Source organism: Gopherus evgoodei, chromosome 3 (genome assembly GCF_007399415.2).
Source record: "Gopherus evgoodei ecotype Sinaloan lineage chromosome 3, rGopEvg1_v1.p, whole genome shotgun sequence".
Taxonomy (NCBI): Eukaryota; Metazoa; Chordata; order Testudines; family Testudinidae; genus Gopherus; species Gopherus evgoodei.
In genome coordinates, this window is record NC_044324.1 from 223,035,767 (window position 1) to 223,179,404 (window position 143,638).

At 50.7% G+C, this 143,638-nt stretch overlaps 1 protein-coding gene across 2 annotated transcripts; it reads left to right on the plus strand.

Moving 5' to 3' along the window:
• The first annotated feature begins 5,980 nt into the window (after positions 1-5,980).
• On the plus strand, positions 5,981-80,128 carry BUB1 (BUB1 mitotic checkpoint serine/threonine kinase). Of its 2 annotated transcripts, XM_030558221.1 has the most exons (25): positions 5,981-6,177; positions 6,364-6,423; positions 6,509-6,653; positions 8,656-8,852; positions 10,063-10,106; positions 13,215-13,318; positions 25,740-25,789; positions 25,901-26,091; positions 27,153-27,313; positions 27,946-28,277; positions 32,341-32,399; positions 32,780-32,917; positions 34,382-34,477; positions 35,665-35,755; positions 36,170-36,251; positions 37,125-37,305; positions 45,111-45,198; positions 47,278-47,516; positions 66,403-66,543; positions 67,614-67,729; positions 77,259-77,420; positions 77,659-77,816; positions 77,898-78,075; positions 78,796-78,902; positions 79,660-80,128. In XM_030558221.1, the coding sequence occupies exons 1-25, from the start codon at positions 6,155-6,157 to the stop codon at positions 79,853-79,855; spliced, it is 3,339 nt and encodes a 1,112-aa protein (XP_030414081.1). In that variant the 5' UTR covers positions 5,981-6,154; the 3' UTR covers positions 79,856-80,128. The 2 variants fall into 2 exon arrangements, with proteins under 2 accessions (XP_030414081.1, XP_030414082.1); XM_030558222.1 differs by lacking the exons at positions 5,981-6,177; positions 6,364-6,423; positions 6,509-6,653; positions 8,656-8,852 and adding an exon at positions 9,933-9,970.
• The last annotated feature ends 63,510 nt before the right edge of the window (positions 80,129-143,638 follow it).

Below are 143,638 nucleotides of genomic sequence, written 5' to 3' on the forward strand. Positions count from 1 at the left end.
TTAGAAGCCCAAACACACAATGCTTCTGCCCCTCAGGGGCTACTCCCCAATCCCATCCTCTGAGTTCAGTCCTGAGTCCCACTGTGGGCTCAATAGTCCATGTGTTGGGGCTTTATGCCCCTTTCTTGGGACTAGTAGGGGAACCCTGACCCACCCTCTGCTTGGGGGTCCTCTGATCCTTTAGCTGCGCCGTTGTTTCCCTGGGCCATTTCTTACCTCCAAGCCCTTTGTGCTGTTTCCCATAAGTCTGTGGTTAGCACAGCCTCTCCTCTGGATTCCAGGCCTCTCCCTGGGTCCTCCCAGATCTTTGCTCCAGCCCTGGGACACTGAGCCACAGGACTGCCTTTTCCAGTCCAAAGTGAAGTGGCCCTTGAAATATGTCAAGTATCAGAGGGGTAGCCGTGTTAGTCTGGATCTGTAAAAGCAGCAGGGAATCCTATGGCACCTTATAGACTAACAGACCTTTTGGAGCATGAGCTTTCGTGGGTGAATACCCACTTCGTCAGATGCATGTAGTGGAAATGTCCAGGGGCAGGTATAGATATGCAGGCAAGCTAGAGATAATGAGGTTAGTTCAATCAGGGAGGATGAGGCCCTGTTCTAGCAGTTGAGGTGTGAAAACCAAGGGAGGAGAAACTGGTTTTGTAGTTGGCAAGCCATTCACAGTCTTTGTTTAATCCTGAGCTGATGGTGTCAAATTTGCAGATGAACTGAAGCTCAGGTATACATATAGACTAACAGACGTATTGGAGCATGAGTTTTCGTGGGTGAATATGTGCACTGCAGATTTTGGAGGCCATATCAGTTCTTGTGGTGCCCAACTGGCAAAGAGAAATGTTATTCCAAACTGCCAATGGGAAACCAGGTACATGTGTCACCGAAGTTTCTGAATGTATGGTGACTAAACAGTACATCTTACAAGTGGAGTGGGTTGGTGAGCTAACAAGGTGGCCCTGAAATATATGCCTTTCTCTGAAATGTGACTAATAAATCTGGAGTTCCTGCTACGGAAAATGTTTGCAGCTATCGGCACCTGGGATTGGAACAGAATAAATGAGGGAATCAACAGGAGCTGTGTTAGCATCAGCATGGGTTAGTGTCTCCACATGGCTTCTGACAGAGCCTGTTACGACTGCATGCAAACATGCATAACCTCATTGTCAGCTCCCTTCTCCCTCCTGGCAGATTTCTGGGCTGAATTCAACCCCCTAGTCATATTTGTGACTGATTTTGTCACCCATGGAATGCATGGACGACATTTAACAGAAATGAACTACCTTTGAACCTCTTCCCCCTCCCCACCCCACATTGTTCAGTCTTTTCAGGAAGCTTGTTACACCGGGGATTTGTACGGCATGGCATACGTACAGGGAAGATAATATAAGGTTCTTACTTTAACAAACTGGTCTGTACTAAGAAAACTGTAAGCATTCCCAGGTTCCCAGGTTTATAGATGCCTGTTTAGCGATTGCATTTCCTGGTCTCCATTTTGAATTCCACGTTGCGGTGGGAGGTGATGCGAAGGTGCTGGGATTCACTCCATCATTACTGGACACATGCTGCTAGTCAGGGCTTGTAATAACTTTTGCATTGGTTCATAGAGCAGAAATCCCTTCCATTCTTATATGAATAAACATAAAAATTGAGCCAGAAACTTACCAGGTTCTGAGACAGCATCTCCCTCTTTTGTCTCTGTTGCCAGTTCTGTGGTGGGCTGTTCCTTGTGGGGGATGAGAGGGGCATCAAACAGCTCCTCCAAGTATGGCCCCAGGATGTGCTGCAGCTGCTCCTGTGGCAAAGCCTCCTCTAGGACCAGTTTCATCAGCAGAGTCACTTCATTTGCCTCATTTGGCACCTGCTGCTGGCTCCCATGGATTTCCATGCTGTCTTCTGGGGCCAGCAGGGCACCAGAATGGCTGACTAGGCCATCATGCACCACTGGTGGCTTCATGCTCGGTGCAGTCCCCAGCTCTTGGCCGAACTCATCATAAAATTATCATGTTGTTGGCGAGTTGCCAGAGGTGTGGTGGTGGTCACTGGTTGTCCAGTACTCGGTCTTGAGCCTCTTAATCTGTTCTCTGCACTGGTCACCGGTCTGCTACATTTCCAACACCACCAGCTTCTTCACTATTTGCTGGTATGCATGGTCATGCCTGATACTCTTACTAAAATCAATTGTTTTGCTGGCCATGCATCAGAGATTAACCAAAAGCTGGCTGTGCTCCCATGACCATGGTGCAGCGCACTTTGGAAAGGACTTCTGGTCGATATCTAGTGCAAATGCCAAACGTTCTCCTAATGTGATTTTGCAGCTCTGCAGCCAGAATAAAATGGAAGGGTTAAACACCAAGCTGATGTAGTAGAACAAGGTGAAGGGGCGTGCATCTGTTTCTTGAGAGTTGATTGGAGAGTCTTGGGAGAGAGGACAAAGGAAGTCGGCCTGTAGCATTGTGGGATACTTTTAGTGGACTCCAAGTACCCAAGTCTGGAGGCAGGGGTGAATTGCTTCTACGCTGTAAAACAATAGGGCTTGAACCCTGGTCCTGGCTTGACTCAGGCTCTGACTCTCCACCATCTGAGCCCAAGTCCAAAATATTTTTGTATAGACGAAAGCTAGGTTAGGGCTTGACCCTGACTCTCAGCTTGGGCTTCCATTGCAGTGCAGATATAACCTGAGGCTCATCTGATTGGTCCTGCACTAAATATGGCACATTTCCTTGTCATGGGTGAATGACACTGTCCATCTGGAGCAACAGAGCCAAAACTGAAAGGAAAAAAATAGATCAAGAGCAATTTTATTAGTCAACGCAATGCAAGTTGTTTGGTTGGTTTTAGGGCATTGTTTTGGTCATAGTTGCTTAGACACCAGTTCCGCTAAACTGCTAAAACTGACCCATGTGAGTAGATCCACCAAAGCATTACAGAAGACCCATTTTTAAAAATCTTGTTATTTCTTGTAGTGGGCAAAACTGAGAATTTCCGCAGATAAAAGGTCAATGAGCCTAGTCATATACCTAAAGTTAAACACGTGCATAAATCTACAGAACAAGGCCTTGATTTGGAATGTCTCCACCCAATTTCAGAGTGCATATGCCTGTAAAAACAAAATACATGGATTATTTTCATGTATGAAGAAATCCTATTTTTGCATTATGAGTAGTTTGAGTTGGCTAGATCTGACCACTCTTGTTATGTGTTGGGTTTGAGTGTTTATAACTTTACTAACTATGGTAATAAGCTATTACAGAAGGTTTTTCCTAAATGTGAGTGTTGCACCCATGCACACTGGGGTTCCCAATCACAGTAATTTTAATAATACTGGTTCTGATCTTTGGACAAGAACTTACCAAATCTCAGAGAGCTAATTGGGAACTCTTAAAAAAATTGAAATTCCGCTAAATTGTATGTATTTTTTTTAATAAAAGATGAAATGATAGTAGGAACTTTGGGGTAGGAACCAAGTATTTTGTGGGGGGGATCATTATATACTGAGCGTGATCAACAGATGTGCACGAACAACCTGATCAGCAAAAACGCACGCACAAATCATTCACGTGGCTTGCATTTGGAGCCTGGCAGGCAAGCCAGAAACACCTACCAGTACAGTACAAGCTATGTGTTATTGTTACTTAAAAAGTCTCTCATATAATTTCTTATGTTGTAATAGCAAGTTGGTAATAGCTATTACAAATTCTTTCTCTCTAAAACACTTCTCACTCTTTAATGTTTCAAGGAGTAGGGGTGCACTTTGTCCCAAGGCACTCTTAGGAAAATGGTCCCTACTATTTCTAGTGTTTGATTTGACTGGGACTAGTTGAAAACATCAAAAGCAATTGCTTAAAGTTATTGTTTGAGGCTCTCTTACATCAGTGCACCTGGGCTTACTTGGCCTTACAAAAGAGAAACGTGCTGTGATGGGTGTACCAGGCAACTTCCTGGCCTCCTCCTAAAGGCCCTGCAGTCCTACTATACCCTCCCCAGGAAAGGAAGTTGGGTCCTCCAGGACTGCCTAGAGATGCCTTGTGCAAGCAGCCAATCAGAGCCCAGCAGTCTTAGCTAAAAGGAGCTGCAGGGCCATCCCTTGGTGGGACTGAGTTCCTCCCTCCCTCCCAGGAGCTCAAGGACTAACCAGAGTTTGGCTCTGGCTGCAATTACTTAAGCTGATGGAGAGAGGATCCGAGAACTGTAACTCTGAGCTAAGGTGTGAAGATAAAGGGGCCAGGTGGGGAGAGGCCCAGGGAAGTATCAGTAATGAATTGATGTGAGCAGTAAGTGACTGCTGTTTATGGGGTCCCTGGGTTGGAACCTGGAGCAGTGGGCAGGTCCAGGTTCCTGCACCTGCAAAGTGGTGTAAACCCTGAGAAGGTGACAGGGCCCGTCTGGAAGGAACTGAATTTAAAAGACCCAGAGCTGGGGCTGTAGACTGAGGGCAGATAAACAGTTTGGTGGTATTTTTGTTACTTTTGGAAGGGGTTTGTTTTGAGTGTGTGACCTGGCTGAAGGGCCAAGCTACAGAAAACCCACCAAGTGAAGTTGACACGCTATGGGATGCCAGGAGTGGAAAAGGGCCTGCAGTACTGCAAGTAGCAGCAGGAGGTGCTCAAGAGGTGAGTTCCCCCATCACATGCTTGGTGCATTATTTAATTGAAAATATATTTCCTTGAAGTCTCACTAGGCAACTGTTAGTGATTGTCCAGAACAAAGAGAAAACCAATCCTTGAGATGAAATCTCACCACTTCTTTTCAGCCCTGATAACCTTGGAGTAAGGGCGAGTTGTCCAAGAGTCTGATGGCTCTTCTAGATTCTACAGCTTTCATCACATGCTCAGCAAACTCTGAGATCTCATGTCATGCCTTCAGGCATCAAACGCTGTTTTCAAGGATTACTGGAAGGTGACACTTAGGGCTTGTCTACACTGGCACTTTACAGCAACTTTCTCGCTCAGGGGTGTGAACACACATGCCCTTAGATGCTTGCCAAGGGGATCTCAGATTCTTTGCTACCTTTGTCAATATCCAGTAGGTGGCAGCAGTATATCGCAAATGTTGAGCCTTAGCAGCCTAAGCTTTTTGTATTTTATTAATTTATTAGTAGTTTCTTATTTATCTGGACTATTAATTGGAATTCTCCCTCTTTTAAGCATATTCTCTTAATATTTCGAAGTCATACACTGGTTAGGTGTATCTTTCACTCTTCGTTTTCCTTCCTGTGCCATACCTTAGTCTCTTCTAGAATACAGTCAGCTCTCCCAAGGAAAGCCAGCCTTGTGACAGCAGGGAAGCTATCCCCGATTTAGTGGACATGGGCCCAGATGCACACATGATTTAGGTCAGGGGAGGGCAGACCCCTTGTCCTGAGGGCGACATCAGGGTTGGGGAACGGTATGGCGGGCTGGGTAGGGACGGCTGGGTGCCTGGCCCAGGGGTGGAGGTGGCGGAGCGGGTGGGTGCCTGGCCCGGGGTGGGGTGCTGCCCTGGTGGGGGAGCGGGTGGGTGCCTGGCCCGGGGTGGAGGCGGCGGGGTGGGGGGCGGGTGGGTGCCTGGCCCGGCATGGGGCGGCGCGGGGTGGTCCCAGTGCCTGGCCCGGGGTGGGGTGGGGTGCTGCCCTGGGGGAGGGGGGCGGGTGGGTGCCTGGCCCGGGGTGGAGGCGGCGGGGTGGGCTGCTGCCCTGGTGCGGGAGCGGGTGGGTGCCTGGCCCGGGGTGGAGGTGGCGGGGTGGGGTGCTGCCCTGGGGTGGAGGCGGCGGGGGTGGTCCCGGTGCCTGGCCCGGGGTGGAGGCGGCGGGGTGGGCTGCTGCCCTGGTGGGGGAGCGGGTGGGTGCCTGGCCCGGGGTGGAGGTGGCGGGGGTGGTCCCGGTGCCTGGCCCGGGAGTGGAGACTGAAGGGAGCGGGGGGTGGGGGGGGGGTCCTGGCTGCCGAGGGGCGGGCCCCGCGCGCGCGCACTCCCGCTGTGTGCCGGCAATGAGCGCACTAACCCCGCCCTCTCTCCGCGGCCGCCCGCGAAAGCTTTCCAGGGCGGTCCCTGGGATTGGCTGCCCGGCTGCAGGTGCCCAGCCAATCCGAAGGCGGCGTGGGCCGCACTGCGCCTGCGCGGGGGATTTGAACAGTCCGGCCCGGGCCGTTGCGGCGGTTCTCGCTGACTGTCCCGTGCGGCCATGGAGCTGGCGGCTCGCGCGCGGTGAGGGGCTGGCGGGGGCGCGAGCGGAGCTGCTGCCCGCCGGGCTCGGCCCCACCGATGGGAGGGAGGGAGCGGGCGGGGGAGGAGTGTGGGGCGGGCGCTCGGCTGCCGGGAGGGGGATGTCCCGTCCCCTTGTGCCCGACCGACCCCGGGGCTGCTCTGTGCCCAACGCTGTGTGTCTTGCAGGGAGTTGGAGGCCCAGATACGGAGCTATCGAGGAGACGACCCCCTCGGTCCCTGGGACAGGTTGGCATCTGCCTTTCGCTTTCCTAAGAGCAATTCCCCTAAAATACTGCGGGTGCCACCTCAGTGACGTGTCCTCTCGTTCCAGGTACCTGCGCTGGGCGGAAAGTGCCCTCCCGCTGCGGGGGGGCCGGGAGCGCTTCTCCGCCTCCTTAGAGCGGCTTGTGAAAGTGTTTATCGGCCAGGAGAGGTACCGCCAGGACCCCAGATTCGTGAAGTACTGCATTCAACTAGTAGGTACACTTGGACACGTCCTAAAAAGTGAAAATATGCGGGGAGTTCACCAGTGTCAGAAATCATTTTAATTGAGGCTGTCCATTACAGTTAACTCATGTAATAACTAACCACATTAATTCAAATTAAAAAAATCGATTAATCTCAGTTTTAATTACACTGTTAAACAATAGAATACCAATTGAAATGTATTAAATATATTGGATGGTTTTTCTTGTTTATATATGTATAGGTAGGTGTTTGTCTCTGTCATGAAAGTGCAACTTACAAATGTAGATTTTTGTTGTTACAAAGCTGCACTCAAAACCAAAACCATGTAAAACTGCAGTGCCTACAAGTCCATTCAGTCCTACTTGTTGTTCAGCCAGTTACTAAGGGTATGGCTACACTTGCAGCCATACAGCACTGCTGTGGGAGCGCTCCCGCAGCAGCGCTTTGAAGTGCTAGTGTGGTCACAGCGCCAGCGCTGGGAGAGACCTCTCCCAGTGCTGCAGGTACTCCACCTCCCCATGGGGATTAGCTTATAGCACTGGGAGCAGCGTTTACGCTGGCGCTTTACAGCGCTTTAACTTGCTGTGCTCAGGGGTGTGCTTTTTCACACCCCTGAGTGAGAAAGTTGCAGCGCTGTAAAGCGCCAGTGTAGCCAAGGCCTCAGACAAATAAGTTTGTTTACATTATATTTACAGGAGAAACTGCTGCCTGCTTCTTATTTAACAAAAAACAACATGAGTTAAGTGAGTTCAAGGAAATAAAGATAGGATAAATAAAACAAAATATGCTTTCCAATAGCTAAGACTTAACAAGCCACTATCTTGGTTCAAAGTAAAATCCTTATGTGCGTCCCACAAGATGACTCAAAATGGCTAACCGTACTTTTGGCCAGGACCTCTTCCCAGAAGAACAGAGGGTTGGCTTCCCAAGTCTTTCCAAGTGAAAGATCTTAAGTGCTCTCTTTCCCTTACTCTGTAGTCTAGTTCCCAGAGACTCCAACTGTCTCCATGGTTGGGTTCAAGGACCCATCTTTCTCAGTTTGCAAAGCACTTTCCTCCTGCATTTGTCTAGTGATGGATGCCTGAAATGGCTCTCTGTCCTTGCTTATCTCCCAAAGTTGTTTGACCTTGCTTTAGAAGGCAGGAACCCCTCCTTGGTACTCAGCTTGCTGTGTCCGTGAGGAAGCTGAACTCATGCTGTTCTTCCCTTCCTGTGGGCTTCCCTTCCCCCTGTATGTAAATGAAGCTTCCATTATTTTGATTCTACCATGCTTAATTTACATAGGAGACCAGTAAATAGGTATCCACAGTCCTGTCTGGGTGGCAATTGTTCCTTCCTGTGTTTAGCGTGCACAAATTTTAAAACAGAATATCAATGAGTATTAATATCATTGTACAAGTTATGCATTAATAACCAGTGTTACGGGCATTTGTAAAAGACCTTTCATGATGCACTAATATTGTATGCAATCTGGTTATTCAATTGCTTATTATCTGAGGGTCAGACTCCCCCCCGCCCCAACCTTTATAGCTTAGGTGAAGTTTCTCTTCCCTGCTGGAGTGTAGACACACTTTCTCTTCCTCCCACACTTGTTAGCTTTGTTTACCTGATACATAAATACATTATCATTGACTTACTTTCAAACTGCCTGGTGGATAAACCCTGATCCTTTGTTTAGGGAGGGATAACTCTTGTTTGACTGGAAAATACCCTTTCTACCCACTAAGCGCTTGAGGTGGGCTTCTTGGCAGCATGGCTTACCTCCTCCTTCCTCAGAGTCTCCCTCTCCATCAGAAAAGGAGTTCTGTTGTGCTACTAGAAAAAAGGATAGTCTTTCATGGTAATGTATGGGTTTTCTAGATATGCCATAGACATAAGAGTCAAACAGTTTTACAGTGGGGAATGTTGGACAGCCTTAAAATAAATAAATAAAGGCACAGACAGAAGTAGTGATGCTTTTGTTTTTCTTCTTTTTAATGTGCAAATGAGTATGTACATTATGTTTTGTAGGCAGAATTCATCAGTGCTCCTAGTCAATTTTTTGACTACATCTATAGCCAAGGAGTTGGTACTAAGACATCTGCTTTGTACATTGCTTGGGCTCAACAGCTTGAAACTGAAGGGAATATACAGTGTGCTGATGCTGTTCTTCAAAAGGGTATTCATAACCAGGCAGAGCCAATGGAAAATCTGCAAGAACAATACAGGTAGTTTATTTGCTCTTTCTTGGCGCGCACATCTTGCAAATAGGAAATGTTCAAAATGTGGTATTCAGTGAAGTACTGAACCTGCCTAAATATACATCTTCCAGCAAGGATAAAGACAACTGAATTTCCTGTAAAGCTAAACATCAACACTGCCTCACTGTTCAATATGTCTAGACTTGTGGGTTACCTTTTTTCTACTGACACTGAAGAGAGTTGGACTGCAGTGTCTTATTTGTGAAGATACAGTGAGTCCAGAACTTAAGAACATAAAATAGCCATACTGGGTCAGACCAAAGGTCCATTTAGCCCAGTATCCTGTCTTCCAACAGTGCCCAATGCCAGGTGCCCCAGAGGGAATGAACAGGTAATCACCAAATGATCCATTCCTTGTCGCTCATTCCCAGCTTCTGGCAAACGGAGGCTAGGAATGCCACTGACGGACCTGTCCTCCATGAATTTATCTAGTTCTTCTTTGAACCCTGTTATAGTCTTGGCCTTCACAACATCCTCTTGTAAGGAGTTCCTCAGGTTGACTGCATTGTGTGAAGAAATACTTCTGTTTTAAACCTGCTGCCTATTAATGTCATTTGGTGACCCCTAGTTCTTGTGTTATGAAAAGATGTAAATAACACTTCATTATTTACTTTTTCCACACCAGTCATGATTTTATAGACCTTAATCATCTCTTTTCCAAGCTGAGCAGTCCCAGTAGTAATCTCTCCTCAGATGGAAGCCGTTCTGTACCCCTAATTTTTGCTGCACTTTTTTGAATGTTTTCCAGTTCCAATATAACTTGTTAAGGTTTTTTTTGTTGTTGGTGTGTGGCTGATCCACTGGTCTGTCCTGTATATGTCATTTTTTTACTGCATAGATCCATTTTAAAGAACAAAATAGCCTGGTCCACTTCAATTAACATGCTCTGGAAGTACTCTGTTGGACACTTCAGTTATAATAGAAACTCAAGCAATTGGCTATCCTAGTGACACCTTGAATTATCGTGCAGTTACAGTCCAGCTTCTCCTTTACCATGATCTTGTCATGAAGGGCCTAATTCATCACTACTATAAGCAGAGACATCGCTTATGAAATCAAATGTGTGGCGTCCATGTATGCCAGTGGTGAGTTTGGCCCCTCATCTTTGATCTTTGGTCTATTGGAACCACAGTATTAAAAGTCAGCCTTAACTAACTTCCATCTCTCTTCAATCTAGACTGTTCCAGATTCGTATCCCTCGAAGTCATTCGTTGATGCAAGGTGAGGCTAATGTTGAACTATCCATGAACTACACTCACGTAAATGGAGTATCTTGCCATAGTGTGTTTAATGTCGATTTGGGTAAACCCTAAGATAGATTCAGCTTTTTGGAACTCTAAGGCTTATTTCCCTTAAGATACCTGCATAAAATGTGTTGCCATGTTTGTGGCTTCAGCTTCTTCCCCCCAAATTGTTTCATAATCTTAGGGAGTTTTGCTCCCTTCCCCCCTCCCCAAAAAAGTGTGTGGAGGGGAATTACTGCAGGCTTCCTTAGTACCAAGTCATCTGACAGCAGGGCTATACTTCAAATTTACATTGGCGCTGCTAGAGCATCTTCACCAGACATGCTAAAGCCAAAGACAGAGCTCTCCTGTTGGCTTATAATCACCTCTGCAAGAGGTGGTAGCTATGTTGGTGAGAGAAGCTCTCCCCCTGACCTAATGTTGTCTACATGGGTGGGTTATGGTTGGTATAACTATGTCATAGGGTGTAGATTTTTCACAATCCTGAGTGACTTAGTTATGCCGAAGTAAGTATGTAGTGTAAACCAAGCCTGAGGCTTTCACTGTCAGGAACTCTTCAGTTACTAATGCTTTATGTGGAATACTGATTTATATTGATTCTGTTCAAATAAAACACCACATATTACAGCTGTAATAATAACCTTACAGAAGGTCAGCCTTCAGAAGCTGCCATCATTTCCAGTGAAGGCCTATTGCAGTAGAGCAGTAACTGGCTAGAGCATCGATCCCCACCTTTTTGTCTGGCAGACGCCGGATGAAGGACCGTGGCAGCGGTCGAGCATCCACCGAAATGCCGCCGAATTTTGGCGGCGGATGCTCGACCACGGGCCAGGATGCGGGCGCATTTAGATGCCCCTGCAGGTGCCAGAGCACCCACGGGCACCGCATTGGGGACTCCTGGGCAAGAGCATAGGTGGGCACACTATAGCCTGGGGGCCGCATCCGGCCCTCCAGACATTTTAATTGGGCCCTCAAGCTCCTGCTGGGAAGCGGGGGGCGGGGAGGGGGGGAGAGAAAGGGTCTCCACATGATTCCAAGAAGCAGCAGCATGTCCCTACTCTGGTTCCTATGCGTAGGGGCAGCCAGGGGGTTCCTCACGCTGCCCCCCCCCACAGCTCCCGGGCTGTGCATCTGCATAGGAGCTTGAGAAGGGACATGCTGCTGTTTCTGGGAGCTGCTTGAAGTAAGTGCCGCCCGGAACTACCTCCTGTGTCCCTGCCCCAGCCCCGATTCCCCTCCCACCCTCGAACTCCTCAGTCCCAGCCCCGAGCACCCTCCTGCACCCCAACGCCTCAGCCCCACCCTAGAGCCTGCACCCCCAGCTGGAGCCCTCATGCCCTCCTGTTTGGCTAGAGCTCCCTGGGGCTAGAGCCATAGGCTGAGACCTTCTCTTGACTGCAGTATGGAAATATTTACATTAAACCATGGGAACACTTTCAACAGGTGGACATGTGGGTTTTGGGAGAACAAGAGAACTTCAGCATGGTCATTTAAATGTGCCTGCTTGTTCAATAGTCCTCAACATCGCTGTTACTAAAATGAGGGCACAGTAAGCTATAATTTATACTTTTGGAAGTACACCTCTACCTCAATATAATGTGACCCGATAAAACACGAATTTGGATATAACACAGTAAAGCAGTGCTCCGGGAGGGTGAGGCTGTGCACTCTGGCGCATCAAAGCAAGTTCAATATAACACAGTTTCACTTATAACATGGTAAGATTTTTTTGGTTCCCAAGGACAGCATTATATCGAGGTAGAGGTGTAGTATGGCTTCCAGTTAACACTCTTAATCAGATTCTTTTAATATTCATGTAGTCACTTGAGTATCTAAGGTTGTAGAAACTACATTGTCAATGTATTTTTCTGAGACACATCAGTCGGAAGTAACAAAGGAGGAGAAGGACCTTGGAGTATTGGTTGATCACAGGATGACTATGAGCCGCCAATGTGATATGGCTGTTAAAAAAAACCTAATGCAGTTTTAGGATGCATCAGGCAAGGTTTTTCCAGCAAAGATAAGGAGGTGTTAGTACTGTTATACAAGGCACTGGTGAGACCTCATCTGGAATACTGTGTCCAGTTCTGGTCTCCCGTGTTTAAGAAGGATGAATTCAAACTGGAACAGGTTCAGAGACGGGCTGCTAGGATGATCCGAGAAATGGAAAACCTGTCTTATGAAAGGAGACTCAAAGAGCTTGGCTTGTTTAGCCTAACCAAAAGAAGCTTGAGGAGGGATATGATTGCTCTTTATAAATATATCAGAGGGATAAATATTAGGGAGGGAGAAGAATTATTTAAGCTTAGTACCAATGTGGACACAAGAACAAATGGATATAAACTGGACACTAGGAAGTTTAGACTTGAAATTAGATGGAGGTTTCTAACCATTGGAGTGAAGTTCTGGAACAGCCTTCCAAGGGGAGTAGTGAGGGCAAAAGACATATCTGGCTTTAAAACTAAGCTTGATAAGTTTATGGAGGGGATGGTATGATGGCATAGCCTAATTTTGGCAATTAATCAAAGATCAATTGCCAAATTATCAGCAGGTAAGTATGCCCAGTGGTCTGGGATGGAATGTTAAATGGCTTGGGATCTGAGTTACTACAGAGAATTCTTTCCTGGGTGCTGGCTGGTGTGTCTTGCCCACATGCTCAGGGTTTAACAGATTGCCATATTTGGGGTCAGGAAGGAATTTTCCTCCAGGGCAGATTGGCAGAGGCCCTGGAGGTTTTTCGCCTTCCTCTGCAGCATGGGGCACGGGTCACTTGCTGGAAGATTCTCTGCAGCTTGAGGTCTTCAAACCACAATTTGAGGACTTCAATAACTCAGACATAGGGTAGGGGTTTGTTATAGAAGTGGATGGGTGAGATTGTATGGCCTGCATTGTGCAGGTCAGACTAGATGATCATAATGGTACCTTCTGACCTTAAAGTCTATGAGTCTGAGACCTCTGCAGAGATTCATAGGTTTCAGACTGGGAGTTTGGTGTGTGTGTGTGTTTTTTGTTGGGTTTTTTTTTTTTGGTAGCTTAGTAATGTCGTTAAATATAAAATACCATCTATGTTGTTTGTCTGTTCTAGTTGCTGCCTCAAAACAACTTCACAATTCCAAGACTCCAAATCAAATGGCTCCTAGAAAAGATGTCTCAGAATCTGGTGACCCAGCCTGTCGTTCCAAAAGTCAGGTATCTCTCAACTTCTAAAATCAAAGACTTGAGAAAAGTTCTTAGTGATTAACATGGTCATGCACTGGCCATGGGAATAAGAGTTGAACACCTGAAGTCTGTGGATCACAAACTATTTTAGAGGCCTACAGGATAAATTCAAGATGGTGAAATCTGAGTAAACAGACCACCCTCTGCCAACTCCAAGAAACATGGTATTTAGTATACATGGGCAGCAATCGTGCTTTAACATAAATGTATAGACAAGCTAGTATCGGGACACAATTCCTAGCCACCTTCAATCCACAAATTTCCATCTATTAGAAGCAAAGAGTGATCTAGCTAGTATACGTCAGTAGTAGGGCAGGTTATATAAATTGCAACAGCTACATAAATTTTGATTCTTGGTATAAAGATCAAATAAAAGTAATTCCATGTATTTCAAATATGAAAACTTCTGACAGGGTTAAGAAAATAGCTACAAGAGTGATTTAAGATCTCAAAAACCTACCATTCAGCGAGATTAAAGTAGTACATAAGAATGGCCATACTGGGTCAGACCAAAGGCCCATTGAGCCCAGTATCCTGTCTTCTCACAGTGGCCAATGACAGGTACCTGAGAGGGAATGAACAGAACCGGGAATATTCAAGTGATCCATTCCCTGTCGCTCATTCCCAGCTTCTGGCAAACAGGCTAGGGACACCATTCCTGTCCCTCCTGTTTAATAGCCATTGATGGACCTATCCTCCATGAATTTATCTTGTTCTTTTTTCAACCCTGTTATAGTCTTTGCTTTCACAACATCCTCTGGCAAAGAGTTCCATAGGTTGACTATGTTGTGTGAAGAAATACTTCCTTTAGTTGGTGTGTTTTTTTTTCTTTTTTTTAAAACCTGCTGCCTATTAACTTTGTTTGACCCCTAATTCTTGTAAAGTAAAGTAAAATCTAATTATCCAATAAATGGTTGAGGTGACTCAACCATGTTCTACAAGTACTTATGTGTGAAGAAGACTTCTGATAGCAGAAGACTCTTTAATCTAGCAGAGAGAAGCATAATAAGACCTGATGGCTTGAAACTGAAACTAGACACATCTTGTCTAGAAACAAGGTGTTATGAGGGCTTGTCTACACTTACTGGGGGATCAAAGCATGGTGATCAATGCTAAAATTGACCACCGATGCGGGTCTAGACCCACTAAATCGACCGCAGATCACTCCCCCATCAACTCCGTCCTCCACCATTTCGAGAAGAGTAAGGGAAGTCAATGGGAGAGCGTTTCCCGTTGACATCGTGTAGTGTGGACTCTGGTAAGTAGATCTAAGCTATGTTGATTTAAGTTATGCTAGTCATGTAACTCAAATTGCATAGCTTAGATCGACTTTCCCTTTAGTGTAGACAAGGCCTTAGAAGTGGTGGATCACCATCACCTGGAATCTTTAAATCAAGGTTGGATGTCTTTCTAAAAGATGCTGTAACTTAATCACTAGGTATGGACTTGGTGCAGGGATCACTAAATGAGATTCTATGGGCTGACTTTGAAGGTCAGACTAGAAAGATGATCATAATGCCCTTAAAATGCATGGATTTGAAAAATGCCTTGGTCTTTCCTGAGTTCTGTTTGATCTACAACCTACCTACCTACCTAACCTGATAGTCAAAAATACTGCATCAATTTATCATCTTGTATTGTCAACAGTAAATCTAACCTGCTATCGTGCTGCCCATGTTATCTAACTTGGTTAGGTTCCTTTGGTCTTGACCAACCTAATTTTGTCCTTGGCAAGCTTTGCTCCCTTAGTGGCTGCCCCTGCTTCCAGATCACTGCTGGTCCTAAAACAGAACTTTATGCACCCTGCTGTTAGTCTCTTGCATGATGGAAAATGTGACCTTTTTTCCTACTTTTGTTTGGTATTGGATTCATGACAGTACTTGACAGGTGCTGACTAGTTCTCTTCACAGCCTCTTGTGAAGGACTCCGTCAATTGGCTTTCCTAAATCCACTATTAAGTCCTTTCTGCATGCACTACAAAAGAGTTTTTTATATTTTCAGCCTTTACCTATGGTAGGTGAAGACTCTGGCAGCAGGACACTATGTGGAGTAGACTGGGGAGGCACTGCTTGGATGTGTGGGGAGCCAAGTATGGTACATCACCTCAACCCATAGAGTATCTTTACTGGCCTAAGCAGTGCCTCATTATCTGCATGGCTACTCATAATCTTGCCTGGAGGACCGTGTAGTGCATATACTCAACACCTTGCTGTAAGAAGTGTTCAATGTATACCCTTATGTTAAATCTTTATTTGCTATTACAAGCTTCTGAGAACTGTAAAATGATCATACAGTTAATTGCATGCTATTCTTGTGTCCCTGCTGGGGTCCCAAGAAGGACTGAGTATAGTAACCGTGGCCCTGGCACTAGCACCTGCTGCAACTGTGGTGCAGCAGCATAGAATGCTGTCTTGTGGGTGGAGAGCCAGTGAGAGGACAGCTTGAGCTGGGAGGTAGGGGGCAGCTTGGAATTTACCCAAAGTGGGCAGTTGGCTGGTGGTTTGAGAAGAGGGTGAAAAGAGGTTGGGCTGAGGTTAAAAGAGGATTGGCTAGAGGAAGCTGGGCCATGAAGGGCACTACAGAAGGAGCTCAGCTATGAGGGGCACAAAGCCTATGGCCAGTATACAAATCCCCCTCCTTGTGCATTGAAGCTATAAGGTTCTGGAACTGGTGCATAACCAACTATATCCAGATTTTTAGGTGTCCAGAACGCCATTGCCAATGCCCTCAGCAGGCTCTTCTCCCACAACTACAAATAAGATCTGGACACTCAGGTCCTCCAAGACATATTCTAGAGATGGGGATGGCCAGAGATCAATCTCTTCACCACCTCTGAAAACACTGTGTCCTCTTCTGTTCGGGGAAGCTGAGTCACCACTCCTTGGGGATGCCTTCCTTTTACAGTGGAAGAGGAGTATATTCTATACCTTTCCTCCAGTGCCCCTAATTCTAAGGGTGATGAACAAGATCAGGCAGGACAAAGCCAGAGTTATTCTCATAGTACCTACCTGGCCAAGCTTGGCACCGTCCGTTATGTACTTCAACTCTGTATCCAGTCATCAACCAAGCTCCTTAACATTCCTCATTTCCTGTCTCAGAGGCAGGGTGTGTTCTTCACCTCCAGCATGGTGGTTCTGTCTCTCAGAGCCTGGGTCCTGGATGGACCTCAGCTATAGAAAATCCCTGCTCTCTGGAGATGCCGCAGGTGTTCCTAAACAGTAGAAAAACATTAATCTACACTACTTAACTGCAACAATGGAAGCTATTCCCCTCTCTCATGTGGTCATTACAATTTCTGGCCTGAATTGGTTTCTCTTTCTGGATTACTTGTCAGATCTGAAGACATCCGGTTTATCCCTCAGGTTGGGCAATGTATACCTGGCTGCCATATTTGCCTTTCATCCCCCTAGTCAAGGGATTCTCTACTTTTGCTCATTTGGGGTCTTATTAAGGGTCTGAGTAATCTTTCTTCACATTCGACAGCCCACTCCATCCTGGGACTTCAAGCTGGTTCTCAGCTACCTGACAAGTTCTCTGTTTGAATCAATGGCCACTTGCTTCCTTATTTTATCTATGAAGATGGCCTTCCTAGTTGCCATCATGTCAGCCCATAGGGTTGAGATGATTGGTTAAGATGAACATCTGATGTAACCTTGGCTAGGAACCTGGGATGTGGACAGAGACTGTAAGAACAATGGGGGGGATGAGGTGGGGGAGGAGATGTCTGCCATCAAAGCTCCAATCTGTCCATCTACTGGGGGCGGGGGGGAAGTTCTCCCCAAAACCTCACTGTTCTCAGCAGGAATCCTTCTACAGCCTGGATTTTAGAATGGCCTCAGTCCTATCCAAGTAGGAGGCTAAGTGGTTTAGGAGAGTAGATAGGAGTCTCCTTAGACATAAGTCTATTTCTGCTCAGACTTTTGAAATGGGTATCTACATCTGTTATGAGTGCAGGTGCTCAGCCCCCCAGGGCAGGAATACACACAACCAGATCGCAAGTGACATCATCTGCAATTTTTGAAGAATACTCCAGTTTGAGAGATGTAGACCCCCTGTCTATTCAGTCCATACGTTTTTGGAAGCATTACACCCTGCTCCATATCCGATCTGGTGCGGCACTTGGAGCTGCAGTGCTGTCTTCAGTTTTGGATCCTGTTCTGAAGTCCCCTTGGTGATAATGCTCAGATGCCAACTGAAGTGGAACCCAGAAGGAAATGTTACTCACCCTGTGCAGTAGCTGTACTTCTTCAAGAAGTATTCCTGTGGGTGCTCCACTCCTGCCCTTCTAGTATATAGAGAAGTATAAACAAGTCAGTGTGTCTGTATGGAAATTTTAGTTTGTACTGACTTTGCTAGTGTTTTTTATGTAGCCCCTGTTGTAAAACTAGGCAAATATCTAGATGAGTTGATGTATCCTCTGGAAGAACTCTGCATACCCCCAGGGCTATAGGTACCCCTGCTTGAGAACCATTAGTTTAAAACCAACAGCCAGTTGTAGTGGTAGGTTACTCATTTGCCACACAGTTGTCCAGGAGGTGTTGAAAACCTGACTTTCACTCAGGTACATGAGGCTTTGTGAACAAATGGCAGCCTTGAGCTCCACTTGCTTACAGTCCTGCTTGCTGGTGCTGAAGTCACTGCGCACCACTTAAAGAAGTACAGGCCACATGGTTGTGTCTTTTAGGTTTGGCAGCAGCTAGGAATCCCTGAAATTCTGTAGTGCAGGACACACTGCTTGCCATTTAAAAAAAAAAAAGGGGGGGGGGGGAAAGAGGCAGCTACCACCAGTTGCTTATGATGTTGACATCCATGCTTTCTTCTGCTTTGATAGTGCTGCATCTTTTGAATTCTATTTTTTTTAAAGGATATGTGCTGTGATTCACTTCTGGGGGTAGGACTGCATAAAAACTGCCTGTATCCCACAGTTCATCTTTACCAAGTGCTTTAAGAGCCTTTCTGTTAACCATTTGTTCCTCTTCAATTCCATTCAAAACTCTGCATTAGCCATTGCCACCACTTTCTTAGAGTGAGGAGCCTCTGTGAAGTAGTTTATGAACTCCAGCTGAGTTGCATTGTTTGCAGTAATAAAATCATTTGTTTCTGTTGCTTTTACTGTTAGACACATCATTGTATGTACATATGTTCTTGGTGTAGTTCTCCCTGTGATAGTGTCATGTGCATGAGTGTCTTTTCGGCTAATGCATCTACTTTACTTTCTATGCAACATTCTCACTAAGTGACTGCTTCATACAGTTTCTTGCCAGTCTTGTATGTAAAAACTGCTTATGGGATGCCTTTGGGCTTCTGGCTTACCACAGAAGAAGCAGCTGTTCTTGAAAAACGTGCCATGGGACCTAGTATAAGGGGAGTCTCGCCCACAGCTGGCACTTGTCCCAGCATCTTCACATTTTTTTTCTTATGCTCCATGTACTTCCTCTCCAGTCTTTCCCAATTCAGTTTATGGGTGCAGTTCTTATAGCACGTAAGGCACCCCCAAGTGTTTGGTTAACCAGGCCCTCCGTGGTGGTATTTTCCAAAGATTTAACTCCTAATCAGTACTCTTTGTCTCCCCAGTTGATGCCTAAGAACAATGACCAAAGTAAATGGATTGTTATAATTACGATCCCAATATAATTGTTACGTAAGGATGTACATGGATTCCAGTAACTGCTGGTGGCATGCTGATGCCTTAACCGGTGCCTCATTACAACTTTTTGACATAATAAACAAAACTGATAATTAGGGCTGTCAAGCAATTTAAAAAAATTAATCATGCTTTTAATAATAGAATACTATTTAAATATTTTTGGGTGTTTTCCGCATTTTCAAATATTTTCATTTACAACACAGAATACAAAGTGTACAGTACTCACTTTATATTTTTGATTACAAATATTTGCACTGTAAAAAAAGAAACAAAAGAAATAATATTTCAATTCACCTAATACAAGCTCTGTAATGCAATCTCTTTATCATGAAAGTTGGACTTACAAATATAGAATTATGTACAAAAAAACCCTACACTTAAAAACAAAGCCATGTAAAACTTTAGAGCCTACAAATCCATTCAGTCCTCCTTCTTGTTCAGCCAATTGCTTCTACCACCATTCCAAAGGATGAGTGTCTATGCTGATGATGGGTTCTGCTCGACAACAGTCCAAAGCAGTGCAGACTGATGCATGTTCATTCTCATTATCTGAGTCAGATGCCACCAGCAGAAGGTTCATTTTCTATTTTAGTGGTTCGGGTTCTGTAGTTTCTGCATCCTTGTGTTGCTCTTTTCAGACTTCTGAAAGCATGCACCACACCTTATCCCTCTCAGATTTTGGAAGTCACTTTAGCTTCTTAAAGCTTGGGTTGAGTGCTGTAGCTATCTTTAGAAATCTCACTTTGGTACCTTCTTTGTGTTTTGTTAAATCTGCAGTGAAAGTGTTCTTAAAATGAACAATATGTGCTGGGTCATCATCCGAGCCTGCTATAACATTAAATATATGGCAAAATGTGAGTAAAACAGAGGAGGAGACATACAATTCTACCCAAAGGAGTTCAGTCACAAATTTAATTAATGCATTTTTTTTTAACGAGCATCATCAGCATGGAAGCATGTCCTCTGGAATGGTGGCCAAAGCATGATGAGGCATATGAATGTTTAGTGTATCTGGCATGTAAATCCACCTCTACCCTGATATAATGCTGTCCTCGGGAGCCAAAAAATCTTACTGCGTTATAGGTGAAACCGCATTATATCCAACTTGCTTTGATCTGCCGCAGTGCGCAGTCCCGCCCCCCTGGAGCGCTGCTTTACCGTGTTGTATTGGGTCACATTATATCAGGGTAGAGGTGTACCTTGAAATGCTGGCTACAAAAGTGCCATGTGAACGCCTGTTCTAAATATCAAGTGACATTGTAAATAAGCGGGTAGCAAACTTGTTTTTCTTTGCGATTGGCTGAACAAGAAGTAGGACTGAGTGGACTTGTAGGCTCTAAAGTTTTACATGGTTTTGTTTTTGAGTGCAGTTATATAATAAAAAAAACCCTTATGTTTGTACGTTGCACTTTCACGATAAAGAGATTGCACTACAATACTTGTATGAGGTGAATTGAAAAATACTATTTCTTTTGTTTATCATTTTTAGAGTGCAAATATTTGTAATCAATAATATAAAGTGAGCACTGTACACTTTGTATTCTCTGTAATTGAAATCAATATATTTGAAAACTTAGAAAAGAGCTTCCGCATGATACCCAGCTTGACCTATTTGTCACATTATATTATCAAAATTTCTACCCATTGTTGGAGGAGCTGGCAGCTGGGGCCTAGAGGCATTAAGTCCTCCCTGAGATACCCCTTCTCCCTGCGATTGCACAGAGGGGGACACCATTGATTAAAATTATGATTCTGTAGATTTTTATCAATCAAATGATACTTTCCTTACCTTTCTATCGTTAACCAACCCATGGAATTACACATATTCCCAGACTAAGAAGGTTCGTGACTGAATCTCAAGTGGAGTTAGGTACTCGGTTTTCTTTGAGAGGTGGGGCTTAGGCCACACATCTCTCCTCAGCGTTTGCTATTAACTAGCTTTAACCAGATCCCTGTCCTCAGTGTGCTGGCTTTTATGAATCCCATTCTTAGGCACCTGACTCTTCCTATGCATTGCATAGGGAGCCTGGGTGCCTAACTTGGGGGTTGTGAATTACACTAGGGTCTGGTCTGCACTTAAAATTTAGATTAACATAGCTGCAGAGCTCAGAGATGTGAAAAATCCAACCCCTCTGAGCAAGGTAGCTGTCACATCTACACAGGGAATTAGGTCACAGCTAGCTTGACAGAAGAATGCTTCCTGGTGACATGACATTGTCCTGGGAGGTGGTGTTCCTACAGTGACTGAAAAACCCCTTCTCTCTGTGTAGCATTACATCTGCATTACAGGGTTCTGCCAGTACTGATATGGCACCATCGTTATGCTGGGATGGTGTAGACGTAAGTGGTGCAGTGCCAAAGTCTCCCTTGTGAATCCCACCCTCCGTATGATAAGTAACGGTAGCTGTTCTTAACTAATGACTCGGACAGGGCAGATTCAATTCCCTGAGCTGAACTGGAATCGCAAACTTCAGCCCAACTACAAAGTATTCTTACTTTGTATAGTGTTGTAGTGGAGCACAAGCTCTGCTGTAATTAAGGTCAAGATCAGCTTTCTGTTCAATGCTCAAGTCTTCTAAGTGCTCTAAAATCCACATGGTTATACAGATTGTCATTGAGTTCAGTGTGCCTTATGGGGGTGTGGAATTAGGTCAGTGATCCAAAGTTGGGGCCATTTGACCAAGGAGTACCTGAGATACAGTTTCACCCCTCTCAACTCCCCACCCCCCGCTTTTCTAAAGGTTAACGTTTTTGCAACCTCCTTTTGCACACAGAGATCAAAACGGAGTGACCATGATCACACCTTGGTCTCAAGTGCTTGAGTTACCCCAACAGTGTAAATGCCACTTACCAATCCTATGGGGAAAATCAGATTACACCAGTAAGAGGAGGGTTAGTTTAGTTTTCCGGGTAGGTGGGGGCCAAGCAGTTATAAACCTTGTGAACCTACTGGCTTATATTGGGTGTATGTAGCGGGAGCCTAAGGAGTTTGAAAGCTAGTTACACCTCATGGGACCTGAGTGACTCAAGAGAGAACATTTCAGCAATTGGACCTGTGCACCATTTGGGCGCTGAAAGTTCAAATCCAATTGTTGGCACAAATATTAAAAAAAAAAAAAAAAAAAAAAAAAAAGAGAGAGAAGACATGTTCCTCCAATCTGCTTCTATCAAAAGGCTTTGTTTTACATGGGGAGAGGTAATCAGTATAGCAGAATATTCAGAAGGCCTTGAAATTATTTTTGAAGAGTGAATAAATTACACATATCACTGCTGGGAGGGGTGAGTGACTGGAGTGGAAGAGTAGGTGGGAATATGAGGAGAGGGTTTGGGATGCAGGGAGGAGAGTGGTTAATTGAGGATGAATGAAAAGGAGAGAGATTGTGTGTGTCTAGTGAGGAGCAGGGGGTGGGGGTAAGGTAGACTGGGAGGTGTGGGTCACTGAGAAATAGGTGAGTCCTATGGGACTGTGGGAGAACAAGGATGGGGCATTTGTTCAAGCCTACATGCCCTTCTGGTGTGCAAGAATCTGGACCCCCGCTTTTCTAGGAGGGTCTGATCCATCCTCTCCTATGAGCTGAGATCTGAGGAGATGTGTTCCTTTGGGGGTATCTGCCCCTCTTCTGCCCCTCCCCCCCAGTGTGTGTTGGAATCTGGGGGGTCAGTCCATCTCTGGAGGTCTGAGCCCTTCTCCCTGCCCCCCATGTATGCCAGGATCTGGGGAAGTCCTGCTCCTCTGGGTGAAGCTAAGTAGCATACCGTGTGGAGTTGAGGGTGGTACGTAGCACGCACATAGCAACTGTGTGGTCTAGTGGAGAGAACAGTGGACTGAGACTCAGCAAACCTGGACTCTGTTTCTGGCTCAGCCACTGACCTGTGGGATGACTGGCCCAGTCATTTTAATCCCTGTGTGCCTCAGTTTTCCCCATTGGTATGTTGCAGATAATGTTTCTCTCCTTGAGATCTACTGATGCAAAGTGCTAGGGAAGAGTTAGGTAGTATCATGTGCACGCCTACATGATGATTACACCTGCCTAATGACCACCGACTCCTATGGACATTACTTTCTGTTTTTTAAAAAAAACTGCTGAGGAAACTAAATGACAAAAAAATCTTTGTTAATACAGAATTAAGGTTGCCTGGTGGTATTTTGTGTCTTTCCAGGATGTCAAGTTCAGCAAATTCAAACTTGTGAAAACCAGGAAATAGAGAATTATGGTACACACTCATGCCCTCTTTGAGCAGTGCCCTATTATGCTCATAAGACATACTCATACTCTGCCTTTGCAATGGTCTGAACAGAAGTTACCTAAACCTGCTCTTCACTGAGTTTAGGGAAAGGTAACTGAAAGTATAGTGTCAAATGGTGCATAAGGGTGAAGGATTTGTAACGGGTTTAAAACTTAGTAGATGTGGTGTTGGCTAAGTGCAAGCCGCACTCATCTCCCACCTAACTGCTGACAGTCCCCATGGCAAGAAGTCACCTGTACCCTGCTAGTAACACATCCTGCACAACACAGAACTGAAATGAAGTGTACAGGATCTCAAGGTATGCATGCACCACTTTTTCCTTTGATCTCTCCAACACACAGGGCTCAGAGGAGGTGCTCATATATTACTCCTGAAGACATTTTGTGCAAAAAAATAAAAAAATCTGTGCACAATATTTTAAAATTTTGTGAAACTCTGAAAATTTTATTTGTCAAAATAACACTACATAATCATACCAGTTTCAGTTGTTTTGGTAATTTATTTCAAAATACCTGTCAGCAAGTATGTCTGTAACAATACAGACAAACACAAAAATTCCCCCAGGAGTAGAGTTTTAAAGAAACCACTATGGCTACCCAGTTCTTGTTTCTCTGTCCCTTCCCCCCAAGACCAGCTGGGGGGCCAGACACCCACAACCCCCCCCTCACCCTCCCCCCCACAGAGCCCAGTTGTCCGGGGGGGGGGGGCAGCCTGAATACCTGCACTCCCTCCCCAAGCCGTTGTCCCCCCAGACCAGACACCCAAGCCCAGGGACCCAGAGGAAGAAACAGCTTGATGCTTGGTCTCATGCTTGCATGCTGTTTCCTGCATGCCGGTCTCCTTCCCTCAGGGTGTGTTGGGAACTACAGCTGCCAGGAACCCTCTCTCCTCCTCCTGACAGTGTCTCCTGTGTGCAAATTGGGCTCTGCTGGGCCCAGCAGCCCCTAGTGGTGGCCAGCAGCACTGCAGCCCATTTCTGTGGGGGAAAGGATATTCTGCTCGCACAATGTTAATTTCTGCAAAATTCTGCATCGTACAGTGGTGCAGAATTCCCCCAGGAGTAACAAATGCCCCCAGAGAGCTACAGCTCCCCACTTTGCCTCATATCACAATCATAGCTCTTCCAAACTGCTCTGATTAATCTCTCCACCATTCAATACAGCTACACCTAACAGGGAAAGCTGCTAGAGTGCATGGAGGTAATTCCCAATGGCTATTGCCAACTCCATGCTGGCTGTGCTGATGTATCTTAAGTCTGTATTTCCTGGTTTTCACTAATTTGAGGTTTGCTGACTTGACGTTCTGGAATGCCACTTGGCAATTTTAACTGTTAACTAAGTTTGTTTTTTTTTGTTTGTTTTTTTTCATTTAATGAAGTTCTGCATAGTTGTAGTTAATCAGTATTGGAATTGTCTTGGCCTATCCACGCTTGTCAGTTAGACCGCTATAACATTTTGGGTTCCATCCATACTGGGGGGGACTATGGTTATACTACATCCTGTCCCCAAAAAAGAAACCTCTAGATTTCCATATAAATTGGAAACTCTGTTCAGATCAGTCATGCATGCTACACTCTTGCACTTCAATGGTTCAGCATGGGAACATGGTTGAAAGATGGCTTGCTTCCACCTGCAGTGAAAAGCTATGGACTACTTTGTGCTGAACTCTATTGTCATAAATGTTTGCTGCAGCATGGTCTAGTGGTTGTGCATGGTGCTGGAGATTAAATTTTGAAACACGGTAAATCTCTGAAGGCCAGTGTAGGTAGGGGATCCTCTCTCCATAGGAAGGAATAGTGGTAGTGTGGTCAATCATCACTGTCTCATATCACTTGATAATGACCTTCGTGCCTCATAGGAGCAGTGTTGACTGGTTCTAAAAAGGAATCCTATCTGGCTGGAAGACTGATGTGTGATGTAGAACCCTGTATGTATTAATATAGAGGAGAAGCTGTGCAGTGGCAATCCTCTGCTCTGTCAGACCCATGTGCATTTCCAGTGTAGGGAGGAAATGAGGAAGCCATCACACTACCACACGGGGCCAATGAGAGGTAAACAAGACACGAGTGAGATTTGAGATTAAATGATTGAGGAGAGAGGAGGCTTCTGCTGCCCCCACAAGTCCCTCACTTAAACTAAGGTTACTAATCAAATTTGAGGCTCTGGTGAGGGGAACAAAAATTGTGAGTGTTTTCTAGGTATCATGCTGTCCATTCACTGATGGAATGAAGCCTTTAATAGCTGGTATTGCTTTAATAACATAGCTAATTTTATTGCTCTACCTATGTCTGTTATGGGTCTTCAGCTAGCTCAGAGTCATCAAAATTTGTAGCTTGGGAAGGTGGGGAGATCAATATGTCTTACATCTTTCAGGTTTTGTATTCTGGGCATCACAAAGTGTTCAACAGTGGAAAAAGTGGATTTCCTGAATTCTTGGCTGAACAAAATAGGTGGACATTTTAAGACTAGGCTCTCAAAGCTTCTCTCTACCTTCTAGGATCCAACACTTTCTGCAGCTCAGTCCTCTCAGGATGGCACAGGAAAAGTGTAAGTAGCATTAATACACACTCAATTGTGCTAGACAAATGTGCTTTAAAAAAATATTCAGAGTTCTTCATAGTGAACTTGAATGCATCTTTCACACTTTTTTCTCCACAGAGAGTATCTTACCTACATTTCAAAGTCAGCAGTTCTTCCAAAGCTATCTTCGACCTCCAATGAATTTGAGCAAGTGGCGATGTATAATAAAAATATGCTCATCTGTGAAGGCTCAGAGCTTTCATTTGAGGAAGTGAGAGCGAAGATTGTTTACCGAAAACAAGAAAGATTGAGACGACAAAAAGAATGGGGTACTCTATCTACTTCCCTTCAGAAATGTCGTTGTCCTTTTTTTGAGGGAAAACTAGTTGGTTAAAGTAACTCTTCATCATTGTCCCTATTTAGAGACCTGCATACACTCTCTAGGCCAAAGCTGGCATCCCCTCTCGTGTCCAAAGAGTAGAAAAGACATGCATGGGACCCTGTAGACATCAGTGAATGTGTCAGACGAATTCCTCTGTGATCTGAGGAACTTTCTGGGAGGCAGTACCATTCAGCCCACCTGATAAGAGAGCAAGAGAATGGGACTAGGGTAAAACCCAGGATTCCCTAAACTGACTTCAGTGGCAGTGTCCAGTCAATCTTCTCAAACCCAGTCTTTCCAATATAATATAGCACACTCTCTCCCTTCTCCCCTGAGGGGTGGAAGCAGTGGCACTTGAAGGGCCAAGAGCAGCCTATCCCACTGTGATCTAGCAGCTGATTACCTTCTTCTCACAAACTACAAGAGGCTTGACTTTCCCAGATATACTGGAGATAGTGAAGGGAGCCAGGAGGTATTTGTGGACAGCTTTAAACTTGACACTCACTCTCTCTACATATCTCACATGGCCATTTTTAAATATTTGAATTTTCCTTTTTAAATGGAAAATTAAGAACAAATTCCACTCAGCACCAGAAAAGTCATACAACTGCATATATCACCTCACACCTACACCATCCTTATTGCAAACAAATCCATCCTCAGTGACAGTAATGGAAGCGACACCCAAATAACCTTAATTCTTCCTTCTGCCATGCAAAACACACAAATGTGCTGTACCTTTGCCTAGCAAACAATAACGACTCTACAAACCATGGTAGGGCTGTTGGGAGTGTGAGAAGCTGATGCAGGTAGCTCTATGGTTTTATTCTATTTCCTGATTAATTTAGTTTTGAACACATTATTTGCCTGTAGCAACCTAAATTGTAACAGCTTCTTATATATCTGCATTTTATTTAAACTAAAGCACCTCATATCTGAGCTAGGGAGAGGAAAGCCTAAATGGACATTCATTGTCTGTTTTGCTTATTATGGTCTTTCCACCTTCAGAAGAGGAAGAGAGGGACTACGCAAAGAGAAAAGAATCTGCCATCCTTGAAATGCAGTTCTTGCAGCAGAAGCTGGAACAGCTCAAACAGCTGACCAAAGACTATCCAGAAGCTAAGCTGGAAGAGGCATCCGTGCTACAATCTGTTCCAGATAGAATAGTGGTAAGTATATAGGGGCGGCTCTAGACATTTCGCCACCCCAAGCATGGCGTCATGCCGCGGGGGGCGCTCTGCTGCTTGCCTGTCCCGCGGCTCCAGTGGACCTGCAGGCGTGCCTGCGGGAGCTCCACCGAAGCCGCGGGACCAGCGGACCCTCCGCAGGCATGCCGCCGAAGGCACTCTGCCTGCTGCCCTCCCGGCGACCGGCGGAGGGCCCCTCGCGGCATGCCGCCCCAAGCACATGCTTGGCGTACTGGGGCCTGGAGCCGCCCCTGTAAGTATATACTGTGATCAGCAGCAGCGCTTTTGTATCAAGTAGTAAAATTTAACTTTCTTGCTATGGGTGTCTAACTTTAACCCACATGTTTTGCTAATTTAACTTAGAAAACAAGATTCACTGATGTACCTATTTTCCTCTTTTGTATTTGTCTGACATGGCTTTCAATATGCATTTTTAAAAACACTCTTTGTAACCATTAAACCAAAAACCTACTTAGACCACCAAGGATTTATTTTTAGCTACACATGAAAGTTACCATTGCATGGTAAGACTGATTTCTTTTTTGTTTCTGGATGGCTAGAAGAGCAGTTTAGCAATGATACAAGAGTTTGCCTGTATGTTTTTTCTTGCAAAGGTTGATCCATGTGTGAAACCAATTCCTGCTCTACAGCAAGATTGGACAGCACCTTCTCAGACGACAGATCTGCAAACCTCATGGTGCTTGGGGCCAGATCAGCTGCAATCAAGGGCTGCAGCAAGTACTTCAACAGCAGATACTTCTGTACCAAAACCTGTGTCAGGGTCACTATCAATGGTAACATGTGAAAAGGTCACAGGTGAAGCTAAACTAGATCTCGGAGAACTCCGAAACACTCTATTACAGCTTGAGCTCAAGAGTGGTGATGCTGTGTCTCCGCCTGTTCAGGAACAGTCCACATTCAGTCATGGCCACTCCATTGGACAGCAGTAAGTTCAAATGACCTTTCTAATTCTTGCTTCAGATGTTGTTCAGACTCTCTATAATTAGACTACATTACGTTAGCTGTGTATTTTTGCTCCTATCCTTGGAAGGTTGAAACTCTCCTCAGCTAGTCCCACTGTGAAACTATTGATGGCACTAAAGGAAGTCAGCTGGTCTGAATTAAGTGTTAATTATCCAATTGGCCTCTTTTATAACCCAACTTTGTGTCACATGTCTCACCCAAACTCCCTAGTGAGGATTCTTTTTGTGGGACTAATACCCACAATACTGAATATTACTACAAAGGATCTATCAAGGATAGAAAACCGTGACACCAATGCTTTGTAGAGATCCATTTTAGAAAATGCAATTCTGGTAATATGTATAATATAGTCACTGAAATATCTAACTCTTCCAAGTCTCAACTTTAACTTGAAGTGCTACTTCTACTTCCTCTCTGCCACAGTCTGTATCTAAGTTGAGGTAATCAGAATGCTAAAGTAATCTTCAGGTACACTGTTAACTAATTATTCAGCCCCAATATCCCTAGCATGTCTAAAATACACCAATTTGGGGACAAACAGGGACAAGCTGGGTAAGTAAGCAATGCCCTCCTTTTGTTGTGCAGCTCTGAGGAGGAAAAAACCTCCGCTGTTCTCAGAATCCTGCCTTCACTTATGCTATGCCAAAGAATTAATTATTGGCTCATGTCGCTTTGAGTAGAAGCTTAAGTATGCAACTGAATTAAAAGAAGAAGGAAAAAATGAGCTGGAGAAATAAGGTGGTCCACTACAATGCAAGGAGAAAAATTAGAAAGACTTGCATGGGATGATGACAGACTGAATCTAACCATAGATTAGGCTTAAACTGCAGCAAGGGAGATTTAGGTTGGACATTAGGAAAAAGTTCCTAACTGTCAGGGTAGTTAAACACTGGAATAGATTGCCTAGGGAAGTTGTGGAATCTCCATCTCTGGAGATATTTAAGAGTAGGTTAGATAAATGTCTATTAGGGATCGTCTAGACAGTATTTGGTCCTGCCATGAGGGCAGGGGACTGGACTCGATGACCTCTCGAGGTCCCTTCCAGTCCTTGAGTCTATATTGCAGAATTGTCGTTGGATTCAAGCTACATCTAGCAAACCTTAATAACTGGTCTCACACTCATGTAAACATCCCATAACGCATCAAAATGCCATAGAATCACAGAAGAGTAGGATTGGAAGAGACTTCAGGAGGTCATCTAGTCCAACCCCCTGCTCAAAGCAGAACCAACCCCAACTAAATCATCCCAGACATGGCTTTGTCAAGCTGGGCCTTAAGAACCTCTAAGGATGGAGATTCCACCACAAGGCATCCAGATCAGACTGAAATGACGCATAAATTTAAGAATAAGAGTAATTAACCAGTTGAACAATTTACCCAAGGTCGTGGTGGATTCTCCATTACTGACCATTTTTACATGAAGATTGGATATTGCTCTAGAAATTGTTTTGAGGAAATTCCGTGGCCTGTGTTACACAGGAAGTCAGATTAGATGATAATAATGGTCCCTTCTGGCCTTGGAATTTTAGTTGTACCCACTGAAAGAATGGACTAAATGAATTCCCCAACTTCTCTGCAGGCTTTGAGTCCATTAGTAGACATGCCAGAAATCTGTAGGGAGCATTCCCTCTGTTTAGGATTTATGGGACTCTGAGTTTCTTACCTATATTTTGTGACTTAAGATTCCAGTACCAGGCATCATTGTAAGACATTTCAAATATAGTAATAGCTCTTAAAATGAACTGCTGGACCAAATTCTAGGAACATTTGCAAAACTCAAATCAAAACTTGGAGGTCCAATGTTTTGAAACTGACAACTTTGTAAACATATGTCTTAAACAGAATATTGCATAGTTCCAGGTTTTTTTTTAGTAAGACTGTAATGACTAACTCCACTGCTCTGCATCCAGTGTATCACACTGCTGTTTTGTAAGCACGCCCTGCTTTTCCCTCTTACGGTACCCAGACTGCCCTGGGGCTTCTAGCATTGCAAATGCTGAGCCTTGCTGAAGGAGGCTGCTTGTATTACCCCGATGTGCTCTATAGGTTGCAATGAAGAAGGCTTATTTTGTTTTCTAAGATTGAGAAGGCACTTCTTGCTTTCTTAAACCCTCCGTGCTAATTGCTTTGTTAATATTACAACTTCTATGTTTTCAGCTTGTAAGTTACTTGTTTACACCAGCTGCTTACATTTACCCTTCCGAATCCAGCCCATAACAGTGTTGCAGTTTAGGGCAGTAGTTCTCAACTAGAAGTAGGTGTACCCCTGGGGGTATGCAAATGTCTTTGAGGGGTACATCAACTCATCTCGATATTTGCCTAGTAGTTTTACAACAGGCTACATAAAAAGCACTAGTGAAGTCAGTACAAACTAAAATTTCATTGGTAATGATTTATTTATACTGCTTTGTATACTATACACTGAAATGTAAGTACAATAGTTATATTCCAATTGATTTATTTTACAATTATATGCTAAATTGAGAAAGTAAGCAATTTTTCAGTAATGGTTTGCTGTGACACCTTTGAATTTTTATGTCTGATTTTGTAAATTTTTAAGTGAGGTGAAACTTGGGGGTACACAAGACAAATCAGACTCTTGAAAAGGGGTACAGTAACTCCTCACTTAACGTTGTCTCGTTGTTACATTGCTGATCTACTGGAGAATGTGCTCGTTTAAAGTTGTGCAATGCTCCTTTTTAACATTGTTTGGCAGCCGCCTGCTTTGTCCACTGCTTGCAGGAAGAGCAACCTGTTGGAGCTAGCTAGAGGGGGCTTGGAACCAGGGTGGTCTGTCAGCCTCCTGTCAGCTCCCCTAAGTTCCCTGTGCAGCAGCTGTCCAGCAGGTTATCAATTGCCGGGCAGTTAAGGTGTCGCTCCCCCCACTGCCGTGTGCTGCTCCTGCCCTCAGCCTTGGAGCTGCTCCCAGGAGCCTCCTGCTTGCTGTGCAGGGGTTGGGAGGGAAGAAGGGTACTGATGTCAGGGTGTCCCTATCCCCTCGCTCCTGTACCCCATCTCCACAGAGCAGGGGAGACACATGACAGATCTAAGGATAGAGGGAGCTTGCTGGCAGCAGCTGCTGTCTCAACTTGCTGATCTACTTAAAAAGGCAGTGTGCTTAGAGTGGAGTCAGCGTACTTAAAGGGGCAATGCGTGTGTATGTGTGTGTCTCTCTCACACGCACACATCAGCACTTTGGAAAGGAGAGAGTGGTACGCGCCAGTGGGATAGCGTAGGTTTCGTCAGGGAATGTTTACAGCCACTGCTATGCATCTATTGTGTCTCCTCCCTCCATTGGTGCTGCCTTGTAGAGTGTGAGGCTACATTAACAACAGTGTGTTAACCCTTGAAAGCTCAGCCAAGTGCTAGTTCATCATTTAGCAGCAAGGCATTCCCTGGGAAATATCCTACCCTCTTCCATCCTCTGACGCCACCACCTCAACCAAGCTTCACAATTGTCATTGCTGTGTACAGTATTAAATTGTTTAAAACTTATACTGTATGTGTATATATATGTGTGTGTGTGTCTGTCTGTCTATCTATCTAGATAAAATGTATTTTGTGTGGCAAAAAAAAAAATTCCCTGGAACCTAACCCCCCCCTTACACTCTTATGGGGAAATTGGATTCGTTTAACATCATTTCGCTTAGAGTGGCATTTTTCAGGAACATAACTACAACATTAAGCGAGGAGTTACTGTACAGTAGTCTGGAAAGGTTGAGGGCCACTGGTTTAGTGGATCTACTTGTTTGATTGCAGCTTTCCTTAAGAAAGCGCAGTTATAGTGCGAGCATGGGGATATCACTGTCTGGGAACAGCCCATCATGAAACCACTGCAATTCTTATTTGTCAGCGACTCTCCTCGGGGAAAGACAAATATCTCTTATTTGACACAAGCTGGGAGAGATGATGCTCAAAAAGCTGAAGTGTGTTACTGGAAGTGTCTGAAATGAAACTAGAATTCATGTAAAGAGGTTTTTTTATTAACCCCTCTCAGACTAACACTCTTACTCTTTCCTTTGAAGGCACTCAAATGAGAGCACTTCTGGTCTCAAATTAGATCACTGCACAGCGAAGAAAGAAGGTAATTACCGAGCAGTTTCAAAACCAGTGATCCCATAGCATGTGTCTTATTTATTCTGTCTGGGGATGCATACTATGCAGCTCTTCCAGTGTCCGTGAGTCAAGTCTTCTTACTTGGGAGTTACCAATATTTAATAGAGATATGTGGAGGTCAGTTTATGTTGCAGCTATACATAATGCCACTGTATGCACTGAGACAAGTTGGATTGATTGACATGCCTAGAACAGCATTGTACTCCAATCTTTGTGTCTGCAGATCATAATGCCAGTTGCACTAAATAGTATTAGAACACTGGTGCTTACCATCAAACCATGGGAAATCATAGGCTCCAGAATCTGCTTTGACATACTCAAAAGTTGTTTAAACTCTTCTGTTTTTAGCACCTAGAATTGGAAATGCTTCTGTCAGCTTTGGACATGCTTCTCAAGCCACCCCGAATACCTCACTGGGAGGAGTGATGCAGGCAACTCCGTTCAAAGTGCAGCCCTCACCCACTGTTCATACTAAAGAAGCACTGGGTAAGCATGTGGGGTAAAATCCTAGCTCCACTGGGCTCCTTTGTCATAGACTCCAGTGGAGTCAAGATTGCATGATAACCTCTTAAAACCAAACCTACTTACTACAAACTGGCTTTAGGATACCTATGCCTTTGTTGGCAAGAGGAAACCATGTGACTACTAGCACATTATGAATTCTTTCCCATTTGGATGATGATCTGGAACAACATGATGTGTCCCTTTTTTAATGTTTTGTGTTGGAGGATGGTACAAAGTTCTTCACTTACTGAGCAGCCTAAGTACCAAAAGAAATGCCCATAATTTTAATAGAACCTCTCTCTGGATCTAAATTACTGTTGCGAGCCTGCTGTGGTTCTGTCTGCAGGAAAGCCTGAGATCCTTTGTGTCTAATGCTGTTGCCAAGCAGTTTCTGTTTCCAAGTTAAGAGGAACTATAACAGATTACTATAGTGGAGAGCTAAGGAATGGATAATTTAGCTGCGTAAATGGTCACCTTTGGTCTTCAGCAGCTCCTTGTCACAAAACTGGGCAACAGCAAGTGTGTCTCAGTTTTTATCCATCTCTGATGGAGCATTGGGTGTCTAGTTTGCTTCTTCGTCCTTTGTCACAACCTCAGCCCTCTGGCTGGGTTGTTGGTAGTCCTGTCCCCTTTCAGGTTGCTAAAAGGTCGAGTGCCTGAGGAGGCCAGCCTTCATAGCTAAGTAATGCAGCTCTTGGTCACTGAATGTGGCTCACTTACTCAAGGCTTTAATAAGTCCTTTTTCTGGGTTTAATAGGGGAACCAAGTCCTACCCACTCTCTGGGTTCCAGGCCAGGCCCCTGTATAAAGCAATTGGTACCAATCTCTCCCAACTCTTTGCTATTTCTCTGGCCTGCTTCCTACTATGTTCATACTGTAGACTATTCTTCTGGTTCACCCCTTTGGTCCTCTCCTCCCAGACATTAAATATAAATATTTATAATCAGTAAACAAAGAAATACTGATCAGCCTATTGTCATACGTAGAGCAATACAATCCTGATCCCACTGTATCCCTTTGAAAACTTGTCACCAGATTTTGTCTTTCAGTACTAAAGCATCTTAACCACTGACCAAAATTAGCCTGCAGTTTAATTCAAATTGTATATATCTCAGAGAAATGAAAATTGTTGATTGGCTCAAAATGTCTTAATCTCTGCAGGTATTTGAGGGATCCACTAGCAAATAAAACTATTAACTACACTTTAAGCCTCATTAAAACACTAAGTAACTTCATGGTACTCAATAAGGTATAAAAGTTCACTCTTGTTTCCATTATTTGTTCTGTTCAACACCTGCTGAAGGTATTTAAATACAGAGTCCAGAAAGACAGTCCAGTGATTAGTGCTCTCTTTTGTACCTTTGATTTTTGTCCATAATGAAAAATCCGATAACTTTTGAAAGGTGTTTCTGCAGCTGTTCTGATGTGTTTATTTTCTCTTGTTAGGATTTTTAATGGACATGTTTCAGACACCTATCCTGCCTGAAATGCCTTCTCTTCAAGAAAATCAGGAGAAATTTGAGGCCTATTGTAGAAAAAGTGGTATGTATAATTGAGTTTTTATCCACAATCACACTGCAACCCAATATAAACATTTGTGCCACATTTAGTTTTGGTGTGGGAGGAGAGCAGTCCTTTGGATATGCATGGGAAATGGAAGAAGCTTAATCCCACAGAATTTCATATCATGAATCTGATTTACTGGAAGACTCTAAATTCTTGTGCAAAGGATTAGGAAAAGTAAAAGCACACTTATATTGCCTACAAAATGCTGTAGAAGAGTGTGCATTAAATTGGGTTTAAATAATTTGTTGCTTCTTCGTAACTATTTCTCTGGCACTTGAAACACAATTCCAGAAAAGACCTAGTTAATACTTTGTACTGATCTGCAAAATTTCAGCCTGAAGAAAGGTCTACCTTACCATAACTCTTCCTCCTCTCATTACTCTGAAGTTTGTGCAAATCAGTTTAACATTTTTGTGTTGGGTCGGGGAAGGACCAGATCTAGACTATAATGTGCATAGTGTTCTTCGCCAAATATTAGTATCTTAACTGCAAGCCTTCATTAACTATACAGGTAACCTGGCAATTTAACAGTAGCACAATGCATTGGCAAGCTGAGATTGATATAGAGACTGATTTCCTCCGGTCCTGTACCTCTGAGCCAGCATGCTCTCAGTTTCTAGTGGGGTTACAGTTCTCTGCACAATAAGCCCCTGTTTGTGGCTATGGAGTGGAAGAAGCTCCCTTAGTAAACCCCTGTAGTCTCTAGAATAGCAAAGCCTAGACTGATTCGTTCTACTGGATGCAAACTCTGAGGACACTTCTGGTAGATGGCTGAGATGTGAAGAGGCAGGACCATGTGTCAGGACCATGTCTCCTTTCATTTTTCTTTGTTCCCACCTCAACCCCTTGCTGACCCTGTTAGCTTGCCCTTTCTTATGGCAGACAGGGATCTTCTTTAGAACCTATCAGGTCTGTCCCTTACAGCTGTCTCAGACTGAGAGAGACCCTCTTTTGCTTCATCCCTACCCTGGGACTGAGAATAGTCTTCTGCCTAAAGGATGCATATGTAATATGCTACTGGAACATGCTTTATACTGGAGTAGCTAGCATTTCCAGTCCCATCAGTTCTCTGATTGTGTAGGGATGAGGATGTGGCCATTTATTATGATGCTTTTTAGGTAAAGCTGAAACAATGTTGACTTAATTCTTTCTTTGTCATCTAGAGCCTGGTAAAAGCATGAAAGCTAATGATGCTGCCCCTGTTGTGTCTGCTTTTTCCATTTTTGAAGATGAGAATGAAAAAGAAAACAATAGGTAAAGAGAAGCTAGTCATAAATTGAATCCCTTGTCTCTGGGATATCATGTGGGTTCAGTAGTGCCATTCCATTTAGTCCTGCCATGACTGCATCAGCACTATCAGTCAGTTTAGATCTTCGATTTAGGAAATGTACAGAGAAAATAAGGTCCCCAAAGACTGGGGAAATGCCACATGAGAAAGCCTTGGCTGCTTCTCCATGAAATGGCTGATGTCTTCTTGAGCATATTTACTGTGATCATGGTTCTCGTGTGGCTTGCCTGATAAGTGTGAGCAGATACCTGTCATGGTCTCAGAAAGTAATCTCGGACTTTTGCAGACCAATTTTCTAGAAAGCTAATATCAGCTCTGGCCTCTTAACTTTTGTGTAGGTTGTTCTGCTAAAATGACTTCTAAATGGCAGTTTCTGTTAGGTTCCCACAGCAAAAAAACAAGCTTCCCCAGGCCAGAGCCTTTGGAGAACATCTCTTACTCAGATGTGCTGAGCAATCAAAAGTAAGTGTGCTTATTTCTAGCAAAGCTTAGCCTAGTAGAGTAATGTAGAATTGGAGGGCCTTGAAATGGTTGCCTTTAATGCTAACCTGTAGAGATCTGCAATTCTATTCCAGCATTGCAAAATCACTAATCTGTATCTGCACAAAGAATCCCTGGCATATTAACTTTTGTCTCCTAGAAATTTCATGGGCAAGTCACTGGAAATCTGAAAAACTTTGAAGCCCGGGGTATGTTTCCAGGAGTGTGACTTTCCCATCCCATAAATACAGCTTCCCCCAATGAAATGTTTTTAGAAATGGGAAAACTATGGTAACACATGGCCCAGATGTTACATTTAGTGGAATTTAATGTTGTCCAGTCCAAATGTCACATAGCTGGAAATGTGAATTGGAGGCCAAGACCAACAAAATCCGAGGAGAGAAGTTTGTCCCTGGAGGAACTGAGCTTCACTCCTCTGAGTCGTCAGGATCCAAGCATGGGTCTGCACGTGGATATAATGTGCATCTGTGTGAGTGGGGAGGTGGAAGACAGTGCTTCAGTATTACCATGACTAGAGTAGTTGGGGTGGCTGTAGTGCCTTAATAGTCCTGCTCCTTGGCCTCTGGGCTGGGGTTATAGGTTAAGCTTTGGAATTTGGCAAAGTCCAAGTATGCAGAGGTGACCATGGTGGCTTATTTTTGCTAGCAATGTGGAAACTGTATTTCTGCCTGGAGAAGGTCGGACCAGAATACACTCGTTCTCTCATTTGTGTCAACATGTTGAGGGTATCGATGACTGTTGGCTGGAAAAGCACTGTGAGGTCCTGCATGAACTGCAGGTATCACAGACTTATTGTTAGCTCCCCGGTGAACACTGCTTGATCCTTCTGTGTAGGAAGGAACTCGGACAACAGAGTTCTTGATGGATGACTCCACTGTGTGGGCTCTGCACTGTAATAACAAAACACTGGCGCCCAGTCCCAACAGCACAAGAGACTTTGCACGTGCTACACAGCTTGCTTCAACCCCATTTAACTACCTGTCAGCGCATTCGTGGCAAGCCATGGAGGACAAAGGTAAAGGGTTACATTATAAAATGATGTGTAATTGAGAACATGGCATCTGATTCACCTCTGCTTTACTACGGTCCCGTGCCAGCATCACTTCCCATATCTCAGCAGCTACTTGGAGTTCATGACCCCAGCATTACAGTATGTGGGTGCTAAATAATTTCAGGAAAAAGAGTGACAGGGAACCTGAGCCTACATAGCACTAAAGCTCCTCTGGGAGTTGTAAGTTGGCGGGGGAGAGAAGATAGCAGCAGTTTCCCATTCTGCAAGGATTCCCTGATGAGCAGTTCCTAAAACCCTTCCAAACTGCTGGTTCCTGAAAACTCCCTTAAGTAGGAGTCAAATCTCAAGTTCCTTGCTTGTCTGTTTCCCTTATGAATACCTTCATGGTTGCTTCCATACTTTTCTCTTGTGTGCAATGCCCTCCTTCAAACCATAAAGCTACCATGCCTCCAAAGCTCCAAACCATAAAGCTTCTAAATCCCTCCCTAAGAACTGCTCCTACCATAGTGCTTACAGAGCACTGGCGACTGACTGGGTAGGCAGGCAGTGACCTGAGCCTGTTGCCACTGATCGTATGTCTCATTAACAAAACATAGCTGTACCTACTAATTGTACACACAGTTGTTCTAAAGGAAATACAGGCATGTATTGCTATTGCCCCTTCCCGACATGTCTTTCCACTCTGCTTTGTCTTTAAACTGAATTGAAGATTCTTTGGGTCAAGAACTCTGTACAAACAATAAGTGAGAGCATGTCAATAACTTAAGGATAAGAAATGTAGAGCTTATAGTTACCAAAATCAAGAAATTCAAAGTTGCATTTAAACTTGAACAAAAGGCATTTGGAAATGCAGCTAAGGTTGCCCAAAGAATCCTGTTTGTACCCTTGTCCAGATGCCAGCTTCGCAGCTTCCTTGTTCCCTCAATATCTGCTTTTAGATATTGTTTTGGGGTCAAGAAACCTGTCTTTCAGCAGGATACTAACATCTGTTGTGTCGAGTGCTGAAAAATGTTTGCAATTAACATTCTTCTTCGAGTGATTGCTCACATCCATTCCAGTTAGGTGTGCGCGCCGCGCGTGCACGTTCGTCGGAAACTTTTTACCCTAGCAACTCCAGTGGGCCGGCAGGTCGCCCCCTGGAGTGGCGCCGCCATGGCGCCCAATATATATCCCTGCCGGCCCGCCCGCTCCTCAGTTCCTTCTTACCGCCGTGTCGGTCGTTGGAACTGTGGAGCGCGGCATAGCTGTCCTCCACGTCCCTAGCTCTCCTAGTTTCTATCGCTTGTTTATCGCTTATCTCTAGTTCTATATAGTTGTTAATTAGTATTGTTAAGTAGTATAGTTTAGTAAATAGCTGTTAAGTAGTTTCTTGCCGGGGGCTTAGCCCTTCCCGGCACCGGGCGCCAGGCTCATGCCTGTTTCGCCAGGCTTCAAGCAGTGTGCGGCCTGCAAGAAGCCCATGCCTACCAGCGATCCCCACGAAGCGTGCCTGAAGTGCCTCGGGGAATCGCACAGATCTGACAAGTGCCGCATCTGTAAGGCTTTTAAGCCGAGGACAAAAAAGGAGAGGGATCAGAGGCTCCGAACTCTCCTAATGGAGGCGGCACTTGACCCGTCGACTTCGCAGACCGTGGTTTCGGCACCGGCACCGGATCGCTCCGGCACCGAGAAGACTCCCCGGCACCGACCTTCTCCGGCACCGGAATCAGAGCCTAGGCCGTCGAAGTCTAATACTCCGGCCAGGCAGACCCGGCTTGAGCGCCCGGCCTCAACATCGGCCGCGGCACCGCCGGCACCGTCAGCACCGTTGACTCCGGGCCCGGCGGGTCCGTTGAGTCCGGTGCCGCCGAGCTCCCCCATGAGATCTGGGGTTGAGATAGTGGTCCCGTCCACTCCGGAGACCTTCGCCTCGGCTCGGGACCTTATTGCCCTGACTGAGCCCACTCGGCTGCCACCCCCGGTACCTCCGGTGCGGGTTGTGTCCAGAGGCAAGCCCATGCTGTCGACGCCGCCCAGAGACAGTCGTTCGCCATCCAGGTCCCGACGTCTTGGGCGCTCCAGATCCCGACGCCGCTCGCAGTCCCGGCACCGCTCCCCTCAGCGATACCGGTCGCACTCGCGGCAACGGTCGGCATCGAGACGGTCGCGGTCAGGCTCCAGTCGGCGTCACCGGCACCGCGACTCCAGGAGCAGGTCCCGACGCTACTCACCGCACCGGTCGACCTCCCGGCACCGAGCTGGTGGCAGGTCCCGGTCCCGGTCCCGGTCTCGCTCGACCTCCCGGCACCGAGCTGGTGGCAGGTCCCGGTCCCGGTCGATCTCCCGGCACCGAGCTGGTGGCAGGTCCCGGTCGATCTCCCGGCACCGAGCTGGTAGTAGGTCCCGGCACCGAAGCGGCGCCCAGTACCGAAGCGGCGCCCGGCACCGTGACAGATCCCGGTCCCGGTCCCGATCCCGGCACCGGTATGACTCCCGGCACCGGTCCCCGGCACCGAGACGATCCTCCGTGCCGGCCCGCGCAGACCCGTACCATCCAGGGTCGGCCCCGCCGTGGCCCTCGAGGCAGCCGTCCGTATCCTCCCAGACGGACAGCGGCTATGCGCTGGGCACCGACCGGCAGGCGGCGCTGTTTGCTGATCCGCCGCTGCAGGACCAAGGCCCACAACAGTGGGGATTCTGGACACCCTGGGCGTACCATCAGGCCCAGGGCCCCCAGCAGCTCCCTGCTAGGCCGGCGACTGCGGAGCGTAGGGCCCCTGAAGCCTCTTTGTCTCGCCCCCCTCCCTCCCCGGAAGGGGACGAAGGGTCCAAACAGCAGGACTCCGCTGTGGCTCCGGAGACAGAGGCGAGGGCTGAGGAAGACCCTCAGTTGGACACTATTGTGCCTGGGGTCTCATCATCCTCCTCCCCGGATGAGGCGGTGGCGGGTACCTCCTCCAACAGTCCCCCCCCGCTGGATCTCAGGGCGCACCAGGACCTCCTCAGGCGATTGGCTCAAAACCTGAGTCTGCAAGCAGAGGAGGTCTCGGAGATAGAGGACCCAATTGTCACCATCCTCTCTTCCGATGCTCCCACCAGGGTCGCCCTGCCGTTCATACGGACCATCCAGGCCAATGCCAATACTATCTGGCAGTCCCCGGCCTCCATCCCTCCGACAGCAAAAGGAGTCGAGAGGAAGTACATGGCCCCTTCTAAGGGGTACGAATATTTACATGTTCACCCGACTCCCGGTTCACTGGTAGTGCAATCGGTGAACGATAGGGAGCGTCACGGCCAGGAGGCTCCGGCCCCCAAATCCAGAGAAGCCAGGCGGATGGACCTCCTTGGCCGTAAGGTGTATTCGGCTGGGGCGCTGCAGCTCAGGGTCTCTAACCAGCAGGCCCTGCTGAGCAGATACGCCTTTAACTCCTGGGTGGCAGTGGACAAATTTAAGGAGCTGCTGCCACAGGATGCTCGCCAAGAGTTTACGGCCATCCTGGACGAAGGCAAGAAGGTCGCGCGCACGGCCTTACAAGCCTCCTTGGACGCTGCGGACTCGGCTGCCCGTACCCTCGCGTCAGGAGTTACGATGCGTCGCATCTCCTGGCTGCAGGTTTCCGGCCTTCCGCCAGAGCTCCAGCACACGATACAGGACCTTCCTTTCGAAGGCCAGGGCCTGTTTTCCGATAAGACAGACCCCAGACTTAAGAGTTTAAAGGACAACCGGGTCATTGCGCGGTCCCTCGGGATGCACACCCCCGTGACACAGCGTAGACCCTTTAGGCCGCAACAACAGCAGCACCGTCGGCCGTTTTCCCAGTTCCGCCAGCGGCAGGACCTTTACAGGCGCCGCGGCAGGAACGGGAGGCGCAGGCAGTCGGGGAACCAAGGGGGGCAGAACCAAGGCTCCTCAAAACCCCCGCCTGGTCCTAAGCCTTCATTTTGAAGGTGCGCTCGAGGGCGCAGTAACAGTTTCCCCTATGGATCCTTCCCCCCCGTTTTCCAACCGCCTTTCGTTTTTCCTCCCGGCGTGGTCCCAAATAACATCGGACCGCTGGGTCTTAAGCGTGGTGCAGACGGGGTACCGCCTGCAGTTTGTTTCGTTTCCTCCTTCCCGCCCTCCTTCCTCGTCCCTCTTCAGGGACCCCTCTCACGAGCAATTCCTTCGGCAGGAGGTGCGGACGCTCCTCAGCAAAGGAGCTATAGAGGCGGTTCCCGAAAACGAGAAAGGCAAGGGGTTTTATTCCCGCTATTTTCTGATCCCCAAGGCCAAGGGGGGCCTCAGGCCTATCCTCGACCTGCGAGAGCTCAACAAATACCTCGTGAAGTTGAAGTTCCGCATGGTATCCCTGGGGACCATCATTCCATCCCTGGATCCGGGAGACTGGTACGCCGCCCTCGACATGCAGGACGCGTATTTCCACGTTGCCATTTGGCCACGCCACAGACGCTTCCTCCGCTTCGTTGTGGGGGCTCGTCATTATCAATTTGCGGTCCTCCCGTTTGGCCTGTCCACGGCCCCGAGGGTGTTTACAAAATGCATGGCAGTTGTCGTGGCGCATCTTCGGCGCAACCGTGTCCACGTGTTCCCTTATCTGGACGACTGGTTGATTCGGGGCACGTCGGAACAGCAGGTGTACAGCCATGTCCGCGTGATCACCGGCATGTTTGCGAGTCTGGGCCTCTTGATAAACACAGACAAGTCCACCCTGAGGCCCACTCAGAAGGTGGAATTTATCGGGGCCGTCCTGGACGCCACTGTGGGCAGGGCCTCGCTGCCTCGGCAGCGGTTCCAGACCATGGCGGCGATCGTTCAACGCTTGCGGTCAGCCCCGTTGACGTCAGTGAGGTCATGTCTAACCCTGTTAGGCCACATGGCGGCGTGCACTTTTGTGACCGACTACGCTCGGCTCCGCATGAGGCCTCTCCAGCTGTGGCTTATCAGTCATTACAGGCCAAGGCAACCGCTAGACATGTTAATCACAGTCCCCCAGAAGGTCTTAGATTCCCTCGGCTGGTGGTTGGACCAGTCCGTATTGTGTGCGGGTCTTCCCTTTCACCCGTCTCAGCCCTCGGTATCCCTGACAACGGATGCCTCAGATCTAGGCTGGGGGGCCCACCTAGGGACCCTGCGGACGCAGGGCCTATGGTCCCAGGAGGAGGTGGGGCTACACATCAACATGAGGGAGTTGAGAGCGGTCCGCCTTGCTTGCCAAACGTTTTGTCATCAGCTTCAGGGTCGTTGTGTAGCCGTGTTCACGGACAACACGACGACCATGTATTATATCAACAAGCAGGGCGGCACCAGGTCCTCCTCCCTGTGCCTCGAGGCGATACGACTTTGGGACTTTTGCGTAGCCCACTCCATTCACCTCAGGGCTTCCTTCCTTCCCGGAGTGCGGAACACGCTGGCGGATCGATTGAGCAGATCCTTCCTGTCACACGAGTGGTCCCTTCGCCCGGACGTCGCTCTCTCCATTTTCTGGAGGTGGGGTTATCCCCGGGTGGACCTCTTTGCGTCCAAGGTGAACAGGAAGTGCCAAGCGTTCTGCTCCTTTCAGGGCAGGGAGCCGGGGTCGATAGCGGATGCCTTCCTCATCCAGTGGTCGACCCACCTGTACTATGCGTTTCCTCCGTTCCCTCTGGTTCACAAGGTCCTCCTGAAGGTGCGCAGAGACAGGGCTCGTGTGATCATGGTGGCCCCGGCATGGCCCAGACAGCACTGGTACACCATGCTGCTAGACTTGGCCGTAGCCGACCCAGTTCCCCTGCCCCTTCATCCGGACCTGATTACCCAGGACCACGGGTCTCTCTGTCACCCAGACCTGCAGTCGCTGCACCTAGCGGCGTGGCTCCTGTGTGGCTAACTGGTTCCGAGCTGCGCTGCTCCACGCCTGTGAGAGAGGTGCTCTTGGGCAGCAGGAAACCATCCACAAGAGCCACATATTCGGCAAAATGGAAACGCTTCTCCTGTTGGTGCGTAGAGAGAAATCTCCGCCCTATGGAAGTTTCGGTATCCGAAATCTTAGACTATGTTTGGTCCCTCAAAGGGCAAGGTCTGGCCTTATCGTCGTTGCGAGTCCATCTGGCAGCTATCTCCACCTTTCACCCGGGTGCGGACGGTCGCTCCGTTTTTTCTCACCCGACGGTGTCGAGATTTCTTAAAGGGCTGGAACGGTTATTCCCTAACGTCCGTCCCCCTGCTCCAACCTGGGATCTTAACCTGGTGTTGTCCCGGCTCATGGGGCCCCCCTTTGAGCCGTTAGCTACTTGCTCCCTGCTTTACCTCTCTTGGAAGGCTGCCTTTCTAGTGGCCATCACCTCGGCTAGACGGGTGTCGGAACTCCGAGCCCTTGTGGTAGACCCCCCATATACGGTCTTCCACAAAGACAAGGTACAGCTTAGACCACACCCTGCCTTTCTACCCAAGGTGGTCTCAGCCTTCCACGTCAACCAAGAGATTTTCCTCCCGGTTTTTTTCCCCAAACCTCACTCCTCAGGCAGGGAGCAGCAGCTCCACTCGCTGGATGTCCGTAGAGCTCTCGCGTTCTACATAGAGAGGACCAAACCCTTCCGCAAATCCCCCCAGCTTTTCGTGGCGGTAGCGGACCGTATGAAAGGGCTTCCTATCTCCTCCCAGAGGTTATCCTCGTGGGTTACGTCCTGCATCAGGACCTGTTATGACTTGGCCCATGTCCCTACGGGCCGTGTGACTGCGCATTCTACCAGGGCGCAGGCGTCGTCGCTAGCTTTCCTCGCCCGTGTGCCCATCCAGGAAATCTGTCGGGCAGCGACCTGGTCATCGGTCCACACCTTTGCTTCCCACTACGCCCTGGTACAGCAGTCGAGAGAGGATGCGGCCTTCGGAACGGCAGTGCTCCGTGCCGCGACTTCTCACTCCGACCCCACCGCCTAGGTATGGCTTGGGAGTCACCTAACTGGAATGGATGTGAGCAATCACTCGAAGAAGAAAAGACGGTTACTCACCTTTGTAACTGTTGTTCTTCGAGATGTGTTGCTCACATCCATTCCACACCCGCCCTCCTTCCCCACTGTCGGAGTAGCCGGCAAGAAGGAACTGAGGAGCGGGCGGGCCGGCAGGGATATATATTGGGCGCCATGGCGGCGCCACTCCAGGGGGCGACCTGCCGGCCCACTGGAGTTGCTAGGGTAAAAAGTTTCCGACGAACGTGCACGCGCGGCGCGCACACCTAACTGGAATGGATGTGAGCAACACATCTCGAAGAACAACAGTTACAAAGGTGAGTAACCGTCTTTTCTGTGCTAAGTAATAGAGAAGAAGTGTTCCTCTCACTTTTTAACTTTAGGAATGAAGAAAACTTAGACCCTTGGGCTTGTATTTGTTACTGCAAGAGCAGAAGCAGAACACTTTTCAGAATGGGTTCAGTGCCTATTTGAAAAGCTTCTCTGATTCAGTGTGCAGTCAGCATTCTGGGACTCTAATGCCATCCACAGCAACATTTTAAAATGAAATGTTCAACAGTGACTTCTAGTGCACGTAGGCCACAATCATCAATCCTGGACAGCTAAAGTTAGTCATGTAAATGAATGACTTGAATTTCAGCTTTTTGCTCAGAACTCATTGAAGTCTAGGAGAAAAACATTGGGTTGGGAGTTTTCACTGTTTTGCTGAATAGGTTAATATGTTCCAGTACTTCTGTCTCAAAATTTGCTAAAATCTCCAATGAACTTCTTGCTAACTAATCACACAATCCATAGCAAATATTTGTGCTGAGTTATGCTAAATACTTCTAGTTCACAAACTGCTCTTTAGCAGTGGGACAAACTTGTCATGCACTTTTCTTCAGAAAATGCAGTCCACAACAATGAGGGTAAGATGGTTCTGGATTCTTCTGAGGAGCAGTACATGGAGGCGTCCAAACCCAAGAAGCTAAGGTAGAGTATGACTTGTTCAGATGTTTGGGATTTCAAATGCCTATGTGAAGACTTCTTGAATGATATCAGATTTGGCACCTCTTCCATAGTTAATGGAGACCTGCTGTCTCACAGATGCATTTCTCTACATGCTCTGGAATCCATATGCTTACTCTGATTGGCTCAACATTTTGCTGTGCCTCATGAGGGGCCTGGGTAGGATTAGTTAAGCTTAGGGCTAGAGAGAGAAAGCTCCCTGAAAATCATATTATCAAAATCCTGTGCACACAATGTTTCTTTTTGTGCACACCTGTGGCTCAAACTCACTCTAATCCTTCTCAAATTAATATTGCCCACCGGGAATTGATCTAAGTTAGTGCACAGTACCCACTACCCTTTGGCATAGCAATATTTCAGAAATTATGAGGGTAAAGTTGGGAACTGGAACATGGGCTGACCCAAACTGACCTGCCAAAGAGTGAAATGCATTTGGTCAGCAAAATATCTGAGTAACTGAAGGTACGTCTACACTGCAAAAAAAACCCCAACCTTGCAGCACCAAGTCTCTGAGCCTGGGTCATCTGAGGTAACGGAAAGGATTAATTAAGGAACTGCTGAAGGGGTCCTAAAGGAAGCAGCTGGAGAAGATTCTAGAACTGCTGAGAGTGGGAGTCACACAGGTCTATTGTAAGACCTTTGAGCATGGGAGAAAGTTTGGGTTGGAGAGCCAGAAGGCTGAGGGCCTGGGAGAGCAGACTCCATGGGAGTAGAAAAGATTCCAGCCAGGAAGGGCTGAGAGTAGCCTGCCAAGGCCAAGAAGAGATCCTGAGACCAGACTCAAGGGGGAGAAGAGACAAGCCCCAGGGGTGAGCATTATTTTGTGTTTTATGCCAATAAATTAGGCCCTGGGAAGAAGGGGTATTAATGGACAAAAATAAAGCTTTTGTGGAGCTGGGAAACAGAGGCAGGGCCGCTGCAGAGCTATACGTGGCCAGAGGGTACTGTAGGACAGGCAAGCCCATTGAAAGGTCAGGTATGTCTCTGTAGTTGTCAGAGGTGCAGAAGGATGTCTTCTTGCAATGGGGATTGTTGGTAATCTGTAGGCATATTGTAACGATCTTCAGGTGTTGGTGAGAGGAGAGTGAAGGCAATATCTCTTGAATTCTCAAGGTAAATGTGAAGGGGTGGCACCATTTAGCAAATTGGGAGTGGCTTGGGCTACGCTCCGTGTTTGAGTGTAGGCCAGGTGCAGGTCATTCCTCTCTGCTGTACCTGAAATAAACCAAAGTTTTGCCTTGACAAAGCAAGTGCTGGACACTGGGAAGGGAGCACTGTAGGTCAGTGTTCTGTATTATTTGTAAATGTTGAGTGCTTGCTAGTACGTGTTGTGGTGGGGCATTGCTCGAAGAAGGCAGGGAAGGTTGCATTACAGAGGTAGCATGTATATACCTTAACTTTATTTCCTGGGTTTTCAGAGATTTGACTTTAGCTACTCTCTACATTCTGGAAGGACATGAAGCAGCACTAGGCAAAATTTCAACTGTATATTAAAGCCTTTTGGGGCAGTTAATTAGGGCTTCCGCACAACACTATTATCCCAAATAGCTACATGGGGAACCCTGTGGATGGCAGAGGAGCATCTTGCAAAAGCTCTTGCTTTTTTTCTCTTTCAGTATGAATATGCTGTCCTTCGTTGTCTGGGGTTGTCCTTGCATCTGGATACGTGATTCTTGTTTGTTTTAAATGGAAGCAGATATTCTGGACCGCAGCTCTGCAGCAAGGGATGGAATCTGTGGCTAGGGAATTAGAGTACATAGGGGCCCTGCCCATTGGGAAAGTTCTCCTGAACCCTAGGCATTAAAGTAGTTGACTCAAGCCCTGAAGCGTGAGGATTTGTTTCACATAATTTTTTTCAAGACCATACAAAAATATAGTGACATTAATTTAAAGGAATACAGATACATGCCATTATTGACCTTGGGGCAAACAAATGCAAACATAAGTTTATTGCTTTACATGTTTTTATCATTTTTTTGGACATCGGGAGGGCCAATTCATTACTGGCAAGTAACTTCATGTTTTTTGTGTTTAAATATGTAGCCCAGTTTTGGAGCAGAGCCCAGAACAAGGATCTCTGCCAGGAAATGCACCCTCTGCAGCTGCTTCACTAGTGTTAAACCAACAGCTAGCTGCTGAGAAGGCTATGTTGGAGACTTTGCAAGCAGCCAGGGGATATTCAGATGAGGAAACAGTGCTAACTGCATGTAAAGAGTCCGTCAGTACTCCACAGATTCTCGTATGTGCAGAGGACAGGATACACCAGAATGTTAAAGCTCCAGGTACTAAGGGTCAACAGTATCATTCCTCGGTTAAAGCTCGGATTTAGGTAGCTGTATATTTTCCTTCCAATGTGCAGTTGGTCTGAAGCAAGCAACTATGAATCTATGAAATGTCTTGCAATTTCTCTAAAAAGTGTTGCTTATGAGTAGTGATCCAACAGCATGTGGTGGGATAAGGCTGCATATTTCCTGCATCTTGTGAGGTGCTGAGTGCCCTCAACTCCACTGAATTTATTGGAACCTGGGGATTCTCTCAGCTCCTCTGTCAGATCAGATCCAAAGGTTTGGCTTTATTAATGCCTGTGTTTTCAGGTAACAGTAGCTTTTATATTCCTTTTATTAAACTGTTTCACCCACTCAGCCAAATCTTGGATCGTCAACGCCAGGACATACATAAGGGTTCATGGTAAGGATAATCTGTCATTCTTCTTCAAGGGCTTGCTCATATCGATTCCAATTAGGTGTGCGCGCGCCGCATGCACGTTCGTCGGAAGATTTTTACCCTAGCAACACTCGGTGGGTCGGTTGGGTCGCCCCCTAGAGTGGCGCCGCCATGGCGCCGGATGTATACCCCTGCCGACCCAACGGCCCTTCAGTTCCTTCTTACCGCCCGTGTCGGTCGTTGGAACATTGGAGCCCGTCTTAGCTGATCTCCACTTCCCTAGCTACTCGTAATTCTCTTACTAATTCTTGTGTATATAGTTATATTTTCTATAGTTGTAGTTAGTTTTATTTGTTCTATAATATAGTTAGTGTTTATAGTTGAGAGTGGTTTGGGGATTAGCCCCTTCCCCGCACCCGGTACCGGGGCCCGTGCCCGGTTCACCGGGCTTCAAACCATGCTCGGCTTGCCAAAAGCCGATGCCAACGGGAGATCCCCACGACTCCTGTCTTAAGTGCCTCGGGGAATGCCATCTCTTGGATAAGTGCCGGATCTGTAAGGCCTTTTAGCCAAGGACGAAGAAAGAGCAGGACTTTCGTCTCAAACAGCTCCTGATGGAGGCAGCTCTTACTCCTCTGCCCTCGGCACCAAACGCCGGACAGTCCACATCAGGGAGAGTGCTTCTTCGGCACCGGATCGCACCGGTACCGCTAAGGCCCCTGGCACCGACCGTCGCCGGCACAGATGTCTGCTCGGCACCGTTCCCTCTCCCTATGGGTTAAGAAACATAAGACTCCAGCTGCTTCCGTGCTGCCTGCACCACAGTCAGAACACCTGCCTAAGTCGGACTACCCGGCACTGCCACCTGCCACGGCACTGCCAGCTTCAGCACTGTCGATTCTGGTCCCTCAAGGGCCATCAAATCTGGTGCCTGAAAGCTTTCCGGTGCATGCCGTGGTTGAGCTCACTATTCCCTCCACACCGGAGACCTTTTCCACAGCGAGGGAGCTGATTGCGCTGACGGAGTCTGTGCTGCCTCAACCCCCAGCACCGCCGGTGCGGGTTATACAATCGATTGGCAAGCCTGCCCTGCTGAGGCCATCCTCTGTCGGCACCGCCGAGAGGCACTGATCACGATCGCGGTCCCACCGGCGCTCTCGATCCAGGTCCCGACGCTGCTCGCAGTCCCGGCACCGCTCTCCATCTCAGTACCGGTCGCACTTGCGGCACCGTTCAGCGTCCCGTTCGCCGGCCCGGTACTCTCAGCACCAATCTAGCTTCCGGCATCGTGCCTCTCACAGCCTCTCCAGACGTCAAATTTCGAGATCCCGGTCAACCTCCCAGCACCGCTCCGGTCATAGGTCCCGGTCACGTTCTTGGTACTGGTATGGTGCCCAGTACTGCTCTCCGGTGCCGCACAGAGAGATGTTGTTTAGAGATGGAGACCCTCCCCAGGGCTTTTCAGCTCCCCCGTGGCCATCTCGACTCACATCTGTGTCATCTCACGCGGACAGTGCTTCCTATGCACAGGACCATGACTCAGATGTGCCCAGCCGAGTCTTCCAGGAGACCCAGGCCCAAGAACAAGGACCTCATCAGTGGTCATTCTGGACACCTTGGGCATATCACCAAGCCCAAGGTGCACCTCCAGTGCCATGACGCTCCGTACCATCGGAACACCGGGTACCGGAGGCGACTGTCAGCCACCCTCCTCCTGCGGGTACGGAGGAAGCTCCCATTCAGTCAACAGACTCTCAGGTTCCACCTGAGCCTGATGTCGCCCAAGAACAGGAGCCCATGCAGGACCCTCTTGTCCCTGGCCTTTCCTCTTCCTCCTCTCCAGATGAAGCGGTGGTGGGGACATCCTCCTTGGGCCCTCCTCCAATTGACCTGAGGTCATATCAGGACCTCCTGAGACGCGTGGCCCTGAATATGAATCTTCAGGTGGAGGTCCCAGAGATAGAGGACCCTGTGGTGGATATTTTGTCAGCTGACACCCCCACAAGAGTGGCCTTGCTATTCATTCGTACGATCCAGGCAAATGCCGGTACCATCTGGCAGTCTCCAGCCTTTATTCCGCCCATGGCCAGGGGAGTTGACTGGAAGTACATGGTGCCCTCTAAGGGGTACGAGTACCTGTACGTGCACCCTCCTACCTGCTCCCTTGTCGTGCAATCAGTCAACAAAAGGGAGCACCATGGCCAACAAGCTCCTGCTCCAAAATCAAAAGAAGCTAGGCGCATGGACTTATTGGGCTGCAAAGTATACTCTGCTGGGGGCTTCCAACTCAGGGTGGCAAACCAGCAAGCCCTGCTTAGCCAGTACAACTATAACACCTGGGCGGCGGTTGGAAAACTCACGGAGTTAGTTCCCCAAGACTCCTGCCAAGAGATAGTGCCCTTTTGGAAGAAGGTGGCGAGAACTTCTCTCCAGGCCTTGCTGGACGCAGCCGACTCCGCAGCCAGGACTCTGGCTTCAGGAATCGCCATGAGGCAAATATCATGGCTTCAGGTGTCAGGCCTTCCACCTGAATTACAACACACCATACAGGACTTGCCCTTCGATGGCCAAGGCCTATTTTCTGACCCTAGACTGCAAAGCCTAAAGGACAATAGGGTGATCATGCGCTCGCTCGGGATGCACACACCGCAGACTCTGTGCAGATCCTTCTGCCCCCAGCCTCACCGCCCTTACCCCCTGCCTAGGTCACGACAGGACTTCTGCAGAAGGCGCGGCCGAGGCAATCGCAGATGGCAGTCTGGACCCCAAGGGGGTCAGAATCAGGGTCCCTCCAAACCACCCACGGGACCCAAACCAAACTTTTGAAGGCATGCTCGAGGATGGCGTGCCAGTTGTTTCCCAGGATCCTTCCCCTCCCTTTTACAACTGCCTCTCCCTTTTCCTCCCTGTGTGGACCCAACTAACTTCAGATCTTTGGGTCCTACGCACGGTAGAATTTGGATACCACCTCCAGTTTATTTCGCGCCCCACCCCCCTCAGGGATCCCTCTCACAAGCAATTCCTTTTGCAAGAGGTACGGACACTCCTTGCCATGGGAGCTATAGAGGAGGTACCGGAGGACTTGAGGGGCAAGGGGTTCTACTCCCGCTGTTTCCTAATCCCCAAGGCGAAGGGAGGTCTCAGACCAATTCTAGACCTGCAGGGACTCAACAAGTTCTTGATAAAGTTGAAGTTCTGCATGGTATCCCTGGGGACCATCATCCCATCCTTGGATCCTGGAGACTGGTATGCCGCCCTCGATATGAAGGATGCGTATTTTTACATCGCCATTTATCCTCCGCACAGACGGTACCTCAGGTTTGGGGTCAACCGTCAACATTTCCAATTTATGGTCCTTCTGTTTGGCCTCTCCACAGCCCCAAGAGTGTTCACAAAGTGTTTGGCTGTAGTCACCGCCTCCCTCCGTCGTCGATGCATACACATCTTCCCGTATCTCGACGATTGGCTCATTTGCGGGGCCTCCGAGACCCAAGTAACGCGGCACGTGGGCATTGTCAAGGACCTATTCATCCAACTAGGCCTGATGATCAACCTGAAGAAATCTGCTCTGGTTCCCACACAAGGAATAGAGTTCATTGGGGCCGTTCTGGACTCCAATCTCGCCAGGGCCTGCTTACCACAGCCGCGGTTTCACCCAATGATATCGATTATACAAGACCTACAAAAATTCCCAACCACTTCGGCTTGAACTTGTCTCGGCCTCCTGGGTCACATAGCTGCCTGCACGTTCGTGACCAAGCACGCCAGGCTACGCCTACATCCCCTTCAAAGTTGGCTCTCCTCAGTATACCACCTGGGGAGACACAATATAGACAGGATCCTCATGGTTCCCCCGAGACTCCTAGGCTCCCTCGACTGGTGGTTGACGCCCTCCCTGGTGTGTGCAGGAATGCCGTTCCATCCGCCCTGACGACGGATGCGTCATCTCTTGGCTGGGGTGCTCACCTCGGACATCTTCACACTCAAGGCCTTTGGTTCTCTCAGGAGCTGGCCTTGCACATCAATGTCCGAGAGTTGAGAGCAGTCCGCCTTGCGTGCCAGGTGTTTCAACAGCATCTGCAAGGCTGTTGTGTCTCAGTGTTCACAGACAACACAACAGCCATGTATTACATAAACAAACGGGGGGACACGGTCCTCCCCCCTTTGTCAGGAACCCATTCAACTCTGGGACTTTTGTATAGCCCGCTCGATAGACCTAGTAGCGTCCTTTCTCCCAGGGGTTCCGAACATCTGGTGGATCGACTCAGCAGATCCTTCCGTTCTTCTTCGAGTGATTGCTCATATCCATTCCAGTTAGGTGTACGCGCCGCGCGTGCACATTCGTCGGAAAACTTTTACCCTAGCAACTCGGTGGGCCGGCAGGTCGCCCCCTAGAGTGGCGCCACCATGGCGCTCCATATATACTCCTGCCGGCCCACCCGCTCCTCAGTTCCTTCTTACCGCCCGTGTCGGTCGTTGGAACAGTGGAGCGCGGCTTAGCTGACCTCCACTTCCCTAGCTACTCGTTTTCTCGTATATAATTATGCAGTTATAACACTTTTATATATATATTTGTATGGTTAGTTTAGTTAGCGGGGTTCAGGAAGTAGCCCCTTCCATGAGCCCAGTGCCGGAGCCATGCATGGCTCACCGGGTTTTAAAAGGGGCCCGGCTTGCCAGAAGCCGCGGCCGAAGAGAGATCTACATGACTCCTGTTGAAGTGCCTCAGGGAATCACACTTGACAGATAAGTGCCCCATTTGCAAGGCTTTTAAGCCGAGAACAAAAAGGTGCGGGACTTTCACTTGCCCCTCCACCTTGGGCGCCGAGCGATGTTCAAGCGGCGGGCAGAAGCGCCTCCTCGGCACCGGACCCCGCCGGTACCACCAAGGCCTTTCGGCACCGACCGTCGCCGGCACCGATGTCGACTCGGCACCGCTCCCTTCTTCCGAGGTCGAGAGAGTCTACGATTCCTGCTGGTGCCTGGCGGCTCCCCAGCACGCGCCGTGGTTGAGCCCCCTGCTCCCGCTACTTCCGTGCCACCTGCATCGCAGCCAGAGAGCTCGCCTCAGTTGCGTTATCCGGCACCGTCACCTGCAGAGGCACCGATGACTTCGGCTCCGTCGATTCCAGTCCCCCAGGACCAGGGAATCCGCTGCCTGGCAGCTCCCCGGCTCGCGCCGTGGTAGAGCTTACTGCTCCTGCTGCTTCTGTGCCAGCTGCACCACAGCTAGACAGCTCGTCTAAGATGGCTCGCCCGGCACCGACGACGTCGGCACCGTCGATCCCGGTCCCACGAGGGCCGTAGAATCCGGTGCCTGACGGCTCCCCGGCACGCGCCGTGGTTGAGCGTATTGCTCCTGCTGCTTCCGTGCCAGCGGCACCGCAGCCAGAGAGCTCGTCTACTCGGATCGCCCGGCGCTGACACCTGCTACGGCACCGATGACGTCGTCACCGTCGATCCCGGTCCCACAAGGGCCGTAGAATCCGGTGCCTGACGGCTCCCCGGCACGCGCCGTGGTTGAGCGTATTGCTCCTGCTGCTTCCGTGCCAGCGGCACCGCAGCCAGAGGGCTCGTCTACGTCGGATCGCCCGGCACCGACACCTGCTGCGGCACCGATGGCGTCGGCACCGTCGATCCCGGTCCCACACGGGCCGTAGAATCCGGTGCCTGACGGCTCCCCGGCACGCGCCGTGGTTGAGCGTATTGCTCCTGCTGCTTCCGTGCCAACGGCACCGCAGCCAGAGAGCTCGTCTACGTCGGATCGCCCGGCACCGACACCTGCTGCGGCACCGATGACGTCGGCACCGTCGATCCCGGTCCCGCAAGGGCCGTAGTATCCGGTGCCTGACGGCTCCCCGGCACGCGCCGTGGTCGAGCTAATGCTCCGGCTGCTTCCGTGCCAACGGCACCGCGGTCAGAGAGCTAGTCTAAGTCGGATCGCCCGGCACCGACACCTGCTGCGGCACCGATGACGTCGGCACCGTCGATCCCGGTCCCGCAAGGGCCGTAGAATCCGGTGCCTGACGGCTCCCAGGCACGCGCCGTGGTTGAGCTCCTGTTCCGGCTGCTTCTATCGGCACCGTCAATTCCAGTCCCACAAGGGCTATCGAATCCGGTGCCCGACGGCTCCCCGGCACGCGCCGTGGTTGAGCGTATTACTCCCGCTGCTTCAGTGCTGACGGCACCGCAGCCAGTCAGCTTATCTAACTCGGTTCGCCTGGCACCGGCACCTACCGAAGCTCTAATGACCTCGGTACCGTGGATCCCGGCCCCACGAGGGCCGTCGAATCCGGTGCCTGACAGCTCCCCAGTACGCACTGTGGTTGAGCCTGCTGTTCCCTGCACGCCGGAGATGTTACCAACGGCGAGGGCTCTCAGTGCCATGACAGAGTCAGTGCTGCCTGACCCGGGCACCGCCGGTACGGGTAATACAGTCTCTTCAAGGGACTGTCCCCTGTCAGTACAGCAGAGCGGCACCGTCCATGATCACGGTCCCGCAGACGCTCCAAGTCCTGTCGGCACGCCGGACACCACTGGCAGTCCCGGTACTGTTTTCCTCGGTACTGGTCACACTCGCTGCACCGGTCGGTATCCCGTTCGCCGACCCGCTATCGGCACCGTTCCGACATCTGGCACCGGGGCAGGTACCTTGACTCCTGTAGCTCTTCTCCGAGCCTCGAGATCTCGGTCGACCTCCCGACACCGTTCTGGTTGCGGGTCTGGATCTCGTTCCAGGTACCGATACGCCTCCCGATGCCGGTCCCCGGTGCCGAGTTGGGCAAGGTCCGAGTGAGTCAGAGACTCGGCCCGTGCCTTCTTTTAGTACCTCCATGGCCATCCGGACACGCATCCGTGTCATCCCATATGCGCAGATTTTATGCTCAGGACCACGATCCTGATATCATGGCCAGCGGGCGCCAGCCCCAAAGCAGAAAGAGCCTTGGCGAATGCAAGGTGTACTCTGCAGGGGCCCTGCGCCTCTGGGTAGCAAAGCAACAAGCCTTGCTTAGCTGCGATAATTATAGCACCTGGGTGGAGGAGTTTCTCCCTCGAACCTCCCACCTAGAGTTCGCTGCCGTCTTGGAGGACGGGGGAAAGAATTTACCCTTTGTTGGTAAAGGCATCTTCGCGGCAGAGACAGCCCCAGACTGCGAAGCCTGCTGGACAATAGGGTCCTAATGCGTCTCAGCGTGTATACGCTTGCGACCAAACGCAGGCCTTTATGGCCCCAGCCGCCATACTCTGTGCCTAGCCAGAGGCAGAACTCTGGAAAACGGCAAGGCCAAGGTGGTCGCAGACAAACGTCAGGCCCCCTAAAAAGCCAGAGTCGAGGTCCCTCGCAATTACCACTGGGACCAAAGACGGACCTTCCAAGGTTCGTCGGAGGGCGGTGTACCAGTCGCAGGATGGGGTCCTGATCCCGCTTTCTCCTGGCATGGCCCCAGTTACTTTTAGATCGCTGGGTCCTGCGCACGATGGAGCATAGGTACCACCTTTAAATTGCTCCAGCCCTGTCCCCCTTCAGCGGACGAAAGGGGCTAGGGGTTTTACTCCCGTTATGCCCTAGTCCCCCACTCGAACACAGGTCTCAGACCTCCCTGGTCCTGCATGGACTCAACCGGTTTGGGATAAGGTTAAAGTTCTGCATGGTATCCCTGGGAACCATTATTCCATCCTTGCCTCCTGGGGGCTACTATGCCGCCCTGGATAGGAAGGACGCGTACTTTCGCAATGCCATCTTCCCTCCGCACGGGAGATGCCTCCGCTTTATAGCCAGCGGTGAATACTCCCGGTTTACGGCCATAGTCGCCGCCTACCGTAGCTATGTCGGATATGCGTTTTTCCGTATTGGGACGATTCGCTTATCCGAGGAGACTCTGACGCACAACCCACTCAGCCGTGGGCATCGTCACGGTCTTATTCACAGATCAAGGCCTGATGATTACTATAGAGCAATCCACTCTGGTTCCCACGCAGAGGTTGGGCTTCCTAGGGGCTATCTTGGTCTCCTACCTAGCCGGAGCCTGCTTATCGCAACTGCGGTTTTAGGCGATGGCATCAATCATCTGAGGTCTGAAGGCTTTCCCAACGACCTCAGCTCGTTCTTGTCTCAGTCTCCTGGGTCCATGGTTGCCCGTAAGTTTGTAACCAAGCACGCCAAGCTCCGCCTCCGTCCTCTCCAAGTCCGGCCCACCTCGGCGTACCGCTTGGACAGGGAGCCAATGGTCATGGTAGTCACCGTTCCCTCGAACGCCTTAGGCTCCCTAGAGTGGTGGCTAACCCCCTCCTTGGTGTGGACAGGATGCGGTTTCATCCGCCCCAGCCCTCACTGCCCCTGACGGCGGACGCATCATCTCTCTGCTCGAGTGCTCATGGTCACCTCCGAGCTTAAGGCCTTCGGTCTTCTAGGGAGCTGGCATTCCTCATTAATGCCCCAAAAATCAGAGTAGTCCGCCTGGCATGCCAGGGGTTCCAGCGGCAGCTGCGAGGCCGTTGTATCTCGGTGTTTACAGCCAACACAATGGCCAGGTGCTTCATAAGCATTCAGGGGGGACATAGTCCTCCCCCCTTTTTTGTCAGGAGGCCATCCATTTCCGGGTCTTTTGCATGGCCCGCTCGATGGAGCTGGCGACGTCCTTTCTCCCAGGCGTTCGGAACGTCTTATCTCTTTGACTCAGCAGGTCTTTCCTGTCTTACGAGTCATCACTCTGCCCCATGTGAGGCGTCCCGCTTTCCGGAGGTGGAAATGGTTCCTCACACAGACCTGTTCGCTCACCGCGAGTGCAGGAAATGCCAGGTGTTCTGCTCCTTCCAAGGTCTCTCCTCGGAATCGATCTTGGACGCATTCCTGATACCGTGGAACGGCCAACTGCATTATGCCTTCCCGCTGTTCCCACTGGTTCGTTACGTCCTGCTCAAATTCCGCAGGGGCGGAGCGTGCGTCATCATGATCACTCCAGAGTGGTCCAGGCAGCACTGACATACCACGTTGCTCGGCCTGTCAGCCCAGACCTCATCACTCAGGGCAATGACAGGCTTCGTCACTCGGACCTGCAGCCTCTTCGCCTCACGGTGGCTCCTGCGTACCTGAGTTGGGGTGACAGGCAGCCTTCCACCTGGTCAACGTACCGAGCCAGGTGGAAGCGTTTCCTTTACAGCTGCAGTACGCTCGATCTTGCTCCTGCTGAGGTCTCGATCCCCTCTATTTGGCCTGCCTCTGGCCTTCAGCGGCAGGATCTGGCGGTATCATCGCTGAGGATACTCTCAGCAGCCGTCCCTACCTTCCAGCAGGCTAAGATGGACGTTCAGTGTCCCACGCTCTATGGGTTCGAGGTCCCTCAAGGGCTTGGAGCGCTTGCACCCTCGGGTGCGCCGCCCAGCCCCGCCCTGGGGCCTCAACCTAGTCTTGGCCAGACGGGTCTCTGAGATCAGAGCTCTTACGAAGGTTCCACAAAGACAAGGTGCAGTTGTGACCGCACCCGGCTTTCCTCCCTAAGGTGTTTTGGCCTTTCATGTTACCCACAGCTCAACGCAATGGGCATAACCGTTGCACTCCTTGGACATCTGTGGAGTGCTCGCATTATGTTGTGCTGACAGAATCATTTCCTAAGGTGCCCCAGCCCTGCCCCGGTAGCGGGCCAAAGGGAGGGCTTGCTTGTTTTCCTCTCAGAGGATCTCATCTTGGGTGATGGCGGACATCCCCACTTGTTCTGATTTGGCTCATATTTCCCCAAGCCACATCACCGTGCATTCTACCAGGGCTCAGGCTTCATCTGCCGCCTTGCTGGCTCGTGTTTCTACCCACGAGACCTGTCGCGAAGCTCCATTGGTCCTCGGTCCTTACCTTTGCTTCGCAGTATGCCCTGGTTCAGCAGTCAAGAGAGGCTGTAGCCTCTGGCTCGGCAGTTTTATTCTGCCACATTTCACTCCGACCCCACCGCCTTTGTAAGGCTTGGGATTCACCTAACTGGAATGGATATGAGCAATCACTCGAAGAAGAAAAGACGGTTACTCACCTTTGTAACTGTTGTTCTTCGAGATGTGTTGCTCATATCCATTCCGCACCCGCCCTCCTTCCCCACTGTCGGAGTAGCCGGCAAGAAGGAACTGAGGAGCGGGTGGGCCGGCAGGAGTATATATGGAGCGCCATGGTGGCGCCACTCTAGGGGGCGACCTGCCGGCCCACCGAGTTGCTAGGGTAAAAGTTTTCCGACGAATGTGCACGCGCGGCGCGTACACCTAACTGGAATGGATATGAGCAACACATCTCGAAGAACAACAGTTACAAAGGTGAGTAACCGTCTTCTCTCACGAGTGGTCGATCTGTCCAGACATTATTCATTCTGTTTTCCGGAAGTGGGGATTTCCCCGCATAGACCCCTTCGCTTCCCGCGAGAACAGGAAATGCCAGATGTTCTGCTCCTTCCAACGTCCCTTCCCTGGCTCGATCTCGGACGATTTCCTGATACCGTGGATGAGCCAACTGCTTTACGCCTTTCCACCGTTCCCGCTGGTTCAAAGGTCCTGCTAAAGCTCCACAGGGACAGAGCTCGCTTGATCATGATTGCCCCAGCGTGGCCCGGGCAGCACTGGTACACCATGTTGCTCGACCTGTCGATAGCCAGCCCAATTACCCTGCCTCTTCTCCCAGACCTCATAACTCAGGACCACGGCAGACTTCACCTCCCAGACCTGCAGTCCCTTCACCTCACGGCATGGCTCCTGCATGGTTGAGCCAGTCAGAGTTACGCTGCTCTGCCTCAGTACAACAAATACTCCTGAATAGCAGGAAACTTTCTACTCGGTCTTCGTATCTGGCCAAGTGGAAGTGTTTTTCCTGCTAGTGCGAAACGCAAAATGTTACTCCCAGTGAGATCTCGATCCCTACTCTCCTGGACTACCTCTGGTCTCTCAAACAGCAAGGCCTAGTGGTATCATCATTGAGGGTGCACTTGGCGGCCATTTCTACCTTCCACCCAGGGGTGAGTGGCCACTCCGTGTTTTCACACCTATGGTTTCCAGGTTCCTCAAGGGCTTGGAGCGCCTATACCCCCAAGTATGTCGCCCTGTCCCTACCTGGGACCTCAACCTGGTCTTAACCAGACTTATGTCTCCACCATTCGAGCTGTTAGTAACCTGCTCGCTGCTATACCTGTCCTGGAAGAGAGTTTTCCTCGTAGCCCTTACATCGGCCAGACGAGTCTCCGAGCTTTGTGCGCTCACGGTGGACCCACCGTATTCTATCTTTCACAAGGACAAGGTGCAGTTGCGACCACACCCAGCATTCCTCCCTAAAGTGGTATCGGCCTTCCATATCAATCAGGACATCTTCCTTCCGGTCTTCTTCCCGAAGCCGCACTCATCGCAACGGGAGGAACAGTTGCACTCCCTAGATGTCCGTAGGGCGCTCGCATTTTATATCGAACGGACGAACCCCTTTCCTAAATCGCCCCAACTCTTCGTCGCAGTGGCAGACCGAATGAAGGGCCTACCTATCTCCTCTCAGAGGATCTCCTCTTGGGTGACGGCATGCATCCGCACTTGTTATGACTTGGCTCATGTTCCCTCGAGCCATCTCACTGCACATTCTACCAGGGCTCAGGCTTCATCTGCTGCCTTTCTGGCTCATGTACCAATCCAGGAAATATGTCACGCAGCTGCCTGGTCCTCAGTCCGCACCTTTGTTTTGCATTATGCTCTGGTTCAACAGTCTAGAGATGATGCAGCCTTTGGCTCAGCAGTTTTGCATTCTGCCACATCTCACTCCAACCCCACCACCTAGGTAAGGCTTGGGAATCACCTAACTGGAATGGATATGAGCAATCACTCGAAGAAGAAAAGACAGTTCTTCTTCGAGTGATTGCTCATATCCATTCCAGTTAGGTGTACGCGCCGCGCGTGCACATTCGTCGGAAAACTTTTACCCTAGCAACTCAGTGGGCCGGCAGGTCGCCCCCTAGAGTGGCGCCACCATGGCGCTCCATATATACTCCTGCCGGCCCACCCGCTCCTCAGTTCCTTCTTACCGCCCGTGTCGGTCGTTGGAACAGTGGAGCGCGGCTTAGCTGACCTCCACTTCCCTAGCTACTCGTTTTCTCGTATATAATTATGCAGTTATAACACTTTTATATATATATTTGTATGGTTATACGTGTTTTCTTTGCTAACATGGTTAGTTTAGTTAGCGGGGTTCAGGAAGTAGCCCCTTCCATGAGCCCAGTGCCGGAGCCATGCATGGGTTTTAAAAGGGGCCCGGCTTGCCAGAAGCCGCGGCTGAAGAGAGATCTACATGACTCCTGTTTGAAGTGCCTCAGGGAATCACACTTGACAGATAAGTGCCCCATTTGCAAGACTTTTAAGCCGAGAACAAAAGGTGCGGGACTTTCACTTACCCCTCCACCTTGGGCGCCGAGCGATGTTCAAGCGGCGGGCAGAAGCGCCTCCTCGGCACCGGACCCCGCCGGTACCACCAAGGCCTTTCGGCACCGACCGTCGCCGGCACCGATGTCGACTCGGCACCGCTCCCTTCTTCCGAGGTCGAGAGAGTCTACGATTCCTGCTGGTGCCTGGCGGCTCCCCGGCACGCGCCGTGGTTGAGCCCCCTGCTCCCGCTGCTTCCGTGCCACCTGCATCGCAGCCAGAGAGCTCGCCTAAGTTGCGTTATCCGGCACCGTCACCTGCAGAGGCACCGATGACTTCGGCTCCGTCGATTCCAGTCCCCCAGGACCATGGAATCCGGTGCCTGGCAGCTCCCCGGCTCGCGCCGTGGTAGAGCTTACTGCTCCTGCTGCTTCTGTGCCAGCTGCACCACAGCTAGACAGCTCGTCTAAGATGGCTCGCCCGGCACCGCCGACGTCGGCACCGTCGATCCCGGTCCCACGAGGGCCGTAGAATCCGGTGCCTGACGGCTCCCCGGCACGCGCCGTGGTTGAGCGTATTGCTCCTGCTGCTTCCGTGCCAGCGGCACCGCAGCCAGAGAGCTCGTCTAAGTCGAATCGCCCGGCGCCGACACCTGCTACGGCACCGATGACGTCGTCACCGTTGATCCCGGTCCCACAAGGGCCGTAGAATCCGGTGCCTGACGGCTCCCCGGCACGCGCCGTGGTTGAGCGTATTGCTCCTGCTGCTTCCGTGCCAGCGGCACCGCAGCCAGAGGGCTCGTCTACGTCGGATCGCCCGGCACCGACACCTGCTGCGGCACCGATGTCGTCGGCACCATCGATCCCGGTCCCACAAGGGCCGTAGAATCCGGTGCCTGACGGCTCCCCGGCACGCGCCGTGGTTGAGCGTATTGCTCCTGCTGCTCCGTGCCAGCGGCACCGCAGCCAGAGGCCTCGTCTACGTCGGATCACCCGGCACCGACACCTGCTGCGGCACCGATGGCGTCGGCACCGTCGATCCTGGTCCCACAAGGGCCGTAGAATCCGGTGCCTGACGGCTCCCCGGCACGCGCCGTGGTTGAGCGTATTGCTCCTGCTGCTTCCGTGCCAACGGCACCGCAGCCAGAGAGCTCGTCTACGTCGGATCGCCCGGCACCGACACCTGCTGCGGCACCGATGACGTCGGCACCGTCGATCCCGGTCCCACAAGGGCCGTAGTATCCGGTGCCTGACGGCTCCCCGGCACGCGCCGTGGTCGAGCTAATGCTCCGGCTGCTTCCGTGCCAACGGCACCGCGGCCAGAGGGCTGGTCTAAGTCGGATCGCCCGGCACCGACACCTGCTGCGGCACCGATGACGTCGGCACCGTCGATCCCGGTCCCGCAAGGGCCGTAGAATCCGGTGCCTGACGGCTCCCCGGCACGCGCCGTGGTTGAGCTCCTGCTCCGGCTGCTTCCATGCCAACCGAAGCCTCTGAGGCACCGACAACATCGGCACCGTCGATTCCAGTCCCACAAGGGCTATCGAATCCGGTGCCCGACGGCTCCCCGGCACGCGCCGTGGTTGAGCGTATTACTCCCGCTGCTTCAGTGCTGACGGCACCGCAGCCAGACAGCTTATCTAGCTCGGTTCGCCCGGCACCGGCACCTACCGAAGCTCTGATGACCTCGGTACCGTGGATCCCGGCCCCACGAGGGCCGTCGAATCCGGTGCCTGACAGCTCCCCAGTACGCTCTGTGGTTGAGCCTGCTGTTCCCTGCACGCCGGAGATGTTACCAACGGCGAGGGCTCTCAGTGCCATGACAGAGTCAGTGCTGCCTGACCCGGGCACCGCCGGTACGGGTAATACAGTCTCTTCAAGGGACTGTCCCCTGTCAGTACAGCAGAGCGGCACCGTTCATGATCACGGTCCCGCAGACACTCCAAGTCCTGTCGGCACGCCGGACACCACTGGCAGTCCCGGTGCTGTTTTCCTCGGTACTGGTCACACTCGCTGCACCGGTCGGTATCCCGTTCGCCGACCCGCTATCGGCACCGTTCCGACATCTGGCACCGGGGCAGGTACCTTGACTCCTGTAGCTCTTCTCCGAGCCTCGAGATCTCGGTCGACCTCCCGACACCGTTCTGGTTGCGGGTCTGGATCTCGTTCCAGGTACCGATACGCCTCCCGATGTCGGTCCCCGGTGCCGAGTTGGGCAAGGTCCGAGTGAGTCAGAGACTCGGCCCGTGCCTTCTTTCGTACCTCCATGGCCGTCCGGACACGCATCCGTGTCATCCCATATGCGCAGATTTTATGCTCAGGACCACGATCCTGATATGATGGCCAGCGGGCGCCAGCCCCGAAGCAGAAAGAGCCTTGGCGAATGCAAGGTGTACTCTGCAGGGGCCCTGCACCTCTGGGTAGCAAAGCAACAAGCCTTGCTTAGCTGCGATAATTATAGCACCTGGGTGGAGGAGTTTCTCCCTCGAACCTCCCACCTGGAGTTCGCTGCCGTCTTGGAGGACGGGGGAAAGAATTTACCCTTTGTTGGTAAAGGCATCTTCGCGGCAGACAGCCCCAGACTGCGAAGCCTGCTGGACATTAGGGTCCTAATGCATCTCAGCATGTATACGCCAGCGACCAAACGCAGGCCTTTATGGCCCCAGCCGCCATACTCTGTGCCTAGCCAGAGGCAGAACTCTGGAGAACGGCAAGGCCAAGGTGGTCGCAGACAAAAGTCAGGCCCCCTAAAAAGCCAAAGTCAAGGTCCCTCGCAATTACCACTGGGACAAAAGACGGACCTTCCAAGGTTCGCCGGAGGGCGGTGTACCAGTCGCAGGACGGGATCCTGATCCCGCTTTCTCCTGGCATGGCCCCAGTTACTTTCAGATCGCTGGGTCCTGCGCACGATGGAGCATAGGTACCACCTTTAAATTGCTCCAGCCCTGTCCCCCTTCAGCGGACGAAAGGGGCTAGGGGTTTTACTCCCGTTATGCCCTAGTCCCCCACTCGAACACAGGTCTCAGACCTCCCTGGTCCTGCATGGACTCAACCGGTTTGGGATAAGGTTGAAGTTCTGCATGGTATCCCTGGGAACCATTATTCCATCCTTGCCTCCTGGGGGCTACTATGCCGCCCTGGATAGGAAGGACGCGTACTTTCGCAATGCCATCTTCCCTCTGCACGGGAGATGCCTCCGCTTTATAGCCAGCGGTGAATACTCCCGGTTTACGGCCATAGTCGCCGCCTACCGTAGCTATGTCGGATATGCGTTTTTCCGTATTGGGACGATTCGCTTATCCGAAGAGACTCTGAGACACAAACCACTCAGCCCGTGGGCATCGTCACGGTCTTATTCACAGCTCAAGGCCTGATGATTACTATAGAGCAATCCACTCTGGTTCCCACGCAGAGGTTGGGCTTCCTAGGGGCGATCTTGGTCTCCTACCTAGCCGGAGCCTGCTTATCACAACTGCGGTTTTAGGCGATGGCAACAATCATCTGAGGTCTGAAGGCTTTCCCAACGACCTCAGCTCGTTCTTGTCTCAGTCTCCTGGGTCCATGGTTGCCTGCAAGTTTGTAACCAAACACGCCAAGCTCCGCCTCCGTCCTCTCCAAGTCCGGCCCACCTCGGCGTACCGCTTGGACAGGGAGCCAGTTGTCATGGTAGTCACCGTTCCCTCGAACGCCTTAGGCTCCCTAGAGTGGTGGCTAACTCCCTCCTTGGTGTGGACAGGGATGCGGTTTCATCCGCCCCAGCCCTCACTGCCCCTGACGGCGGACGCATCATCTCTCTGCTCGAGTGCTCATGGTCACCTCCGAGCTTAAGGCCTTCGGTCTTCTAGGGAGCTGGCATTCCTCATTAATGCCCCAAAAATGAGAGTAGTCCGCCTGGCATGCCAGGGGTTCCAGCGGCAGCTGCGAGGCCGTTGTATCTCGGTGTTTACAGCCAACTCAATGGCCAGGTGCTTCATAAGTATTCAGGGGGGACATAGTCCTTCCCCCTTTTTTGTCAGGAGGCCATCCATTTCCGGGTCTTTTGCATGGCCCACTCGATGGAGCTGGCGACGTCCTTTCTCCCAGGCGTTCGGAACGTCTTAACTCTTTGACTCAGCAGGTTTTTCCTGTCTTACGAGTGATCACTCTGCCCCATGTGAGGCGTCCCGCTTTCCGGAAGTGGAGATGGTTCCTCACACAGACCTGTTCGCTCATCGCGAGAGCAGGAAATGCCAGGTGTTCTGCTCCTTCCAAGGTCTCTCCTCGGAATCGATCTTGGACGCATTCCTGATGTCGTGGAACGGCCAACTGCATTATGCCTTCCCACTGTTCCCACTGGTTCGTTACGTCCTGCTCAAACTCCGCAGGGGCAGAGCGTGCATCATCATGATCACTCCAGAGTGGTCCAGGCAGCACTGACATACCACGTTGCTCGGCCTGTCAGCCCAGACCTCATCACTCAGGGCAATGACAGGCTTCGCCACTCGGACCTGCAGCCTCTTCGCCTCACGGTGGCTCCTGCGTACCTGAGTCGGGGTGACAGGCAGCCTTCCACCTGGTCAACGTACCGAGCCAGGTGGAAGCATTTCCTTTACAGCTGCAGTACGCTCGATCTTGCTCCTGCTGAGGTCTCGATCCCCTCTATTTGGCCTGCCTCTGGCCTTCAGCGGCAGGATCTGGCGGTATCATCGCTGAGGATACTCTCAGCAGCCATCCCTACCTTCCAGCAGGCTAAGATGGACGTTCAGTGTCCCACGCTCTATGGGTTCGAGGTCCCTCAAGGGCTTGGAGCGCTTGCACCCTCGGGTGCGCCGCCCAGCCCCGCCCTGGGACCTCAACCTAGTCTTGGCCAGACGGGTCTCTGAGATCAGAGCTCTTACGAAGGTTCCACAAAGACAAGGTGCAGTTATGACCGCACCCGGCTTTCCTCCCTAAAGTGTTTTGGCCTTTCATGTTACCCACAGCTCAACGCAATGGGCATAACCGTTGCACTCCTTGGACATCTGTGGAGTGCTCGCATTATATTGTGCTGACAGAATCATTGCCTACGGCGCCCCAGCTCTGCCCCGGTAGCGGGCCAAAGGGAGGGCTTGCTTGTTTTCCTCTCAGAGGATCTCATCTTGGGTGATGGCGGACATCCCCACTTGTTATGATTTGGCTCATAGTTCCCCAAGCCACATCACCGTGCATTCTACCAGGGCTCAGGCTTCATCTGCCGCCTTGCTGGCTCGTGTTTCTACCCACGAGACCTGTCGCGAAGCTCCATTGGTCCTCGGTCCTTACCTTTGCTTCGCAGTATGCCCTGGTTCAGCAGTCAAGAGAGGCTGTAGCCTCTGGCTCGGCAGTTTTATTCTGCCACATTTCACTCCGACCCCACCGCCTTTGTAAGGCTTGGGATTCACCTAACTGGAATGGATATGAGCAATCACTCGAAGAAGAAAAGACGGTTACTCACCTTTGTAACTGTTGTTCTTCGAGATGTGTTGCTCATATCCATTCCGCACCCGCCCTCCTTCCCCACTGTCGGAGTAGCCGGCAAGAAGGAACTGAGGAGCGGGTGGGCCGGCAGGAGTATATATGGAGCGCCATGGTGGCGCCACTCTAGGGGGCGACCTGCCGGCCCACTGAGTTGCTAGGGTAAAAGTTTTCCGACGAATGTGCACGCGCGGCGCGTACACCTAACTGGAATGGATATGAGCAACACATCTCGAAGAACAACAGTTACAAAGGTGAGTAACCGTCTTTTACTCACCTTTGTAACTGTTGTTCTTCGAGACGTGTTGCTCATATCCATTCCAAACCCGCCCTCATTCCCCACTGTCGGAGTAGCCGGCAAGAAGGAACTGAGGGGCGATTGGGTCGGCAGGAGTATATATCCGGCGCCACTCCAGGGGGCGCCCAGCCAACCCACCGAGTGTTTCTAGGGTAAAAATCTTCCGACGAACGTGCATGCGGCGCACACACGCCTAACTGGAATGGATATGAGCAACACATCTTGAAGAACAACAGTTGCAAAGGTGAGTAACCGTCTTTTACAAAGGCGAGTAACCATCTTTTCGTGCTTATCACTAGATTGTAGACTTGTGTTCCTCTATTTATTCACATTTTACATACAGCCTACAAATTCTCTCTCCCTTCCATGAAGTCATTGTTGAAAACCCTTGGGACGAGGGCTTAATTCGCAGACTTCTATCAAGGCTACCTAAACCGCTGAGTACCTACTCCAATACTTTTGAATGGAAATCCAGTCTTCCCACTATCAAACTGAAGACTGAACTTACACTGGGTAAGAACCGCCATTTTGACGTATTGATTGCACTCTGGAAATTGCTTTAGATACACTGGGCAGTAAAAAAATAAATTCTTAAATTCTTTTACATTTATTCAGAAAACCTTCCAAAAATTGGTCCCAGATTGTTTAAAGATTAAAGAACTTAGGGTTCAACAGTGGACCCATTTAAAAATTGCTGTATTTTGATATTATCTGCCTCTCTGTCTCTGACAGGGAACCAATAAAGTACTTAACATGGAATTCTGAGCCTTGTATGGAACAACAATAGTCCTGTTTAAACATAGATGTTGTATGTTATAGTAATTACATCATGGCTGCATGACTTAAATGTTAGTGTTCCCATTAATGGGGTATACTTTAGACTCTGACTACTCACATGCAGTTGTAGGCAAGCAGCAGACACCACCAGTTTGGTCAATATAATATACCCTCTCTACACACATGCTCATAATTCGAAAGCTTATTATGTCTACTTTAAGATGAGGTCTGATGTGGAGCTGTCAAATGGTGCTGTTACCAAAGAAGCCGAGATAAACAATGACACCAGTATGTTAAAATGACCACTTTGAAATATTTGCATTTGTTTCTGTTAGTTTACTGACTATGTATTATTTCAAAACTTAAAATTGGATTTCTTTGTGGCCTCAATGCATCACAATAACAATCTAAATGATAAAAACAAATCTGATTATAAAGTTGTACAGGTATCATTGAAATGTATCTGGTGATGTTTCTAGTCAACTTCATTATCATCTTGCTCACTGTTATGATCTCTGTCAAGAATGCTTGGGTTACCACAGTGTTCATTGCCTTAGCACAGGGGTGGCAAACTTTTTGGACCCAGGGCCACTTCAGGGTTGTGCAATTATGTTTGTTACACAGCATGAGGGTACACTGAGAATGACAGTAACGGTGTTTATAACACGCCAAAGCAATAACATACAGTGCTGCTGTAATGCGCTTGGACAGTTCCTTCTGTCTAGAAAGCTTTGCTGAAGAGGAAGCTTTGTAAATAGAATTCATTAATTTATTGTATCTTTCATCTCCTTCCTAAACTGCCAAAGGTCCTAAATCATTCCATGTGGATTGCTTACTTGGAGAAGGGGCTTTTGCTCATGTCTATCAGGCTTCTGTCCTGGATACAAATAACCCTAAAAATAACCAGAAAGTAATATTAAAGGTAAGTGGCTTTGGTTCTGAATAGCTTGTCATATAACTTTTAGAGCTGGCTTCATTGAGGTCCCTTAGTAATTCAACCAGTAGTGTGAGATGTGTAACTTAAGTGGATTCCTTAAAGTACCTAACCTCTAAGGCTGGTTCTCAACCAGAGGTACACGTACCCCTCAGGGTATGCACAGTCTTCTGGGGGTACATCAACTCATCTAGATATTTGCCTAGTTTTACAACAGGCTCCATAAAAAACACTAGTGAAGTCAGTACAAACTGAAATTTCATATAAATGACTTGTTTATATACACTGACATGTAAATACAATATCTATATTCCAATTGCTTAATTTTATAATTATACGATAAAAATGGAAAGTAGGCAATTGTTCAGTAATAGTTTGCTGTGACATTTTTGTATTTTTAAGCAAGTAGTTTTTAAGTGAGTTGAAACTTGGGGGCTACACAAGACAAATCCGACTCCTGAAAGGGGTACAGTAGTCTGCAAAGGTTGAGAACAACTGCTCTAAATGGACTTTGTCTGGCTTCAGTTTCCAGCCATTGGTTCTTGTTATGCCTTTCACCACGAAGTTAAAGAGCCCTCCCATACCTGGTATTTTTTCCCTCTGAATATACTTAGATGCTAATCAAGTCAGCTCTCGATCTTTTTTACATAATTCACTGTAAGGCATTCATTCCAGCCCTTGAATATATATGTATATATATTTTTGTTTGGCTCTTCTCTGCACCCTCTATTTCAGAGAATGAGAAAACCAAGTTTTTAAATGTGATTTTTTTTTTTTAACCTTAGTGGTTTCAGTACATAGATTCCTTGGTCCTAGTTCTTAATGCGAAGTGGTAATTGGGTTTCCAGTGTTGTACTAGCCTCCTCTATGGCTAATTGTCGTAAATTGTCACTTTAAGCAAGATGTGTACTGCCTGCAGTAGTTTTAAATACCAATTTTTGTCTTATTTTAAATAAAAGACAATCTATATAGAAATAAGAGCTTCTAACCACATGGACAACCATATTGCTGTGAGCTGAATTGTTAGAGCACTTTTTCAAGATCAGTCGTACAGTTCAAGGCCGAAAAGTTTGAGATCGCCTAGTCTGACATACAGTATATCACAGGCCACCAAGGCCACTGGGCAGAGAACAGAAGGACTAAGGTGCACCAAGGCCCTGCCATCGCAGGGCATTAAATGAGAGATACCCATAATATTAAATCTCAGCAAGGTGGAAGTAGTGAATTAGCCTAAACAAACATTCTTCTTTGAGTAGCATTCCTATAGGTGCTACACTGTAGGTGTGTCTGCGTCCCTGCGCTGCTAATCAGAGGACTTCAGTAGCAGCGTCCCTTTGCCCCACGCATATGCTGCTACCCCTCATGCTCTGCCACGAGGCGATCCAGTGCTGTGCACACGAACCCTCCTCAGTTCCTTCCCAACCGCCTCTGGCTAGAGATGGAGCTTTAGCTATCCATTAGTGGATTGTGAACTTCTTTAGAATTGTTAGTTTTTAGCTATCTTTTGGCGCTTCCCTTTAACAAAAAAAAGAAGGGATAAAGAAATTACTTATTAACACCCCCCACCCTCTCCAACCCTTTATTTTAGATTTTGTTCTTTTCTTCGGGCCCCTGTCTGGGGATGACAGAGTATATCCTAAGTACACTTAACAGCAAGGGTATTCAGTTTTTTTCCCACTCAACTATGAAGAGGTTTCTCAAAGGCATAACGAAGCTCTTTCCCCAACCCAGACTTCTTCTTCGAGTGATTGCTCATATCCATTCCAGTTAGGTGTACGCGCCGCGCGTGCACATTCGTCGGAAAACTTTTACCCTAGCAACTCAGTGGGCCGGCAGGTCGCCCCTTAGAGTGGCGCCACCATGGCGCTTGATATATACTCCTGCCGGCCCACCCGCTCCTCAGTTCCTTCTTACCGCCCGTGTCGGTCATTGGAACAGTGGAGCGCGGCTTAGCTGACCTCCACTTCCCTAGCTACTCGTATTTCTCGTATATAGTTATGCAGTTATAACCTTTTTATATATATATTTGTATAGTTATACGTGTTTCTTTGCTAACATGATTAGTTTAGTTAGCGGGGTTCAGGAAGTAGCCCCTTCCATGAGCCCAGTGCCGGAGCCCATGCATGGCTCACCGGATTTTAAAATGGGCCCGGCCTGCCAGAAGCCGCGGCCGAAGGGAGACCTACATGACTCCTGTTTGAAGTGCCTCAGGGAATCACACTTGACAGCTAAGTGCCCCATTTGCAAGGCTTTTAAGCCGAGAACAAAAAGGCGCGGGACTTTCACTTACCCCTCCACCTTGGGCGCCGAGCGATGTTCAAGCGGCGGGCAGAAGCGCCTCCTCGGCACCGGACCCCGCCGGTACTACCAAGGCCTTTCGGCACCGGCCGTCGCCGGCACCGATGTCGACTCGGCACCGCTCCCTTCTTCCAAGGTCGAGAAAGCCTACGATTCCTGCTGGTGCCTGGCGGCTCCCCGGCACGCGCCGTGGTTGAGCCCCCTGCTCCCGCTGCTTCCGTGCCACCTGCATCGCAGCCAGAGAGCTCGCCTAAGTTGCATTACCCGGCACCGACACCTGCAGAGGCACCGATGACATCGGCACCGTCGATTCCAGTCCCCCAGGGCCACTGAATCCGGTGCCTGGCAGCTCCCCGGCTCGCGCCGTGGTAGAGCTTACTGCTCCTGCTGCTTCTGTGCCAACTGCACCGCAGCTAGAGAGCTCGTCTAAGATGGTTCGCCCGGCACCGACGACGTCGGCACCGTCGATCCCGGTCCCACGAGGGCCGTAGAATCCGGTGCCTGACGGCTCCCCGGCACGCGCCGTGGTTGAGCTACTGCTCCTGCTGCTTCCGTGCCAGCGGCACCGCAGCCAGAGAGCTCGTCTAAGTCGGATCGCCCGGCGCTGACACCTGCTACGGCACCGATGACGTCGACACCGTCGATCCCGGTCCCACAAGGGCCGTAGAATCCGGTGCCTGACGGCTCCCCGGCACGCGCCGTGGTTGAGCTACTGCTCCTGCTGCTTCTGTGCCAGCGGCACCGCAGCCAGAGGGCTCGTATAAGTCGGATCGCCCGGCACCGACACCTGCTGCGGCACCGATGACGTCGGCACCGTCGATCCCGGTCCCACAAGGGCCGTAGAATCCGGTGCCTGACGGCTCCCCGGCACGCGCCGTGGTTGAGCTACTGCTCCGGCTGCTTCCGTGCCAATGGCACCGCAGCCAGAGGGCTAGTCTAAGTCGGATTGCCCGGCACCGACGCCTCTGAGGCACCGACAACGTCGGCACCGTCGATTCCAGTCCCACAAGGACTATCGAATCCGGTGCCCGACGGCTCCCCGGCACGCGCCGTGGTTGAGTGTATTACTCCCGCTGCTTCCGTTCTGACGGCACCGCAGCCAGACAGCTTATCTAACTCGGATCGCCCGGCACCGACACCTACCGAAGCTCTGATGACCTCGGTACCGTGGATCCCGGTCCCACGAGGGCCGTCGAATCCGGTGCCTGACAGCTCCCCAGTATGCACTGTGGTTGAGCCTGCTGTTCCCTTCACGCCGGAGACGTTACCAATGGCGAGGGCTCTCAGTGCCATGACAGAGTCAATGCTGCCTGACCCCGGCACCGCCGGTGTGGGTAATACAGTCTCTTCAGGTGACTGTCCTCTGTCAGCACAGCAGAGCGGCACCGTTCATGATCACGGTCCCGCAGACACTCCAAGTCCTGTCGGCACGCCGGACACCACTGGCAGTCCCGGTGCTGTTTTCCTCGGTACTGGTCGCACTCGCTGCACCGGTCGGTATCCCGTTCGCCGACCCGCTATCGGCACCGTTCCGACTCCTGGCACCGGGGCAGGTACCTTGACTCCTGTAGCCTTTCTCCGAGCCTCGAGATCTCGGTCGACCTCCCGACACCGTTCTGGTTGCGGGTCTGGATCTCGTTCCAGGTACCAATACGCCTCCCGATGCCGGTCCCCGGTGTCGAGTTGGGCAAGGTCCGAATGAGTCAGAGACTCTGCCTGTGCCTTCTTTTAGTACCTCCATGGCCGTCCGGACACGCATCCGTGTCATCCCATATGCGCAGATTTTATGCTCAGGACCACGATCCTGATATGATGGCCAGCGGGCGCCAGCCCCGAAGCAGAAAGAGGCTTGGCGAATGAACCTGCTTGGCCGCCAGGTGTACTCTGCAGGGGCCCTGCAGCTCTGGGTAGCAAAGCAACAAGCCTTGCTTAGCTGCGATAATTATAGCACCTGGGTGAAGGAGTTTCTCCCTCAAAACTCCCACCTGGAGTTCGCTGCCGTCTTGGAGGACGGGGGAAAGAAGGTTCCCAGAGCGTCCCTCCAGGCCTCGTTGGACGCAGCAGACTCTGCGGCCAGCACTCTGGCCTTGGGTGTCGCCATGAGGTGCATTTCATGGCTTCAGGTTTTAAACCTCCGGCCGGAGCTGCAGTATGCCATTCAGGATTTACCCTTTGTTGGTAAAGGCATCTTCGCGGCAGAGACAGCCCCAGACTGCGAAGTCTGATGGACAATAGGGTCCTAATGCGTCTCAGCATGTATACCCCAGCCACCAAACGCAGGCCTTTCTGGCCCCAGCCGCCATACTCTGTGCCTAGCCAGAGGCAGAACTCTGGCAAACGGCAAGGCCAAGGTGGTCGCAGACGAACGTCAGGACCCCTAAAGAGCCAAAGTCAAGGTCCCTCGCAATTACCACTGGGACCAAAGACGGACCTTCCAAGGTTCGCCTGAGGGCGGTGTACCAGTCGCAGGATGGGATCCCGATCCCGCTTTCTCCTGGCATGGCCCCAGTTACTTTCAGATCGCTGGGTCCTGCGCACGATGGAGCATAGGTACCACCTTTAATTTGCTCCAGCCCTGTCCCCCTTCAGCGGACAAAAGGGGTAAGGGGTTTTACTCCCGTTATGCCCTAGTCCCCCACTCGAACACAGGTCTCAGACCTTCCTGGTCCTGCACGGACTCAACCGGTTTAGGATAAGGTTGAAGTTCTGCATGGTATCCCTGGGAACCATTATTCCATCCTTGCCTCCTGGGGGCTACTATGCCGCCCTGGATATGAAGGACGCGTACTTTCGCAATGCCATCTTCCCTCCGCACGGGAGATGCCTCCGCTTTATAGCCAACGGTCAATACTCCCGATTTACGGCCATAGTCGCCGCCTACCGTCGCTGATGTCGGATATGCGTTTTTCCGTATCTGGACGATTCGCTTATCCGAGGAGACTCTGAGACACAAACCACTCAGCGCGTGGGCATCGTCACGGTCTTATTCACAGGTCAAGGCCTGCTGTTTACTATAGAGCAATCCACTCTGGTTCCCACGCAGAGGTTGGGCTTCCTAGGGGCTATCCTAGTCTCCTACCTAGCCAGAGCCTGCTTATCACAACTGCGATTTTAGGCGATGGCAACAATCATCTGAGGTCTGAAGGCTTTCCCAACGACCTCAGCTCGTTCTTGTCTCAGTCTCCTGGGTCCATGGTTGCCCGCAAGTTTGTAACCAAACACGCCAAGCTCCGCCTCCGTCCTCTCCAAGTCCGGCCCACCTCGGCGTACCGCTTGGACAGGGAGCCAATGGTCATGGTAGTCACCGTTCCCTCGAACGCCTTAGACTCCCTAGAGTGGTGGCTAACTCCCTCCTTGGTGTGGACAGGGATGCGGTTTCATCCGCCCCAGCCCTCACTGCCCCTGACGGTGGACGCCTCATCTCTCTGCTCGAGTGCTCATGGTCACCTCCGAGCTTAAGGCCTTTGGTCTTCTAGGGAGCTGGCACTCCTCATCAATGCCCCAAAAATGAGAGTAGTCCGCCTGGCATGCCAGGGGTTCCAGCGGCAGCTGCGAGGCCGTTGTATCTCGGTGTTTACAGCCAACACAACGGCCAGGTGCTTCATAAGTATTCAGGGGGGACATAGTCCTCCCCCCCCCTTTTTTGTCAGGAGGCCATCCATTCCCGGGTCTTTTGCATGGCCCACTCGATGGAGCTGGCGACGTCCTTTCTCCCAGGCGTTCGGAACGTCTTAACTGTTTGACTCAGCAGGTCTTTCCTGTCTTACGAGTGATCACTCTGCCCCATGTGAGGCGTCCCGCTTTCCGGAAGTGGAGATGTTTCCTCACGCAGACCTGTTCGCTCACCACGAGAGCAGGAAATGCCAGGTGTTCTGCTCCTTCCAAGGTCTCTCCTCGGAATCGATCTTGGACGCATTCCTGATGCCGTGGAAAGGCCAACTGCATTATGCCTTCCCACTGTTCCCACTGGTTCATTAGGTCCTGCTCAAACTCCGCAGGGGCAGAGCGCGCATCATCATGATCGCTCCAGAATGGTCCAGGCAGCACTGACATACCACGTTGCTCGGCCTGTCAGCCCAGACCTCATCACTCAGGGCAACGACAGGCTTCGTCACTTGGACCTGCAGCCTCTTCGCCTCACGGTGGCTGCTGCGTACCTGAGTCGGGGTAACAGGCAGCCTTCCACCTGGTCAACGTACCGGGCCAGGTGGAAGCGTTTCTTTTACAGCTGCAATTCGCTTGATCTTGCTCCTGCTGAGGTCTCGATCCCCTCTATTTGGCCTGCCTCTGGCCTTCAGCGGCAGGACCTGGCGGTATCAGCGCTGAGGATACACTCAGCAGCCATCTCTACCTTCCAGCAGGCTGAGATGGACGTTCAGTGTTCTCACGCTCTATGGGTTCGAGGTCCCTCAAGGGCTTGGAGCGCTTGCACCCTCGGGTGCGCTGCCCAGCCCCGACCTGGGACCTCAACCTAGTCTTGGCCAGACGGGTCTCTGAGATCAGAGCTCTTACGGTGGTTCCGCCGTACACTAGGTTTCCCAAAGACAAGGTGCAGTTATGACCGCACCCGGCTTTCCTCCCTAAGGTGGTTTTGGCCTTTCATGTTACCCACAGCTCAACGCAATGGGCACAACCGTTGCACTCCTTGGACATCTGTGGAGTGCTCGCATTATATTGTGCTGACAGAACCATTTCCTAAGGTGCCCCAGCTCTGTCCCGGTAGCGGGCCAAAGGGAGGGCTTGCTTGTTTTCCTCTCAGAGGATCTCATCTGGGGTGATGGCGGACATCCCCACTTGTTATGATTTGGCTCATATTTCCCCAAGCCACATCACCGTGCATTCTACCAGGGCTCAGGCTTCATCTGCCGCCTTGCTGGCTCGTGTTCCTACCCACGAGATCTGTCGCGCAGCTCCATTGGTCCTCGGTCCATACCTTTGCTTCGCAGTATGCCCTGGTTCAATAGTCAAGAGATGCTGTAGCCCCTGGCTCAGCAGTTTTCATTCTGCCACATTTCACTCCGACCCCACCGCCTATGTAAGGCTTGGGATTCACCTAACTGGAATGGATATGAGCAATCACTCGAAGAAGAAAAGACGGTTACTCACCTTTGTAACTGTTGTTCTTCGAGATGTGTTGCTCATATCCATTCCGCACCCGCCCTCCTTCCCCACTGTCGGAGTAGCCGGCAAGAAGGAACTGAGGAGCGGGTGGGCCGGCAGGAGTATATATCAAGCGCCATGGTGGCGCCACTCTAGGGGGCGACCTGCCGGCCCACTGAGTTGCTAGGGTAAAAGTTTTCCGACGAATGTGCACGCGCGGCGCGTACACCTAACTGGAATGGATATGAGCAACACATCTCGAAGAACAACAGTTACAAAGGTGAGTAACCGTCTTTTCCTACCCCACAATGGGATCTCAATCTAGTGTGAAAAGGACTGACTAGACTGCCATTTGATCCCATGGCCACTTGTTCTTTAACTCACCTTTTCATGGAGACTGCGTTCCTGATCTCCATCACCTTGGCAAGAAGGATAAGGGAGATAGCGGCTCTGATGGCACATTCCCCCATTTCAGAGCATTCTTCCCTGATAAAATCACACTCAAATCTCATCTAAAATTCACCCTCAAAGTGATTTCTGCATTTCATGTGATCCAACTTTTTTACCTTCCAGCCTTTTATTCCAAACCCCATCAGGATAATAGGGAAGCCATCCGCCATCTACTCGATGTAAGGAGGGCCTTGGCCTTCTATTTGGACAGGACAAAAGTTTTTAGAAAATCTCAAAGAGTCTTCCTCTCCATTGTGGATAGGTCTAAAGCAGTGGTCCCCAACCTTTTCGTCTGGCGAGCGCCAGACGAAGGACCACTGTGGCAGTGGAGCACCCGCCAAAATGCCGACAAATTAAGGTGGCATTTCGGCTGCGACGCCTCTCGATGACACCACTTGCTGTCGACAAGCGACGTCATCGAGACGCATCCCCACCAAATTTGGGAGCGACACCTCTCGATGACGTCACTTGTTGGTGACAAGTGTCATCATCAAGAGGCGTCCCAGCTGAAATGCCGCTGAAATTCGGTGGCATTTCGACGGGTTCTCTCCCGGGGTCCAGGACGTGGGAACATTGAGATACCCCCGCGGGCGCCATGTTGGGGAGCACTGATCTAAAGGCATAGCAATTTCAGCTCATAGACTCATCAAATGGGTCTCAAACTGTATCAAACTCTGTTGCCACATTTGCAATTTAGCACCCCCATCCACAATCTACACACACTCTACAAGATTGGTCCCCTTGTCCATCACCTTCTCCAAGGGTATCTGTATCCAAAATCTGCAGAGTAGCTACCTGGGCATCCGCACACACTTTGGCTGAACAGTATGCCAAACTGGGGGACTCTGCTGCAAACACCAGATTCAGCACCATGGTTCTATCATCCATAATACATTTGACTTCAAAGCCCAAGCCTCCGGTGCGGGGTACTGCTCGGGAGTCACCTACAGTGAAGCATCCATAGGGACACTTATGAAGAAGAAGTTACTCACGTTGTGCAGTAACAATGGTTCTTTGAGATGTGTCCCTATGGGTGCTCCATGACCAACTCTCTTCCCCCGTACTTTGGAGTTCTTGTCAACTGTTAACTAGAGAAGGAACTGATGAGGGTTCGCCCACACAACCCTCCTCAGAGGGGAGGGATAGCTCAGGGGTTTGAGCATTGGCCTGCTAAACCCAGGTTTGTGAGTTCAATCCTTGAGGGGCCACTTAGGGATCTGGGGCAAAAATTGGTCCTGCTAGTGAAGGCAGGGGGCTGGACTCGATGACCTTTCAAGGTCCCTTCTAATTCTAGGAGATTGGTATATCTCCTATTATTATTATACAACGCTTGTTAGCCTTGTGATAGAGCACAGAGGCATAGGCGGGAAGCAGCGTATATGCAGGCCGAACAGACGCAGCTACCAAAGTTCTCCAATTAGCAGTGCAGGGATGCAGACACACTTATGATGGAGCACCCATAGGGACACACATCTGGAAGAACCATCATTACTGCACAAAGTGAGTACCTATTTCTTCTAATGGTTCTATAATTTATTATCTAGATAAGAAAAATGCCCAAGCACTCAGGTCACTGTAATTATATGGGAAGATTTTGCCATCTTCCTTCAATTTACTAGATAAATGGTGATATAATCCAATAGGTTTAATATGGAGTGTTTGGTTACAGGTGCAGAAGCCTGCAAACCCTTGGGAGTTCTATATAGCATCTCAGCTGGTGGAGAGGCTTAAACCAAGTGTGCGACATCTCTACATCCAGTTTTATTCTGCTCATTTCTTCCAAAATGGAAGTATATTAGTTGGTGAACTATACAACTATGGAACTTTACTGGTAGGTGCACTAAGACTTGTGGTCTGAGGAGATATATTTGTAACCTTTTAGGAATTAAAATACATTACAATGCATAGTAATCCATTGTTCCTCTTTGCTTTACAAAAACACGTGTTGTAGGTTTATTTTCCACTACGCTGTTTTGCAAATATGGAACTACAATGTATATTATGTAAAGCTATCTTTCGGTGTGGTTGACATTCTGTCTCTCATCTCATCCCCATATCTTTGTTTACAGAATACCATAAATATTTACAAAAAGCTTCCTGAAAAAGTGATGCCTCAAGCACTAGTAATCTATTTTGCTGTAAAAATTCTATACATGGTGGAAGAGCTCCACAACTGTGGGATCATTCATGGTGACATTAAACCTGATAACTTCATACTTGGAGAAAGGCAAGTATTTCCCTTTAGCACCAAAACTGCTATCCTTTTGTATTGTGGTTTTAATAATTATGTGGCGATCATTTACTGCAGGCTTTTGGATAATGACACCTGTGACATAGACAGTCTCTCTCATGGTCTGACAGTCATTGACTTGGGTCAATGTATCGACCTGAAACTCTTTCCTGAAGGAACTGCGTTTACAGGAAAGTGTGAGACATCTGGATTTCAGTGTATCGAAATGCTGACACAGAAACCATGGAACTACCAGGTATTAGATTACATAGATGTAATAATCTGAGAATTTGGGCCCCAATCCACAAAGGTACTACAAATCCACTACATCCCAGTTTTTAGCTCCCTGCAATCCACAAAACCCCTGCCAAACCCTATTGGTGCCTGAACTCACTCAGCTCTAAGTTTCTGCCTCTAAGCATGCAGACTTCCACCGCATTGTAGGTGTCAGGATGCCTTGTGTAGGGAGCTTAGGAGCTAAACTCAGGCTTCGTGGATTTTAACATTTATATGGGATTCTGGGTTTGTTTGAGGGTTTTCCCCCCCTCTCTAGGTGCCGAAACGTTAGGTGCCATGATGCTCAATGTTGCAATGCCTAAATCTCTTTGTGGATCTGGGCCAAGGTGATTAAATTCTGGCTATCTGATATGAGTCCAGCACTTAAATTTGATAGGCAGGATTCTGCACAGATGTAGCAAAACAGGTTTGCATTTCTATCTGCTGTAACTTCTGCTGATAACTAAGATCACAACTCAAGTATCAGAGGGGTAGCCGTGTGTAAGATCACAACTGTTACATAAAGGTCTGATCCTGCAACTTCTGCTCAGATGACTTGTCCTGGTGAAATCATAAGGTAGGAAGAAAATATGTTCCACAAAATACTTGAGCAGCATGAGTTTTCAGAGCACCTTCTAAGTAATAATGCTAAATCATTAATCTGAACTTCTTCACAATAGACACACATCTTTCTTTTTAGACTGATTACTTTGGAATTGCTGGAACAATATACTGCATGCTCTTTGGCACCTACATGAGGGTGAGAAATGAAGAAGGCATCTGGAAAACTGAGGGAGTCTTCAGAAGGTTGGTTTCACTGCGTCTTAAAGGGAGCTACTCAGGGGAACCTTTTTATAAAATGCAGCTAAAACTACTCTAGCCATCTAAAATGAGAGGTTTATCTTCTGCACCCAGTTCTGGGAAAGCTGCTAACATAGAATTAGCATTTAGAGCGTCTTATTTATCCTCCTGATGATTTAAAACTCATGATTCCAGGCTGAAATGTGGCAAGTTCATACGCACACATGGTGCTTGAGGAGGCATTGTACTTGATGCAGGAAGCCTTTCTGGCACAAACTGCTTTTTCAGCAGTGGACGTGCCAGATTCCAAGAAGTTAAGGAAAATTTACAACAAATAGGCTTAACCCATGACAGTACACTAGTCAGCAAGTTTGACTGGCTCCTTTGTAACTTGTTGCTTAGTTAAATTGCATTACCTGGTCTAAGGAGTAAGGTCCACAAATGCCCTGGGTTGGAAGTTCCTGGGGGGATGAACACATTGGCCTGTTTAAGAAGGCAATACACTCTGTAGGGGAGAGCGGGGCTAGAAAGAAATTCAACTATATAGTCAAGTACCATAACAGGGCCGTTGCACTTGTTGCCACTGAATGACTAGAAAATACACTTGTTTCTTCCTCTTACAATGGGTTTCTCTAAGTGTAGGTAACTCACTTGTTTGCTGTAACTGGAATAAGTGTACTGAGCAGGTCAACTGAAACTAAATATATTGAGAACTATCTTAATATGCTGACGCTATAATGAAGTCCTTGTTTTTGTCTTCTAGGATTCCTAATGCAGAATTGTGGAATGAGTTCTTCTGCAGCCTCCTGAACATACCAGACTGCCATCACCTTCCATCTTTGGGAGCTTTACGCAAAAAGCTAAGAGACTTGTTCCAAAAGTCATATGCTAAGGAAATAAAGTTCCTCCGCAATCGGCTTGTGGTGTTGCTCATAGAAAACAAACGTTCACGAAAATAACCCTTGAGTTTGAAGACTTCAGTTTCTCTTAATATGGGGAGGAGCTTTCTACATATACTTTTTAAATGTCATGTCTTTTCAAAATACACTTGGTTTGCTACTGATCTTTGAGTAAACTTTGTACTTGACAATTTGAATATTTGCCTCTGCTGTCACAGAGAGACTAATCTACACAAGCTATATGACTTTTGAGAAAATTTTAACTTGAATGTTTAAAGTTACTTTGGCGGATTTCAATGTGGGAGACCAGCTGGAGGTCTCATGCAGCAGTAATAAAACCTCCTTTGCTTTCAAAAACGATGATTTTTTTTCTATCACAAGTTATTGTACATAATAGTTACATCATGTTGGGTATATGATGCATAAAGATGAACTGATAAACTGATGGAAGGTAGTGACTGCTTTGAGACCAGTCATCATGGCCAGTTAGGTTCATTATGGGCAAATGGAGGAAAGGCCCAACCAATTCATAGATTCCATGGCCAGAAGGGACCATGGTGATCATCAACTGATCTCCATAACATAGGCCAGAGAACTACTTTGACCTGAAACAAAATGTTTCCTATTTGGAATCCCTTTTAGAGTGTCTGACAAGGCTGTAATGCCCATTCAAATAGCTTTAAATAGGCCTTTTTTTTTTTAAAGAGAGCAAATCTGACCTGAAAAAATGTGGAGTACAACATAAAAACTGGATTTAATATCATCTCTGACAATTGCAGGAATTTATCCAGTATAGATTAACGTCTATCGTCATGTGAAGTTAAGGCTTCTGTTCAGACCACCAGAACTGATTAGAATTCTGGACCAGCTCTCTGCACAGGAATTGTAATTGTGCCTGTGAAGATGCCAGGATTCTTTATCTGGTAGCTGCTGCTCGGAGGCAGAGACATTAGGTGTCATGATTGCCACTTTAGGAACAAAAAAAGAACTGTACTTCCATCATGTTTGGCAATGTAATTAAATGCCGTGTCCTTTTGTAGAAGGTCACGTTTTTCCAAACCTGAACTCACCAGAAACACAGCATCTCCAGCCGTCAGAACACTTGTTTACTGAAAGGAATGGTATGCAAAGTAGTGACACTGCTGCTCTCTAATAGGCTGGATGCCAGTGAATAGAGGCTACACCATAACTCAGAAGACTGGCAAGCTTAGGCAGAACCTGCTTTACAATTAACTCTGAAAGAGTTACTATTTAATGTAGCTTTCCTCAGGAGCTTGAGACAGTAGTGCATGCCACATGCTGATGCAGACCTTCTGCTTCCTTGTGTTTGCTCAGCCTCAGAGACCTGTAGGACCTGAAGCAGGTGTTAAGCTTTCTGACCTGTGTCATACAGGGCTTGAAATAAGAAGAAAATGTTCCCTGCTACTGTAGCATAAAGGTTTAAACAATGAGAACACCCTGCTTTCCAGCTGGAATCTGTGCTGTTCTTTATGCATCGCTGGGAGACTGAAACAGTGTCCAGGACACCATGTTGCTGCACATTATCACTTCTGTGCTTCAGAGTAGAACAGTGACCTCGAGGGAGGGCATTGCCCAGTCAGTGACTGGCTTGGTTAAGAGCACTTGATTCTTCAGCTAGCCATTCACCTACAGACAGTGACTGGTGTGGAGACAATCACTACTTTACCCCAGCACACTTTCTTGTCCAGAAGCTTTATTGTGAGTTTCCGTTACAAGTGCTGTGACAGGGAAATAGATCTGTGACAGTTTGGGACGCCTATCCTGTTCATCAGACCACCCTTTCCCTGCTTTTAGACTTATACTGCCAAATGATACCCAGCTGCATCTATCACATCACACAGAACCAAGAAAGGCAGAATTCAGAAACCCAGTGGCAGCTCTGAGTAGAAGTGGACTGAAGACAAATTGTAGCAAGCAGAAGGCTTCCTACACTTTTAGAGGGAAGTAGGATGGAGCCGATATGGCCTGGGGAGAGGAGAATATAACTGACACAGGCTACTAACACTGCTCTACAGCCAAAATGCTTCTGAAATAAATGTAGTCCAACTTTACTAATTCTGGGTCACTGAGAACGAAAATGATGCTTAATGTTGTTGATTGGCTCTAGTTTTCAAGATATGCTATTGGGTCAGTATATACGACCCTTGACTTGGGAATGGCGGAGGATAAGTGAGTTATAAAGGGAAGGGATCTCAATTTAAACCAGAAATGACTAAAATACATCTTTAACTGGATCTATGAATAAATCTATGACTGGGTTTGGACAGTACTTGCTTTTTAGGCAAAACAATGAATGATGCAATCTGAAGCTGGTATTGTGTCATACATGATATGAATTGCATCATGTTATTCCTAGAAGTCATGGATGATGCAATCATAACGAAGCTTACATCACTGCTGAACAAATTGCCCTATATCAGCTCTAGAAATCGTACAGTGTCGTGCTCTCTTATTTGTCAGTGTTTGATTTTGCAAAGGGACACATTTCTGTTTAGCCAAAGTGAGCAGAGATGCCTCGTACTTGTGTGAACAGTGCAGATAACTTCTGCTATGTTTGTGGTGAAGTGACTTTTGCATCACAAAAGCGCAGTATAACCACTCTGGTTAAGAAAGCCTATCACCTTTATTTTGGCTGCAAAATTGGAGATCAGGACAAGAGGTGGGCCCCACACATATGCTGCAACACTTATGCAACAAATCTTCACCAGTGGTTGAACAGGAAAAGGAAATCTATGCCTTTTGCAGTGCCAATGATTTGGAGAGAGCCAACAGATCATACCAGCAATTGTTACTTCTGCATGGTGCCTCCAGTTGGGAAAAGTGTGTCAAAGAAGAAAAATTGGACTATGTATTATCCAAACATTCCATCAGCTATACGCCCAGTACCCCATGGAGAAGGACTGCCGGTTCCTGATGCACCAGAATCATTCTCACTTGAGTCAGATGAGGAAGAGGATGAAACTTCTGGTCCTGAACCATCAATGTCACAGGACCCACATTTTCTCCCATCCTTCTCCTCTGAACCACGCCTCATAACACAAGGTGAACTGAATGACCTTGTCAGGGATTTGGAACTACCCAAGAGTAAGGCAGAGCTGTTGGGCTCCAGATTACAGCAGTGGAATCTCTTGGCAGGCTATCAGGGCAAATGGAGCCCATCAATGCTTGCAGACTATTGCTGGACAGTGACAAGAGATGCTCCATTTAATGAATACAAGAGACAAGCCAAGAAGCGCCGAGTAGACACTGAATAGGACTAAACTATGTACATAATAGTTTTTTGCCTTTTGTTTCATAATAAATTTTATTTATATAACCCTTTTGCTGATTTTTAAAGTGTTACATAAACAGGACAGGTGAAATATTATCATGTAAAGCAACCATAAACACATGAAAAGACCTAGGTGTACAATTTATGATTAAAACTCTATCTACACAATATACATAGACAAAATGTAAAAACTTAAATATCTTTGAATTCAGCACATCAAAATACATAATAAATATCACATTTTGTCTCTGAAGCAGATGACTTCTCAAAAATTGTAGACCAATGTAATTGATAACTTAGAATGTTATGAGACATTTTAGTCACATTTGTAACGATTATGCAGCAATATGACTCAAATTGAACGCTTATTCTAGCAATCTTGCCTCGCCAAACTGACAGACAGCCTTAAGGGAAAAAAAGTAGTCAGTCACTAGAATCTTAATTATATATGCAAAGGCTAACCTATTTCACATCTAGCCCAACCTCTGCCAGCAAAGGGACAACAAGCTTTTATGGGCACCACCTTCCCTTTCAACACCACTGCCCTCCACTGCTTGCTTTGTTCAAAACACTTGATTCTATTGACAGAAGAACCACTGACTTACAGTATTTTGCTAGCACTTCAGCAGGTCTAGTCTCAAATGTCTCCAGAAAGGAGGCTTCTTCTTCAAGTGATTGCTCACATCCATTCCAGTTAGGTGTGCAAGCCCATGATGTCGGCACCGTCTCGGGACTCGCGCTCGCGGTCCAGGTCCCGACGTCACGGCAGGTCGAGATCTCATCGCCGCTCGCAGTCCCGGCACCGCTCTCCTCGGCGGTACCGGTCGCACTCGCGGCACCGCTCGACCTCCAGGCGGTCGCGGTCGGACTCCAGCCGCTGATACCGGCACCGTGACTCCAGAAGCCAGTCCCGCCGTCACTCGCCGCACCGGTCGACCTCCCGGCACCGAGTCGGTGGCAGGTCCCGGTCCCGATCGACCTCCTGGCACCGAGTCGGTGGCAGGTCCCGGTCCCGATCCCGGCACCGAAGCGGCGGCCGGTACCGGTCCAGATCCCGGCACCGAGACGGAACCCGGTCCCGGTCCAGACCCCGGCACCGAGACGGAACCCAGTCCCGGTCCCGGTCCCGGCACCGCTATGACTCCCGGTACCTATCCCCGGCACCGAGAAGATCGTCCCTGCCGACCCGCGCAGACCCTTACCAGCCAGGGTCAGCCCCGCCGTGGCCTTCTAGACAGCCATCGGTCTCTTCCCAAACGGACAGCGGGTATGCGCTGGGCACCGACCGGCAGGCGGCGCTATTTAGCGATCCGCCACAACAAGACCAAGGCCCGCAGCAATGGGGGTTCTGGACACCCTGGGCATACCATCAAGCCCAGGGGCCCCAACAGCTCCCTGCTAGGCCTGCGACGGCGGAGCGCAGGGCGCCGGAAGCCTCATTGTCTCGCCCCCCTCCCTCCCCGGATGGGGAGGAAGGGTCCAAGCAACAAGACTCCGCTCTGGCTCCTGAGGCAGAGGCGAGGGCCGAGGGATACCCTCCATTAGACACTCTCTTGCCGGGGGTCTCCTCATCCTCCTCCCCTGATGAAGCGGTGGCTGATACCTCCTCCAACAGTCCCCCCCCGCTGGATCTCAGAGCGCACCAAGACCTCAGGCGAGTAGCTCAGAATCTGAGTCTGCAAGCCGAGGAGGTCTCGGAAATAGAGGATCCAATCGTCACCATCCTCTCAGCAGATGCTCCCACCAGGGTCGCCCTGCCCTTCGTGAGAACCATCCAGGCCAACGCCAACACCATCTGGCAGTCTCCGGCCTCCATCCCCCCTACTGCGAAGGGCGTCGAGAGGAAGTACATGGCCCCTTCTAAAGGCTATGAGTACCTCCATGTACACCCGACACTGGGTTCCCTGGTGGTTCAATCGGTGAATGACAGAGAGCGTCATGGGCAGGAGGCTCCAGCCCCCAAATCCAGAGAGGCCAGGCGAATGGACCTCCTCGGCCGTAAGGTATACTCGGCTGGGGCGCTGCAGCTCAGGGTTTCGAACCAGCAAGCCCTGCTGAGCAGATACGCCTTCAACTCCTGGGTGGCAGCAGACAAATTCAAGGAGCTGCTGCCGCAAGACACTCGCCAGGAATTTGCAGCCATCTTGGATGAAGGCAAGAAGGTTGCACGCACGTCCTTGCAAGCTTCTTTGGATGCTGCAGACTCGGCTGCCCGTACCCTCGCGTCGGGAGTAACGATGCGTCGTATCTCCTGGCTGCAGGTTTCTGGCCTTCCGCCGGAGCTCCAGCATACCATCCAGGACCTCCCTTTCGAAGGCCAGGGCCTGTTTTCGGAAAAGACAGACCCCAGACTCAAGAGTCTGAAAGATAATCGGGTCATTATGCGGTCCCTCGGGATGCACACACCGGGAACGCAACGCAGACCCTTCCGGCCACAGCAACAACAGCAGCGCAGGCCGTATTCCCAGTTCCACCAGCGGCAGGACCTTAACAGGCGCCGCGGCAGGAATGGAAGGCGCGGGCATTCGGGGAACCAAGGGGGGCAGAACCAAGGCTCCTCTAAGCCCCCGCCTGGACCTAAGCCTTCATTTTGAAGGTGCGCTCGAGGGCGCAGTAACAGTTTCCCCCATGGATCCTTCCCCCCCCGTTTTCCAACCGCCTTTCGTTTTTCCTCCCGGCGTGGTCCCAAATAACATCGGACCGCTGGGTCTTACGCACGGTGCAGACGGGATACCGCCTGCAGTTTGTATCATTTCCTCCTTCCCGCCCCCCTTCCTCGTCCCTCTTCAGGGACCCCTCTCACGAGCAATTCCTTCGGCAGGAGGTGCAGACGCTCCTCAGCAGAGGAGCTATAGAGGCGGTTCCGGAAAACGAGAAAGGCAAGGGGTTTTATTCCCGCTACTTTCTGATCCCCAAGGCCAAGGGAGGCCTCAGGCCTATCCTCGACCTGCGAGAGCTCAACAAATACCTGGTGAAGTTGAAGTTCCGCATGGTATCCCTGGGGACCATTATCCCATCCCTGGATCCGGGAGACTGGTACGCCGCCCTCGACATGCAGGACGCGTATTTTCACATTGCCATTTGGCCACACCACAGACGTTTCCTTCGCTTCGTGGTGGGCCCCCTTCATTACCAATTTGCAGTCCTCCCATTTGGCCTGTCCACGGCCCCGAGGGTGTTTATAAAATGCATGGCAGTGGTTGTGGCACATCTTCGGCGCAATCGTATCCACATGTTTCCTTATCTGGACGATTGGTTGCTTCGGGGCACGTCGGAACAACAAGTCCGCAGCCACGTCCGCGTGATCACCGGCATGTTCGCCACTTTGGGCCTCTTGATAAACACGGACAAGTCCACCCTGATTCCCACGCAGAGGGTGGAATTCATCGGGGCCATGCTGGATGCCACTGTGGCCAGGGCCTTACTGCCATTGCAGAGGTTCCAGGCCTTGTTGGCGATCGTTCAACCACTGCGGACAGCCCCCTTGACATCAGTGTGGACATGTCTAGCCCTGTTAGGCCACATGGCAGCTTGCACCTTTGTGACCGGTTACGCTCGGCTCCGCATGAGGCCCCTCCAGTTGTGGCTCATCGATCATTACAGGCCAGCAAGACAGCCGCTAGACATGCTAATCACAATTCCCCAAAGGGTGTTAGATTCTCTCGGCTGGTGGCTAGACCAGTCCGTGCTATGTGCGGGACTCCCTTTCCACCCACCTCAGCCCTCGGTGTCCCTGACAACGGATGCCTCAGATCTAGGCTGGGGGGCCCACCTAGGGACCCTGAGAACGCAGGGCCTGTGGTCCCAGGAGGAGGTGGGGTTGCACATCAACATGCGGGAGTTGAGAGCGGTCCGCCTTGCTTGTCAAACGTTCTGCCATCAGCTTCAGGGTCGTTGTGTCGCAGTGTTCACCGACAACACGACGACCATGTGTTATATCAACAAGCAAGGCGGCACCAGATCCTCCCCCCTGTGTCACGAGGCGATGCGACTCTGGGACTTTTGTGTAGCCCACTCCATTCACCTCACGGCTTCCTTCCTCCCCGGAGTACGGAACACGCTGGCAGATCGATTGAGCAGATCCTTCCTGTCGCACGAGTGGTCCCTTCGCCCGGACGTCGCCCTCTCCATCTTCCGGAGGTGGGGTTATCCCCGGGTGGACCTCTTCGCGTCCAGGGGGAACAGGAAGTGCCAAGCGTTCTGCTCCTTTCAGGGCAGGGAGCCCGGGTCGATAGCGGATGCCTTCCTTATTCAGTGGTCGACCCACCTGTACTATGCGTTTCCCCCGTTCCCTCTGGTCCACAGGGTCCTTCTGAAGGTGCGCAGGGACAGGGCTCACGTGATCATGGTAGCCCCGGCATGGCCCAGACAGCACTGGTACCCCATGCTGCTGGACCTGACCATAGCCGACCCAGTTCCCCTGCCCCTTCACCCGGACCTGATTACCCAGGACCACGGGACCCTCTGTCACGCGGACCTGCAGTCGCTGCACCTAGCGGCGTGGCTCCTGCGTGGCTGACTGGTTCTGAGCTGCGCTGCTCCTCGCCGGTGAGGGAGGTGCTTTTGGGCAGCAGGAAGCCTTCCACGAGAGCGACATATTCGGCCAAGTGGAAGCGTTTCTCCTGTTGGTGCGTGGAGAGAAATCTCCGCCCTATGGAAGTTTCGGTGGCCGACATCTTAGACTACGTTTGGTCCCTTAAACAGCAGGATCTGGCGATATCGTCGTTGCGAGTCCACCTGGCAGCTATCTCCACCTTTCATCCGGATGCGGATGGTCGCTCGGTCTTTTCTCACCCGACGGTGTCTAGATTCCTTAAGGGACTGGAACGTTTATACCCTAATGTCCGACTCCCTGCTCCAACCTGGGATCTTAACTTGGTGTTGTCTCGGCTCATGGGACCCCCCTTTGAGCCGTTAGCTACTTGCTCCCTGCTTTACCTCTCTTGGAAGACTGCCTTTTTAGTAGCTATCACCTCAGCTAGGTGGGTGTCGGAACTCCGGGCTCTTGTGGTAGACCCTCCGTATACAGTCTTCCACAAAGACAAGGTGCAGTTGAGGCCACACCCTGCCTTTCTCCCCAAGGTAGTCTCTTCCTTCCACATCAGCCAAGAGATATTCCTTCCGGTTTTTTTCCCGAAACCTCACTCCTCAGGCAGGGAGCAGCAGCTCCACTCGCTTGATGTCCGTAGGGCTCTCGCGTTCTATGTGGAGAGGACCAAGCCCTTCCGCAAATCCCCCCAACTTTTCGTGGCGGTAGCGGACCGCATGAAGGGGCTTCCTATCTCCTCCCAGAGGTTATCCTCATGGGTAACGTCCTGTATCAGGACCTGTTATGACTTGGCCCACGTCCCTGCGGGACGGGTGACTGCGCATTCCACCAGGGCGCAGGCGTCGTCGCTGGCTTTCCTCGCCCGTGTACCCATCCAGGAAATCTGTCTGGCAGCGACCTGGTCATCGGTCCACATCTTTGCTGCCCACTACGCCCTGGTCCAGCAGTCAAGAGAGGATGCGGCCTTCGGATCTGCAGTGCTCCATGCCGCGACTTCTCACTCCGACCCCACCGCCTAGGTATGGCTTGGGATTCACCTAACTGGAATGGATGTGAGCAATCACTCGAAGAAGAAAAGACGGTTACTCACCTTTGTAACTGTTGTTCTTCGAGATGTGTTGCTCACATCCATTCCACACCCGCCCTCCTTCCCCACTGTCGGAGTAGCCGGCAAGAAGGAACTGAGGAGCGGGCGGGCCGGCAGGGGTATATATAGAGCGCCATGGCGGCGCCACTCTAGGGGGTGACCTGCCCTCCCACTGGAGTTGCTAGGGTAAAAAAAGTTTCCGACGAACGTGCACGCGCGGCGCGCACACCTAACTGGAATGGATGTGAGCAACACATCTCAAAGAACAACAGTTACAAAGGTGAGTAACCGTCTTTTTAGCTGTTTTCGTAGGAGACTGTTCAAAGGATGTGCATTCCCTCCTCACCACTGTTTATCTTTTGTCCTTTCTGTTTGTCTTGTCTATTTATTTTCTGTTTTGTACCTTAAAGGCTATAACCCCTCCTCTATTTAGGAGCCCCTCTACCCGCCTCATTTTCCACTGTATTGTGGAATTTGCAAATTGAAATGTAATTAGTTGTAGTAAGAATTCCCTTGCAGCCTGTAATTAGAACATAGAATTTAGAAAAGAAATCCTTGCTTCACTAAAGGGCAAATTACAAAGATTACCAATTTTCTAGCACACAAACACAAATGCAGCTGACTGGCAGAGGGCTTGCTTGCACTGAGGTTACCAAGACATCACCCTCTGGTGTGTAAAAATATGCAGAATGTTTTGTGGACTCTTGCATTGGATTCTTAAATCATTATGCTCCAGCATAAGATATTGATGCTTTCTTAGTACATTTTACAGAGCTTGTTGCCTGGAATACATTTCCAGCATACAAAGTGACACCTTTTGTCCTATGTCTATAGAAAGGAGTTAGGGTAGTTCTTCAAGTGATTGCTCATATCCATTCCAGTTAGGTGTGCGCGCACCGCGTGCACGTTCGTCGGAAGAATTTTACCCTAGCAACACTCGGTGGGTCAGCTGGGCGCCCCCTGGAGTGGCACCGCCATGGCGCCGGGTATATACCCCTGCCAAACCAACTGCCCCTCAGTTCCTTCTTACAGCCCGTGTCAGTCGTTGGAACAGTGGAGCGCGGCTTAGCTGATCTCCACCTCCCTAGCTACTCATAGTTTTCTTGTTGTTGTTGTGTATATAGTTCAAAAAAATTTATACTTGCAGTTAGTTTATTATTTTCTTTAACATAGTTAGTGTATATAGTTAAGAGGGGTTCGGGGATTAGCCCCTTCCCCTCACCTAGTGCCGGGGCCCATGCCCAATTCACCGGGTTTCAAACTGTGCTCGGCCTGTCACAAGCCGATGCCTACAGGAGATCCTCACGACTCCTGCCTTAAGTGCCTCGGGGAATCCCACCTCGCAGATAAGTGCCACATTTTCAAAGCCTTCAAGCCGCGGACCAAAAAGGAGTGGGACTTTCGTCTTAGACAGCTCCTGATGGAGGCAGCTCTCACTCCTCCACCATCAACACCGAGCACCGGACAGTCCGCACCGGGGAGAAGTGCATCTTTGGCACCGGAGCGCACTGGTACCGCTAAGGCCCCTCGGCACCAACCGTCGCTGGCCCAGATATCTGCTTGGCACTGCTCCCTCTCCCCGCGGGTAAAAAAAATAAGACTCCTGAGGCTTCCGTGTTCACGCCGCAGTCGGAGCACCCGCCTAAGTCGGACTGCCCAGCACCGACAACTGCCATGGCACCGACAACTTCAGCACCGTCGATTCCGGTCCCGTAAGAGCCGTTGAATCCAGTGCCTGGCAGCTCCCCGGCACGCGCCGTGGTTGAGCTTACTATTCCCTCCACGCCGGAGACGTTCTCTATGGCAAGGGAACTGAGTGCACTGACGGAGTCTGCGCTGCCTCAACCACCGGCGCGGGTTATACAGTCCATAGGCAAGCCTGCCCTACTGAGACCATCCTCCGTCGGCACCTCTGAGAGGCACCGATCGCGGTCCCAACGGCGTTCTCAGTCCCATCGCAGATCTCGGTCCTGACGCCGCTCGCAGTCCCGGTACCATTCTCCGTCTCAGTACCGGTCGCACTCGCGGCACCATTCAAGACCCAGTTCACTGGCCTGGTACTCTCGGTACTCATCAAGCTCCCGGCACTGCTCACAGCACCACACCTCTCGCAGCCGATCCCGGCGTCGAGCTTCGAGGTCCCGGTCAACCTCCCAGCACTGTTCTGGTCACTGGTCCCAGTCTCGTTCCCGGTACCAGTACCGCGCTCCGCTGCAGCGTACACACAGACTACCCAGGGATGGAGACCATTCTCAGGGGTTTTCAGCTCCTCCTTGGCCATCTCGCCATGCATCTATGTCATCCCATGCGGACAGTGCTTCCTGTGCACAGGACCTGACTTAGATGTTCCCAGCCGTGTCTTTCAAGAGACCCAGGCTCAAGACCAAGGACCTCATCAGTGGTCCTTCTGGACGCCTTGGGTATATCATCAAGCCCAAGGTGGATCTCCAGTGCCATCGCGCTCCGTACCGTCGGAGCACCGGGTGCCAGAGGTTCCTGTTAGCTGCCCCCCTCCTGCAGCTATGGAGGACGCTCCTATTTGGGCACCAGACCCTCAGGTCCCACCGGAGCCGGACGTCACCCAAGTCCACGAGACAACAGAGGACCCGATTGTCCCTGGCCTTTCCTCTTCCTCTTCTCCAGATGAAGCGGTGATGGGGACATCCTCCTCGAGCCCTCCTCCAATTGACCTAAGGTCACATCAAGACCTCCTGAGACGGGTGGCCCTGAATATGAACTTCCAGGTAGAGGAGGTTCCGGAGATAGAGGACCTGGTGGTAAATATTTTGTTAGCTGACACTCCCACAAGGGTGGCCCTACCATTTATTCGGACGATCCAAGCGAAGGCTGATACCATCTGGCAGTCTCCAGCATCTGTTGCACCCACGACTAGGGGAGTTGAGAGGAAGTACATGGTGCCCTCTAAGGGGTACGAGTACCTGTACATAACACCCTCATCTCTGCTCCCTCGTCATCCAATCGGTTAACGAAAGGGAGCGCATGGCCAGCAAGCCCCTGCCCCAAAAGCGAAGGAGGCTAGGCTCATGGATTTATTGGGACATAAAATCTACTCTGCGGTGGGCCTCCAACTCAGGGTGGCAAACCAACAAGCCCTGCTTAGCTGCTATAACTATAACACCCTGGGCGGCGGTTGAGAAATTCACAGAGTTAGTCCCCCAAGACTCGTGTCAAGAGTTTGCAGCCCTTTTGGAGGAACAAAAGAAGATGGCGAGAACTTCTCTCCAGGCCTCCTTAGACGCAGCCGACTCCACAGCCAGAACTCTGTCTTCAGGAATTGCCATGAGGCGAATATCATGGCTTCAGGTGTCAGGCCTTCCACCCGAATTGCAGCATACTATACAGGACTTGCCCTTTGAAGGTCAGGGCCTATTTTCGGAAAAGACTGACCCTAGGCTGCAAAGTCTGAAGGACAATAGGGTGATCATGCGCTCGCTCGGGATGCACACACCGCAGACTCAGCGCAGACCTTTCCGGCCCCAGCCTCAGTGCCCTTACCCCCCGCCTAGACAGCGGCAGGACTTCGGCAGAGGGCGTGGCCGCGGCAATCGTACATGGCAGTCCGGACCCCATGGGGGTCAGAATCACGGCCCCGCCAAACCACCCGCGGGACCTAAACCAAACTTTTGAAGGCGCGCCCGAGGGCGATATACCGGTTGTTCAACAGGATCCTTTCCCTCCCTTTTGCAACTGCCTCTCCTTTTTCCTCCCTGCGTGAACCCAGCTAACTTCAGATCGTTGGGTCTTACACACGGTAGAATTTAGATACCGCCTTCAGTTTATTTCGCCCCTTCCATCACCCCCTCCTCGTTCCTCTTCAGGGAGCCCTCTCATGAGCAAATCCTCTTGCAGGAGGTACGGTCCCACCTTGCCATGGGAGCTATAGAGGAGGTACCGGAGGACTTGAGGGGCAAGGGGTTCTACTCCCGCTATTTCCTAATCCCCAAGGCGAAGGGAGGTCTCAGACTTATCCTGGACCTGCGAGGACTCAGGCAGTTTATGATAAAGTTGAAGTTCCTCATGGTATCCCTGGGGACCATTATCCTGTCCTTGGATCCTAGAGACTGTTATGCTGCCCTCGATATGAAGGAGGCGTACTTTCACATAGCCATCTTTCCTCCACACAGGAGATACCTCCACTTTGTAGCCAACCTTCAGCACTTCCAGTTTATGGTCCTGCCGTTTGGCCTTTCTACAGCCCCAACGGTATTTACAAAGTGTATAGCTGTAGTCGCCGTCTACCACCATCGACGTCAGATACACATTTTTCTGTATCTGGACGATTGGCTCATCTGAGGTGCCTCCGAGACACAAGTCACTCAACATGTGAGCATCGTCATGGACCTATTCACACGCCTAGGCCTGATGATCAATATAGAAAAATCCACTCTGGTTCCCACGCAGAGGTTAGACTTCATAGGCGCTATCCTGGACTCCAATCTAACCAGAGCCTGCTTACCACAGCTGCGGTTTCAGGTGATGGCAGCAATCATCCGAGGTCTACAGAAGTTCCTGACAACCTCGGCTTGCACTTGTCTCGGTCTCCTGGGTCACATGGCTGCCTGCACGTTTGTAACCAAACACGCCAGCCTCCGCCTCCTTCCTCTCCAAGTTTGGCTCAACTCGGTATACCGCCCGGGCAGGGACCCAATAGACATGATAGTCACCATTCCCCCGAGCACCCTAGGCTCCCTAGAATGGTGGCTAACTCCCTCCCTGGTGTGTGCAGGGATGCCGTTCCATCCGCCCCAAAACCTTCAATGTCCCTGACGACGGATCTCTCAGCTGGCGTGCTCACCTCGGTCACCTTCGTACTCAAGGCCTTTGGTCATCTCAGAAACGCATAATAACATACATAAATGTCCGAGAACTGAGAGCAGTCCGCCTGGTGTGCCAGGTATTCCGGCAACAGTTGCGAGGCCGTTGTGTCTCAGTGTTTACAGACAACACAACGGCCATGTACTACATAAACAAACAGGGAGGGACACGGTCCTTCCCCCTTTGTGAGGAGGCCATCCCACTCTGGGACTTTTGCATAGCCCACTCGATAGATCTGGTAGCGTCCTTTCTCCCAGGCATTCGGAACACTCTGACAGATCGACTCAGCAGGTCTTTCCTGTCTCACGAGTGGTCGATCCGCCCGGACGTTATTCATTCTGTTTTCCAGAAGTGGGGATTTCCCCACATAGACCTGTTCGCTTCCCGCGAGAACAGGAAATGCCAGATGTTCTGCTCCTTCCAAGGTCTCTCCCCGAGATCGATCTCGGATGCTTTCCTGATGCCGTGGAAGAGCCAGCTCCTTTATGCCTTCCCACCGGTTCACAAGGTCCTGCTGAAACTCTGCAGGGACAGAGCGCACATCATCATGATTGCTCCAGCGTGGCCCAGGCAGCACTGGTACACCACGTTGCTCGACCTGTCAATAGCCAACCCAATTACCCTGCCACTCCACCCAGACCTCATAACTCAGGACCACGGCAGGTTTCGCCACCCGGACCTGCAGGCTCTTCACCTCAGGGCGTGTCTGCTGCATGGCTAAACCAGTCAGAGTTACGTTGCTCTGAATCAGTACGAAAAGTTCTCCTGGGTAGCAGGAAGCCTTCTACCCGGTCAACGTATCTGGCCAAGTGGAAGCGTTTCTCCTGCTTGTGCAAAATGCTTAATCTTACTCCCACTGAGGTCTCAATCCCCTCTATTTTGGACTACCTCTGGTCTCTCAAACAGCAGGACCTAGCAGTATCATCACTGAGGGTACACTTGGCAGCCATCTCTACCTTCCACCCAGGCGAAGGTGGTCATTCCGTGTTCTCACACCCTATGGTTTCGAGGTTCCTCAAGGGCTTGGAGCGCTTATACCCTCAAGTGCGCCACCCAGCCCCGACCTGGGACCTCAACCTGGTTATGTCTCTCCCATTTGAGCTGTTAGCAACCTGCTCGCTACTATACCTGTCTTGGAAGACAGCTTTCCTTGTAGCCATTACATCGGCCAGACGAGTCTCCGAGCTTAGGGCTTTTACGGTGGATCCGCCGTACACTGTGTTCCATAAGGACAAGGTGCAGTTGCGACCACACCCGGCATTCCTCCCTAAGGTGGTTTCGGCCTTTCATGTTAACCAGGACATCCTTCTCCTCGTCGTCTTCCTGAAGCCACACTCAATGCGATGGGAGCAACAATTGCACTCCCTGGACGTCTGTAGAGCACTCGCATTTTATATTGAGCGGACAAAACCGTTTAGTAAAACACCCCAACTCTTTGTCGTGGTAGCAGACCAAATGAAAGGCCTACCTGTTTCCTCTCAGAGGATCTCATCTTGGGTGTCGACATGCATCCGCACTTGTTACGATTTGGCTCATATTTCCCCAAGCCACATCACCGTGCATTCTACTAGAGCTCAGGCTTCATCTGCCGCCTTCCTGGCTTGTATACTTATCCAGGAGATATGTCGCGCAGCTGCCTGGTCCTCGGTCCACACCTTTGCTTCGCATTATGCTCTGGTTCAACAGTCTAGAGATGATGCAGCCTTTGGCTCAGCAGTTTTGCATTCTGCCACATCTCACTCCGACCCCACCGCCTAGGTAAGGCTTGGGAATCACCTAACTGGAATGAATATGAGCAATCACTTGAAGAAGAAAAGACGGTTACTCACTTTTATAACTGTTGTTCTTCGAGACGTGTTGCTCATATCCATTCCACACCCGCCCTCCTTCCCCACTGTCGGAGTAGCCGGTAAGAAGGAACTGAGGGGTGGTTGGGTCGGCAGGGGTATATATCCGGCGCCATGGCAGCGCCACTCCAGGGGGTGCCCAGCTGACCCACCGAATGTTTCTAGGGTAAAAAGTCTTCCAATGAACGTGCACGCGGCACGCACACACCTAACTGGAATGGATATGAGCAATACATCTCGAAGAACAACAGTTACAAAGGTGAGTAACCATCTTTTTCATCAGGTCATTCCATACAAAACACTTGTTCTCAGCAAGAGTCAAGTCCTGCAATTTAGCTCTGGAATACCAATTCAAGACGGATGGCAAATTCCTCTCAGATTAATTCGTCCTCTACTGTCCGTTAAAAGCTAGGGGCAATTGTTAAAATCTGTGGGCATGGCATCCGTACTATAAATATTAAGTAAACATTCAACACAAATAGGTAATGAGCACAAAAACTGAGCAGGTCTCTGCTGAACACTAGCTGTTTCCTGCGGATACCAATACTCTGGAGTTTGTGGCTGGCCAAAGGAAGTTAATGCCTAGCAAAAGAACATTGTTAGCTTCAAGATCACATTCCTGTCAGGAGAGTTTTATGGCTATTTTGAGAGCTCTGACATTGAAAGTCTTCTGATTTATTTGCTTTATTTTGGCAGCAATTTGTGTGTGGTTTCCCATTTGTATGGGGTTTTCCTACACAGCTCCTGGAGACAGACCTGTAAAATGCCACAGAGATTGTGAGGGGAATTGAAGGGCAGGTGTAGGATGAGAAACTCCTTTCAATATTATTGAAATGTCTGCTAGACTTGAAATCCTACAGCATTCCCTCATTTCCTATCTCCTTAGGAAGGGAAAGACGGCACCTTATATGCCCTACGTCACTGGGAAGTTTCTTTAATAATAACAACGAACATAGCCATGTCTGTAAAGGGAAATTTGTTTTCAGGTTCCTAGAGAGTGAAGCAAACAGCAAGCACAGAGGCACCCAAAGGCAAGAGTGAGGCTAGGATGGGCAGGCATCTGGGTTAAACTGGTAGAGAATCCACAGCCAAAGGAACAATGCCATTCTCTGGCAATTGCCCTACCACCCTGCCCTTCCTTGTGTGGGGTGGACCCCCCAACAAACGGTATTATCGCTCCTCTCTGAAGGCAGCAGCTCCAATCTATGCAGTCTCTCCTTTCTTTACAGCAGCATCTCTTGTGGGCTTGTAGCCTGGGTTCCATCACCAGTGCTGAATTTGTGTGATTGAGCTGCCAGTCATTGCTTGCAGCCACAGACGTGTTACAGAAAGAGAGAATATGTGAGTGTCTATCTCAAACCCTCTGAGCTGAGTTGGAATGTAATACTTGGCAATCTGTGTTTCTGTCATTAAGGTTAATAATGAGCCCAGCACACTGTGTGCATTACGAGTTTTGGGAAACCCTGAAGGATGAGGTTTGGCTGAAGCTTGACAGCAAATTGATCAGGAATGCTTCCATAACACAGGAATGGTCATTCGAGGGCTCAGACAGGCAGTGACCATTCAGCTGCTCTCAGAAACTGGGGCAAAGCTGCACTCAGGAAAAGACATAAAAGTGAAATAAATCTGCCTACATCCTAGTTGTGTATGCCACTCACAGCCGTGAACTTAATAGCAGAGGGCTCCATGTCAGGTGAAGGATCCACCCAGGGGCCAGTGGTGCAGTGCTCTTAACTGCATAGAGCACATTCCACAGGGAGGGTCCAAAATAGCAGCATTTTATGGAGGGTGCTGGGGACCTGAACTTTACTTAACAAGCTGCTAGCCACCGAAGACAAGTCAGGGCATTGCACAGCTAATAACAGTTGCATTGGTGCACCACAGCAGAGAAGCAATGGTGCTGTAAAGATGATGATACATGGAGTCACGGGCTCTCTTAAATGAGAAAGATTTACCAAAGAGAACAAGTACAAACTATTGATCCAAACAACCAGGCTTCCACACACCTTGAGCTCCAGCTTTGTCTTTTTTTGTTGACCAACGTACAACTTCTGTCTGGTAATCTATACAGCATACAAACCCTTCTATGGATAAATCCACAGAGGTATTTAGGCAACTAACTGCCATTTTAGGCATCTAAGACCAAAAACTGGATCTTCAAAAGCCCCACTCAACTGCTACCTAACCCTGTTGGAACCTGTAGTCGCTAGATACCTACATTTCCACTGGCGAGGTATCCTAGGTGCTTACATTTCTGACAGCTGGCGTGTGGAAAGCTACTGAAGTTCTGACACTGCTGAGGTGTTCAGTAGAATCCTCAAATTGGCCCTTTCCCCACCTGCTGGGCCCAACGCAATAATCAACAGCGCTAATGCCCTTATACCACAGTGGCTTGAGCACTCCTTTAGAATGTGTGAAACCTGAGTTCAAATCCCCCCACTCTCTGGTGAGGAGTAGGGACTTAACATAGGAGGCCTGCTTCCTGTTGGGTACTCTGGGGTGTAGATTTCTCAGTCTCTCTTATTGAAGCTGTTCCACTTTATATCAAATATATAAACATTCATTGAGTCAGAGAGAGAACATGGCTGATTGTCCAACATAGGGGTTAGAGCTGCTCTCTTGACAGACCCAGGCTCCGATCCTGCTCCAATGAATATTTAAGTACTTCACACAGTGGAACTGCTCCACTAGCCGTCATTGTGGGAGGTGGGAGACCTGCATTCGTGCTGTGCTCTGAAGTAGGCTATGAACTGTTGTCTCCTGCCTGAGAGCTCTAACCATGGAGCTATGACTTTGTAAGAGTGGTGGTGGCACAGCCGCCTTGGCTTTTCTGGGAAAATGGACTGAATTGGTTTAGGCACCTGCTCCAGGAGAGGGTTCACAGCTGTGAATCCCAGCTGGAGCTAGGTGCCTCTCTCTGACCTGGACTTGGGCACCATTCTCTCTTTGATGGCTGGGGCTTAAGCCCCAGCCCCTCATCCAAATTTCCTATTGGCTGGCTTAGGTGGCTTCTGGCTCAGTGTGCTGGCTTCTGTGACTCCCATTCATAGCCGCTTAGCTCTCCCACTACATTGTCTAGGTGGGGGCTGGGGCACCTAATTCGGGGCTGTGGGTTCCACGGAGTGGCACTGTGCCTCAGGTTAGCTGTTGTAATACTGAGCAGGGGTCCCCTTTGTGGATCTGGCCCCTACTGGCAGCACACTACACTGCACGTTAACGTACCATTGCAAAGCCAAATGCTTGGCGTTTGCTGTTTTATTGTATCTAGGGATGGCTAGAATCTATTTTGGAATCACTGGAATTGTTTCGAAGCCCCTTTATCTCCCAGGGAAAGCACCAAGTCCTCTCTTCCTATAGGATTGTTCGTGTAATTGCTCCATTTGAAAAGCAACCTCCAAAAACTTACTTTTCTTCTTCGAGTGATTGCTCACATCCATTCCAGTTAGGTGTGCGCGCTGCGCGTGCACGTTCGTCGGAAACTTTTTACCCTAGCAACTCCAGTGGGCCGGCAGGTCGCCCCCTGGAGTGGCGCCGCCATGGCGCCCAATATATATCCCTGCCGGCCCGCCCGCTCCTCAGTTCCTTCTTACCGCCGTGTCGGTCGTTGGAACTGTGGAGCGCGGCATAGCTGTCCTCCACGTCCCTAGCTCTCCTAGTTATCTATCGTTATCTATCGTTATCTCTAGTTTCATTATAGTTGTTAATTAGTTTGTTAAGTTGATAGTTAAGTTAATTAGTTGTAAAGTACTTCTTCGCCGGGGGCTTAGCCCTTCCCGGCACCCGGCACCGGGCTCATGCCTGGTTCGCCGGGCTTCAAGCAGTGTGCGGCCTGCAAGAAGCCCATGCCTACCAGCGATCCCCACGAAGCGTGCCTGAAGTGCCTCGGGGAATCGCACAGATCCGACAAGTGCCGCATCTGTAAGGCCTTTAAGCCGAGGACAAAGAAGGAGAGGGATCAAAGGCTCCGAACTCTCCTAATGGAGGCGGCACTTGACCCGACGGCTTCGCAGGCCGTGGTATCGGCACCGGCACCGGATCGCTCCGGCACCGAGAAGACTCCTCGGCACCGACCCTCTCCGGCACTGGAGCCAGAGCCAAGGCCGTCGAAGTCTAATACTCCGGCCAGGCAGACCCGGCTAGAGCGCCCGGCCTCGACATCGGCCGCGGCGCCGCCGGCACCGTCAGCACCGTTGACTCCGGGCCCGGCGGGTCCGTTGAGTCCGGTGCCGCCGAGCTCCCCCATGAGATCTGGGGTTGAGATAGTGGTCCCGTCCACACCGGAGACCTTCGCCTCGGCTCGGGACCTTATTGCCCTGACTGAGCCTACTCGGCTGCCACCCCCGGTACCTCCGGTGCGGGTCGTGTCCAGAGGCAAGCCCATGATGTCGGCACCGCCCAGAGACAGTCGTTCCCGATCCAGGTCCCGACGTCTTGGGCGCTCCAGATCCCGACGCCGCTCGCAGTCCCGGCACCGCTCCCCTCAGCGGTACCGGTCGCACTCGCGGCACCGGTCGGCATCGAGAAGGTCGCGGTCAGGCTCCAGTCGACACCGGCACCGCGACTCCAGGAGCAGGTCCCGACGCTACTCGCCGCACCGGTCGACCTCCCGGCACCGAGCTGGTGGCAGGTCCCGGTCCCGGTCTCGCTCGACCTCCCGGCACCGAGCTGGTGGCAGGTCCCGGTCGACCTCCCAGCACCGAGCTGGTAGCAGGTCCCGGCACCGAAGCGGCGCCCGGCACCGAAGCGGCGCCCGGCACCGATCAGGATCACGGCACCGTGACAGATCCCGGTCCTGGTCCCGATCCCGGCACCGATATGACTCCCGGCACCGGTCCCCGGCACCGAGACGATCCTCCGTGTCGGCCCGCGCAGACCCGTACCATCCAGGGTCGGCCCCACCGTGGCCCTCGAGACAGCCGTCCGTATCCTCCCAGACGGACAGCGGCTATGCGCTGGGCACCGACCGGCAGGCGGCGCTGTTTGGTGATCCGCCGCTGCAGGACCAAGGCCCACAACAGTGGGGATTCTGGACACCCTGGGCGTACCATCAGGCCCAGGGCCCCCAGCAGCTCCCTCCTAGGCCGGCGACTGCGGAGCGTAGGGCCCCGGAAGCCTCGTTGTCTCGCCCCCCTCCCTCCCCGGAAGGGGAGGAAGGGTCCAAGCAGCAGGACTCCGCTGTGGCTCCGGAGGCAGAGGCGAGGGCTGAGGAAGACCCTCAGTTAGACACTCTCGTGCCGGGGGTCTCATCATCCTCACCGGATGAGGCGGTGGCGGGTACCTCCTCCAACAGTCCCCCCCCGCTGGATCTCAGGGCGCACCAAGACCTCCTCAGGCGATTGGCTCAAAATCTGAGTCTGCAGGCGGAGGAGGTCTCGGAGATAGAGGATCCAATTGTAACCATCATCTCTTCTGATGCTCCCACCAGGGTCGCCCTGCCCTTTATACGAACCATCCAGGCCAATGCCAACACCATCTGGCAGTCTCCGGCCTCCATCCCTCCGACAGCAAAAGGCGTCGAGAGGAAGTACATGGCCCCTTCTAGGGGATACGAATATCTCCATGTACACCCGACCCCGTGTTCACTGGTGGTTCAATCGGTGAACGATAGGGAGCGTCACGGCCAGGAGGCTCCGGCCCCCAAATCAAGAGAGGCCAGGCGGATGGACCTCCTTGGCCGTAAGGTGTATTCGGCTGGGGCGCTGCAGCTCAGGGTCTCCAACCAGCAGGCCCTGCTGAGCAGATATGCCTTTGATTCCTGGGTGGCAGTGGACAAAATTAAGGAGCTGCTGCCACAGGATGCTCGCCAAGAGTTTACGGCCATCTTGGACGAAGGCAAGAAGGTCGCACGCACGGCCTTGCAAGGCTCCTTGGACGCTGCGGACTCGGCTGCCCGTACCCTTGCGTCAGGTGTTACGATGCGTCGCATCTCCTGGCTGCAGGTTCTTCTTCGAGTGATTGCTCACATCCATTCCAGTTAGGTGTGCGCGCCGTGCGTGCACATTCGTCGGAAACTTTTTTACCCTAGCAACTCCAGTGGGCCGGCAGGTCGCCCCCTAGAGTGGCGCCGCCATGGCGCTCTATATATACCCCTGCCGGCCCGCCCGCTCCTCAGTTCCTTCTTACCGCCGTGTCGGTCGTTGGAACTGTGGAGCGCGGCTTAGCTGTCCTCCACGTCCCTAGCTCTCCTAGTTTTCAATCGCTTATCTCTAGTTCTATATAGTGTTAATTAGTGTTGTTAAGTAAATAGTTTAGTCAATAGTTGTTAAATAGTTCTTGGCCGGGGGCTTAGCCCTTCCCGGCACCCGGCGCCAGGCTCATGCCTGTTTCGCCGGGCTTCAAGCAGTGTGCGGCCTGCAAGAAGCCCATGCCCACCAGCGATCCCCACGAAGCGTGCCTGAAGTGCCTCGGGGAATCGCACAGGTCTGACAAGTGCCGCATCTGTAAGGCTTTCAAGCCGAGGACAAAAAAGGAGAGAGATCAGAGACTCCGAACTCTCCTAATGGAGGCGGCACTTGACCCGTCGACTTCGCGGACCGTGGTCTCGGCACCGGCACCGGATCGCTCCGGCACCGAGAAGACTCCTCGGCACCGACCTTCTCCGGCACCGGAATCACAGCCTAGGCCGTCGAAGTCTGCTACTCCGGCCAGGCAGACCCGGCTTGAGCGCCCGGCCTCGACATCGGCCGCGGCACCGCCGGCACCGTCAGCACCGTTGACTCCGGGCCAGGCGGGTCCGTTGAGTCCGGTGCCGCCGAGCTCCCCCATGAGATCTGGGGTTGAGATAGTGGTCCCGTCAACACCGGAGACCTTCGCCTCGGCTCGGGACCTTATTGCCCTGACGGAGCCCACTCGGCTGCCACCCCCGGTACCTCCGGTGCGGGTCGTGTCCAGGGGCAAGCCCATGATGTCGGCGCCGCCCAGAGACAGTCCTTCGCCATCTAGGTCCCGACGTCTTGGGCGCTCCAGATCCCGACGCCGCTCGCAGTCCCGGCACCGCTCCCCTCAGCGGCACCGGTCGCACTCGCGGCAACGGTCGACCTCCGGACGGTCGCGGTCAAGCTCCAGTCGGCGTCACCGGCACCGCGACTCCAGGAGCAGGTCCCATCGCTACTCGCCGCACCGGTCGACCTCCCGGCACCGAGCTGGTGGCAGGTCCCGGTCTCGGTCGACCTCCCGGCGCCGAGCCGGTGGTAGGTCCCGGTCGACCTCCCGGCACCGAGATGGTGGCAGGTCCCGGTCTCGGTCGACCTCCCGGCGCCGAGCCGGTGGTAGGTCCCGCTACCGAAGCGACACCCGGTACCGATCAGGATCCCGGCACCGTGACAGATCCAGGTCCCGGTCCCGATCCCGGCACCGATACGACTCCCGGCACCGGTCCCCGGCACCGAGACGATCCTCCGTGCCGACCCGCGCCGGCCCGTACCATCCGGGGTCGGCCCCGCCGTGGCCCTCGAGACAGCCGTCCGTATCTTCACAGGCGGACAGTGCGTATGCGCTCGGCACCGACCGGCAGGCGGCGCTCTTCGGGGATCCGCCGCTGGAAGACCAAGGCCCACCACAGTGGGGATTCTGGACACCCTGGGCATACCATCAGGCCCAGGGCCCCCAGCAGCTCCCTCCCACACCGGCGAATGCGGAGCGTAGGGCCCCTGAAGCCTCCTTGTCTCGCCCCCCTCCCTCCCCGGAGGCGGAGGAAGGGTCCAAACAGCAGGACTCCGCTGTGGCTCCGGAGGTAGAGGCGAGGGCTGAGGAAGACCCTCAGTTGGACACTATCGTGCCTGGGGTCTCCTCATCCTCCTCCCCGGATGAGGCGGTGGCGGGTACCTCCTCCAACAGTCCCCCCCCGCTGGATCTCAGGGCGCACCAGGACCTCCTCAGGCGGGTGGCCCAAAACCTGAGTCTGCAGGCAGAGGAGGTCTCGGAGATAGAGGACCCGATTGTTACCATCCTCTCTTCCGATGCTCCCACCAGGGTCGCCCTGCCCTTTGTACGGACCATTCAGGCCAATGCCAATACTATCTGGCAGTCCCCGGCCTCCATCCCTCCGACAGCGAAAGGAGTCGAGAGAAAGTACATGGCCCCTTCCAAGGGGTATGAATACTTGCACGTTCACCCGACTCCCGGTTCACTGGTGGTGCAGTCGGTGAACGATAGGGAGCGTCACGGCCAGGAGGCTCCGGCCCCCAAATCCAGAGAGGCCAGGCGCATGGACCTCCTTGGCCGTAAGGTATATTCGGCTGGGGCCCTGCAGCTCAGGGTCTCTAATCAGCAGGCCCTGCTGAGCAGGTACGCTTTTAACTCCTGGGTGGCAGTGGACAAATTTAAAGAGCTGCTGCCACAGGATGCTCGCCAGGAGTTTACGGCCATCCTGGACGAGGGCAAAAAGGTCGCGCGCACGGCCTTACAAGCATCCTTGGACGCTGCGGACTCGGCTGCCCGTACCCTCGCGTCGGGAGTTACGATGCGTCGCATCTCCTGGCTGCAGGTTTCCGGCCTTCCGCCAGAGCTCCAGCACACGATACAGGACCTTCCTTTCGAAGGCCAGGGCCTGTTTTCGGAAAAGACAGACCCCAGACTCAAGAGTCTGAAGGACAACCGGGTCATTGCGCGGTCCCTCGGGATGCACACCCCCGTGACGCAGCGTAGACCCTTTAGGCCACAGCAGCAGCCGTACCGTAGGCCGTTTTCCCAGTTCCGCCAGCGGCAGGACCCTTACAGGCGCCGCGGCAGGAACGGCAGGCGCAGGCAGTCTGGGAACCAAGGGGGGCAGAACCAAGGCTCCTCAAAACCCCCGCCTGGTCCTAAGCCTTCATTTTGAAGGTGCGCCCGAGGGCGCTGTAGCAGTTTCCCCTATGGATCCTTTCCCCCCGTTTTCAAACCGCCTTTCGTTTTTCCTCCCGGCGTGGTCCCAAATAACATCGGACCGCTGGGTCTTAAACCTGGTGCAGACGGGATACCGCCTGCAGTTTGTTTCGTTTCCTCCTTCCCGCCCTCCTTCCTCGTCCCTCTTCAGGGACCCCTCTCACGAGCAATTCCTTCGACAGGAGGTGCAGACGCTCCTCAGCAAAGGAGCCATAGAGGCGGTTCCGGAAAACGAGAAAGGCAAGGGGTTTTATTCCCGCTACTTTCTGATCCCCAAGGCCAAGGGGGGCCTCAGGCCTATCCTCGACCTGCGAGAACTCAACAAATACCTCGTGAAGTTGAAGTTCCGCATGGTATCCCTGGGGACCATTATTCCATCCCTGGATCCGGGAGACTGGTACGCCGCCCTCGACATGCAGGACGCGTATTTTCATATTGCCATTTGGCCGCGCCACAGACGCTTTCTCCGCTTCGTTGTGGGGGCTCTTCATTATCAGTTTGCAGTCCTCCCTTTCGGCCTGTCCACGGCCCCAAGGGTGTTTACAAAATGCATGGCAGTTGTCGTGGCGCATCTTCGACGCAACCGTGTCCACGTGTTCCCTTATCTGGACGACTGGTTGATTCGGGGCACGTCGGAGCAGCAGGTCAGCAGCCATGTCCGCCTGATCACCGCCGTATTTGCAAGTCTGGGCCTCCTGATAAACACAGACAAATCCACTCTGAGGCCCACGCAAAAGGTGGAATTTATCGGGGCGGTCTTGGACGCCACGATGGGCAGGGCCTCGCTGCCTCTGCAACGATTCCAGACCATGGCGGCGATCGTTCAGCGTTTGCGGTCAGCCCCGTTGACGTCAGTAAGGACATGTCTAACCCTGTTAGGCCACATGGCAGCGTGCACTTTTGTGACCGGCTACGCTCGGCTCCACATGAGGCCTCTCCAGCTGTGGCTTATCAGCCGTTACAGGCCGCAAAGGCAACCTTTAGACATGTTAGTCACAATCCCCCAGAAGGTCTTGGACTCTCTCGGCTGGTGGTTGGACCAGTCCGTGTTATGTGCGGGTCTTCCCTTTCACCCCTCTCAGCCATCGGTATCCCTGACAACGGATGCCTCAGATCTGGGCTGGGGGGCCCACCTGGGGACCCTGCGGACACAGGGCCTGTGGTCCCAGGAGGAGGTGGGGCTCCACATCAACATACGGGAGTTGAGAGCGGTCCGCCTTGCTTGTCAAGCGTTTTGTCATCAGCTTCAGGGTCGTTGTGTCGCCGTGTTTACGGACAACACGACGACGATGTACTATATCAACAAGCAGGGCGGCACCAGGTCCTCCTCCCTGTGCCACGAGGCGATACGTCTCTGGGACTTTTGCGTAGCCCATTCCGTTCACCTCAGGGCTTCCTTCCTCCCTGGAGTACGGAACACTCTGGCAGATCGACTGAGCAGATCCTTCCTGTCGCACGAGTGGTCCCTTCGCCCGGATGTCGCTCTCTCCATTTTCCGGAGGTGGGGTTATCCCCGGGTGGACCTCTTTGCGTCCAGGGGGAACAGGAAGTGCCCAGCATTCTGCTCCTTTCAGGGCAGGGAACCGGGGTCGATAGGGGACGCCTTCCTCATCCGGTGGTCGACCCACCTGTACTATGCATTTCCCCCGTTCCCTCTGGTCCACAAGGTCCTCCTGAAGGTGCGCAGGGACAAGGCGCTCGTGATCATGGTAGCCCCGGCGTGGCCCAGGCAGCACTGGTACACCATGCTGCTGGACTTGGCCATAGCCGACCCAGTTCCCCTGCCCCTTCATCCGGACCTGATTACCCAGGACCACGGGACCCTGTGTCACCCAGACCTGCAGTCGCTGCACCTAGCGGCGTGGCTCCTGCGTGGCTGACTGGCCCAGAGCTGCGATGCTCCACGCCTGTGAGAGAGGTGCTCTTGAGCAGCAGGAAACCGTCCACAAGAGCCACGTATTCAGCGAAATGGAAGCGCTTCTCCTGTTGGTGCGTAGAGAGAAATCTCCGCCCTATGGAAGTTTCGGTTTCCGAAATATTAGACTACGTTTTGTCCCTCAAAGGGCAAGGTCTGGCCTTATCGTCGTTGCGAGTCCACCTAGCTGCTATCTCCACCTTTCACCCGGGTGCGGACGGTCGCTCCGTTTTTTCTCACCCGACGGTGTCGAGATTCCTTAAAGGGCTGGAACGTTTATTCCCTAACGTCCGTCCCCCTGCTCCCACCTGGGATCTTAACCTGGTGTTGTCCCGACTCATGGGGCCCCCCTTTGAGCCGTTAGCTACTTGCTCCCTGCTCTACCTCTCTTGGAAAACTGCCTTTCTAGTGGCTGTCACCTCAGCTAGACGGGTGTCGGAGCTCCGAGCTCTTGTGGTAGACCCCCCATATACGGTCTTCCACAAGGACAAGGTGCAGCTGAGACCACACCCTGCTTTTCTGCCCAAGGTGGTCTCAGCCTTCCATGTCAACCAAGAGATTTTCCTTCCGGTTTTTTTCCCAAAACCTCACTCCTCAGGCAGGGAGCAGCAGCTCCACTCGCTGGATGTCCGTAGGGCTCTCGCGTTCTACATAGACAGGACTAAGCCCTTCCGAAAATCCCCCCAACTTTTCGTGGCGGTAGCAGATCGTATGAAAGGTCTTCCTATCTCCTCCCAGAGGATATCCTCTTGGGTTACGTCCTGTATCAGGACTTGTTATGACTTGGCCCATGTCCCTGCGGGCCGTGTGACTGCGCATTCTACCAGGGCGCAGGCGTCATCGCTGGCTTTCCTAGCCCGTGTGCCCATCCAGGAAATCTGTCGGGCAGCAACCTGGTCATCGGTCCACACTTTTGCTTCCCACTACGCCCTGGTCCAGCAGTCGAGGGAGGATGCGGCCTTCGGAACTGCGGTGCTCCGGGCCGCGACTTCTCACTCCGACCCCACCGCCTAGGTATGGCTTGGGAGTCACCTAACTGGAATGGATGTGAGCAATCACTCGAAGAAGAAAAGACGGTTACTCACCTTTGTAACTGTTGTTCTTCGAGATGTGTTGCTCACATCCATTCCACACCCGCCCTCCTTCCCCACTGTCGGAGTAGCCGGCAAGAAGGAACTGAGGAGCGGGCGGGCCGGCAGGGGTATATATAGAGCGCCATGGCGGCGCCACTCTAGGGGGCGACCTGCCGGCCCACTGGAGTTGCTAGGGTAAAAAAGTTTCCGACGAACGTGCACGCGCGGCGCGCACACCTAACTGGAATGGATGTGAGCAACACATCTCGAAGAACAACAGTTACAAAGGTGAGTAACCGTCTTTTTCCGGCCTTCCGCCGGAGCTCCAGCATACTATACAGGACCTTCCTTTCGAAGGCCAGGGCCTATTTTCTGACAAAACAGACCCCAGACTCAAGAGTCTGAAAGATAACCGAGTCGTTATGCGGTCCCTCGGGATGCACACTCCCGTGACGCAGCGTAGACCCTTCCGGCCGCAACAACAACAACAACAACAACGCAGGCCGTTTTCCCAGTTCCGCCAGCGGCAGGACCTTTACAGGCGCCGCGGCAGGAACGGGAGGCGCAGGCAGTCGGGGAACCAAGGGGGGCAGAACCAAGGCTCCTCAAAACCCCCGCCTGGTCCTAAGCCTTCATTTTGAAGGTGCGCTCGAGGGCGCAGTAACAGTTTCCCCTATGGATCCTTCCCCCCCGTTTTCCAACCGCCTTTCGTTTTTCCTCCCGGCGTGGTCCCAAATAACATCGGACCGCTGGGTCTTAAGCGTGGTGCAGACGGGATACCGCCTGCAGTTTGTTTCGTTTCCTCCTTCCCGCCCTCCTTCCTCGTCCCTCTTCAGGGACCCCTCTCACGAGCAATTCCTTCGGCAGGAGGTGCAGACGCTCCTCAGCAAAGGAGCTATAGAGGCGGTTCCGGAAAACGAGAAAGGCAAGGGGTTTTATTCCCGCTACTTTCTGATCCCCAAGGCCAAGGGGGGCCTCAGGCCTATCCTCGACCTGCGAGAGCTCAACAAATACCTCGTGAAGTTGAAGTTCCGCATGGTATCCCTGGGGACCATTATTCCATCCCTGGATCCGGGAGACTGGTACGCCGCCCTCGACATGCAGGACGTGTATTTCCACATTGCCATTTGGCCGCGCCACAGACGCTTTCTCCGCTTCGTTGTGGGGGCTCTTCATTATCAATTTGCAGTCCTCCCGTTCGGCCTGTCCACGGCCCCGAGGGTGTTTACAAAATGCATGGCAGTTGTCGTGGCGCATCTTCGGCGCAACCGTGTCCACGTGTTCCCTTATCTGGACGATTGGTTGATTCGGGGCACGTCGGAACAGCAGGTGACCAGCCATGTCCGCGTGATCACCGGCATGTTTGCGAGTCTGGGCCTCTTGATAAACACAGACAAGTCCACCCTGAGGCCCACTCAGAAGGTGGAATTTATCGGGGCCGTCCTGGACGCCACTGTGGGTAGGGCCTCGCTGCCTCTGCAGCGGTTCCAGACCATGGCGGCGATCGTTCAACGCTTGCGGTCAGCCCCGTTGACGTCAGTGAGGACATGTCTAACCCTGTTAGGCCACATGGCGGCGTGCACCTTTGTGACCGACTACGTTCGGCTCCGCATGAGGCCTCTCCAGCTGTGGCTTATCAGTCATTACAGGCCGGCAAGGCAACCGTTAGACATGTTACTCACAATCCCCCAGAAGGTCTTAGATTCCCTCGGCTGGTGGTTGGACCAGTCCGTATTGTGTGCGGGTCTTCCCTTTCACCCGTCTCAGCCCTCGGTATCCCTGACAACGGATGCCTCAGATCTAGGCTGGGGGGCCCACCTAGGGACCCTGCGGACGCAGGGCCTGTGGTCCCAGGAGGAGGTGGGGCTACACATCAACATGAGGGAGTTGAGAGCGGTCCGCCTTGCTTGCCAAACGTTTTGTCATCAGCTTCAGGGTCGTTGTGTAGCCGTGTTCACGGACAACACGACGACCATGTATTATATCAACAAACAGGGCGGCACCAGGTCCTCCTCCCTGTGCCTCGAGGCGATACGACTCTGGGACTTTTGCGTAGCCCACTCCATTCACCTCAGGGCTTCCTTCCTTCCCGGAGTACGGAACACGCTGGCGGATCGATTGAGCAGATCCTTCCTGTCACACGAGTGGTCCCTTCGCCCGGACGTCGCTCTCTCCATTTTCCGGAGGTGGGGTTATCCCCGGGTGGACCTCTTTGCGTCCAAGGGGAACAGGAAGTGCCAAGCGTTCTGCTCCTTTCAGGGCAGGGAGCCGGGGTCGATAGCGGATGCCTTCCTCATCCAGTGGTCGACCCACCTGTACTATGCGTTTCCTCCGTTCCCTCTGGTTCACAAGGTCCTCCTGAAGGTGCGCAGAGACAGGGCTCGTGTGATCATGGTGGCCCCGGCATGGCCCAGACAGCACTGGTACACCATGCTGCTAGACTTGGCCGTAGCCGACCCAGTTCCCCTGCCCCTTCATCCGGACCTGATTACCCAGGACCACGGGTCTCTCTGTCACCCAGACCTGCAGTCGCTGCACCTAGCGGCGTGGCTCCTGCGTGGCTAACTGGTTCCGAGCTGCGCTGCTCCACGCCCGTGAGAGAGGTGCTCTTGAGCAGCAGGAAACCGTCCACAAGAGCCACATATTCGGCGAAATGGAAACGCTTCTCCTGTTGGTGCGTAGAGAGAAATCTCCGCCCTATGGAAGTTTCGGTAACCGAAATCTTAGACTATGTTTGGTCCCTCAAAGAGCAAGGTCTGGCCTTATCGTCGTTGCGAGTCCATCTAGCAGCTATCTCCACCTTTCACCCGGGTGCGGAGGGTCGCTCCGTTTTTTCTCACCCGACGGTGTCGAGATTCCTTAAAGGGCTGGAACGGTTATTCCCTAACGTCCGTCCCCCTGCTCCAACCTGGGATCTTAACCTGGTGTTGTCCCGGCTCATGGGGCCCCCCTTTGAGCCGTTAGCTACTTGCTCCCTGCTTTACCTCTCTTGGAAGGCTGCCTTTCTAGTAGCTATCACCTCAGCTAGACGGGTGTCGGAACTCCGAGCCCTTGTGGTAGACCCCCCATATACGGTCTTCCACAAAGACAAGGTACAGCTTAGACCACACCCTGCCTTTCTACCCAAGGTGGTCTCAGCCTTCCACGTCAACCAAGAGATTTTCCTCCCGGTTTTTTTCCCAAAACCTCACTCCTCAGGCAGGGAGCAGCAGCTCCACTCGCTGGATGTCCGTAGAGCTCTCGCGTTCTACATAGAGAGGACCAAACCCTTCCGCAAATCCCCCCAGCTTTTCGTGGCGGTAGCGGACAGTATGAAAGGGCTTCCTATCTCCTCCCAGAGGTTATCCTCGTGGGTTACGTCCTGTATCAGGACCTGTTATGACTTGGCCCATGTCCCTACGGGCCGTGTGACTGCGCATTCTACCAGGGCGCAGGCGTCGTCGCTGGCTTTCCTTGCCCGTGTGCCCATCCAGGAAATCTGTCGGGCAGCGACCTGGTCATCGGTCCACACCTTTGCTTCCCACTACGCCCTGGTACAGCAGTCGAGAGAGGATGCGGCCTTCGGAACTGCAGTGCTCCATGCCGCGACTTCTCACTCCGACCCCACCGCCTAGGTATGGCTTGGGAGTCACCTAACTGGAATGGATGTGAGCAATCACTCGAAGAAGAAAAGACGGTTACTCACCTTTGTAACTGTTGTTCTTCGAGATGTGTTGCTCACATCCATTCCACACCCGCCCTCCTTCCCCACTGTCGGAGTAGCCGGCAAGAAGGAACTGAGGAGCGGGCGGGCCGGCAGGGATATATATTGGGCGCCATGGCGGCGCCACTCCAGGGGGCGACCTGCCGGCCCACTGGAGTTGCTAGGGTAAAAAGTTTCCGACGAACGTGCACACGCGGCGCGCACACCTAACTGGAATGGATGTGAGCAACACATCTCGAAGAACAACAGTTACAAAGGTGAGTAACCGTCTTTTCATTAAGAAAACACTCTTCAGAAAGCTCCCCCCAAGCATGACATTGTTCTGTATTTTATTCTTTGAAGGCTAAATTAATGTTATTTTCTTTCTGCCATGGGCGACCTCTACCAATCTGTAGTCCTTGTTCACAATGAACTATCTGTACCAAACCCCCAGACGCATGTAAAGATTCTTTTAAGTTATCTAATTTTGTTCTAATTCTGTTCCCACAGGAACAAGGACTGATGGCACACATATTTGTAATGCGGTGATCAGTCAGGTTTGACATTACTTCTGCCCTGATGTATTTTACTGTCTCCTTTCCAGCACAAAGAAGAGACTATGCTGAACAAAGGGCCATGCTAATATAGAATTGCAAGGAGTGATACAAGTTAGGCATCAGTTCTGAGACGTGGGTCCTCCGACAGGGAGGACTGGACAGATCTGTACACTCTGCTATATCATTCTAATGACACCGTCATGTAGCAGAACCAGAGAGCTGCGTTACTCTCCAGTTTTTTAAGTAATGGTCTATGGTTTGATCTACACTTAAAAGGAGGTTGACATAGCTATATTGGTCCACGGTGTGAAAAAAAACCACACCCCAGTGCAGACACAGCTATGTCAGTGGTAGGTGCAGGGCTGGCTCCAGGTGTTTTGCCGCCCCAAGCAGCCAAAAAAAGAGAAAAAACGCAATCATGATCTACAGCAATTCAGCGGGAGGTCCTTCGCTCCAAGCAAGAGTGAGGGACCCTCTGCTGAATTGCCGCCGAATAGCTGGATGTGCCGCCCCTCTCCGGAGTGGCTGCCCCAAACACCTGCTTGCTAAGCTGGTGCCTGGAGCCGGCCCTGGGTAGATGGCTTCCATCAGTGTAGCTACCGTGTTTGGGGAGGTTCCTACACTGACACAAAACCTCTGCAGTTGGCGTAGGCTGTGTCTGCACTATGGTTTATGCCAGCATAGCTAGTAGCTATGCTGGGGGTAGGACAGACATACCCTAAATTTTTATTTCTTATTCCTTCTCCCTCCCAAACACAGTCAAATAGGAGCTGATTCTGCTCTCATTAAATCAATAGCAAAACTCCCATTAATGTCAATGGTGTAGGATAAGGCCTATAATTAGGAACAAATTGTTAGTAATAATAATAATAATTGTATTTTTATTATCATAGTGCTAGAAGTCCCAATCATTGGCTAGGACCCCATGGTTTCAGGCGCTGTACAAACACAAAACCAAAAGGCAGCTCCTAGCCCAAAAAATATACAACTTAAGACACGAAACCACAGGTGTGTAGAGATAGACAAGGGAGTACAAAGAACAATGAGACAAGAGTGGTTGACATGATTGGCCGTGGTTTCAGCACAGCAGCAGCCTAACTGTTGTCAAGTTTTTTGTAGGCATCCTGGCAAAGGAGTGTTATTTTGAAGGTGGATAATGAGATCGTTTTGAGGATGTTTATAGGAGCTCCAGCCAAGCCCGAGGAGCAGGTTGGGAGAGAGCACAAAGGGGCTTGTTTGAAAATGTAACAAGTAGGTGATGGAGACCGTCATGATGGGTCAATTGGAGGCTGAAGTTTACCTCTTGCTAGTGATAGGTAGGATAGAGATAAGCCTTGCTCAGACCACTGGGACATCTAGTTTGATTGCCTGTCTCCAGCAGTGACATGATGCACCCCAATGGCCCATAGGGAAATTCTTTCTATTAGGGCCTGACTTATGCCTGAAAACATGAAATCTTCTATCCCTTAGGATAAAAAGTTACATTGTGGATGTTCACATTCTCTGTAAAAATGCCTAAGGCTGTTCTGAACCCTACTAGATTCTCAGCCTCCGTGATATCTTGTGGCAGCGAGTTACACTGGCCAATTGTGCATTAAGTCAAAAGTACTTCCTTTGGTCATTTTTCAGCTTCGTTCCATTTAATTTTATTGACTGTCTCCTGGCTCTTGTATTCTGAGACTGAATATTGACTTTGGCTGGATCTGCTGGGCATTCAGTCCATGTGAAAAACAGATTATTCTATTAGGTGCCTCAGTTAGGGAAAAAGAGGCCAAATCCGAGTGGTGTTGTGACCCTGTGTGCCAGGTCGCTGTTTCCTCTGATAAAGATTGATTCCCCTCCTGTCCTCCCGGTTGAGAGCCTCTGTGTTATCACAGTGCAATGGGAGCAGGGCTGATGCAAGGATGTTTCGCGCCCTAGGCGAAAGTTCCACCGTGCACCATCCCCCTGCCCTGAGGTGCCCCTCCGCGACAGCTTTCCCCCTCCACCCTGAGGTGCCCTCCTTGCTGCAGCTCCCCACCCTCAGCCCTGAGGCACCCCCCCGCCCCAGCTCATCCCTGCCCCGCCTCCTCCCCGAGCACACCGTGGCCACTTCACTTCTCCCGCCGCCCAACTGAAGCAGCCCCGGCGTGCTCGGGGAAGAGGCAGGGCGAGAGTGAGCTGGGGCGGGGAGTTCCTCTGCGGGCCGCCCCCTCTTCCTTACTGTAGGCAGCCGTCACCGCGCTCCCCTGCCCCAGCTCCCTTCACCTAAATGCCGTTGGCGACTGGGGCTGCTGAAGATCCGGCCACCATGGTCGCTGCCAAAGAAAATGGCACCACCCCCCTCTGATTCCTAGTGCCCTAGGCGACTGCCTAGGTCGCCTAAATGGTTGCACCGGCCCTGAATGGGAACTGATTGCATGGGGGTAAATAATCACACCACTTGGTGGATGTTGAGAACCAAGCCCTGAGTTTCATTCCCCAAGCTAACCTCAGCCTCTCATGTGACCCACTTGTAACAGGGACAGGTTGTCACATCAGCTGCAGAAATGGAACAAGCGAAATAAACAGTGCAGGACCCTATGGTGGAAAATGATCCAAAGCAAAAGGGTTCTTTAATTTAAGTCAAGGCCTGATTAGCTGTTGGATTACTCCAGTTTCATGCTGATATAATTCCAATCACTGCAAAGCAGTTACTCCTGATTTACATCAGCAGGCTTGAGATGATCAGCAGGATAACCATTTTCCCATGACATTACACAGATGTTAACTAGTGATCCAAAGGACCCTCTTGAACTGGTTTTACACTGGTGTAATCTCATCAATTAAAATGGAGTGACTCCTGATTTACATTAGTGTTTAGTAAGGGATAAATCAGGCCCATGACCATTCTAGCTAGCAGAGTTCAATTGTGAAATCACACACATAACATGACTATGTTAAAGCAGGCTTGAAGCATTGGATCTCCATCACACTGAGAATGCGTCCCCTGCTGCTGTTCATTGTTTTTATCAGATTCATTAATCAAGGTCTCCTCGACACCCAAAGCTATTCCACACTTAATGGTAGATGTTATGTATGTAGCAAAAGCAACATGTCATGAATATTTCATGGCCCTTTCAAGGCTACACTGTACAAGCAGTTCCACCCGACCCATCCAGGCATAACAAACGTGCACCTGTTTTCAACACACACCGTAATTTATCACAGGCTAGGGAGAGACATGTGAATCATTACAATCCTCCTGCTATGGAAATTAGGGGAAGGAAATTGGCATAATAGAACTGCACATCTTCAGATGTTTCTACCATCCGGAGAAGCAAAAGTGGAAAATCACAGCCAAGATCTGCCATTGACTAAAAAATACTTATTGCTATTACAGTACAAACCATCCAGCCAAGAGCATGGCCCCATAGTGCCAGGTGTTGGAAGAGATAGTCTCTGCCCTGAGGAACTTACAGTCTAAACAGACAAGGCAGACATGAGATGGGAGGGGAAACTGAGGCACAGAAGGGGTAAATGACTTGTGCAGGGTCACCCAGCAGGTCAGATAGACTCGCTTGTACACTTTATCATGATGTATTTCCCCCAATGGACAAGGTGGACCATGCTGTTGGCTCAGCAGTTGATACGTCACTGCTAGAGCAGGAGTAGGTAGCGTGTGTCCCACCTGTATCCCAGGAGCAGCCAGGGGGCCAGTCATGTTTGACTGGAGGGGTTTGTCAGTCCCTGGAGAGAGGGTGCATTGTGGTCACCGTTAGACACCACCATGCTAGCGTCCAGTTTGCAAAGCAGCATTGCCGGATGCTGGGCACCAGGTGGCTTCATGCTTTTGGAGATCAAGACAGGGAGCCTGTCTGACCACCACCCCAACGGGAGATGTGCACAGCCCTAAGGCTGTGGTGGTGGCTATACAACAGCAATGCTTGTGCTCGACAGAGCAAAGAGCACTGCCCCCCCCCACCCCCCCAGGACTCAAACTCACAGCCCATTTATCTGGACACTTGTGGGGCCAGGACTCAGCCCTTAACATCGACCTCTGAGAAGCAAAGGCCACTTGGTACATTGAGCAGTGGCAGAGTCCTGATGTCCAGATGGGTCCACTTCCTGGGGCATGAGAGGGCGTGGATAGAATGGGCATAGGAGAAGCAATGGCATTGTCAACAATGGCTGCTAGATCCCCACCAAAGCCATTAGCTATGTGGGATCTCTTGCGTGGGAGCTATTGAGGCAGTGAGATTTATACCAGGTGCCCCAGATCTGCCTGTTCGCAGAGGGCCAGATTCTGCCACTCTCACCAGAATAGTTTATAACCTTGCAAATAGCCCCTCTGACATCACTGGGGCTAATCCCAGAGAAAGTCCTACCAGCATGAGTAAAGAGCTAGGCCCATAACAATTATTTTCCAGATCCAATTTACGCCAGCACTGGGGTAAATCAGCATCACTCTGGCCATCAGTGGGCCAGATCTCCAGCTGGCATCAATCAGAGTAGCTAGATTCAAGTCAGTGAAGCTAAACTGATTTATACCAGATGAAGATCTGGACCCATCTGTAAACCTGAATCAGCAGTTTATATTTTGTGCATAGCTGTTAGAGTCCAGCATCAATTAGCCACTGTGCTTCCTAAAACGCTTTCAGGTGAAAAAAAGTATCTTACTCAAATGAGCTCTTTAGTTTCTGTTTTTGCACAAAGCTATCTGGACAGCACTTAAACTGCATTGTACCCAAGTAAAAGAAAATGATTTCTGTTGGCCATGTAATCAGAAGAGTGGGATGATAAGTCATTCTGCATGCACACTGTTTCTGGTTACATTTCAAGGCTCTCATGAGAGAGATTTCATTTGGCCTTTCATTAGTGACATTTCCAGCTTTTCCTGATAAGTCTTAAATCATCCTTTCTCCATACTAATACTGATGACTCCCTCTAGAACCTGCCTGATAGCCTATCATCAATAGCCATCGAACTCGTAGCGGAGAAGTGGGAGACATAAAATAATGTGAGCTTTAATCATTCACCGGACTCCAAAATATGAAAGCCAACAGCTGGTTAATGAATGGTGATGAGACAAAAGCTTTGAAAAAATGGTCTTGCATCTCAGAGAATTTTGGCTCAAATAGTAGTGCAGTGACGTGGATAGACTGATACTCCAGAGACAACGTTAGTCCTTTGCTAGATGGTTGCCTGGTCGATTGTTGTTTACATGGTCTGTATGTTCTCTAACCCTGACCCTTTCTTCCTTGGGAGTAATAATGGGCACATTTAGCCCCTGATTGCATGAGTGTGTGTGTGTGTAGAAATCTGCCAAGCCAACAGCTCTGTTTTGGTAGCTCTCAGCTGGTGTCACTGTAGGGCTTTGGTGGCCCCTGTCCATCTCTACTGTGGAGACCTGGCCCAACCGCCACAGAGTGTAGGAGGCTCTGGGCAATCAGAGCCTGCTGGGGATCTTTCCCCCAAGGCCTGGGAAGTGAGGACAGTGGGGGAGTAATGGGGCCAAATTCAGAAGTGATGCCTAAGGGGCTATAAGTTAGAGCTTCTTACATTCTCCCAGGCCCTCTTATAGTCACCCAGCACCAGCTTTAGGAACCGACTTCAGGGAGGACACCAACATTTGGGGGTACCACATCATCACATGTGAGGGCGCTGAACCCCGGGTTAAGTTTGGCAGTTTTTTGGCATGCATCTTTCAGTGGGGGTATGTGCTGAAAATGTCTTCCGCCCTGGGCAGCAAAACACCTACAGCCGACCCTGCTCTGACCCCCTTCCATGTTCCCTGGCTGCCTGACCTACCCCAAATCACTTAGGTGCTTTCGCTGTTCTCCTGCTCCCCAGACAGCGAGCTGTGCCAGGCAGGCACCACGTGTTGCATGTGCAGCACAGAAAATGCTGGCATCGGTTAACTGTAACAGAAAGCATGAAATGGGACCTCTGAAGCTGAACGTCTATATTTTATCTCACACACCAGGTTGGGCTAAGCAGGCCTATGCCATGCATGCACACCACGCCGTGTTGACAGCAGCCTTGCTACTGTGTCCTTTCCCTGTTCTGCCCCTGGATATAGCATTAGCCTTCTGGGAGCTCGAAATCCTAATGTCTGAGTTACAAACCATTTCGTCCTGATACGCATTAACCTGGAGAAAATTGCTGCTGCTCTCAGGCCTCATGAGGATGGGCTGAAGTATATCAGTCATGCATCTTCTTTCCAAGGGGTCAGCATGCATGTCACTCAGAAGAGAATAGTAAATATGGGGGTGATTGAGCATCATCTACCTGCCAGAGGCCCTGCCTGTGAGCGACCTTTGGATGTCCACGCACTTCACCTGCGCACGGTCACTAGTGAGCCAAGCGCTGGCCCATGTAACTAGGAATAGATTTTTGTTCTTGCAGATTAACCCAGACCTGGCTGCTTATTTCCTCCTCATCTGGTTACAAGCAGCTCTCAGGATGGGCTGATCTGCAAAGCATGCGTCTATCTGGGTGTGATGGGTTATCCCCACTCCGGCGTGCCACCTGATGTACTGGGGTACCACTGAGCAAGCCTATTGCACCAGCTGGGGCTCCCTTACACTGCCCTGCTGAGACAGGCACTGAAGCCTCCTCTAGCAAACACACAGGTAGGAGCACACCCAGCTGCAGAAAGAGAGACACTGAGATCAGCTCTGCCTGGGAAGACTCAGCCAGGGGGTTGCTCAGCACTCAAGTGCACTCCCCCTCTGGAGAGTAAACCCAGAATTGTCTTGTCTTGCGCTGCACAGAGAACTGCACAGCTGGACGCTCATTGAAACTTGCCCCCTCCCTCAATGTGGAGGAAGATATGCACAGTTTTTTGCCCCCCGGTTATGAATTCCACAAACTGGTTTACAGAAAACAAAAACAAGTTTATTAACTACAAAAGAGAGAGATTGTAAGTGATTATAAGGGATAACAAACAGATCGAAGAAGATTACTGAACAAATAAAACAAACACACAAACTACGCGTAATACATTAAAGAAACTCATGCTGAAATAAATGTGTTAGTCTCTAAGGTACCATAAGTACTCCTGTTCTTTTTGCAGATACAGACTAACACGGCTGCTACTCTGACACCTGGTTACAAGCAATAATTCTTCGAGTGTTTGCTCATGTCGATTCCAAGCAGGTGTGTGCACGCCGCGTGCACAGTCCTTGGAAGGTTTTTTCCCCAGCAGCACACGTTGGGTCGGCTGTGGAGCCCCCTGGAGTGGCACCTTCATGGCAGTGAATATAGGTCCCTGCCGACCTGCAGTCTCCCCATTTCCAATCACTTGCCTTCGTAAGTGCTTCCCCAAGTCTTGTAGTTAGCCTTTGTAAATAGTTTTCTAATTATAGTGGTTAGTAGTTAGTTAGATAGGAATGGGGTTTTTTTCCCCACACCAATTTGGTCCCCCTTTGGGGTTCAGGGCATGCCTCAGTCCCAAGGGTTTAAGCCCTGCAGGACCTGCAACAAACCCATGCCAACAGGCAACCCCCACGACTTTTGTCTCAAGAGTTTGGGGGAAGAGCACCAGACAGAATGGTGCAGGATTTGTAAAAGATTCTGACCAAGAACCAGAAAAGAGCAGGACTTCAGGCTCAACCAGATCCTGGTGGAGGCAGCCTTCTGTCCCCAACCCGCTTCAGGTTGACAGGATCCAGCACTGAGCATCTCAGTGCCGAGTGCTCCGGCCTCCATGCATGAAATAATGTTATGGAAGGACTCTGGCCAAAGAGACCCTCAGCACTGGCGCTTCCCGGCACCGAAACCTGTGGAGGTGGTATGGCACCATTCACACTCCCCGGTGCTGCACAAGTGGCATAAGAAGGTGGACAAGAGGCGCTTGCCTGCACTGAGAGCAACCGCATTGGACAACGTGGCTGGAGTGCGTTGCAGTTGCAGACCGGATGAAAGGCCTTCTGGTCTCATCCCAGAGGATTTCATCATGGATCACGTCTTGCATCTGTGCATGTTATGATCTGATAAAAGTACTGCCCCCTGCATTCCACAAGAGGCCAGGCCTCCTGGGCAGCATTCCTGTCCCAGATCCTGAACCAGGAGATCTGCAGGGCAGCAACATGGTCCTCAGTTCATGCTTTTAACTCTCATGCAATCACCCAGCACGCCAGAGACTATGTAGCATTCGGCAGAGTGGTGCTCCAGTCAGCATTTCCATAACTCTGACCCCACCTCCTGGGTAGGGCTTGGGAGTCACTTAACTGGAATCGACACAAGCAAGCCTTTGAAGAATAAAAACGGTTACTCACTTCTCATAACTGGTGTTCTTTGAGATGTGCTGCTCATGTCCATTCCAAAACCTGCCCACCTTCCTCTCCGTTGAAGTAACTGGCAAGAAGGAACTGAGGAGGTGCCGCGTTGGCAGGGACCTACATACACCGCCATGAAGGTGCCACTCCAGAGGGCTCCAGAGCCAACCCGACAGGGGCTGCTAGGGGAAAAAACCTTTTGATGACAGTGCATGCGGGGCGCAGACACCTAATTGGAATAGGCATGAGCAACACATCTCGAAGAACAACAGTTACGAGAAGGTGAGTAACCAGCCCTACTGCTCGGGCACCAGTGGAGTAGTGCAGTGGCAATAAACATGCTGAGTGTTATGTTGTACAAACGATTTCTACATCTCTCTAGCTGAGCTGCTATGATTATTCTGAAAGAAGGATCTAGAGGCTCCAGTGGGCTGGGCACTTTATAGATCCATAGTAAGAGACAGTCACCGCCCCAGTCTGAATAGACAAGGCAGATAGGGTGGGAGAAAGGAAGCATTATCCCTCGTTAACAGCATGGAGAGATGAAGTAACTCACGAAGCCTGTGGCAGAGGTAAGAATCATTGAGTGGTGCCCCGTCAGCATCGGGGAGCTGAAATTCTGAAAAGCGTGTGTTAATAAAAAGGCAATGTTGGCAGTACCTCACTTGGAGGAGGGGGAAAATTAAAATAAAACTTGTGATTGCAACACTAACCGACAGGGACAAGCCAGTAACACTGTCTGATCAGACTGCATATGAAACCCAGATATTTCCCCTGCCTAAGGCTTAACAAAAAAGGCACTGAAAGAAAACTATCCTCTGATATTTTCCCTGTCGGGTGGATTTAATAATAGAGGTGAAAGAGCAAGCACAATTGGGTTAGCATTTTGGACCGCCGTCATTTTTCTTATGAAATAGGTCTAGCTGGAAAATGTCACGTTAAGGATTTCTTGACGCTGTTCTCTGAGAGAGTGCGGGCAGGAGAACAGCTGGAGAGTTGGTCACAGATTGAGGAAAATCAGGTTAAAAGAATATTGGGAAAGCTCTTACATGAAGAGGGGATCAGAGTGAAGAGTGGCACACTGGGGACTGCCAGGGATGGTCTGGAAGGAGACAGATAACACCCAAGGAGAAGAGGACTTGATTGGGACGTGGCTGGAAGGCTAAGCCATGAAGAGGAAAATACTGCAGCTCCCGGAGCACAAGGCCACCGAGCGAGTGATGGGACGACAGGTTGAGCAACCACAGGCAGGGGCCATCAAGAGCATGTGGCGAGCTAATCCATAGATGCAGGAACTGGCTTGCAGTGGTTTCCTTCATATCCAGGGTTTACAGTTTGGTTCAATGGCTCTCAGCACCTCCACTATACCCATTGTTCTAGCCCCCCTGAGCTAATCCTCAGATGGGCCACTAGGAGGAAAGAGAGCCCCCGTTACAGGGGCCCATCGCAATCCACCCCAGCCTATGAGCACAGCACAGTTCACTTCCTACGCCACTGCAAATGCTGAGTCAAGTGGAAAGCCCTCCAGTAAAGAGCACTTACCAACTCTACAGTCCATTGGCATAGATATTAAACACAGGAGAAGCTCAATTATCTGTCTGAGGTGGTGGGAGGTGGGACCAGTGAATAAACCTGAGTAATCAAGAGTTTTCTGTTGATAGTCATTGAGCGACATGACTCTGTTTCACATAACTGAGACATAATCTAATACAGAAACAAGAGCTGGAGTTTCATACTGTTTGGTACATAGGGCTAGAGTGTGACTTTGGCCACAAGGCAATAAGAGACTATAATGCCCCTGCCCCCTACCCCTCATATGCCTGTGCAGGCTCCCCAGACCTAGGACATGAACGTGCATTGAAAGGCAACTCATTTAAAACTTGGAAACGCTATTATACCCGACAAATCCCCCAGTCTAAGTGAGAAGCACGGAGCAACTTGTGCCCTTCAAAGGCACAATTCCTTTCCTGTGCTGATGCTGGAGTACTGTAGCTATGCATTGCCTCACACACACAGCTTCTGACAAACCTTAACCTCTCTGTCTCAGTGTCTGGGCTGTGCAGTGGGGCTATTACTTGCTTGCCTGCCTGCAGGGAGGGTGGCTTCATTAGTGATAACTTTTACATGTGAAAAGTGCTAAGGTGTAAGTGTACCTGGTAGTGTGAACAGTCCCTTTATGGGCTGAGCTTCCTAGCCCTTGTTCTTATGCACGGCCAAGTGGAACCTGGTACAGAATGAAGCCAAGCTCTTGCAAGCAGCATAAGCCCTGAGAGCTCACCAAACCGCCGTTATTAGATGCTTCTTCCTGCTCGGTGAGCCTTCACTACGGTCTAAAAGCTCCTAACCAGGCAGTGGTGATGATACAGAGCTGCTGTGTATCTGTAGCCAAGGCGGGCACACACACGAGACGGGCCGGAACACACAGAAGGATGCACAGAATCGTTTATTTTATTACGATCAGAAGTACCGGTGCACCGTTTTAGCTCCCCAGAAGACGGCCAGAATAGCAGTGTGGAGTGTTCCAGCACAATTCGAGCACAGGGAGACAAACTCTTTCCTATAGCATTTTTAATAACCATCCTAGCTACTAAACTCCGAACGATACCGAGCTGCATCCCTCCGGCAGAACAATAAACTCTGGGGCTGTGTTAAATGGAGGGGACAGTGCTCACTCAGTCTCTGTCTTTGGTTCCCGACAGCCTGTGGACCATTGTAAATTCATCACTCTAATTACTGAAGCATTCTGCAATCTGCCTACAGGTGCTAGGCTGCACTCTCCAAGGACCCGTCAATCAGATTAACGAAGGGCAGGCTGAGCTGAACCCCCCACCCTGAGTGCTAGGTTATTGATCTGAAATGACAGTATCTCAGTCGTGAAACCCAAGTCAAGAGCTCCGTCGTAGCAAAGACTTCCGTTCAGAGAGAGGGATGGAACGAAGGAAGCAGGGGAATGACAGCTAATGAACCTCAGCGACGCATGAGCTTCTCCAGACACCGGCGGCCTGGCTCTTAGTTCTACACCGTGGGCTGGCTCTGCAGAGGGGACGTAGATTCAGCGTTGCAGCACCCTGCCGTTGAATAGAATCCACAACCCTGAGCTGCCCAGGCTCCGATGCCATAGGGAGTTAGGCGCCTGAGAGGGGTTCAAGGGAGCTGGAGTGGTGAGCCCAGCTAAGCTCACCAGGGAGCAGCCCAACCCCTGCCCTCAAAGGGACTTAGGCAGTGAAGGCTGGGTCAGAGGGAGGCACCTCACTCCCCTCAGGTGTCACTGCAGCAAGCCCTCTCCTGGCGTTAGGGGCCGACAGCCAGGGCAGTGTTTTTTCAGGGAACACGGAGGAAGAGGAGGTGATGGTGCCCTCTAGTCCCGCAGTTAAAGCACTCGCCCAGGATGTCAGACCCAGTGCTCAGTTGCCCCTTCTGCCTGATGTACAGCCGGGATTGAATGCGTGTTCCCCACCCTTCAGGAGAGGGCTTCAGCTACAGGGATATGCTGGGCGGGGCAGCCTGTCCTGTTGGATCTGCTCCTCACTGGGGCAGGGAAGCTTGAGCGTGGCCTTCTGGCCTAGTGATTTGGGCACTTGCCTTGGATGGGGGGGACACATTTTTGTTCCAATTACTATTTAATTGTTTATACAAAGTAGGGCAGCTTTTCCCGGAGAGATGCCACCACCCCTCCCCCCCCCCTCCCTGAATTCCCCCCAGCCAGGCTTGGCAGGGAGTGTTTTCTTGGGGGAATGTTGGTGAAGATTGATTTCACTGCACACACACAAACCAATGAAAAATATTTCCATGGGTAATAGAAAGCTGCAGGCAGGCAAAGCAATACAATCCCAGCTTGAGATCGTTCCGGAGTTTGATGGAAGGACGATTGCTCCATATGCTTTTGACACATGAGGTTGACAATTAGCTTTTTAGCGGTTCTAAAGCATTAACTTTTTGTATCTCAGCGTCTACTGTCATTAAGGAATTGTTGTTTGAGGCCCCTGCATTGTTTGACCTTCCCCATAATTATGCACTACAGTGAAAATTTAAATGGATAAAAATTTAAATAATTCTTAAAAATAAACATCGTCAAAATTATAGCGCAATAAAAATCGAATCTGCTGACCCACCGCAGAGCCCAGCGACTACGGCAAGTGCCTCACAGGTGGGATCTGTGGATTCAGATCCCTGCTCCATGCCCGGCAGAGGGGGAGGAGTTGAATGAGGGGCTCCCATGTCATTGAATGCGCTAACCACTGAGATCAAGGCTGCAGGCTGAAGCAGGGTTCCTTTCCTTTGGCATTTTGTACAGGCCAAGTCTGTGAGGTGCCTTTGAGAATACCCACAAGGTCAGAGCAGCGAGGGGGAGCAGAGAGTCTGAGCATCCTGCCGGGGCTGGGGCATGAGCTAGGTGCCGGGTTTGGGGAGGGATGGTTACTGTGGAGTTTCAGATCACCTGTGCACCTGCCCAGCAACAGACTTGTAGGCGTCTAGGAAACTTTATTGGCAGAACCGAAGATGTTGAGGGACTTCAGGGGTCGTTACCAGGCTGGAGACTGTTAGACTAGCAGGATGCTCCGTGGCAGAGAACCTATCTTCAAACCTGGCTTGTTTTTAGCTCTGCCCTGAGTCTTATTCTGGGTATCTTTGTGGTTGCCGTGTCCCACCTGGTGAACGGAGGAGCTTGGACAGACACGGATGCAGATTCAGCCTAGTCCTGACCCAGTCAGGGCTCTATGAGCTAGAACCTGGATGTTAGATTGGGCTTGGTCCTGAAGGAGGAGAGAGAGGTTGGGATCAGGCAAGTCATTTGCAAGATTGTTAAAGCAGGTTTCTTAAGAATTGGCTGAAGCATTGTGTACATCAGAGATTTGGGTACAGGGCCGCCAATGAAGAATGCACTACAAATATCAGCCAACAGGAGTCCCAGCTGACTGTCACTAGTTTTCAACGACCGGCGAGCGGAGTCTAACTCATACAGGATGGGCTAGTTGTCCCTCAAACTCTATTGTTGTGTTAGCGAGAGAGGCTCAAATTCTGTAATGAGGGTGCTTTCTGCTGTCCTTTGTCCCTGATCAGTTCTCCTTTAGCTCCATAATTTGTTCAGAAAAGTGAGACATGAGCTGGGAGAAGGACTTGGGTCTGGGAATTGGTCAGGGCAGTCTGGGCTTATAGCTGGTTGCCTGTTTGGAATGATTTCTTCTGGCCATATAAAATGGCAGCATTTATATGGAGGAAAGTAAGGTTCTCTTGGCTTCTGTTATGGCTGTGGTGTCTTTCTGCAGAAAATCCTTGTGTTGCTGCCATGAAGGATCAGAGAGGGTCTTGCACCAATGGTATCTTAGTCAGCTGCCTACACCCTTGAGAACTGAAATGCCCTCATGAGATGTACGTTGATCCTTGAGATGTACTTTTATATACTGCTGAAAAGAAATCATTATAATCTGAATTTGAACACACCTCACACTTCGTTACACATTCAAAAAGCCTTAAATATAATACCTAGCTCATATATAGCACTCTTCATCTGTAGGTCTCCAAGCACTTGATAAAGGTCCCAGCAAGTTAACAGGGCACTCTGCTTTCAGGGGATTGTATATTGTAACTAAGCTGCCTATAACTGCAAAACTATATTGTCCATTAAACAAAACCATTATTATTTAACATTACACACGCAAAGCTATGTTAAGGTTATACATTATTAAGGTTGCAAAGTCAAGCACTCTAGAGCTGGGAAATGCCAAAATGAAGGTTACCTGTGCAATCTTAATTTGGCCACCATGTGCGTATGAATTTAAGAAACAGTCTTGAAGTGCATGATCGCATACCAGTTTTTCAAGCTCCATTTATAATATTTAGGCTTTGAATTGTACCAGCTGGTACTAAATCACCAGAGCCTGTTATTGTTTAAATATTCTGTAGTGAAGGTTTCCAAATGTGTTCTTCATCTGCTCTTGTTAGCAGGGTGCAGAACACTGTTTTAATGGGATTAATTCTTTTGCCAGCGAGAGAATAAATTATCATACAATTCCCTGCAGATTAGATAAAGTCCTGGCTTGTATCAACACAAAATGCTCTTACTGTGTTACTTATTGCTTTGTTGTCACTGGTCTCTTTCAGCATCAGAGAATGCTAGCATTTCTCTCTCTCAGTCTGTGTGTGTTATGTATAAAATAAATATTCAGTTTTCATGCTGAGCTTGTAAGGATGGTATCTATCTTCAAAAGAGCTGCCAATTACTTTTTTGCAAGGAATGTCAATGTATTCCCCCTTTTTAAAAACATTTCCTGCAAAACTTTTTGGGGGGTTTTTGACCCCCCCCAATTTAAAATAGAAATGTTTTCCATTTTTGTTTTTGATGGAAAAGCTAAAAAAAATTGATCAAACTGCCCATTATTTAAAAAAAAAATTGCCGGGGGGGGGGGAACCCCTCAGCCAGCCAGCTGTACTGTACATACACTTATTTTAGTCTTGCTCTGCATGGAAATTTACTACCCCAAGTACAATGATTAAAATTTTCAATGTGCCTAAATGAATGAAGCACTGAAGTCCCATGTTCAGAAGTGACTCAGGCACTTAGGGCTGGATGTACAAAGGTCATTAGACATCTAAGTCCAACATTTATGTGCCATTGACATTCTCCAAACCACTGCTCAGCTGCCACCCAACGTCAGAGGAGCCTAAACTCTCCAGGGCACCTAGGTTTGCGCAAAGCTGCCTCAGTTCTAATGGCCACATCCCAGTTCCTGAGCTGCTCAGGGGGGCCCTTGCTCTTGACTAAGCCCCAGCTGCATTCTCAGACTAGGTGTTCCCAGGTTCTCTTCCCCGTGGGGCCTGAGCCAGCTGGTGTCCTCAGAGCACGCCCACCGGATCGAGCCGCGCAGAAAGGCAGCCAGAGGTGAGCAGGCTCAGGTACATGTCTGTCCCCTGACTTCCCAAAGCCTGGTGGTTCGGGTACTCATCTGGGATGTGGCAGCTGGAGGGTTAAGTCTGTGCTCCACTCACTGGTTAGTTATGTATACAAAGGGGAACAGCTGCAAGAGGAGAGAGTGGGAGAACACCCAATTGCCTGGTGGTTTGGGTGAGGAGAGACACCTGAGGTCAAGTCCCTGTTCCAAACCCAGGGATTTGATTCTGAGTCTCCCACCGCCCGGGTGAGTGTTCTGACTGCTGGGCTATTGACTGCAATGGGGAACCTCTCTCTCTCTGATGTGCCTAGCTCAGGAGAGGGCTCGCGGCTGGGAATCCCACACAGAGGTCGGAGGGGCACTAGCTTAGGGAACGTTTACACCTCAAATGCCACAGCAGAGGCAGCATAGGTAACCTGCCTCCCCAAGGGGCAGTGCCTAAGAATTCTTCCATTGACTTAGTGCTGTCTACATGGGGGTTAGGTCAGTGTAGCTACGTCTCTCGGGGTGGATTTCACACCCCGGAGGGACATTGCTGTACCAAGGTAAGGGTCTGGGGCAAACCAGCTCTTACATAGCTCCCCACTCACCTGCTGGCTTCTGCGGATCCCTTTTCTAGGTGCCTAAGGCTGCTCTACAATAGGTCGGTTTAACTATGTTGGTCAGGGGTGTGAAAAATCCACCCCAGAGTGGTTTTGTTTAGCTGGATGCCAGTGTACCACCTTTGGGGAGGTGGTGTCATGGCATTCCTTCTCAGATCTGAACCTTAGAGTTCAGAAAATGAGATACTAGCACCTGAATCCTCTAAGCTTAATTACCAGCTTAGATCTGATAGCACTGCCACCACCCAAAAATATAGTGTTTTGGGGCACTCTGACCTCCCCAACCTTCCCTGGGGACCCCAAGAACCCAGATCCCCTGGGTTCTTAAAACAAGGAGAAATAAGCCATTTCCTTCCCCCTCTCTCCTTCCTCCCCAGCTCCTTCCCGCCCTGGGAACACTAGGAGATCACCTGATTCAACTCTGTGAATCTAACACAAAGAGGAACTTTACCATTCCCTCCCTCAGGCAATACAGACTCAAGCTTCTTTGAACCTTAACTAGGAAAAAACACTTAAACAGGTCTAAAAGCAAAGCTTTTAATAAAAAGGAAAGAAAAAAGTAACAGGTTTATCTCTGCACTTTAGATGGTAAAAAGTTACAGGGTCTTTCAACTTATAAACAATAGAAAGAAACTTTCTCCAGCAAAAACACAATTTAAGCTACTTCCAGCAAGTACACATATGCAAATGAAAAAGAAAACAAATTAAAAGCCTATGACGGCCTTTTCTACTTACAATTCTGAACAGATAAGAGACTGTAGAAGGGAGATTGGCAGAAACCTGGTTACACCTCTAGCTCTGTCCAGGACTCAGAGAGAACAAAGCCAAAGCCAAACCCCACAAACAAAGGCTTTCCTCCCACGAGATTTTAAACTATCTTGTCTCCTGATTGGTCCTCTGGTCAGGTGTTTGGGGTCCCTATTTGTTAACTCTTTACAGGTAAGAGAGACATTAACCCTTAACTATCTGTTTATGACAGGTGGATTACCTGCGCTGATGGGAGAACCTGGCCCTACCTACCTGCCTCCACTTACAAGGCCCGCTATTAACATATGCATGCACACATACCCATCTGGGCCACATTTCTTGCAGGCATTGAGTTCAATGGAGTTCTACCAGCCGAGAATTTGGCTCATAAAGATCACATCAGCAGACAGGTGCTGCGCAAACCAAAGCAAGCATGACTCTCCTCATTACATCCAGCTATCTGCTAAATGCGTAGTATGAAACTCTCCTCTTCCAGCCACGCTTCACTGCAGATGGGAGGGCAGGGGCAAAGGCTTCCGAAATCTAAACTGAAACCCTTAATGACTCGATGAAAGAGCAGTGGAAATGAAGTTCTCTATATGGACAGCAAAGTGCTTCATTCTCTCAGCTGATGCCTCCTGAGCTGAGCTCGCTTGTCTCCTTAATAACGTCATTCCAGCCCCGCCACAGGATGCAGCTACCTCCGGGTCTGGGGCTGATGTGTTTGGAGCTGGGCATGGATCCGAGAATCAGTTTTCCGGCACAGAGATTGAACCTGACCATGCAGTGCCATTTGCCGCCCATCTTTTAAGACGAAAGAGCAGGGCGGAAATTTGCTGGTCTTTTTTATGAACCGTAGCATCTTCTGGTCTCAGTCTGACGAATGGGGGAAAGGGCGAGAGCAGGGATTGAGCTGCACTTTACAGACACTGCTGTTGAGTGCTCAGGATCAATACAGCATGAGTAAGTCTTTGTTTGGAAGGCCGGCATTTCATTCCCCGATAGAGCTGCAGCGAGTCCTTCCACTGGACAGCGGCTCTCAGCCTTTCCAGACGACTGTCCCCCTTTCAGGAGGCTGATTGGTCTTGTGTGCCCCCAGGTTTCACCTCACTTAAAAACTACTTGCTTACAAAATCAGACATAAAAATACAAAAGGCATAAAAATACACAGCACACTATTACTGAAAAATGGCAGACTGTCTCATTTTTACCATATCATAAAATAGATCAGTTGGAATATCAATATTGTCCTTACATTTCAGTGTATAGTATATAGAGCAGTATAAGGAAATCATTGTCTGTATGAAATGTTAGTTTGTACTGACTTCACTAGTGCTTTTAGGGAGCCTGTTGCAAAACTAAGCAAATATCTAGATGAGCTGATGTACCCCCTGGCAGACCTCTGTGTACTCCCAGGGGTATGTGTTCTCAACCAGGGCACCATTGCCATAGAACACCCTGCCCTTGCATTTGGTAAATCAGATATGGTAGACCACTCTGCAGAGGGAGATGTCTCTCTTGACTAGTGAATTTAGGGCCCAATCCTGCAAACCCCCCATTGCTGTCACTGAAAGCAGGAGGAAGGGCTGCAGCATTGAGTCTCTTCTAAGAAGCTGCTTCTAAAAAACATAAAGGGAGAAAACCTTGGATTCCTGACTGATTTTTGCAGCCTTTCATGGGTGCATTTATTTCTCCAGACATCAGGATAAAACATACAGCTGTGTTATTTGAGACATTCAGTGGTTTTGAAATATACTCTGTCTTGCATTATAGTCAGAAAGCGTTTAGGAAAATGCTTACTGACTTCAGGTTTACAACTAAATTATCACTCCCCTTCCCGGGAAGAAAAAAAATATATTGGAGACCCATGTTTAATCCCTGTCCACAGTCATTAGACAATTTGCAATCATGAAACATAAGAAACTGGCCTTCTCTTTGCTCCTTTTCTTTGCAACTGAAAAATCTTGTGATGTGTTTCTGCACACTGGGCCAGATCCTCATCTGGTGGAAATTAACATAACACCATTGGCTTCAATAGAGCTACACCAACATATATTGCCCGGCCAGAATTACATGTGCTTACACCAGGTCTGAATTTAGCTCATTGTCATAAATGCTAGTGTGCAAGTACATAAGTGGACTAGATGGTATGTCTGCTAGGGACTGGCCAACATGCTAACTGTCCCACGTCTAGTTCTGTTTGAAGAGCTGGGGATGGGGAAGTAACAAAAAACTGCAGAGAAGTCAGTGAAGCGTTAGTCTTCTAAAAAAGCAAAGAGTGATCCTGGTAATTACCGATCCTTACGTCTAACATCCATCAGCAGTAAAATAATGAAATGAGCTACAAAAGAAAGCATTTTCAATATTAAGGGCTTGATTCTTCTTAGGCCACTTTCCACCACTCTGGTCACGTAAATGGGTTATTAGTGGGAACAAGGCCCCGAGTCTTGTTCTTCACACAGACCCAGGTTCTAACACCCTTAATCATGTTGCTTAGTATCTTACTTCATGGCCTGTAATGTACTGGGAGTATAATACAGCTTATTGTAAACTCTCGCTGTCCACATTTATTCAAATCTGCAGGTCTGCCCAAGCTTCACACACCACTTAGGCCTTCAGCATAGGAAGAATGGTTTCACGTATGCATTACAGGGAAGAGAATAATAAGCTGAAAGATATAGGCCCCATTCCACTCTTTGCACCTTCCAGCTGATGCAAAGTTAATGGAGACCTCCTGCAAGTTGGTGCATGCTCCTGAGGCAGTGGAAAGAGCCAGGTTCTACGCCTCCCTCCCTGCACCCCTTGATGCAGACCAAGCTCTGAGCAAGATCCATCCTGCTTAGCTCACAACAGTTAGCGACTCCCTAGCCCAGAAGTGCCAGGCCTGGAGACCAGCAGTAACAGCCCTGCCTTTGTTCTACAGGACTTTCTTCATGCTAAGCGTGAGTCTCTTTCTCTCCTGCTTCTCACAGTCTGATTCCTGTGCACTTTAGCTAAGTATTCATTTGCCTGCATCTAGAATTGCTTCCTTACTGGCCTCGTAGGTGGATGTGCCTGAAATTTCATTCAAATGGATTGTCTCCAAGCTTCTAATCAGACTAACAGGTCTATTGTCTCACTGATCAGTGACTAGCTCAGGCAGCAGAAATAATCATTGGGGGATGGATCTGATCGGCTGGGCTTTTTGATCTGCCAGCTGCAATGTGCTGGAGAACTATAATGGAATGGAAGACCCACCACGGAGACCCATTTCTCCACGCGCTCCTGTCAAACATCCAACTGTAGCTTTTGCAAGCAGAGGAGAGCTAAGGGAGGGGAAACATAACAACATGTTTCTCTCAGGAACTGCTGAAAGTGAATCAAGGTGGGCATGATGCCATTCCTACACTAATGCCAGATAAAGTCTCTACGCCTCATATTAAAGCCATCAGACCAGAATTCTGCTCTCAGTTAGAGATGGGTGAATCAGCCAGCCTGTAGGGTGACTCTGGATTTATATCTGTGAGAACAGTGCCTAATCTGGCCCATCCCTGGAGCAATACATTTTCATTTCAGACACAGGTATGTTGCAGTGGATAACCTCGTTAGAAGAGTCTACAGATCTCAGAGAGGGGATTATATTTTCCAGTAGCATTGATCCTAGTTGCTTCCCTATTGAAGAGCAGATGATTAGTGCCAACCTGAGGGGATGTACTAAGAGGGCATCATGAAGTTGCTGAACCAGAGCTTGCTACTATTGGCCCTGATTCAGCAAAGTATGGAAGCAAGCGTTTAACTTTAAGCACACGAATGGTCCCATAAAAATTCAATGAGACGGCTCAGTGCAGAAAGCTAAGGTGGTGCTGAAGTGCTTTGTTGAGCCAGGGTCTTTGTCCTGTTGATGCTGATGCTGTTACTGCATGTAGCCACCTAGGACTTGAAGGGAGGAGCATAGGTTGCCGTGAGGAGAACAGTTTGGAGGAGGCACCAGCAAGTCAGTCTGTGTGCACATAGCTAGAATGCTGGCTGCAGCTGCAAGTCATTCTCTTACAAAAGAGCCAGTTTCGTTATACAAGCATGGAGCCCTCTCCTGTTGTTAACAAGCATGCAATACATGAAATACTTCCTTGTTACTAGCTAGACTACATGTATGCCACCCAGAGCCTTTGGTTCCAAAGACACAGGACTCTGTTGCCTGAGCAAGAGGAGAGTTTCTTTGTGCTAGGGCTTTTACTACTCTGATGCAAGTAACGGACAGAAAGTGCAGACGGGGGATACAAAGTCTGGAGATCTCAGGGGAGCTAGGTTGCATACTGAAGTCCCTCTGTAGTAGCATACCCCTGAGCAGTCCTGCTTCTATACCCCTGTATTCCTGGGGTCTCTAATGGTGTGGATTGATCTCAAGTGTCGCTGGTGTTTTTTCTTATTTGGTCATGTAGCCAGTAGGCATTGGGCAGATACCACCCTTTAAGGTGTGCTGGTTAGGATACACTAGTTGGCAACAACTTGTAATCAAAAGACAGCCTTGATTTGAATGCGTTATCTAAAGCTGACAAGCTCCTGTATCCGTTTCCCATTCCCTCCAGGGTCCCACTGAAGTCACTTGTGGAGCAAAGCACCATTCAGCTTGAGTGAAAGGATCAGAATATGGCTGTTGTTTGTTGATTTTTTTTCTGCGTATTGACTTCAGTGCAGTGATAATCAATGGCTGTAGTTTTTCTTTACATATCGGGCCAGATTCTGATTAACTTCATACGTCAGCACAGAGGGGTAAGGGGCCACTTTTCTCCCCTCCACAGTGACCAGTGTCTTCCATGCTACCGTTACCTTGCTCCTCTGCCCGGCTAAACAGCTTCCATGGGGCTTCTGCTTTGCCAGCTGTCCAGCAGAGCTGCCCAGAGGATTCAGGGGCCCTGGGGTCTTCGGCGGCAGAGGGTCCTTCCACTCCGGAACCTGCTGATGAAGTGCCCCGGCACTTCGGTGGTGGGTCCCACTTCTGCGGTAATTCGGCGGTGGAAGGACCCCCGCCGCCAAAGACCCAGAGCAGAAGATGCTCCGGGGGCCTGGGCCCCGCAGAGTTTTCCAGGGCCCTGGAGCGAGTGAAGGACCCCACTTTGGGGGCCCTGAAAAACTCTCGTGGTGGCCTGGGGCAAATTGCCCCACTTGCCCCCCCCGGGCAGCCCTGCTATCCGGGGGTGGCAGGGCAGGGGCAGGAAGCAGGCATGGCCACCCCTGCAATGCACCCACTAGCCTGACTGGCAGAGGGGAGGAATCTGTGCCAGGGATAGGGGTGGTGCAGAGTTCTGTTCTTAAGAACAAGGAGGGATATGGGGACCAAGAGTCGCCATCTCTTTTCTGCTCTACACAGGGGCAGGACAAGCAGGCACTGCCCCTTGCTCAGGGTGATGCTTCAGTGCAGACCTTAATGAAATAGCTGATTGGGCTTGTTGCAGGGTGGCTTGATTCTAATTTGCTAGCTCTCTTAGTTTAAAAGTATCTGAACAGGGAATTACACTAAGTGGGAATAAAGGGGCCTTGGTGTACATGAGAATGAGGGCCAGTGTTTCTAGTTCCATTCACTGTATTCGTACCCTCACTTGTGTGTGTGTCGGTTTGTTCTGTGTATGAGTATCTTAAAACAATACCGCTGCAGAGTGGGTACATTATGCCAAAGCACCTCTTTGCCAAAGCGAATTATACAGTAATGCAGGCAGGTCGTGGTGCTGTGCTCTCTTGGTATGCCTGCGTACAGAGAGTGATTGGTGCTTTATTAAGGTTCAGTGGGAATGGTACCTAGGGCTGTTAGTCTTTCATTAGTCTAATTGTGGGTATAGAATGGTGTGCTCATAGGGGATCCAACAGTCCATTTGCTTCTGACGCCCGATGGGATTTTAAGATTTAAAGTTTATTTTACTGACAACTATATCAGAATTTGGAGCTACTACAGAGGCGAGCGAACTAAAATGTGGTTTGTTTCTGCTCTGCATCTAGGGTCCTTAAGGGCTGGTCTACACTGAAAACACTCCAGCGAGGCAGCTGCACCGCTGTAGGACTTCAGTGTAGACACTGCCTACACTGATGGGAGAGGTTCTCCTGTCAGCGGAGGTAATCCACCTCCCTGAGAGGTGGTAGTTCGGTTGATGGAAGAATTCTTCTGTTGGCCCAGCGCTGTCTACACAGTGACCTAGGTCAGCTTAACACTAGTTGGGGTTGATGTGGATTTTTCACATCCCTGATGGCCGTAGTTAAACAGACCTAATTTTCTAGTGTAGATCAGAAACATATTCCCACTAACATCTCTCATCACACTCCTGGGAGCCACAGAGATGTAGCTATCTTCCATCTGCATCTCAAGGAGGTCAGTTACCTATGCCACATTCCAGACCTGCAGAAGAGCTCTGTGTAGCTGGAAAGCTTGTGTCTCTCACCAGTAGACATTGGTCCAGTAAAGATATCACCTCAACACATTGTGTCTTCAGGACATAGAGACATCTAGTGCCGAATAATAGACTTCCAGTAAACATAATCATTACGTCAAGTGACCGGCCATGCCTGCCCTGGAAACATGTTAAAATTGCCAGGGGAAGAAAAAATACCCTGCCCCCACACATGGAAAAAATGAAATCAATGAAGGCAGCAACATTTATTTAACCACAGAATCCTCCATAACCAGCAACCAGTTGAATGTTAATCATTTAACTGCAGCAGTCCAGGGAAAACGCTTCTGATTACTTTCCCGTGGGCAAATGAGCCTGCCAATGTGGCTGTGTCACAAGAAATGAATTTTCACGAAACGCTGTTGCAGCTGTCATTGTCTGAAGACGTTTCTCCATGTACTCGTTTGCTTTGGCTGGCAATTGTACGGCTGTAACAAGGAATGAGAGAGAGAGGCCATTTCTCTCCTAAAATCAAATCAAACTGTGTTTTGCAGCAGCAAGTAATTTTACTCCAAAGCCTACTTTGATTTGACTGGCAAATTAAACTATCACATGCCCTTCTGGCAAATATAACTGCCTTTGAATGCTCTGACTGCAGCCTATAATTTAAAAGCTTTATTCGCTTCATAAAATCAAAGCAAACGGTGTCTTGCAACTGCTGCTGTGAAATTTTCCAGGCTCTGAGAGTTGCCACACAGCCGATTCTGGCCTGGCTGAAAAGTTAAATTGTTTGCCATTCTGATACAGATAGATACAAGCCCAGACCCAGTCTCTCCCAATTCTTTATTAAATTGATATTTCAGAGTGCTTTATTCACATAGTCTTCCATATGTTGTTCTTCGTGTGGCATGTTGGTTAACTGGATTTTTCTTTTATTTCACTTCAGGAATCACTAGCAGGGTAATTACAGGCTGGCTGGACATGCAAATTCAGCTCACATTTCTTTCTGGTTGCTTTAATGAGTATGAAATGCTAGCTGCAGGATACTTAGCTTACTATGGGTAATAGACCATTCTTCAGAAATGGTCTTTTGCATTTTGTCCAACTTGCCACAAGCACTTTGGAGACTAGAGATTTGCTAGCAGAGGGCAACAAAAATGATTAGGGGGCTGGAGCACATGACTTACGAGGAGAGGCTGAGGGAACTGGGATTGTTTAGTCTGCAGAAGAGAAGAATGAGGGGTGATTTGATAGCTGCTTTCAACTACCTGATGGGGGGGTTCCGAAGAGGATGGATCTAGACTGTTCTCAGTGGTGGCAGATGACAGAACAAGGAGCAATGGTCTCAAGTTGCAGTGAGGGAGGTCTAGGTTGGATATTAGGAAACACTATTTCACTAGGAGGGTGGTGAAGCACTGGAATGGGTTCCCTAGGGAGATGGTGAAATCTCCATCCTTAGAGGTTTTTAAGGCCCAGATTGACAAAGCCCTGGCTGGGATGATTTAGTTGGGGTTGGTCCTGCTTTGAGCAGGGGGTTGGACTAGATGACCTCCTGAGGTCTCTTCCAACCCTGATAGTCTATGATTCTATGAAAAAAAAACAGATTCCCTTTCTGTGGCTAGAGAGACAATTAAAGTTCCTGTTGTTCACTCTCTCAGTGTAGCCTGTTATCAGGAACAATACAAACAGCTAAGGCCCTGAGGGCCCTGCCCTGTGGTTCTCACCACAGCTGTGCTGTGTGCTATCCCTTCAGCTGGCTGCTGCCGGGAGTGTTACTGACACTTGCTTCTGGGAGCTGTGCTTGGTGAGGGGGTCACCTCATTACAGGGTGTGGCAGAATGGCCCCCCTGCTAGAGCGCCTCCTCGTGGCTGGGTGAGGTGCAGCAGGCTCTCTCCCTTCTAGGTGTCTCTGCCATGGTCTCCTGGGCCCTGAGCTGGTCTCTGTTCCTGTCACTCAGCCCAAGTCACTAACTACAACTCTTTCGGGATAGCAAATCGAAGGGCAAATGTCCTTACGAAAAGGTCCTCAGCCCCAGCTCTGCGCCCTGTGGTCATCCCACTCTTCCCTCCGTCGTCCTTGTCTGGCCTCAAGCCTCCTGCCCAGGGACTGGTAGGAGAACCCAGGCCCTCGCTCTCTACCAGTCCAGGCACCCTAAGAGAGGCAGTCAAGCTTCACAGTATCCATCCCCTTGTTGCCACTTTTCTTGGACTTCTCCCTACCCAGCCTTTCTCAGACCTTCTCCCCACAGCACCTCCAGGTTCACCTTTCGTTCAGGGCCGGCACTCTCAGGGCCTCCCCTGGAATCCCCTAACAAACTCCCAATCCATTAAATGTAAAGATAAACCCACTCTGCCCTCCTGGGGCGTGACTGTATGTCCCTTCTAACTGGGCCATGCTCTGTTCCCTGACTGAATGCCTCCCCCAGTGCGATCCCCCTCGAGGTTCAATTCCTAGCCCTTTTTGTCAGGGCTTTCTACCGAGCCTGCCCCACTCTCGTGACATCCTGCTAGACTACTCAGGAGAGGACCCAAGGCCAACTCTCCCTTAGGCCTTCTCCTTGACCCTGCTGGTCTCTCCAGGCCCAGAGAGTTACTGCAGATTTTGTTCTCTCTCTCTGTGCATCTGGACTCCCACTCCCATCCAGCTCCTTCCCCCGCAGGGTTTCATCATTAATTAAGCTTGGCCCACCCTCCAGGTAACCTAGTTGGCCTCTCAGGCCCACATTAACCCTTTTCTTGCCCGATGGGGTACACACCACATCACACCAGGCCTAGTTGATAGACTATGGGTGGGAAACTATGAGCATTAGGCCTAAATCTTCAAGTTGGTAGCCATAGTCAGTAGCTGACTTTGGGGTTTTTTGGAGGGGGCATTTGTAAGCAAAACGGGACAGATCCTCAGCTGGGGTCAATGGGCATAGCTCCTTTTAATAGCATGGCACCAACTGACCCCAGCTGAGGATCTGATAATTTCAAGTATAACAAACTCTAGGTCAAGCACTCTTTTGAGCTCACCTCTCAGAACATTGCTGACTTCTGGGTCTGGACGCAAGCTGAACCTCTTTGACGTCAATGGAATGACAGCCCGCAGCTTGGAGCCAGTCAGACATTAGAGCACCAGAACATTTGTTCTGTATTTCGCCCTCGTAGTTAGTGAATCATTTCACTGCCAGTTGTGAGTTCTGCAAACGCAGGTGTTCTGCAACTTATTCTCTGAACAGTTTGACCTTGTTGTGCAGTGTGAGCATGCTTCCTGTTGCCTGCTCTAGGCTGAGACTTGGATGCTGAGGAAGAACATGGGCAATCGCTGGAAGAAGAAAGGAGCAGGTGCTTATGGCATCACGCTGAAAGACAGCAGAAGCAGCACTGGGCTTTGACAATAGACTAAGACAGCTGATGAAATCCACAAAAAAGTGGCAGGCTGCTGGCCGTCTGGTACCTGGACTACAAACAAAGCAGAGGGTAGCCATGAGCCAGAAGGAGAGACAAGCTGGCATAAGCAAGCAGGGTTGCTTGGCTGAGAAGTGCAAGTCTGAAGAAAGTGCTGCTTATCAAGAGAGACCTACATCCTGCACTGGACTGGACATGGCTGCTGACCACGGAACGCTTTGCTCATTGGCAGCAGTGATTGAACCTGGGACCTCAGGATCTTAAACACAAGGGGTTATATCCACTGCTGGGGTCTCTTAGCTCCGTTAGCCAAGTTCATCTCTCTGTATCTGTGGCCCAGCCAGCACTAGAGGGGGACAGAGCACCACGCTGAGTGGGGTGAGGCACTGTTCTCATTCACTACAGTGACTCAATGTCCATTGTCTAAGGTGCTGTGTCCCCTTCTTTTCCTTCACACAACTAGTTCTGTGCTGTTCATCATCTGGGATGTGTATCCATTCCTATGGCCTCTGCGGCTGAAGATGCCCTATTGTATGGCCACTTCCAGGGGGGAACCAGGGTCCTGCTGAAAAACAGACATTGACACAATGCATATCCCAGCTTCATCAAACTCGCACATCAGCACAAAATAGTGAGCTTTGCCGTGCTAAGGCAGAGTCACTTCCCAGAGGCCTGGCATGTGGGACAGTCAGAGCTGCTGATCTGTCGATATAGCTGATATAAAAGCCTGTGGGATCACTGTTAAGGTTTTGCATTAGATACAAGTTTGATGAAGTTGGGGTACGTATTTTGTGGGGTATCTGCTGGAGGTAGAAGTGAAAACTGGATGTGGGCTTGAAGTGTGTTGTGACCGCCTGGGAGGCCCTCTGAAGGCACGCACAAGCCTTTCCCCCAGCTTCTTTTTTCCATGCTGTTGTTAGTACTGCGGTGTTGTTGATGATACCAGTGCTGCTGTTCTTGGAGCTCCGGTGTTAGCACAGAGAGTGCAGTGTGCTGGTTCCGCAGACCTCGGTGTTATTCATAAAGAAAGACCACAGGGTCGGTTTGGTGGCAAAGGTGCTCGGCCAGGTTTATTGGTGACTATGCTTGGGGCTAGTGCCCCAGCTCTGTCGTTACAGATACAGTAACACATGTATGCTTGTGACAATGGAACCCATTCAATCAACACACCAGGATGCTGTTCCCTAGACTAGTACAAAGACACTCCTCCTATTACTTCTCCTTTTATGGGTGATACAAACAAGTCACGTATCACACTCCAGAAGTTGCTACCACTCTTGTACCTGCTAATTCTAACATAGGGTGACCAGATAGCAAGTGTGAAAAATTGGGACAGAGGGTGGGGGGAAATAGAAGCCTATATAAGAAAAAGCCCCAAATATCAGGACTTTCACTATAAAATCGGGACATCTAGTCACCCTATTCAAACAAAACATTCTCATCCATTATCCTGTCATTCTCACCTTCTCTTACAAGCGGTCGGTGTGTTCTTGTACCATCTCTTGAGAATTTATTTACGTAGTTACTTGAGAACTCTGGGTGGTTTTGTACCATCTTCTGTGGTCAGGAATGTGGTTAGCTGACACCTACTGTGTTACTGTTCTGCCAAGGCCAGGCCAACTGTGGTTCACAGCCTTTGGCTTATGCTGTTAGTTAAGCCCAGGGCTCCAGCAAGGCCTATACATGCTTTTGAAGTTTTGGATAGATGGCTTTGCTGCAAACTTGTCTGTCCCTAAACATAGTTTTGGTTTGTTCATCTATATTGTTAATATCGAGCACTGATCTCGATAGCTATCTAGATCTAGTGGTATATCTGAGACAGATGTTGTGTGTCTGTATGTGTCTGTGTGTGCGAACCCAGTGGAAACACAATACAAACAAGATACAGTAAGAAAGACCTACCGAAATACACACTGGGCTCAGCTTGGCTTCCTTTCTCTAAAGTGGTTCAGGTTACGCTGACAAAGAGTGTGCATCAAAAATGGAGATTTTTGTGGTCAGCGATGTGCAGGCGGCAGGTGTGCATCACAGCGCCTAGCGCCATTCATCGTGTGAATCTCCCAGCTGGACGTCTGCACTGGTTGACAATGGATGCCTCTGTTCCAAGTGTCAGAGGAAGCCCAGGGCCGCCCAGAGGATTCTGGAGGCTTGCGGTCTTCGGCGGCAGGGGCCCCTCTTTGGCGGTAATTCGGCAGTGGGGGGTCCTTCCGCTCCAGGACCGCAGCTGAATTACTGCAGAAGATCCGGCTGCGCTTCGGCAGCGGGTCCACTTCAGCGGTAATTCGGAGACGGGGGGTCCTTCCGCCCCAGAGTGGAAGGACCCCCCGCCAGTGAAGACCGAGAAAGGAAGAAGCTCCGGGGTCCTGGGCCCCATGAGAGTTTTCTGGGGCCCCCGGAGTGAGTGAAGGACCCACTCCAGGGCCCCCAAAAAACTCTCGTGGGGGACCCTGCGGGGCCTGGGACAAATTGCCATGCTTGCCCCCCCCCGGGTGGCCCTGGAGAAGCCAGCAGGGCAGAGAGGACACACATAGGACCACCAGGCATGTGCCATGAATGCACTGGACACGTTTACAACAAACACCCAAAGCCGAGAGCTGGACACCAGCAATGCTGGTGGCTAGTTGTTCTGCTGTCTGCAATATCCCTCTACTGCTCTTGCTAGAGAGCTCAAGACAGACAGGAAGATCTTATGGGCACAGTCAGGGGCCTGTTATCTGAAAATGACATTCTTCTTCGAGTGATTGCTCACATCCATTCCAGTTAGGTGTGCGCGCCGCGCGTGCACGTTCGTCGGAAACTTTTTTACCCTAGCAACTCCAGTGGGCCGGCAGGTCGCCCCCTAGAGTGGCGCCGCCATGGCGCTCTATATATACCCCTGCCGGCCCGCCCGCTCCTCAGTTCCTTCTTACCGCCGTGTCGGTCGTTGGAACTGTGGAGCGCGGCTTAGCTGTCCTCCACGTCCCTAGCTCTCCTAGTTTTCAATCGCTTATCTCTAGTTCTATATAGTGTTAATTAGTGTTGTTAAGTAAATAGTTTAGTCAATAGTTGTTAAATAGTTCTTGGCCGGGGGCTTAGCCCTTCCCGGCACCCGGCGCCAGGCTCATGCCTGTTTCGCCGGGCTTCAAGCAGTGTGCGGCCTGCAAGAAGCCCATGCCCACCAGCGATCCCCACGAAGCGTGCCTGAAGTGCCTCGGGGAATCGCACAGATCTGACAAGTGCCGCATCTGTAAGGCTTTCAAGCCGAGGACAAAAAAGGAGAGAGATCAGAGACTCCAAACTCTCCTAATGGAGGCGGCACTTGACCCGTCGACTTCGCGGACCGTGGTCTCGGCACCGGCACCGGATCGCTCCGGCACCGAGAAGACTCCTCGGCACCGACCTTCTCCGGCACCGGAATCACAGCCTAGGCCGTCGAAGTCTGCTACTCCGGCCAGGCAGACCCGGCTTGAGCGCCCGGCCTCGACATCGGCCGCGGCACCGCCGGCACCGTCAGCACCGTTGACTCCGGGCCAGGCGGGTCCGTTGAGTCCGGTGCCGCCGAGCTCCCCCATGAGATCTGGGGTTAAGATAGTGGTCCCGTCAACACCGGAGACCTTCGCCTCGGCTCGGGACCTTATTGCCCTGACGGAGCCCACTCGGCTGCCACCCCCGGTACCTCCGGTGCGGGTCGTGTCCAGGGGCAAGCCCATGATGTCGGCGCCGCCCAGAGACAGTCCTTCGCCATCTAGGTCCCGACGTCTTGGGCGCTCCAGATCCCGACGCCGCTCGCAGTCCCGGCACCGCTCCCCTCAGCGGCACCGGTCGCACTCGCGGCAACGGTCGACCTCCGGACGGTCGCGGTCAAGCTCCAGTCGGCGTCACCGGCACCGCGACTCCAGGAGCAGGTCCCATCGCTACTCGCCGCACCGGTCGACCTCCCGGCACCGAGCTGGTGGCAGGTCCCGGTCTCGGTCGACCTCCCGGCGCCGAGCCGGTGGTAGGTCCCGGTCGACCTCCCGGCACCGAGATGGTGGCAGGTCCCGGTCTCGGTCGACCTCCCGGCGCCGAGCCGGTGGTAGGTCCCGCTACCGAAGCGACACCCGGTACCGATCAGGATCCCGGCACCGTGACAGATCCAGGTCCCGGTCCCGATCCCGGCACCGATACGACTCCCGGCACCGGTCCCCGGCACCGAGACGATCCTCCGTGCCGACCCGCGCCGGCCCGTACCATCCAGGGTCGGCCCCGCCGTGGCCCTCGAGACAGCCGTCCGTATCTTCGCAGGCGGACAGTGCGTATGCGCTCGGCACCGACCGGCAGGCGGCGCTCTTCGGGGATCCGCCGCTGGAAGACCAAGGCCCACCACAGTGGGGATTCTGGACACCCTGGGCATACCATCAGGCCCAGGGCCCCCAGCAGCTCCCTCCCACACCGGCGAATGCGGAGCGTAGGGCCCCTGAAGCCTCCTTGTCTCGCCCCCCTCCCTCCCCGGAGGCGGAGGAAGGGTCCAAACAGCAGGACTCCGCTGTGGCTCCGGAGGTAGAGGCGAGGGCTGAGGAAGACCCTCAGTTGGACACTATCGTGCCTGGGGTCTCCTCATCCTCCTCCCCGGATGAGGCGGTGGCGGGTACCTCCTCCAACAGTCCCCCCCCGCTGGATCTCAGGGCGCACCAGGACCTCCTCAGGCGGGTGGCCCAAAACCTGAGTCTGCAGGCAGAGGAGGTCTCGGAGATAGAGGACCCGATTGTTACCATCCTCTCTTCGGATGCTCCCACCAGGGTCGCCCTGCCCTTTGTACGGACCATTCAGGCCAATGCCAATACTATCTGGCAGTCCCCGGCCTCCATCCCTCCGACAGCGAAAGGAGTCGAGAGAAAGTACATGGCCCCTTCCAAGGGGTATGAATACTTGCACGTTCACCCGACTCCCGGTTCACTGGTGGTGCAGTCGGTGAACGATAGGGAGCGTCACGGCCAGGAGGCTCCGGCCCCCAAATCCAGAGAGGCCAGGCGCATGGACCTCCTTGGCCGTAAGGTATATTCGGCTGGGGCCCTGCAGCTCAGGGTCTCTAATCAGCAGGCCCTGCTGAGCAGGTACGCTTTTAACTCCTGGGTGGCAGTGGACAAATTTAAAGAGCTGCTGCCACAGGATGCTCGCCAGGAGTTTACGGCCATCCTGGACGAGGGCAAAAAGGTCGCGCGCACGGCCTTACAAGCATCCTTGGACGCTGCGGACTCGGCTGCCCGTACCCTCGCGTCGGGAGTTACGATGCGTCGCATCTCCTGGCTGCAGGTTTCCGGCCTTCCGCCAGAGCTCCAGCACACGATACAGGACCTTCCTTTCGAAGGCCAGGGCCTGTTTTCGGAAAAGACAGACCCCAGACTCAAGAGTCTGAAGGACAACCGGGTCATTGCGCGGTCCCTCGGGATGCACACCCCCGTGACGCAGCGTAGACCCTTTAGGCCACAGCAGCAGCCGTACCGTAGGCCGTTTTCCCAGTTCCGCCAGCGGCAGGACCCTTACAGGCGCCGCGGCAGGAACGGCAGGCGCAGGCAGTCTGGGAACCAAGGGGGGCAGAACCAAGGCTCCTCAAAACCCCCGCCTGGTCCTAAGCCTTCATTTTGAAGGTGCGCCCGAGGGCGCTGTAGCAGTTTCCCCTATGGATCCTTTCCCCCCGTTTTCAAACCGCCTTTCGTTTTTCCTCCCGGCGTGGTCCCAAATAACATCGGACCGCTGGGTCTTAAACCTGGTGCAGACGGGATACCGCCTGCAGTTTGTTTCGTTTCCTCCTTCCCGCCCTCCTTCCTCGTCCCTCTTCAGGGACCCCTCTCACGAGCAATTCCTTCGACAGGAGGTGCAGACGCTCCTCAGCAAAGGAGCCATAGAGGCGGTTCCGGAAAACGAGAAAGGCAAGGGGTTTTATTCCCGCTACTTTCTGA

Excerpts from the sequence above, each read along its gene's own strand:
- BUB1 (XM_030558221.1), top strand. The coding sequence starts at position 6,155 with ATGGAGCTGGCGGCTCGCGCGCG. Across the intron at positions 8,853-10,062 it reads AATCTGCAAGAACAATACAG|ACTGTTCCAGATTCGTATCC; the intron begins GTAGTTTATTTG and ends TCTTCAATCTAG. Across the intron at positions 28,278-32,340 it reads GGCCACTCCATTGGACAGCA|GCACTCAAATGAGAGCACTT; the intron begins GTAAGTTCAAAT and ends TTTCCTTTGAAG.